The sequence below is a fragment of the Rhopalosiphum padi genome, chromosome 1 (genome assembly GCF_020882245.1).
Source record: "Rhopalosiphum padi isolate XX-2018 chromosome 1, ASM2088224v1, whole genome shotgun sequence".
Taxonomy (NCBI): Eukaryota; Metazoa; Arthropoda; class Insecta; order Hemiptera; family Aphididae; genus Rhopalosiphum; species Rhopalosiphum padi.
In genome coordinates, this window is record NC_083597.1 from 37,661,565 (window position 1) to 37,793,049 (window position 131,485).

General features: G+C 26.6%; 1 protein-coding gene across 3 annotated transcripts; it reads right to left on the bottom strand.

Moving 5' to 3' along the window:
- Positions 1 to 33,140: 33,140 nt before the first annotated feature.
- LOC132919008 (cGMP-specific 3',5'-cyclic phosphodiesterase) lies at positions 33,141 to 121,381 on the bottom strand. 3 transcript variants are annotated; one of them, XM_060980362.1, is made up of 22 exons: positions 120,401 to 121,381; positions 101,636 to 101,738; positions 78,713 to 78,981; positions 75,359 to 75,585; positions 62,615 to 62,733; positions 50,008 to 50,166; positions 49,276 to 49,365; positions 46,030 to 46,173; positions 45,860 to 45,928; positions 45,699 to 45,749; positions 45,430 to 45,549; positions 45,177 to 45,344; positions 44,250 to 44,352; positions 44,045 to 44,171; positions 42,077 to 42,182; positions 41,697 to 41,840; positions 40,652 to 40,985; positions 40,276 to 40,421; positions 40,128 to 40,211; positions 39,915 to 40,065; positions 39,778 to 39,860; positions 33,141 to 36,158 (listed from the first exon to the last, which is right to left on the bottom strand). In XM_060980362.1, exons 3-22 carry the CDS (start codon positions 78,913 to 78,915, stop codon positions 35,808 to 35,810), a joined length of 2,979 nt encoding a protein of 992 aa, XP_060836345.1. In that variant the 5' UTR covers positions 78,916 to 78,981; positions 101,636 to 101,738; positions 120,401 to 121,381; the 3' UTR covers positions 33,141 to 35,807. The 3 variants fall into 3 exon arrangements, with proteins under 3 accessions (XP_060836345.1, XP_060836351.1, XP_060836358.1); XM_060980375.1 differs by having other exon boundaries at positions 36,024 to 36,158; positions 39,743 to 39,860; positions 120,401 to 121,380; XM_060980368.1 differs by lacking the exon at positions 101,636 to 101,738.
- Positions 121,382 to 131,485: the final 10,104 nt, after the last annotated feature.

The following is a 131,485-nucleotide window of genomic DNA, read 5'->3' on the forward strand; positions in this document are numbered from 1 at the left end:
AAGCAATAAATTATTCAATATTTTTATTCAATTGTACTCCCTGCGGATTAAAAGAGGTTGTTACAAATAGTTTTTAATGCAAACACACACACACATATACACACATACATATATATTTATTATATAAATATAAAAGTTTGGTAACTTTTTAATGAAAAATAATATGGATACAGTTATTTTTTTAACCCGCAAATTTGGTTTAATTTCAATTATTGATATCGATAGTTATGTTTAAAACTTTTTCTAAATAGTTCGTTTTAAAATCAATAAATTTATTTAAAAAATAAAAAAACCTTAATTTTCAGGTAATTCTCATAAATAATAAATACACAATTCAACTTATTATCACTGTTTTAAATATTCTTGAAATATAATAGGTAATAATATTATAATATGTATTTCATGAAATCTTTAATGGTCGTTGAAACTTTAAAGTTATTTAAGAAAAATAATTATGTTTTGATTTTAAATAAAATAATATATAAAAACTTATCGGTGAGGACTAAAATAGCAAGGCATCATGGAGTGTATGTGTTACAAATATTGTTATAAATATAGCTTTCATTCATTATAATAGTTGAAAAATAGGTGGAATAATTTTATTTTATTGTATAAATTAATGCATAATAGACGAAAACCAAACAATTACTCAAATTCATTGTCGTAAATGGGAAGGTGATCATAAACCCCAAAATATAAAAACTCTATTGATTTTACCTATTATATACTTACAATAATTATACGTATTGACTTTATTATTATCATTAATCAGACTTATATAATTTTAAATTTATCATGATGACATACCTACCTATTGTTTATTTGGTGATAAACTCATGAATTTTAACAACTTTACTCTACAGAGTACATAGTACACACTGTATGTTTGTGTTACTATAAAACATATTATGTAAAACTTTTTTTATTTACAAAGTTTTATAAATGTATTTTATTTATAATATTAACGAATGTATGAGCCAAATATATTTTATAATATTATTGGTTTAGTTTTGAAAAATATATTTCGATTTAAAAATAAAAAACATCTATCGGCCAACTATTGTTAGTTTTAAATCACCCATAGAAAAAAATTGAATAAGCTCGTAATAATGTAATTTTAATATTTTTATTAATGTAAATAATGTATAATATAATAAATATTTTATTTATACCATAACAATTGAAATCAAAACCAGATGAGACTAAATTTGTTTGAAACTTTATACTTACAATCATATAAATGTTGTCCTCATTCATTCATATTAAAATGTTTTGTTCCGTGATCTGATTTAAAATAGTTATATTATTATTATATAACTCGTTACTCGTGTTCGATTTGAAAATTAATTTTCCACGAATCGAAATATAATAATACGTATATCAAAAGCGTTTAATTACGAGTGCCTTGATTGGTTCCTGTATAATAGTCTCGTGAATTAATATCATTGGACGTTAAATAATGAAATCAAGTTTTGGATGAGACTGGATTCGCCCGAAACCTTAAACTTGCAATCAAATGAATTTTGTCATCGTTCAGTCATATTAAAAAGTTGTGTTCCGCGAAAAGATTTAAAATAGTTATATCATTCGTTTACTCGCGTACGATTCGAGAATGAATTGTCTACGAATCAAAATATATCAAAGGCATTTGATTATGAGTATCTTGATAGGTTATTACAACATAATCTCGTGAATTAATATCGTTGCGCGTTAAATAGTAAAATCAAGGCGACGGTTCTATTAAAAATATATCAAATTTTCCATTTATTCATACCACACATGTGATACATTTGTATGGGTTTATGCGTGTGTGTGTGTGTGTGCACGCCCTGGTGAATAGAAAATTCGAGACGCTTTCCCTTTGATCAGCCCTCCCGCAGTATTAAATCCTAAAATGGAACGGCATCTGGGATTGCGCATCCCATTTAATCTTCTTGTACGTCAATTTCCACTCTCGGTGAATTACTTTTCGCTTTATGAACAACTTAACAGGATTGTTCTGTAAGTTGCTCCTTACTCTAGCCATGCCGTTTTAGGATTTAACGCCCCTCCCTCTGCCGGAACCCATAACCTTAGCGACCGCAAAAATCAATAGACCAGTACCATTTTCGACCAATAAGTGGCAACCTCGTTACCGGCTAATCTAAGTATAAGAATCTCGCAATAACCGCCAAGTTTGTTAGTGTAAGTTTGTAACAAAATATCACACTAAAAAGATTGCTTTTATTTAACTAACTTAAATGAGTATGTAAAAATATCATTGAGTTTCTAAACAATATTAATATATTTAAAAATTACACTCCTTATGGATAGTATCTATATATTATAGTTATTTAATAATTTAGTACGTATAATATGATAATAAATTGTATTAATAAATTTATTGTTATTAATAGTATCATTAAATCACATGTTTATATGACAATGGCTTCAGGTTTAACATATTCAGTTTAGCCCATTTTTAAAGTGGTTTTAAATATAGTTTTCACTGTTGTAGTGATCAATAAAATATCGGCCATATAATAATGTAATAATACACATTGAGAAAATGTTCACAATAATAATATTTACACGATGAAAATGTATAATTCATTCTCACACTATTTTCAAAGATAATAGGTATAATGACAACCAAAAAAAATTGTTTGATCTTATACATTGACGTGTGTTTCTAATAAATCGTAACAAGTCTCTGGTTTTATTGCCATATTTTGTATATTATTTTAATTTATATTTTATTCTTAGAGAGTGTGCAATTATTTTTTACTGACGAATATCATACTATCAGAAACTATAGGCATTAGGTACCTATAGTTTATAGGTATACACATAATATTATACATGTTTATTTCGTGATTAAAAATTATTAGCGTCTATACTTCGTCAGTAGGTATTTAACAAATAATTAAATACACTCGTTATAACATATTTCATTTCCATTAACAAATTACGATAGATGTTCATATATAGACCGAAGTTGGGATTAATAACTAAATAGATTTACGAGCGATAAAGTTTTGTATTCGTTATATTATGTAGGTATATAAAAACAAAAATAAAAACAAAAACGTTTGATATTTTCACAGAGTTTTAATGCCCACTTAATCCTTGTTATTCCTGTAATAATAACACAGAGTTAATAAATTGTTTTGACGAGGCTTTTCAGTCGATTATTCGATTTTCCCTAAGCCACCGTTTCTTCTCATTATTCACATAATGAAAACTGTTATATTTAAATTCTGTTCAAATGTGTTTTTCGTTACTTACACTTGAAATTACCTAATCATTAAACTGGTTTTATATTTTTATTTTGTACCTACACATTATGTATACGCTACTTACAAAAAAACCAACTACACGACAACTTGTATTTAATTTTTTATGTCTTAATTTAAATATGTGCGTCGCGCACATGTTAAATAAACATATAATAACAAATAACAATAAGCAGAATAGCTTATACGAATGAAACGTGTCTGCATTAATGACGTCGTGTTTCTACACAAGCTGCTATTGGTTTAGATTGTTGCACGTGCATTATAACTGTGTACTGCAGTAAGCGTATGATAATTGAAATAAATTAAGATCAACTGCATAGACATCCGAGTGTGTTATTTTGTAAATAAATAATGAACTAGATTATCGATGGATAAGAATAATATCACTCAAATAATTAGTTATAAAATATTACAAATGTTTAAATTATACTTATAGGTAATAGTATAGTGTTATTTTTTATTTCAGGAATAGAAATAATTTTGAAAATTGTTTCTCCAATATAGTTTTAAGTGCATTAGCAATTTAAATTTCCGGGATTTTTTAATATTATATATTATGTTGAACGATTGAACATTAAAATGTTAAAATTCTTGAGATTACTTCAATATGTCGACAATATGAGAATCGACCTACGACCAACTTTTATTTTTAATTCGTTGAAACATTTTATATAATAAATGTAGTTCATCACGTGTTAAAAACAAATTAACATATTGACTACAATATTGACTCTTGTTATACAATTTCTTGTATGCGTATTTATTTTATCGAATAAGAATAAAATGTGGTTTACCTATTATTTTACGTAATTAACGTTCAGTCTTACAAAAATAAAATTCAAATAAAAAATTAATTGTGATATCATTTATGGATATTTGATGACAAAAAAAAAAAAGGTAGTGAATTGATTAATTTTATAAAAAATAACATTTTTAGTTACTTAGATAGAAACGAAATTCTAGAATTTTATAACAAAAAGACTGTGTATTGATGCGTTTTCTCTTGATAATACTTTATTGTTTTATTGCGAATAATAAAGTTATAATGCAATGCACATAAGTAGGTACCTACTTACTGAAAATAAAATACTATTCATTTAAATTATTCTATATTAACCCTTATTACAGACTAATGTTTCCGAATCATGGGGTTTCATATACCAAAATAACGCGTAGACCACTAAAAGGATCATATTACTAATCGTAATAAAAATCAATAATTTTATATATTTTATATATTTGCATTCGCAAAGTGCGTATAATATCTACGTTTATTGTTATTTCAAAAATTACATATTAATTATAAAAGCATATTGCTGTGATTGAATAATAATATTTTGTCAATAAAAGTTTACAATTTAAATTTATTCACAATTGTATCCATTACTTAACTTGTTTTTTATTATGTTTATTTCAATAAAATAAATTTGGTACAATAGTATATTGTACATAATACAATATAAGAAAGAGTTCAAAGTTAAGTAAAAATGTATCTGCTATGAATGCAGATTTTTATGCCGGGATCAATGAATTAAAAGGTTTTTTTTTTAATGAAACACTCTCAATAACATTTTCCTAGTTGAACATTTCCTTATATTATTCTATTATGATTTACGACTTACGAGTATTATGATATTTATAGTAACTTTCAAAACATATCTAGTTAAAAGTTATATTATCGATATTTGTGGCACTTTGAGTAGTGCACATTTTATTCTTTGCGTAGATAATATATTTAATAATATTTTGGAGTATAGAGTCGTTTTCTAAATCAAATTATTTGATAAATATCATTATATCGGTAAACTACTATTATACCTCTGATTTTTCAATTCCATTTAAGTAACATTGTTTCATGAGAACGCGGCTTAAATATATAAGTGGATAAGTGGATAGATATCAATAATGTTTGCAAGTATTAATATTATACAACATCCTATGTGCTAAATATTGTGAATGCTGAATAATATTGTAAATTCCAATCATATCGTGTTTATAATTTACTATAAATTTAATTACTTAGCATTTAGGTACTTAGTAACTGTTTATTGTTTGATTTATCTTTTGACAACATTATTCGGAACAAACGTTCATTTATAAATTGATTGTTTCTATTAAGGAAATAGATTTCAGAACGTTTGATTGCTATATCAACCCCACGCCACGCATTCAACAGTAGGTCACGTTTCATTGTTTTCGCCGGATGCATTGTCTTATACTTACTAGAAGTAGTCGCACATATATATATATATATTTCCTACAATCGTGCGTATATATCGCCGACGTTTCACAATGGTCGTTGTGCGCGATAAATCGACGTTCAAGCGTTCGCTTCAACGTCATTTATATATAAACATATATATCCATATATATATATAATATACACAAACATAAAGGAAAATCGTGAAATATTTATCAAAAAGACCGACTACGAATTTATTACTTCTACGCTCCGTCATCCACGTACACAGCCCCGCAGCGTCCAGTCTGTTTGTTCGAAATCATAGTGCCGTCGACGCAATCCGCGAGTTCTTTGTATATACGAAAAGAGGCGCTTATTGTATGTGCGATGTATATATATATATATATATATGTATATATGTATGTTATTATGTCTGCCGGGCGCAGGGTGGCGATGACGTCGAGCGGAGAGGGTGTGAGTCAGGGGCGGTCGGCGGTGGCGGTGTGCTGCAGTATCGGCGACGAGCGGGTCGGGCCGGAGCGAAACGTTTTGCCGCCGAGAGATTTTGACACTCGGCTGATCATCAAGCGCGCGCACCAGCTGCTCATCTACACACACACACACTGATGGATCGTCTATACGTTATATATATATATTATAAACATAAATGCGTTCCCAGTCCCCCCCCCACCCCGTCAACGCCGCAGACTCCATTCCACTCGCTCTACACACACGCGCGAGCGAGTTCACTGACGTTATGTGTATAAATATTATGTGTACGCCGCCGCGTATTATTATTGAACGTATATTTATATATATATATATATATATACGTTGCTCACCACCGTCTCCGCCGTCGCCGTCACATCGTTTTCAGCCAGTAAAGTTTGTTTCGCCCAAACGCACGCACTTCTGCTGCGCGCCACCCCCTTTGCATCCACCGCCCCCACCCAACACGCGAGCCCGTTCCAAAATATCTTTTGTGTTGGTTGGCACGGAGGCGTTTGATCTCTTCTCCCGGGCTGTGTTCTCCCATCGGCCCCCGCCCCCGTACGTGTATACTCTCACACCCCCTCCCCCATCCCCTAAAAAACGACCGACACCGTTGGCGTCGTCGTTACAAAAGTATAATGAAAAACTTCACGCGCGCCGACTTGTGACTTTCGGTCCCCAGAAACGAACAGTCGTATATTATACATATATATATATATATATATATATTCGCTCGCAGCACGAATTATAACCCGACCGTGATGAAAAGGAGATTTGACAAAACGGTACTCTTTAACGACACCGCCGCCAGAGGGGCGTTTTATAACGTATATTATAGTGTTTTTCGACCGAGTTTCATTACTCACTGAAAAAAAAAAGGCTACGGACGTGTTTACATTGCTGCACCGATGATTGCAATCGCTAAATTACATCCTTTGGTGCAGTGTGACTTTCTATAACCTTTGGAAGTGGGTTTTTTTTTTTGTTTGTTTAGTATTATATGTGTAAAAAAATCAAGTCTGCAGTAGGTACCTATAACAATAAGACACATAAGACTATAATACACTATATTTTACTATAAATATATATTACCTGTATTGATTTTGATTATAAAATATCGTTTGTACATATTATTATGTACATCGTTTCAGATAACCTACAGATTCGTATAATTATAAAGTGATGATATAAATACGGTTATGTTATTCTTTCTTAGATTATGGTCCATGAGTACTTGATAATAATATATTTAGTTTGACTTTAAAATAATGTGTTAAGATGAAATAATATATTCGTAATTAAAATAACCAAATAAATACACGAACATGTAACGCACAAGCTTTACATGCTTGTTCAATCATGATATATTTCAACAAGAATAAATAAATACAGAAACGGTAGTTCATAAACAAAGTAATTTAATTTCTATTAGATTGCTATACTATAATAGGTACTCACTATAATTTTTTTAGCATAAAATTGTAATCATGATTTTTTTAACATGGAATATTATATCAGTATTCGTTGATTGTTACTTTTGATAAACATTGTCATTGTAAATGAACACCATTGCGTTCGTGTTGATTAAAATAAAAAAATATCGTATATTTGTGTAAGACGATTATTATAATATTTGTAAAACATATTACAAAAAAAAGAAGAATAACAGAATATCTTTTATTTCAAAAAAGAATTTATGTCTACTACTTTAAAAGTTTAAAGGATTCGGTTAAGGATTTTGGATAGTTCATTATTATCTTTGTGGACAACTCAATAGACGATTCAAAAAGTAAGTACCCATATTTACTCTCGAAGAGTAGTACAAATCCCGTCAAAAACTGGCTATAGGCTGGAAATCTCGTTTTCAGAGGGTCCAGATAGTCTCGCGGGACAGAGTTTGGGACAATAATGTGTTCATCCATCTGCCCCGTGTCTTATTTTACTTAAAAGGACCTCAAATCGCCAACCCCGAGGAATTTAAATTTCATAACTTTAATATATACTTCAAACTACACACTCGATTAAAATTATACTTGACAAGTGAGTTCAAAGTTTATTTAAAACTTTTTTATACGAAAATGCCTTAAGAGAGAAACAACCATCTATCTAGTGGTTACACCCTTATTTTTCTATTGCTGATGTATTACTCATATTATTTTTAAGCGAATAAAACATATCAGTATTATGTAAAAAAAAAAAATAGATTAACAAATGTATATTTTATAACATAATGATATATTATAAGTTATTATACTATAGAAGTATTAAAATCATCAAAACAAAAAACAATAACAATTATTAATAATGTTACCGGAAAAGTTTTACTGAAAGAAAAATAATTTAATAAGTAGAAACTTCTAGTCTATTATACTCACAACATACTAATACTATTGTTGTGTAAAATAGTTAAATTGAATTTTTATAAGTTGAGAAACATAAATTATCGTTATCTATTATTATTATATAGTTGAATGATGTTATGTATGTCGTGTTTGTTGATAAATATTAAATCACATATAACACGCGATGCACTTAACTTAATGAACATATTTTACAAGCTCTTCATACATTTTATAAAATTTTAAAATACCCAACACGTTTTTATTTATTAGAAATTATTTTAAAATATTATGCCTTAAACTATCTCAAGTGTTCCTGAATTTATAATTTACGAACAAAATAATAAAAATCATATTTAAAATAAACATATATATTTATTATTATGGTATCATTTGTGTTTAGTTTGAAATCTTTTTATGAAAAGTTTAAATCATTCTTACTCGTAATAGCAAAAAAAAAAATCCAAATAAATAGTAATAATAAAAACAATAACTCAAATTTTATAGGTTTCTATTGACGTGTCAAGAATGCGCACTATTAGCTTTTAATATTAAAAAAAAACTATGATGCAATTGTACATCAACAGAAAACGATTTTGCTGTTGAAAATATTGGGAAAACTGATATATAAGAAATAGGTATATTTAAATTAAAATTATACTCATAGTTATTATATTATATTTCTGGGGTAGAGGACTTCTAGAATTTTCATAGGTATTTGATTTGGGCAATAGTAAGCTAGTATTATAGACATATAGTCAGCTAGATACATTTTTTTTTCATAATACGACAAATCCAATTTTAATTTTAGTTGCATATATAAATATATTTGCTACATTATGTCGGTTTATTTTCGTTTTTTAATGCATACTTGTTTATTTTACACTATCAAGTATTGACCGGCAAATTGAGTACAGTAGAAGAAATACCAAATTAATTAAGTTTATCAACCAATTAATATTTCCTAATCAATAAAAATAAAAATTACAGTTTTATTTAGAAAAAAGAATATTTATTTGGTAGTAGTAAATTTAAATTGAATTTTCTTATTGTTGGTGATTTTTATTATTATTATTATTATTTATTGATTAACCTTAAAAAAAATTTTAGTGTATATTTTAGGGGATTTAAGGGCATGGTAAGTATTTATACTTATCTGTTGATTTTTTAGAGCTATTAGTCCTCTACCTTAATTTTATTGTTATAAGTATAATGTGTTATGTGTTATTACTATTATATTAATATCAACGTATGTCACTATTAAGAAAAAAATATTCATTGACAATATTATAATATTATTTATGAAGAATATTTACTTAAAAAGCTAAAAAAAATGTTAAGCCTCAAGAAAATAATTTACTTTTTGTATTTGGGAAGAAGAAAATTTGAATCAAAAATCTTTTTATTTGTATGCAATCGCGATGTGATTTTTTTCAAAAAAAAAAAAAAGGTTATTCATTCAATTCTATTATACTTGGATTCGATAACTAGTTCAGTGGGCGTGTGAATGCTTAATTATTATGAATATAAGTGTAATATATAAATTAATTTTTTGATGGCATTGTCGTATTTATAGTTTATAAAAGAATCTAAAAAATTGTTCATGACATATTATGCATATTATACATTCGTGCGTACCTATAACCACTGTAACCACATTACTATATTATATTTATTTGTACTTTAAAATTGTTGAACAACTTTACCGCATCAAATATATTTTACTTTTCACACCACTGAAATCGGCAAAAGTCTTGTTGAGAAAATTCGATCGTTGGCATAGCCTGTAGGTATACGAGTACACTGTATACATAAACGACGTGCGGGTATACCGTTTCGTAACTTACATGAAGTTTCTTCTTACAAAACGAGCCAATTACGTGAGCTGAAAAGCAGGATAACCTTAGTTAATACAGCCAGTCGCGACGGTACTACTGTAATCCCGCTTTGAAATAGGAACAGGCGTTTTGGATTTAATAGTGATCGGCAATAGGATGGCGCGCACGACGCCGGACAACACAGTTACTGCAGGTTAGGTATTTATCGGTAATCACTACATCACCGGTGTTGATTCATCAATAGTTAAAGACTATAAAGTTTCGATTTTCATACAAACTACCGTGTAGTCTGATTTACTCACGCAATTATGATAAAAAAAAAAAAAGAAAAACTTTTAAGTTAATTTCAAAAATCGGTTAATACGTATTTATATAATATAAACGTTTTAATAAATAAATACATACAATTATGTTATTTATCTGAGAACGGTTGTATTTTTCTTCCAAAAATTTATCGATTTATATAGATATAAGTAAAATAATTATGTTCGTTATACGATGAAAATAATCAAAGAATAAATTACTTAATTACATTTTACTTTCACAGCATAATTAAATTTTATCCCCATATATTTATATTTAAAAAATGTATTTTTGGCGTTTTTAATAACCCTTTTAAATATTTAATACAATTTAAGTAGTAGCAATTATTGGTGATACAATAACTCTTTATTTTTAATTAAGATCCGCACTTTCTTTTACTACATATTTTTTTTAGATGTATGTTTTTAAATTGTTGACACATCTAAAACAATATTTGAATATGAATTTCTGAGTTTTTAAATATTATATAGAAAGGATAATAGTTTTAAAAAAATGATTATACATAAAATATGAATTAGATTTAATATTTAATCCAGAACTTATATTATTATACTCAAATTATTTTCATAAGATTTAAAAAAAAGCTATATCATCAAATTAAATTCTAAACGTCACAAATTAAATAGCAACTAATAAAATTAATTCTATCACTGTATAAAAATCTACTTAATAATTTTGTTTTTTTTTTTTTAATATGTTAATATGTTTAATATATTTTTAATTTATTTTATTTTAATTTTGTTTTAATTACAGCCCACAATGTTATAATCTATTTTATATTTTGTTTGTATTTTAATTTATAAACAGTATAAATAAGTATAATTTATAAAATTAGAAACTTTGAACTCTTATCTTTCCACAAGCTCAGGCTTCTGGAGACAACATTTTTTTCACATTATTTTATTTTATATATTATATCTAATTTGTAACTATTTTTGAAATAACAATAAACTATCTATCTATCTAAACGTATATTATCAAAGAATAAAGTTCCAAGTGGTCTAGTATCCTAAATTATTGAAACTTCAGTCTCAACTTTGACTTATACACATAAACATTTTCTAAAAAGGACATCATAACAATTTACAATAAAAAGTGTAATTATAATTTGAAAACCATAAAGTTTATCTCGCTACAAAATACTCCTTAATTTGCATAACAAATCAAATGATTTGAAAATATGATACTTAAATATTAATAACAATTTTCAAAATCAGAATTTAAAAAAAAATCATTGTAAAAAGAATCAGTGGAGGTGAACATGATTGGTTGATTTTAAGTATATATAAATAACGAATACATAATTCCGTGAATTTCAGTCATTATTATTAAGTTATAATTTTATAACCTGACAATATTATATTTATTAGATACAATTTACATATCTGGTAATAAATTTGTAATAAACGGAAAACAATAATTTACTTCAAATACATAAATAATTACAAACTCTTTCTACTGTGCTTTTCAAAGCAAATGATTAATCATCATAGTTCTATACTTATATGAAATACTTCGCAACTTTCTGAACGTAATGATTCAAAAAAGGTAGATAAACGGTGAGAACGAGGATCTGAAAAGTATGTTCAATAGATTGCTCTAAAAGTTGTCGAAAGAACAATAGGTTTTGTAAGAATTGATTGTGACATTTTGAAACGTATTCAACCATATTTGACAAATAGACGTGTAACGTTAAACGTAAGGATTTCTGAAATATTGAATGTGGATTTATTTGAATGAAAATTAACCCATCTGTGTTTGATTAAGTGTTCGGTTCGTTACATAAATTATTTTACAATTAGTGTTTTTAATTAGATTTTTTCTTGGTTGAAAAAAATAAAAACTTCTATTAATCACATTGAGAGGTATTTGTATAAGTACATCAACCTGATATTCATAAAGTATTATTATTTACAGTTTACAGTATTATTTTTTATAGTAATAGTTAGAATATTATAATATTCAAATTAGTAAACTTACAAAGAAAATAATCGGGTTTATCAAATATTGTATTTGAAAATTTTTTAAATGCAATATAATATATTATATTATATGTGTATTTGAGTATCTCGTATATATATATATATATTTGTAAAGTATAGCTAGTACATAATTATAATTATTTTTAAAAGAAGTTTGATTTATAGGTTTGTTTATTGTCGAAATATCTATTATTATCTTATATCTTTATAGTTTTTACTTTCTTTGTATGAGTACATAAAACTAATTGAGTTGTAACTTGTAATGTAGTTTAAATGTTTAATAAAACATACAGCAGTAATTTTTTTACAGAGACATCTGCCATGGATTTTTTTATTTTTCAATTTAAAAACTATAAAAACAGTAATAAAAATTATAAATAAACAATTACTATATAAATATTATTTGTTAAAAATTGGTAAATAGTTCTAATTTTTAGTTAATTTTCTATAACAAACTTTATTAGTTAATAAGTGTGTTCCTACTATATATTATACATAAGTCATAAATTATGATGAAAAAATTAGTTTATCCTACCGCATTACTAATAGCAAAAAAATTTAACTATAAAATATCCCTATAACTATATAAGTATAATATTATTCTAACTGACGGTCTCTGTTCAGAATCGTTTTTTCGTATATCAGCCACAATGGTTATTATGAATATTTATCAATATTAAATTTAACCATTGTTGAATTTAAATTTAACACGTTCTTTACAATGTTCTAGGAACCTACTCAATAATAAAGAGATAAACTCGACACCTAGCTTATTATACGTCAGAAAGATTTTGTGAATATTTCTTTTTATTGTAAATTTAAATATATTTCTTGCGTATATTATTGCGGATTCTATGCATAATTAGGTATACATTATTTTTATCATCTGTAATCAGCTATATTAGATAATATGTGGGTTCAACACATAATTTATTGATTTATTGATGTTAGATAAACTTCTAACACACGATTTCCAGACATTTTATCATCGTTTTGGCGTTTAATAAAATTATCCAGTATAAAATATAATTTATATAAATATAAATGAATCGATTACCGACCATAAAAACAAGCATACAAAATCGTTTTTGAAAACGTAAATTATAAATTATTTTAATATACAAAAATTACTAAATATAACATGTGCATATAGAAGCTCGGAAATTTTTGTATATACATATATTTAAAAACGTAATAATTTGTGTACTTATTTATTTAACTCGTGAATACATATTTTATGGCACACCTAAAATTATATTGGCGTTTTGTACAATCAAAACATTCTTTCATTGTGATTAACGTGCTTGTATACATATTAAACGGTATTAAACCAATAATATTGTAAGTGATTATAAATGTATATGGCGCGCCCGCATTAGTCAAATTAAATGGTTTGTTGCAATATGAGCCGGACAAATCAAACGTGCAAAAAAAAAAAAAAACTGCACGCGGTCCTTTAAAAATAGATTAATGTACAAACAACGCAATCACATTTAATGATTCTGACGATCGGATAAAGACTTCATCGGAGGCCAATTGCGCACACTTCATCCCCATTAAAAAAAAATAAAACTATATATTCCCCCATGTGTACGGACGCCACGGGGGGCGGACTGTTAAAAAGTAGCCAACGACCCATCTGTCGCCCGTTTAATGTATAACGTGCCGCACAGACACACACACGCACGTACACTCACTTGACCACTGTACATAGCTTTGACGGTAAAAATTCAGACAAAAAAAAACCCATTAGACGATCGTTTGTTAACGAGCCCTTAACCAGTGTACCTATACGGTTGTTGTTTTGTCGTTGTTGATATTTTTATATTTATTTATTATTTTTAATTAAAATCGTGTCGTAGAGCAGTTAATTCCGTTCGTCGATACACCGCCGTATACCACGATGTACCTACGTAACGGTGTTCGGGTATTTTAATGAAATTAAATATACCTACAGGAAATGCTTACAAATTGGTGACCGTTTTACCAGCCGAAAAGCGTTTCTGGGGGCAAAAAAAAACCAAAGGGAGCTGTACGAAAACAAAGACAACAGCGGGCGGACAGAGACGATATTATTTTATAATACTGCAGTAGTGTAAGCTAATAAAATAAATAGTATATACACTTGCGTGTGCCTACTTGACTTCGTCCGACATAATCAGAATGTCCGGGAGTATAGGTACTCTGTAGTTATAATTACGTCTGTGCTATTTGATCGCGATTGTCCGTCATTTAGTGGGGGAATAAAAAAATGTAATTTAATTTTGACCTTAATTGATAATAGTCACGACGTGTTTATTATTATTGTTTTTTACGAGCAATTTGTTTTTTCATATTGTTTATGATCTATGATAAACGAGAGAGTTAGTCATTCAAATACTCGCAAGGGAAAAAAAAGTTTCAGAATTACGTCATAACCATTATAAAATGAAAAATGTACGTAGGTATTCATGTTATTTTCGTTAATACATGAATTCGAAAAATTAATTTTTATTAATTTAATAATTTCTATTCTTATATTTATAATCCACGTTAAAAATGTGCGAGTCACACAGATATTTACAGAATGATAATATATAACTAAAACTGTATTAAAATTATATTTTATAGCTAATAATAAAATGAAGTATTAATTTAATTTAAATATTAATTAGTAATATTTTATATTTTTAAATAATTTTTCATTTTTAATTGAGTAATATTAAGTTTTTAAAAATTAAAAATTAAAAAAAGAATAAGTAATAAGTACTGTTATAGACGACACAATCAAGAATTTTTTTTATGATAATGTTACATATTTGTGAATTATACGATTTATAATTAAAATGAATTCTAAATAAATTAAACATGTTTTAATAATCATTATAGAATTAGGTTCTTAAATTTAAAATTTCCGGGAAATTAAAATTTTTAAATAAAACATTTACAAATTACAGATGAAAAATACTCAGAATATTTCCATTCAACTGATAAACAATATAAAATATCCATGAATAAAAAAAAATTTGCATTAAAAAATCACTGTACATAATATTGGTGCAATAGGTAGGTACATAAATGTGAATAAAAAATATTAAAATATTGTTACTACAGATATTATTATTATTATTATTATTATTATTATTGGAAAAGTATTCCCAATAAAAAATTTAAAAAATAAAACCAATTATCTGCAAATACGTATATAATATACTAAGTATTAAGTTTGTGTCTATGAAATAAAAATCAATTATCATTTGATAGTGAATAAGCGTATAAACTGACACACACAATATGTTTTATAATATTTACCGCCTTGAAGCAGCTGTTTTACAGATGTTAATCTACGGGTTTTCATTAAAAACCAACGTTTAAACTCAATGTAAATAAAACAGGTTTCTTTATTTACATATCCATTCAATAAATTAATATAAGAATAACTTAAAAATAATCTATAACACCCTGAAACATTAAGATATTTTTAAAAAGTATCCGGATTTCCGACTATAAATAACGAAATAATAGACAGTGAAATATTAACCGTAGATAATCGACGACACTTCATACTTACTAGTTTCACATTTTATCAAAATAGTTGATTGTTTAATTAATAGAAATATTTATCAGACATTTAAAAATTAGTGATTTATTTATATTTGGTGTATAATAATTCCCGTTATATGTGGAAGTGTTGGTGTATTATATTAAAAATAGTGAAATTAATATTATATTTTTTTTAACCTAACTAAAATTTTAGAAATTTTTAAATTCGATGAAAAATTGGCTATGTAAAAAACACAAAAATCACTTAGATACAAGCTTTTTAATCAATGTGCACATTTTCAAACATGTTAAGTCTCTTGGATTAAACTCTTAACAATATCCATGATCTATTTGTAACGATACAATCTAAATTCCAAAGGTTTACAAATAATCTATACCCATGTTGATATTGCACTCCGAATGTTTACACCAGCAACCGATTGTTCTCCGGAAAGTTTATTTTCCACTCTAAAAAGGAAAAAAGGATAAACAAAAACTTATCTTTGATCAGCTAAATGCTTTAGCGGTCTCGACATAGGAAGTAATTTAACTTCAGTGCATTAACTATGAAAGTATACCCAATTAAAGAATATTTTGAAATAAGAGAAATTTAATTTTTTTTAACCGTCATTTTTTTTTTAAGGTAATGTCTGTAATATATGTATATTTTGCGGTTTCTATTTGTTTTGCCCTTGGGCGGTAAACCCTAAATATAGTCCTAATTGTATTGGAATAACAACGTTATATGATTAAAATTTGCCACCAGTATATAGTTACAACTACGTATAATTATAATTATTCTAATTTAGTTATTACATTGAGAATATTAATTATTACTGACTTACATAGTATAATACTCTAATATTAAATATAGTCACTGTAACAATCGTAACATAATATAAGTTATGATATTTAGATTTGATTAATAAATTGAAAATATTATTTTATATTTACTTGCTTAGCGTATAATCAACTATTTATAATAGTATAATTATATTAACTCAACTAAGTGATTCTTACGTTATTAATTTAGATGAACCATATAATTTATTTGTATTATAAATTATTTATGACTGGCCTTATGAACACATTGGATACGATCTAAAAGAAAATTGTTCAAAAAAATGCAAAAAATGCTTCACCTCTTAGCTTGAACATTTTTGTTAAACTGTAAGGTTTTAAAACATTGATAAATTATAATAGTAGCTACACTACTCACTAGAGTTTTAAAATAATATATTTAAATGTGAAGAATTTTGACTGTTTAACTTAGTACAATATTGAGTACTCTTTACATCCATTCAAGATACAAAACTCACAAAATTAAATCAATGTCTGGATCACTAATTTTAAGTTAAATATCTTTTGTAACGAGGTCAAACAAATTATTTATTTCGTATATTAATTGAGTTCAATTAATATTTTACACTTAATATAAAACAAATATTTTTCTCACTAGTAATTTGGAAAATGCTTTTAGTTTAGACTGAACGTATACTTTGTATCATGTCTCGTAGACCATAAACTGACTACTAGGTCTATGTTTATTATTTTAAAATATTTTGGTGTATGAAATTAGGTGTGCAGTAGGAAAATACCACAATTTTAGGCCCTGTCTTACTCTACTTGTGTTTTTGTTTTATTTAATTTATTTGTTATAATTTCGTAATTTTACTTATTACCTTTATGGTCATATACTAATAGGCCAATAACCTATGATTGTTTTCATAACCTAATTTTAAATACTAACATTTCTTATTTTAATTAATATTTTTTTAAATAGGTAATACAACAATATTTAGGTTGGATCTTAATGCAATTGTCTCAATAATCTTTCATTATAGTATGTATAATTGCCAATATTCTTAATCCAAAATTTCACTAAAAAGTAGAAGGCGATTACACTTTATTTTAAAACACCAATAGTAATTAATCATGGCTCTTTTTAACATAAACTGAACTGTAGTAAAAGTACTGTATAGTATATAATTATTTAAAATCGAATTTTATTGTTTAAGTATATATATATAAAGAAATTGATTAAACAAAAAAGTTAACCAGTAATAAACTAAATAATATAAAAAACTTTTTTTTTATGATTTATTTCAACACCGAACAAATTTCATTTACGTTGATTGTACATAATATACTAAATATAATATTATGGATATAAATATTGTCAAATATTTACTATACAATTATTTATGTCTATTAAAATAAATCAAAAATCAAAACTTGATCTTTAGTATAGAATATTACAGTTATCGGTTATCTTAAATGGCGGTAATCGGATATGGATTTACCATGTTATTCAAATAATATTATAATATATATGTTACTTTTTAAATTTCGGGTAATTTCCATAGACATCAAACCCTATCATACCATAGCACATATTTCGTATTGCGTATTACGTATAAATATATATATATAGGTAAAGGTGGTATAGTTTTATGGCAAACGAGGATTGAAATAAAAGCCCATCCTCTGCAGCCGTTCGATCGGTGTTCGGATAAATAAAATACCGGGACGACGAGAGCCTTGGGAGCCATTTATATCAAGTTCGGCCCACAAATAATCAAATCAACCGTTTGACATTATATATGGAAGATTTACCGGTGCTCTGATAATATACACCGTGTCTCAATGGTAATGCAGTCCAAAACGCGATCCGTCTCAATTTGGCCGATACCTTCGTCGAATATTTACGTTCGTGCGAATAATACATAGCAGGATGTACCTACGATATATATCGTATAATATAGGGGTGGATGAATCTGGTCGACGGGCCCGAGGAGGGATGCGTTATGGCTACGACGGAGGGACGAAGAAAGGACTTCCGTTTACCTGCCGATTAATTTATTGGTCACCAGAGGATTATCCTAACGGGCAACTATTGCTCGGCGAACCACATTGATCCGACGAAATCGCATACAACACAGTCATCCATTAGGTATTTGTATTATACCGGTGTTTATGGGTACATTTTAAAAGCCATCGAATTCCGCCCAAATACGTATGTTTAGAATAACTATATATAAAATGTATATAAAATAATACATGATTGAACACGTATTCCCAAACTTTTATTTTCCTGAACTAAAGTACAGGTCCTTTACACAATTTCTGTAGAAAATAAAGTTGGATAATTTACATAACCTATCATCGATTTATCATTGTCAATTTAAAAATCATTTAAACTTTGCCGCATAATATTGTTGAATAGAATACCGTAATTTTGTAAAAAACAATTATTGTTTCAGCATTTTATAATAATAAAATAATATTTACGGGTTTGACTAAGCGCATGGAAATTTTTTTCCATTGTTGATATTCATATATTAACAACAAACTCGTAAAATGAGATACTTAGGATACGAGATAGTATAATCCGAAGTACGGCCATCAAATAAAAAGTAAACATGAAGTCGTTAAAATTATAACATATAAGCTCAGAGTTGATGAGCTCGTTAAAGATGAAAACCAAAAAGTTTGCGAACAATTTAGATGAGTTAAGTGCGGATTTGGATTAAACACGGGAGGCAATTAATACTTATTTGTCCAACAAAAACACACTAAATGTAAATGTAATGCATTAATTTTGATTCTTGCGTTGAAACATATTATATGAACATACTCCAAAATAAATGTAAAGTTTCATATAATGTTCTGTCATAGTGTCACTGAAGAGTTTACGAAAACCAAATTTTAGGCTTTGAGGAAATGTCAGCATTATGTAATTATTGTTATAAACAAAATGTATGTTTCATCAAATAATTATATATAATGTGTACACTGCATACGAAAATATATTATTATAGTTGTATACATCGTTACAACTAGATTTGGAGTGGAGAAAAAAATTGAATAAAACGTACGAAAAGAACAAAAAAAATTAAAAAAACACGGATGCTTTTTTATTTTATAAAAACATTCTTTGTATATTGTATACTTAAAATAGTTATAATTAAAATTAAAATTTACAGATTTACAGTAACAGCAAAACATGGATATCGAACGCTAAGATGAAAAAACAATGGAATATATTATGCCATAATATAACATGCGTTTGGAAAATTTAAATTCACCACGTCCTGCTTCGTTCAAAAATAATATTACATATAATACAGTAATAGTGAAATATGCGTATCGTATTGTTAACATTGATGCATTACTATGGACAATAAGGTTTTTAAAGTCCAATGTGATAATATTAATTGTTTGAACAGATTGTAACCTATTGTACTTGAATAATATATATAATGCATTTTTATAGTTGAAAGCTATTCAAAAATCCATTATTTATATTTATTTTTTATTAATAATTAGGAGTTTATTTTAATAAAATCACTAACAATACGTCAGTGAAAAATAATTTTACTGTAGTATAATAAAAATTTGCATTAAATACATTTTCAATGAAATCATAAAATGCAGTTGAAGGGCGGAGGGTGGTTAATGAGCACCATCATTGGCACAGTAATGTTTATATTTACTTTTCTAGTCATAAAACTATTATACCTACCTTAATTTATTACAAAAAAATGGTATTTATTTGAATTACCATTAATTTATTTGCTTATTTTATTTTAGATTCTGAGCATAACGATGAATGTATTAATTTTATAATCATAAATGGGTTTTTTTTATGTCTTTAAACAATTTTTGTCCGTAAAAATTGAATTGAATTTTCAAAAGTAGGAATGGTTTCTGGTAGAACATATTTTGATCTTATTATTACTTTAGTAGTTCAAAAGTAAAATTTCTAAAAGTAAATTTTATAATTGGCTAAGAAAAAATAAAATCAAGGAAAAATGGAGATTTTTACATCAATTCAATTTTTGACAAATTCGATTTCCTTCTTTTTTGATTCGATCATAAACAAATAATAGTAGATACAGTTTTCATCAAATTTTTATATTGTCAATTTCATTATATTATGATAAACTGATAACATTTTAAAAGTATATATATAAACAATTTTTGAGTTTTTATGTCTACAAATAATTTATTTAATGAAATTACATTACATGATAACATTTGTAAATTAATTAAACTCTTTTTTAATTATTAATAATTATTTTCAAGTTTTTTTTAGTTTTTATTTTCTATAATTCACTTATTCAAAATTCTTGAACATTTAATACAACTATACAATATCCCACATGCTTATGCCTGTATAAAAATATTAAAAATATAAAGGTATATTTTTTTTTATATGCATTTGAAATTAAAATTTGGGAAAAATTACTTATTTAAAGATAAATAACGATGTTTATTATTTTGCATAATCTTAAAACATTAATCGTGTGAACTTAAACTTTCACTCCAAGTTGTACTATAAGTTATATTCACCGCCTCACATATCACACTTATAAATTGTTAAAATATTATAATAATTATTAACATTCATTCACACGAAAATCAAAAGAATTACCCTGTTATAACTTTTTATGGTCTTACTAAATTCATTTTTTTTAAAAATTAGATTCAAAAAAATAAAATCGAGCATATTGTAGAAAAGCTACTTCAATGAATTCTAATAACTTGATTTATTAAAAATATTTTTTTATTCCATGCTAACACAATAATAATTATGATTTACCATTTTACCAATTTATTATACATTATACTATACATTTAAATATTTTGGAGAAGTCGCGTCTAAATATTACATTGACAATTGCTCCGATGATACTTTGGATGATAGACAAAGACATTTTGGGACGCGCGTTGCATAATATAAACGTGTGCAATGTGTATGTCATATTATAATACAATATACCATTTAGTGGCATATATACATGCCTACTCCTGTTTGACAAAAACTAATTTTAAAATAAAAACAACTCCCGAGGCAGTATTACTTGTACGCAGTGCTACCACCGCTCAACCGCATATTATGATAATAAATTATCCGGCCGAGGGAACAAAGAATACGGTAAAAAAAAAAAATGCCAAAAAACCAACCGAAAAAAAACTATATCACATTTGTAACCGCGTATATTATTATGTTTTATTGAACCGACCGCGGCCGTCGTCACATCAGTCACTATTAATTCGGCGAGGTTCGTGCATTAAACGCGCGATAGTCGTCACGAGACCGGGCGGCGGGACGATACGCGCGCGCCAGGAGCGATGGGACGAGGGAGAAGAGGTGAGAGATGGAGCCGTGATGACAGTTTCCATTACTGTCGGTATATATTATTTTATAATACGTGCGAGTGTATATAATATATTTACCTGAGGGCTAAGTGCTCGTGCGCGCAATAATGACGACGATATATATACGTATATAATATATTATTAAAACCCTCTCCTCCGTTCTCGTTCTAAGTGATCATCGCGGGGAGCGGGCGACGGGTGTTTTAAATTTATTTAGCCGGCGACGCGGAGACGTCAACCGCGGTCGCGCGCGGTATTTAAATGATGAAATAATACGCGTGGTGGCAATGGCAGCCCCTGTGACTGAGAACCGTTCGGTAAAGTAAAAAACCGTGTTTTCGCAACCGCGGTTACCCCACCTCTTCGCCATAAAACCAACGTTTGCGACCTCTTCACCGCCGTAGCTCCGCAAACAAGTTACCCCGTCATCTCGCGGTACGGTCTCCCCTGCAGTTGCCACTCGCGCGCCATATAAGTGGCGACGCCTCCGCAAAAGTTTGTTGACGCACACGTGACAATGATAATGATCTCCACCCACCACCTATTACCCACCCACCAAACAAGATTGCAGCCGAATAGTCACCCCCCCCCCGCGGTACTTGACGTAGCCCGCGCAACGGCACAAGTCCGCGGCTACGAATGGAAACGAATGATATTATGATGTTATAGATGATACGCCAACGACAAGGTAGAAAATATAAACAATAAACATATTTTGAATTTAATATGTTGAAACGATAATTTGAATGTAATAATATACCGTTGCCTTTTATTAGAGTTGAAATTATTGCTCAAGGTTAGGACAACGGACAGTGGTGTATCCAGAGGGGGGCACAGAGAACATGGCCCCCTCATTGGCCGTATTTGCTATTTTTTTCAAGATTTATATTTTTTAGTCGTATACATGAACTCATACAGTGTGTGCCCCACGTTGGCTACCACATATGATTCTATTTATTGTGAAGTCAATTGGGTGGCCGGTGACTTAAACCAAATTATTTTTCAGGGGCCGCTTGGGTCACCGGCTACCAAATTCGACATTATCTTAAATGGACTTTATTTTAATACGGCTTGGAGATAGAAAATATATAGTTTTTACCGTGGCGTAGACAACAAAAAGTAGATAGTTTTGAAAAAAAAAAAAGATTAAAATACAAATTATGTAAAAATAGTGTGGCCCTCCACGCTCTGAAATTACTTGGGTCGTTGGCGGCCACGTGGCAGCCAACGTGTAAAAAGACATTTTGGATATGCCACTGAGGTTGGATATTATATACATAATAAATGATTGCGTTAGGTATATCAAAAACAGACACATATTTTTCAGATTAAATGCATAATTTATACAACTAATTCCAAAAAAAATATAAACTTATTTCTTCGTAACATTTTTTTCGAGTTAATGAGTTACAGTTTTTTTACAGTCATTTTTAGACAACACATGCCGGCGTATTACATTCTGATGAGATAAATCTTTAGAAAACAGACGACCGCTTACTATTATAACAAATAAATTCATTGTGTATTAAAATTTGGCATTTTTTTTTTTTTTAAACATTTGTAGCGACACCATTTGACATTATTTTAGATCATTTATACTAGTTATACTAATAATACACGTAGACTATTTGTTTCACTATGAATTTGTTTATTATTAATTTTATTCATACAATTTATGATTTGTAACTAATTTGATTATTAATTTTGACTGTTTGGCATGACGTAATGTGTATTTGGCATTTGTAGAGGGCAACGGCGCCAGAGGTCATAAGAAGGCCCAACAATCGTCTGTAGGCACAGCTACAGAAACAATTACTGTTCTCGACCGGACGGCGCTTGTGGTGGCTACCGTGGCTACCGTGGCCAGAAAAGTAAGGCGGCGCGTGACCAAGCTTGACAGCGTGGTCGAACCACTCGGGCGGACGTGTCGGAGACGATGGTCGAGTCGTCGATTCCAACCTGCAGCAGGCCGTAGGCTCCGCGACCGTCTACCGGCCGTATCCAAGTTGCCGGCCAGAAGGACCCACCGACAAAGTTTGTCCAAATGTGCGTCACGCGGTCACCACTTGCAGCGTTATGGCTGTATCCAGTATCCCTGGTTGAGGGACGATGACATCCAAACTTACATGGAGTTGATGAACTTGAAGGATGTGCAGGATAAACTGCAGCACTCACGTACGAAAAGAACAAGGACGATTGCTAGAACTTCGGAAAAACACGATCTGATTGTCTTGCTTAAAAACCGCCGTCTTCGGTTAAATTAAACGCAAGACGAAAACACGTCGGCGCAAAGGCTTGATGGTGGAGCTAGTTTCGCATATTGCGTCTTGCAACACAACCATCTGTTAATTACAATATAAAATATCATCATCAAATTAGGTATGTCGAGCACGAGTAACATGATAAATGAGAGTGACCATCTTTTTTTCTCACCCCGCTTTTTACGAATATAACGATTGCAATTTTGGAGTTGTAAATAATGATCCTAGAATAGCGCGTGGATCCACAGGACCCAAGTGCACCCCAAACAGTTTTTTGTTTATTGTGAAAAAATAATAATCACTACATATTATTCGTGGTTCTAGTCTTATATTAATTATTATTATTTGTTGTTGTTTTAATCTACTTTTCCGGTGCCATCTGCTAATAATAATACCGTACCTATACGTAGTACAGTACTACAGTAGATTGAAGTTCAAATGGCACATACAGTACATACATGCGAATTATAATAGCCCCCCCCCCACATTTAAAACTAAAATTGCGCCTATGGATTGAACTAATTTTCGCAAAAACAAATCGTATATAATATGCATCATATTATTTCGTGAGAAAATAAATTTTCGCTTATTATAAAAAAAAAATGGAGACTATAAAGTATACTTTTCATATATGTATCTATTTACGATAATTTTTAACCGTGATAAGAAAAACTTATGATAAATATTGTACTGTAAGATATTATACACAATAAAAATTTCAAAATATGCAGATTAATTTTAAGCTATTGCCTATATTTAAACCATAAACCTATTATTCACATTGTTTTACAACAAGGTGATATTAAGTCAAAAGTTAATAACAATAATATATTAATATGATATAAAATATAAATACTATTATAATAATTAATAATTAATTATCAATAATAATATAATAAATGCAATGTTTTCGGCAAAAATGAAATTAAAATAAATTACTTCGACAGGAATATAAAAAAAAAAACACATCATGAAATAATATTATATATTTTGGTAATATATAATAGGTTGACTGTTCAGATATCTCTTCCGGTCAGAATTATTTTTCGCACACAACGATATTATAAATCATATATTGAATTCAAAAATACGATACCCGTAATAGTGATTTACTAGTATACCCTGTATACTGTACACAGTAGAGAGATACCTTCCACTAGACCATCACCTTTCTATTATTACCGCGGTTTCGGCGGTTGACGGACTTACCAGGTCTTTGCCCCGCCGTCATTTTCGCCTTGCGTTTTAACCGTGTAGGACGGTCTTTAGGCTTGACTCCAAGGTCATGCTTTTCCGAAGTCCTATCAATCGGCCTTGTTATCTTCGTTGTACGCGAGCGCTTCCGCAGTTTCTCCTGCAACTCCCTCGCGACCATCAACTCCATATAGGTTTGGACGTTTTCGTCCAACCACCAGGGAGATTTCATTGAACCATACCGCTGCGAGTGTGTGCCACGGGACGCTGATTTGGACACTCTTAGGGGGGTCTTCTTTGCTGGCAACCTGGCGACGGATGACCGTCGCAGAGCGCGCGGCTTTCCGCAGGCCGGCTTCGGCGACTCGTTCTCCGTCACGCCCACACGACCGCTGTCGACCTTGTAGGTCACGCGACGCTTAATTTTTTTGGCTATGGTAGCCACGGTAGCCACCACCTCGGTGGCCGTCCGGTCGAGAACCGTTTCTGTAGCTGTGCTCCCGACGCCGTTCACTTTAAAATTTTTCGTGTTCATTTTAGCTTGTGTGAGCTGTGAAGTGTTGAGTGTTAATGGTAATTTTAAAATGTTATGAAATAAATGTAACTGTTATAAATATCTGTTTATTTATGTCGTTGAGATGGTAACGGTAATATGCTTGTATATCATTATATCAAACATTTTCTGTATCGATATTCAATTTAGACTATCGACAAAATTATTCTATATAATAACAATTATCTAAGTATAATCATTTTTTGATTTTAAACCGAACGATGAATATAATAATGTATTAATATGTGTTAAATGTGTATTTTTTCTGTGTTCACGATTGACCTATAGTAAAAAAAAATGCTTTTATTTTATTATTTTTTGATTATGTTCTGTGAAATCAAAAAGGTTAAGAAACACTGATTTAGTAAATAGTAGGTACTTTAGGAGATCAAAAGTAAAAAATGTCCATAGTACATTTCTTTAATTGGGAAAAACAAAATAAAAAATTAGTGAAAATGGAAATTTTTTGGAAAACATGTAGTTTTTGGCTAAATCGATTTCGTATTTCTGTGATAATTTAAAAATAAATATAATGTATATTTAATTTTCTTAAAGTATTTATTTAGAATTTTTTAGAAATGATATAATTTTAAAATATTTGCAATTATTAGCAATACAAATTTTCAATTTTTTTTTAAAGTTTATTTATGATTTATATATTATGATTAAATTTTTATTTTTTAATAAAGAAACTTGGCTATTAAATAAACGATTTTTCTCACAAGTTATTCCTACCATAGTTACAAAACATCAATAAGACATAGTTATTATTGTTTTAATAAGTATTTTAAATTCAAATTGAAGAAGAGACAAATTATTAAAAAAAAAGATATATTTACATTATTATATTTGTTCAATTAACTTCTTTAGTTCAATAAATATTGTTATATTACAATTATAACTTTATTTTCTTAACGTTGAATAATCTTAATTATACAACTATGACTCGCAAGTTAATTTTTTCTTTAATTTCAAACTTCCCCACTTTTTATTTATTGTGAGCATATTTAACGTAAACAACATATTTTTTAAGTATAACTTTTGCTGAATTACGAATAATTGTACTCGACGAAGCAGATTCATTATTAAAATTAGGCTATAAACCTGAAATCTAATTTATTTTAAACAATAAAACTATGGTATCGACGGTCAGTACATATAAAACTCTCTTTTTTTAGTAGTTTTAAAAAAAACTTATAGGTTAAAAGTATTATTAGTATATTGTCTCTTTATTCCTCGTAGAACGTATGGTTAGCCCATTACAACTGCAATATTCCTTCTTCACATTTTAAATTAATGAATAATTAAAAGTAATATGTATTTTTGTATTAATCTTAGTATAATAAGTAAAATAAATTATCTGGTCTTTGTATATATAAATGTGTTATAAACTATATTATAAAAAGGGCTCAGCTAGACAAATATTAATAATTAATAAAATAAAATAAAATAAATATGTATATCAAATAGTTAAAAATATTCAAATACTACCTTATAGGGCAGGTGATTATTAACAAATAGTAAAACTGTTCTAGCTAACTAAACAATAATATTTAATTTAGTAAATAATAAAAATTCTGAGTAAATTCCCACAAGATTCTATATATATATCTAAAAATTGTTCATATACAAGTTTAAAAATATTAAACATATGTTGGCACAATCTTTTTTTTACAAGCAGTTGAATTTCATAATTTGATAGAAATTATTAATTGTGTATGTATTCAATGTTCTTCACTAGTTGTATGTTTACCAACAAAAAAATATTGATGGTAATTAATTAATTTCTTTATCTAAGTATATTGTTAACTAAATCTTTATTTTCTTAACATTAACTAATCTTAATTAGACAATTATAACCCACAAGTTAATTTTTTCTTTTAATCTCAAACTTTCCTACTTTTGATTTATTGAGAGCATATTTAGCATAACTCGCATAAGCAACATGCTGTTTAAGTTCATCCGTTAATATAAATAAGAACAATTCAATTTAATACGGTAGAAACTTATAGTTTGGCTTATCGTGTTATGTTTATTAATATTAGTTGGTTCTATCTGGTCCTAGTTTGTAATAGACTTGTTGGTACGAATTCTTTAACCACTAATTACATCTGTAATTACAATAAATAAAATAAATGGGCTCCATCTCTTCAAAAATCTGAGCACGCCACCGTCGTCATTATAATACGTGCGACGAAATGTTCGGGAAATTTCGCGCAACTCAGTGATACGGCTGTCGGAAGTAATTACATAACGTAACACTACCCCGCCAAACACTTGCCTATTCGTACCGCGTCACTACCGAAATCGTTCCGTGACGTCACCCGTAGGAGACATTATTTGTTAACAATAGTGAATAGTGTAAAATATACCGTTTTTTCAACCTTTTTTTAAAAAAAATGTTTGTACAGAATACCATGTATACAAAAACTAATAAACATTCCGGCGAGTCATTTTGTGCCGTAACAATGTGTAAAAATTACGCTAGCAGGCTAAATAAATTTACATTAACACATCTGATTTTAGAGGACACACTTATTAATTTAGCTGTTATCTTTGGGATTTGACAGATTAGATAGAAAAAAAAAATCTGTGGATGTTGTAATTCCCAAAATCTCTCTCTTTTATGTACCATTTACCTTACACACTGATATTATTTACATGATACTGGTACTAAAAAGCAAAAATACATAAAATAAATACAAGTTTGAGTTCAAAATATTTTCAATTGTGTTGAAATTCCTAAATGCTTGTTATTATTATTTCTGCAATCAAAACTAAAAACACGTTATAAAACTTGGGGCACACATTTGTCATTCAAGGGACACGCTTTAATTTTGAAGGAACACAAAGTATGTCAGTGGACACAGTATTTTAGGACCCGATATTATTAAAGGTATATGCAATTGTGCTAAAATCCTGAAAACGGACACGTGGGCCGTGACAGTGAACAGCGAAGCACTTAAATAGTCTATACAGAACGCCGTGTGATCGTAATAAAACATTTTAATATTGCTGTACATAAAACAAAAAGCATTGGCTTTATTGGTACTTAAGACAAACTGAATGAAAAACAAAAAATGGAACAAACAACAAAAAAAAGTCAGCTAAAAAAATTCTTACTTGATTCGTGGTTTAAATATAAATACCTAATAAGATAGTTAGTAAGTTGTACTACTAAAATATAATATTTGTTAGTAAGTAATATTAAGTAGGCATGACAGATTTTACAAATAATTATTTTATTTTATTATAAAATTTAAATGTCTACACCTTTAGAAGTTTATGAAAAATCAACTTTTTATTTAAATATATTATAATATGTTGCTTGATATTGGTTTACAGATTAATGTAAATAATATCGATAGGATATAAAATTAATCGTGTAAAAAACTTGTCGCGAGCAAAAAACATTATGCGTTTCTATACAAAAATTACCTCTTTTAAATTAACGTGTGCGCACCGACCTGCTATACCATCTGTGTCCGTACTCCGTTGTACGATTTACTTGATGTCCGTTATAGTTATAAAGCGCGCCCGGGGGACGCGTACGGCCGACAACCATTGCCACGCAAAACGGGTTTAAACCACAATAATTAAGTTTTGTGGCGTACCTACAGGTCGAGATCGCATAGTATACTTAGCAAATCTTAAACATGTGCGACAGTTATTTATTTTGAACAATCAATTGATTTGACATGCAAATAATAATAATAATAATTAAATAGACAATGTTACAATAATAATTATTATCATTGTTATCAAACGATTCGCAGTGATTATTTATAATACGATCTCGTATAATTTAATTTCATAATAATACAAGTCACGGTCGCAGAGTAAAACGTCCTCGAATTGCGCATAAACATCATTGCATGTAATGATCGTCGAACAGAAAATCGTCAGTGGCCAAATGAGGCGACGACAGATTTGTATGGGCGAGGGTAGGGTCAGTGGTGGCTTGTATTTATATGATAAAAGCGGAAATGAGAGGGACCACGGCATTAGTGGGTTGCCCCGCGGGAGCTATTATCGTGTGCTCTTCCCATCTCCTTCTCGCTCACTCAAACCTCTCTCACTCATTCTCTCTTTCCTCTCACCCCGCCGCCCTTATCGCTCGCTCTCACTCACACCTCCCCCTCCACCTATCTCTCAGGCTCTCGCAGTGTTTAGGGCTGGAAACTGCTGTAATGTATCCGCTGCGTATTCGCCAGGGGAGAGATTCGGGCTTTATCGCTACAATAAACATATTTTTCCCGTTGCCCCCGGACCGGCGGCGTGCACAATAAAAGTCGTCCGCATACAGCGCCATCCCCCCCCTCCCCCCGTGCCAACCCGCTCCGTTTTTCGACGCCACGTACCCCTCTCGCTTTCGCCCTAATCAACATTTACGGCGTCCATTAACCGAGTTTTTCATTACTTTTACACGAGCTTTTGCGAGGTCGCAACACAGCCCCCCCTGTACCAATGCTTCACCCTCCGTAGTACCCCTGCCCGGCAATCGACCGCCGCATTCGCGTGTATTACGTATTTTAATAGTTGGCGATTTTTAGACGGTGTTTTAAGCGTTAAGCGCATTTTATTATTATTATTATTACACGCGTTAGGTATGGCAGTTCGTGTAACAGCAATAGTACACAAAAATAAATCATGTCGTACCATCGCTGCGTTTATATTATATTATATACATTTATAAATATAATTTACAGTGGTGGCTTTGACTAATTTTATGTATAAGAGGTCCAATTTATTTTATTTAGGTATATTATATTACACTTTCTATATGATTATTTCGATTTTAATATTAAAAATATAAATATGTACACATATTTCAGTTATTCAAATTCTGAGTTGAAATAAATCTTAACCTATCGTTTTATTAGTGCAGTATTTTATATGACGTGGTTATATATTATAATTACAACCATTAATGTTTTTGTATATTTAAAATTTACATACAATTTTTATTGTCAATATTATATAATCAATGTATCCGTGTGGATACGATTTTCACTTTGGAAGGATTTTTATTTTATATTTAATTTATTTGTATCTGAAAAATACTTAAAATGTTTATTTTTGTATTAATATTAAATGATAATATTGTTTATCTTACTGCTTGCTAAACCTTGAATAAAATAAAATAATTAAAAAACAAGGTTTTTATATTTTGTATTGCTAATTATGTAGAAATAAAGATTTTAGCTAATATTTGAAAACATTTGTATTAACATCTAAGAAACTCATCAAGTGCAATTATTAAATCGTAAAATAATTATTTAATGATGCTTTTTAACATACTTTGGCCATTCGGAATTAAATACAATAAAGGTTTTTTATTTTTAACCGACACTGTACCATTTATGGTTTAAAGTTTAAACGATCGATTTACCAACTGTTATTTTTTTGCAAATATGATACATGTGAATTGTGCAGCCTATGGGCTGTATAGGATGTGTGAAGCAATAAAACTCGAATATCCAAATATCGATAATATGATAAGTCGTGTTAAAAAATGTTTTCAAAAAGCTCCTATACAGTTGTATGTTGCAATTCCAAAAATTATTTACTGAGCGTCGTCTTCGCAAGCTTTAATTACACGGTAGATAACTTAGCTAGATACGTACCGTATCATATTATGCTAATAATTTAAATTGTATAAAATCAATATTATTGTCTTTAAACAAAAACATAGCAGTCTATAAAAATTCGAGGGTTTTTTTTTTAAATAGCAATATAAAAGTAATTTAGCTTATGGAAAAAGTATTTTAAGCTTCATTGCTTGTTCAATTCTAAAAATAGAAAATACGTCCTTTCCACTTGACGAAAATCTAGAAATTGTTGAAAATATCAAAGTAAAATTAGCTAAAATGAAGGAAAATCGCTTAAAAGATTAGCAAAAAATTCCAAAACGTTTAAAAAAAAAATATCGAAGACTAAAATTTATTTTTATGTTACATGATATTTTTAAATGCAAGTAATCTGGATAAAGATTTTTATATTAACCTAACTCTTGGTGAAATCACAAATTTGAAAACGCGAGAATTACATCATACGATTTATGAACGTAGCTTCAGAGAAAATGTTGCATGTATTATATTAATAACATGTAATTATTATGATAATAATATTATAAATTAAATATGTAAGTATATCATATTATTGTTATTAACTTTTGTCAATTCTACCTAATACCTTACTATTAAACACTTTGAATGAGTAAAATTGGTTTAACGAGATAAATAGAAGATACTAGCTTAAAATAAATTATCAAAATTTAAAAATGTCATTACGCACAGTAATAGTCATAATGTACGTAAAAATGTAAGAAATCCCCAAGAATTATGTTCTTGAATTGTAACGAAATAACTAACATCTTTAATCTTAATTTAATATGTTATTTCGTTGAAATTTAAAATTCAAATATCTATAAAGAAAATATGTGTTCATATATTTTTAGATTTATCGGTTTCAACATGAACATGTATGAGAAATCTTGTACATTTTTAAGTCTTAGCATGAAAATTGAACATTTTATTTAATAAATTGTTCAATACAAAATAATTTGCAAATGTTCGTGATTTTTACAAATATTATAAATTAGTAAGTAATAATAACAACTTGTAAAGAACATTATAATCAATTTGTTTTTGCTTTTCATAATTTATTCATAAGAAGCATGGAAAATTTTTACTTTTAACCTCGCTTACCCCTGCCTCCAAAAAAATAACAACTAGATTCAAATTTTACTGACCATTTAACCGTAAAACATTCATAATATTATTTTTAAATATGTATCGTTACTACAACTATTAATATAGAAATAAATTAACGGTAACTTAAAAACGTCATTAAATTGACAACATATAATAAAGACTAACCATACTTTTGATTTGGCTCATTACGTCCATGTAAAATGTTTTAATAATAAAATTAAAACACTGGTTTACACATAGGTAACTTCTAACTACTAACTACATCTTTAATCCAATAAAAATAATTATCCAAAGTAGTAATAAATAATAACAATTTTATTTAATAATAAGACATTAATAAATAATATATACAATACAACAAGGAAGTATTAAAATGCTAAAGCTACATAGTCAAAACTAATTAATATCACATTATTCAACTTATTATTTGTATTATCATTATTATTATTATTAAAATATTATATACTTAACTTAGGGCCTAACATAATAATAATAATAATAATAATAATAACTAGATTATTGCAATTAAGTAATATTTAGACATATTGTGATTATTATTATGATTTTGGAATACTAGGCCTTGAAATTAATGGAAATATCATTGATGCAATGATGCCAACAACGATTGAAAATGAATATTTTTCAAACAATAAATTACCATTGTGATATATAATATTAGTTATTACATATATTATATAGATAATGCCCAATTTATGTAAAATAATTTATATAAATAACTAATTTTTTTTTATACTAAAATATCCATTTTATGGAAAACATTTGATTCCATACCATAATTTACCCTAACCATACATACTGGGTCATAAATTTTACGAACGGTATTGCGAAAATGTACGTTCCATTACCACTCTTATGTTGTTTTTTACAATAAACAACTTTTGTTGATTGGAAATATTATAATTTATATATTCTTATATTATTATTTATTAAAAATTAAAAAAATTAAAAATTAACAATCAAAAGAAAATTATTTACAAAATAGATTTGAGGTAATTATTAATTATTATTAATGAATATAATATGATAGAATAGAATCAAGAATTGAAATATTGTTTTTGTAAAAATTGTTCCACTGAATATATTTTGTGTTTGAAATTTTCCATGCAATATTATTTAATTAATTTGAAAATTTTTAGGTATATAAAAATCTATTCATTTTTAGTATTGACTTATTATTAATAGATTTATTTTCAAATTCTGTGACAAAAAAAAAAAATCATGTCTCATGTCTTATAATTTAAATAATTTAAAAAAATTAATATAACAATGATTATGGCTACATTATTTATTAATTATTCTTTCTGATCTACACTCTATTATAAATATTGTGAAAGGGTAAAACAGATAATATTATTAAACATCATTTGATGTTAACATCGTTACTATTTTGATTTAGTAGCCCATTCAAGCTAATTGTTCTTCTAAATGCAATTGTTTCGTTCGAGCAAATTTCATTCGTTCCACTCGGAATAACAAAAATCGATTGGAATTTTAAACAATATTATATTGATGATTGACCGGATTTAAACACAATTTCTTTAAATAAATTATCTTTTACAATATTTTTTACCTAAACATTTCCGATATATTATTAATAATAAATAATTATCATAATAATAATTTAGAATACTTTTTTTAACTATATTACTATATACTCTTATATAAAACAGTCCATATTTTTTAGACAACAACGAAAACGAAGGTCTGTGTAACAATAATAATCATTAATTATAGGAGGAAAATACGTAAACGTTGGTGGAGATGGCATGGCGTGTAGTGTGAGGAATGGAAGATGGGTACAAGATCTCGTTAAGACTAAACTATTAAAAAAATAATATATTTTAAATATTACAATTATTATGCATACGCAGTGTTATTTTAGTTAAGTACATACAATATATATGTACTAATATATGCATCTTATGATGCAATCATAAATTTTATTCTGAGTGTTTGCCAAAATTTAGCAGTAAAATTCAATATATTTATATAAACTACTCAAACTCTCTGTACAATCGACCACCCAATACTTCAAATTTATAAAAAAAAATTAAATTATTATATTTCCTATATTAAAATAACATTTGAACATTTTGAAGACAGTTAAATGTGATACCGTTATCATTTATCAGTCATTAGCTGTACAGAATATTGTCACAACATATTCATTCAAAAATATTTATACCTATCAACACTTTTAAAATAGAATGTACAATTATGAAAAAAAAAATATAGAATTATACGAATTGGTCCAAACAAAATCTCCCCTTCGCGTTCTTTTTCAACACCACTAAATTAATTTAGGTAGGTTAGCTGATTTTCCGATACAAAAACGGATATTTTATGAAAAAAATCCAAATACATATACAATAACATAACTATAATAAATCATAACCAATGTTTATGTGTTGATATATTATGTAATATTTACAGTTTGATCAGATATCGATTATATGATTTGATCATCTCGCGGTTTTTATCAAACATATTTTGTTTTTTAATACAACGTGTATTGTCATAATATCAGAATATCAAATTCGTTAACAGGTTCGTTTACAGTTATGTCGGTTTTGATTTGGTTATTAGAAGAACATAAATATCGGGATTGGTCAAAATTAATCATAAATTTCTGTTTCAGCTATAGATTTTGAACGTCACAGTGTAATAATATGTACACGAATAAAAAAAAACCTCCCCGAAAAAACATTAACATGGATAAATGCCTTAATTACTAAAAAAATATTATTATAATATCTATTTGAACAAGGGTTCCGGTTTCAGTTCCAGGTTTCAGTTCCCAACCCTCATCCATAGACCGGATATCGTTGAAAGTAAGTAATGGTATATTCCTACACTACACGTCAAGTCTACGCTACAGCCATATAGGACGGGAGAAAAAAAACTAAAAACACAACATAGGTACGAAAAAAACGACGTTTATCACAGAATTCGGCAATATTTGCTTTTGTTTTTCACGGGCGTGGCTGACATCGACGGCGTGTGGGCGGGATGCTTGCTGCTATAGCCCGGTGTGGACGCCGGTGACGTGAACACCGGAAGCGACGCGGAACTGATCATGTTATGCTGATCGGTGGAGGTCGCAGAGTCAGACGGCTTCACGGAGTCGGAAGTCATGGAGGCTGGCACGCTGCCGCTAGCCGTGCTGTTGTACAGTGACCTGCTAACGCGGTTCCGGAACGACCGGCTGGACGTGGGCTTTTTTCGGAAACTGGAAAACTTGGCGCCGTTTCGGTGGAACGCTGTGGAAGTGTCCAGGTTGAGGTCGAGGTTCTGCGAGCGGCGCGGCAACAACAAAAACAATAAAAAAAACAGTTTCGATGAGTTTGGACTTACTGCAATGCGTCACCGCCGCCTATTACGACGCCACAATCATGAGAATATCACTATAATATTATCATATGCTGACACGTACTGTGATTTACCAAACATACTCACCCTTATTTTTTTCCATTTAATAATGAATTTATTCAATTTTATTTTTATTTTTTTTTTTCAAAAATACTACTTAAGATAATATTTTAAAATTCATGAGGATTTTTGTCCTGTGACAATGCAAATTTCTGTATTTGAAATGAGAATCCCCTGCTTTTTTAGTTTTTACTGTTAAGTATCTAAAGGATATATATATATATTTTAATGTCGATGTGCCTTATTTAAAATTTGAACGATATTTTTTTTAAATTTTTCAGTTATTGAAATGTGTATACTACGGATAAAAGTCAATAAAAATATTTTTATAAAATATAAAATAGATCTAGTAGTTATTAGATATCGATCATTTAAAAAAATTATAAATATTGTTCGATTAATATTAATTACTATCAGTTTAAATTCACCATAAATCCATTATCATAGACCTATTATTTTTATTACACAAAGTTAAATAATTCAAAAACTACACTTATATTTTGATATGTAAAAAATATTTAGTTAAATTACCGATTAAATAATTTAAAGTAGAAAAGCAAAAGTTTTTACTTCATAACATACTCTTTAATTAGGCAGAAATAAAAAAACTCAAGTATATGAATATAAGATTGTTAAGCACATTAAAAAATTCCAAAAATTGGATTTTGATTAATTGTATTATTGAAAAAGAAAATGGTGATGAATATGCTTGATGAATCACTCTGTATAACAGTGGCGGTGGTGGTGCAGTAAATATGTAGCTGAATTAGTATAGATGGTACTTATAATACAACATTGGAGGCGTATTCGAGATGGTTAATATTATTGAAAAAAAAGTTATATCGACTATCCCGTAGACAATTGAAACGGTTCAATGTAAGTAATTTTAACGAAATATATTTAAAAAAAAAATTGAATTAAATTTATTTAAATATTATTTATTTAAAAATTACTTATTACAAGACGTAGTCCTTCACGTAACTATCATTATAAGTTATTGAATAAAAATATGGAATAATATAGACATCAATAATTTAGACTGTTGGAAGGAACCAATTGTGTGAATATAAGAAATCATATAATATGTTCGCCATAACAAAAGGGGAACGTTGGCAATGCGATAATGTTCATCAATACATATGATTTTATTGATACATTTCATAAAATAACATTTTTATAACATGTATATGTATGGAATAGGAACTTTTGGCGTCTCCAACGACCATTAATTACTCTGTCTTACAAATATAAATCGTGATAAATGTACGTTTAGTCCATTTCTTTTTCTCAATTTAAATTCGGTATTCGAGTTATTATATTATGATCGTTAAATATAAATAAATTGTAATAAAATCGAAAATGATGATTACCAATCACTGATAATGTTATTTCTTAGCGTTTTGTATGGTAAGTAATGGAGACTACCAAAAATATATTTGTTCCGCTGAACGTAAAATCATGTTTTTAAGGTGGATACAACAGATACAGTAAGTGTCTTTTAAATTGGAGTACTATTTTGCGTCTGTTGACCAAAAGCAATTACATTACGTGTCGTTAAGTTTAATTGGCATGTCTAATCGTTTAACATTTTTATTTTTTTTTAATACGCCACATGATGACATAATATAAATGTATTCAAACGAATGGAATAACCAACAGTGAGTATTAACAAAGTAGATACAGGTAAATATAATGTGTTACGTGAGGTAGCCGGTCTTATTCAGCGTTATAACAATAAAGTTTTCTAAATAATGTGTAACAACTTAGTGAAATTCAAAAACAAGAGAAGGTAAATATAATATTATTATTATACGATAATATTATATTCTAAAGAAGTATTTACTAAAGGAAAGTTTCGATTCTAAATGAATATATTGGGAATTATTTATTTACTTATGTGAATATAAAACTATATTTATACATGAATTTTACAACGTGAGCCTACATTATAATATAATACAATTACGACAATTGTATTTTACAGAAATGTGTTTATACAACAACAAATAAAACAAATTATAATAATAACTACTCAATATAATATAATTATCATTTGGTATGATTTTATATGCCGTATAAGTCCATACTTAAGCTATATGAAAAATTAATAAAAAAATTTAATGTCGACAAAAATAAAATGTGTTTGTAAAAATGTTAAGGTGTATAATCTGTTGCCTATGACCTAGCATTCAAGGCTTATTTAAAAAATAAATTTAAGTTTTTTAAATATGAAGTAAGTTCCGATAATTTTTATTACAATCAAATTATGGTGATTTGAGGTATATATTAATAATTAATAAGACCATATTATGTGTTATATTTGAATGAAAACGAATAATAGCTTTAAAAGCTATAAAATTAAAAATATATTTTCTTACTGTAAGATATATTATTATATTTAAAAATAATTGTATTAAAATAAATTTTAAAATACTTGACTACATACGGGAAATTTAAAACGTGTACTTATTAAATGGTGCTGAAACTAATTAAATAATAGTGCATAATTTGCTGCTTAACCATAGTTAAAATTAAATATTCAGACAAACCAATGCTAATCATAACGGTAGATTTCACGATTTCCATTTGAATAGTTATGGTTTTGATTTTTATTTTATTCAAATTTGAACACAATTCTTCAATTCTTGAAAATAGATTCTTCCACGGTGTATGGCATAAATTATTAAATAAACATTTTTTCTAATCATCTAATCTAACGCATAACGCATGGTATATTAATATATTATATTATTATATTATAAATATAATACTTAAAATAAAAATATACATATAATTTAAATTATTAACAAATCAATTAAAATTAATCTCATATGTTTAAAAAAATAAAATAATATTTTAATATTATTAGATAATACGAAAGTAATGATATTATAAAACATTATGAAACATAAGTTGTAAATATTTTAATATAGAATAACAACAGTTTTTTATAATTACGATAATCTTAATATTGTATATGTTTAAAGTTAATTTAAAAAAAGTATACATATATATATATATATTTATATATTTAAGTACATCTAAACAACTATAAAAATTAACAATACATAATTTATTTAAGTTCATTTACATATTTAAGCTTCTTAATTTAACATATTATACTAAATTATTTCTAATTTTTTGTAATATACTAAATATGTATTATAAATAATTATATAACTTTATTAAATATTGGATTTTTATATAAAAACGAGACAGATTATTTAATATAAACTGTAACAGAAGTTTAATATTAAATTTGTAAATTTAAATTATTTATAACCTATGTTAATAATTATTCAATATTTGTTACACGTTTTTCATTTTAATATAATAATAATTATGTTAGCCTAAAGTTAATACCTAATCAATACTTCTGATAGAATTTCGAAACTTCCCTTATTAATAATACGATCAGAAATTCGAGGAAAAAAAATTATAGGTACCTTAATTAGGTATGTTTACCATGTTTCTTACTAACTTTTGTATTGCTTTTCTTCGTGGAATTTTGTGTAGTATTCAGTGTAGTTACTGTGAACTCTATGTCTTTCGTGCTTTTGTGAGCTACAAATATAAAGCCAATTAACACAGTGACCCAAAAAATCTTAAATAACTTACTAAAAAATTCTTCAACGGGAATCTCAATTTTATCATGGTCAATCCACGTCAAGCCCATTTCGACTTTTTCTGCTAAATCTTTCCAGTGTTTTCGATTTTCTAGTGTACCTTCGTACAATGGCGTAATCCATGGAAAAGTGTCACATAGAACCTACAAATAAATATAATAATTTATTATATTTGTCATATGCTCGTTAAATACAACAGTTTTACTTTGTACAATGGCAAACAAATGACATCGATGAATTCAACTTGCATCTGTGGGAGTTCGTCTTTTTTTTCTCTATCCATCATAGCCTATCCAAGACAGTTGAATTCAATATTAATATCTTATATTTTATTCATTAATTATTAAGTTTACCATCGGTTGTTGATTAAGTTGTAACTTTTCCAAATCACCTTGGTCAAAAAATTCATCAGCCACAAGCTTAGCCATTTTGTGTTGAACTTCCCAAGGCTTGGCGATTGCACTCACGTCGCAAGCAGTCATCAAAATACCACACAGCACTGAAAAATAATAATAATAGGTATAATAGGCATTTGAGTTCTGTAAGTTGCGTATGTACCTATACGACATGACTCTAGCAAATAATAATAAAAAAAAAAATTGTAAATCTGAATATATAATAATATTCGATAAATCCCAATTTCGACTATTACTAGATTATGCATTTATATTTAGGTATGACGATTTATTTAATAAAAAAATAACAATAATGTTTGAGAAATCCACTCACGAGCTTTTTTCTCCTCGCTTTGCCAATCGAATTCACCATTTTCAACGACCTCCATAAATCTGTTTTTCTTTTTGAAATACATAGCCAAATCTGTCGACAGAATTGAATTTTCTACCAGCTTCATAACACAACGATAATCTTCCGGTGACAAAGCTTGGAATATGTTGTTGCCGTCACTGTTTAGGATCATAACGCATTGATCGAAGTGATGGTGTTCCATTGTACTGGTTGTATAAAGAATTGCTAACGGTGATTCGGTCTTCGTCTGAAAAGCATTGTTCGTGCCCCGGTGATCGAGATCGTGACATAAACACGCCACTAGCAGTCCCAAAATCTAATAATTTAATTAAATCACATGCATAATTATACAGTTTGTTAAATAATACATATCTTCTTTGCGTGAAAAACGCGGTTATTTTGGTAGACTTGTCTGATCCTTTCACCTAACCTCCTTAGTCATTCCATTTTACGCCATTCGAATTCTTATCCCCTAAAGGATATATTGAAAATACTTTGCACAATGTATGTACACCATAATTACAAAATACTACGATGAATGGCATGAACCATAGCGAGAAAAACTAAACAATCGGTGGAATCGATTACAACAATTACGTATGTTGAAGCAGATATATGTGATTAATTTTACCATCGATTAGTTGTTCGTGGAAATGAGAGAAGCCACATATACTCACATCAAACACAGATATAAATACCAGAAACTAAATATGATTTAGTATTGTTTTATTTAATTACCTATAAATCATCACTCCGAGTGTCTATATCTACAAGAACTTAGAATATATAATTATTTGAAATATGCAGATGATATTATTTTTCGTTAAATTCTCTTTATTTACATTTTTTACACTATTTGCATTTAACTTCTACTAATCGTGGAACAAAATACAGTGGCCAAGTCGTTCATCCGGTCCAATAACTATTAATTAACGGTAAGATTTATTTTTTTGTCATAGTCTGTCGTCGGTATACCTAATACAATAAATAAAATTTCACATTTTTACTATAAAAGGTAAATGCTTACTTCCAAATCGCTCATGAATCTTTCCATTTTTCCGGTTTTTAACATGGCAAACATAGTCTGTGCCACGTTTAACGCATGTCTCCAGTTGTGATATTTTACTGGTCGGTAATTTTTCCTCACACTCAACACCCATTTACAAAGGACCTGAAAATATAATGTTGGGAATAGAAATGTCAAACATTGGGTAATACCTACGTCCATCAATTATTAATCAAATAAAGTTTTGGAATATAATATTTTTTGTTTCATTGACACCAAACAGAATCACCACTCAATAATATAACATTATGAGTATAACAATTAATATTATATTATTAGTATAATGCTGTTAAATTTTCCGACTAGTGGATTAAAATCATACTATAATGTACTGTACGAACATGGTATGGAATTTGAAACTGTTGCACTAGATTGCACTGCAGGAACATACGGATGGTTGCTTTACACGTATCGTCGTCTGACAAATCAAAATCAATGAATTTAAAACTGAAATAAAAAGTAATTAAATATTAATAATATCAATAAAATAGCAGTCTCTCGAAGAGAGTGAGAATTTTAAATTACATTGTACACAAGTATGTATATTTAAGTATTTATACTGGCCATTCATTATTCAGACTAAATAATTATAAATAAACGTCTTATTCTATTCTTATTAGAGACAAAGTTATAATTATAACACGTTTGTTTACTTGTTTACAAGTTGATTTTACTTATAGTTTTGTTTTGTACTTTGAATATTTAAAATAATGCTTTATAATAAAACTGTTTTTAAGTTGAACAATTTATGTTTATGTATAATATAATGTTATAATATATATATTCCTATTATTCCTTCTATATAAAATATTATTAATTCAAAGTTGTTCGCGGAAGTATGAACCATAATAAACATTGTTTAGAGAAATCTAATTGGTACACAAGAATTTCCATTAAAAATAATAAAATATTTTGCATAACATTGCAGGCAACAATACTTAATTGGAAAAATATATTATTATTGAATTGGAATTTTAATTGTGTTATATTAATTTATTGTTGCTTTTAAACTTATAACAAATAAAATTATATCAAATGCATTATTAATATTCATATAACTTTTCAAAATGATCGGAATTAGTTACATTCGTTAAAAGTTGTATTTAACTAATCAATGTATTAATAAATTGAAAAGTTCTTACAAACAATTTATATACGTATATGCACTATTTTTAAGTAGTTCTAACTATAAACAATTTACCATTGTATTGTTAAATTTGATTTACTGTCAGAGTGTCAACTGTTAGAATCAATGATTAATTGAACTGAACTATAGTAATAATAATAATTGTGTCGTATAATACGCGTGTTTATAAACGGATTGGTCGTGATTAGTGATTAAAAAACAATAACCATAGTGGTAGTTATTCTGCCGTATAGTAGATTGAGTGTACCTACCCCATAATTGGGTAGGCCACTGTGATGGATAAGGTAAATTTGAATTCAATAATAAACCATTGAATACAATAAAAAACGAGTATGAGCAGAGACCATCTGTCAGCTTATAATTCGAAATTCAAACCCTCATCAAAAATTAATATGGCTTTACGCTGAACTTTTTAAAAAAATTATTTTAGGGGAAATTTATGAGAAACCTTGTATTCAATTTTCAAACCTTGATCATAAAAATTAAAAATTTAATGAATAAAAAATAGTTGACTACAACATAGTTTATGTATTTTGTTATGTTTGCAGTTTATGAATATTGTTAAATTTGACATTCCACTATGTTTAGGTATACATTTTTAATTGCAGTAAAAAAATGTTTGTAAAGAATGCTGTAACATATTTTCAAACTTTTATTCACTAACATACATGTACCACACATAAGTTGAATAAAACTAAAAATTAAAAAAATTCAGATCACAAAGAATCAAAATATTGTTTAATCTTCTAGTGTTTAGAAATTACTAACATAAATGCAATTATCTACTGTTATTATATAATTGTACTATAACGAAATAACAAAAAACATTTTGTCAAAAACAAGTGTTACAAGAATATTCCCAGTTTTCCGTAATTGTTAGATTTTTCTAGGTAATAAAGTTAAGTGCTTACGGGAAAAAGCAATTTGTGACTTTTTACCCCCAAATTACCAACTAATTCAAAGGTGTTGTAATCGAACACTAAAAAAAACACATAATTTCAAAACCAATATATTGTTCAAAATCTAAAATAAATATAGAAAATTGAAGAGGAATTATATTTGCGTAAATAATTTATTTATGTATCTATCATGTTAACAGATGTGTTATGTTTTGTCGTCGAATTAAGCTAATTTGAAAATAAATAATCTATAAATTAGATACCTATACAAGTTGTAAGTCTCGGCAGAAGGAATTTTGTCTTGCGCTAATTTTATGGTATCGTCAACTGACGCGGTCGCGTGGTACGACAGACATTCGAGCGCGACTTTTTGTTTAGCCATTAATTTGCCTGAAACACGAATAAAATATTATTGTGGAACTGTTTTAGGCATGTCGTAGTCCACGGAAATAAGCCGACGATACTCACATGCGCTCTCGTACATCTGCGTGTTATGAATCCCCAGACCGCAGAATATAGCAAAAGCTTCGAACGTCGCCACGTCACAGTCGGTAAACGGAAAGCCGGTTTCCTATATAAAACCACAAAATATATCGTTACACTACAGCATGGAAACGGTATCACAGTAAAATCTGTTAATTATAAATTTAAAAAAAAACAACAACAACAACAACAAAATAAGTAAAATATGTAACATTTGTGTACATTAATCTCCGTCCACTAATGTATGTTTAGTGTTTACGATGTTAAAGATATATTATAACAATTATTATGATATAGGTACATACCATATATTATGTATAAACAGTGTATTATATTTTAATAAAGATTCTATTGTTAATTTTATATATCCGGGAAAGTTTTGTACCAACAATGTATATTATGTTTCTGTTTCGTTTTAAGATAATTAAATTTTTGAAATTTAACATGCTTCAAAATAGAACTATTATATGAAACGTTTGGGTTTGTAATGTTGTCAAATGTATGTTATACTCGAAAATATAATTTGATATACAATAATTGATTTTTTTACTCTATACGATTATTTTATTATAATTTTTAAGATATTAATTGGATTTTAAGTAATACGTCACGAGGCTTCTTTATATTATTATTATAAAATCAATAATAACTAACAACAATATTTTGAAATAATTAAACAGCATCCGATTCCGTATAATTTAAATTAAAATACGTAATTCAAGATTATGTTGAACGGATTATTGAATGCGTAGGTATTTATTACAATAATTGTATCTCTATTATAATAAAAATTATAATGTATTCTAAGGTATAAGTTTAAATTGTCCAAATAGAAAAAACAACGGAGACAGTTGTTATGATTGAAAACGCAGAGTTATCGAATGTTTTCGGAACAAATCAATACGCACACACCTTATTTATCAATTGCGCCACACCGATCACGTCTTTTTTGCCATTTAATATCGGCATGCACAGTATGGACTTGATGGGTACTTGATCCGTGCATCCATCATCGCTATCCATGCTCGGCTGTCGGCTTAACGAGGCGGCCCAAACTTGTACGTCCGCTATGTTCAATAACTATATGTGCGCCAAAGCGACAGGTATATACGAAATAATTAGTACTTATGTGTCTGCGTATCGTTTTACTCGAATACTGCGTTACCTGAGTGGAGCTGGCCACTTCTTGCGCTATCTGAAGAAGTTTGGACGGCTTGACGTTTTTATTGATTTTCTTCACCCCGAGTTCAGAACCCAATTCAAAAACCGTGGTGAAATTGACGTCCTAAAAAAGTGTTGATGGTACATTCAATATGGGTAATCGAGTATTCCAAACAATTGTTGTAAAACAACAGTAGACGATTATTTTATGCATATTTTTATGTATTTAATACACCTATTGGCTATATAATTGCGGTGTAACAATAAACTAACCTTTTGCTGTTCTTGAGTAACAGGAACCTCCTCGGCCAACGTGTCCGTGCTCTATAAAATATTTAAAAAAATATATTAAATTGTATTCAGTAAATTATATACTATTTCCCTTATTGTTTATATATGTATTTATTATTATTTTTTGTTCGTAGTCTTATTACGTTTTTGGTAGACGCTTTTTTTTCCAGCGAATAATTCCCTGGCTTGGCTCCAAAGTGTTCCAAATGGCTCTATAAAGGAATGAAATAAACTGTACACACACAACTGCGCACATACACATACACACACATATATGAATTGAAAAATAACGTTGCCAAAAAAAAAATCGTACAGCTTCTTCGCATTCCAAGTCCAGCAGGAAGACGACGCAACGTTCGCATTTGATCAGATCTCTGGCCTGGGTCATGATTTTCGATACTAGACAATCAAGATTGTTCTGTTCTTCGAATATGCTTCTAGCCAAACTGAGTAACATCTAGAAAAATCGTTCGGATCGTTACTAATCATTAACATAGCATTGAACATCTTCATATCATTAATGATCGAAATATTGGGATATCATACAACATTTTTTTATGCAATACATTTCTTTTTATTTCCTATTAAAATCGCCTTTTATTATTTATGTACTTTAATGAAGATATTAAGCTAACATGTTATTTAAAATTGGACATTTATAGCCTAAGAAATTATTTTATTATTATTATTATTATAATATTTTATTATTAATAAAATTTAACTTATCAAATTATTCCCAAAAAAATATGGTATTAAACACTAAGTCACTAAAGCTAAAAGTTTATAGAACTATTGAAATGCCTTTAATGTTGAGAAATTTATAAGAGAGTTTGTTCGTGATAGTTAAAATACTTTCCAAAACTTTACATATCTTATAAAGTGACGTTAAGAAAATTAAATGGTTAGTTTATTGAAAATCAATAGGTATACAAATAATAATAATTTTATACTGCGCATAATAATGTATTTATTTTGAAACACATATTCTAGAGGTTTATAAATCATAAACCTGTAATGAATTTATAATGAATTTTTTTATAATTCAAATCTTATAATATTCCAAAATCGATAATTTTATTTATCAAAGTTAATTTATTACTACTATTAGAAGTTATTAATAAATAATATTAACTGTTATGTATTACTCATCGGGATCATAATATAATACGTATTTATATGCTATACTTAGATTATTGATTGTTACGTAAAAATGTATGTTCAATTTGTATACAGATTTTGTCCAAGTATCATTATTACAATTTTGTTGACATTATTAAATGTAAGTTTTTTAATAAGAAAAAAATAAAATTATTATAAATTATGTTTTTAATTTATGTAAATTAAAAATAAATAAGAAAATGGGTTTATGATTGCTTAGAAGTGTAAGAATTTAAATTAAATATTAAAAGATTAAAAAAATTCATTCAAGCAGAGTATACAAGGAAATTATATAGAAAAGTATATTTTGTATTTTATAGAAAAATATTTTATTTTTATTTTAAGGTTTATAATTTTTCTTATGAATAAAAAATAAATAATTTAAAAATATCTAGCACAATTTATTTTACTCCAATTTTTCCTTTAATAACGATTCAGATACTAAATTGTCTACATTTATATTTCACAAAAATATATAGTAAATAATATCATTAGCCACGAAACGTTCAGTAAAAACCAAATCTTTAATTTTAGTTTAAATTGAAATAAAAAATATAATATTTAAAATACAAAATGCGACGTGAAACTGTTTCATTTTCAAAGGAGAAACGCCGCAGGTTGTAGAACCCAAAGCGGTGACTATTATAATATGCATAATATTGCGATGAGAAATTGCAGAAATAATCTTTTCGTAGAATATTCGTTATTATAGGTGCTCATAAGTCATAGCAGAGAATATTAAGTAAATTTTTTTTTTACCTACATTCATCGATTCAGACTAAATATTGAATAACATTATTTTTTATTTTTTTTTTTTTTAAAGAAAAGCATTTATCATACCAGCTAAAATACTTTTATAAAATAAAAAACCAAAATTATTATATCATATTGAAAAAGAATAAAAGTATGTAATGCGTTTTATATAATCTTTAGACTATTTTGGTTTTGGTTTAAGAGAATAGTGATATGACTATATCACTACATTATGAGCAGAGAATATTCTGCAAGAAAATAATATTACCTCTCACATAAGTTACATCATATTCTCGAAAATTATTAATATATTTTGGAAATATGATTTTTAATTATTACTTTTAAGTCATCTCGAAACAATTTTTTTTGTTACAAAATTAAATTTTATACTATTTATCCCAAAATATTTTAACTTTTTAATACGAATAATACGTAATTGAATTCCAGCATACATTTTTAATTTCGTAGCCTAAAGAATAATATTTTTCTAGAAATGTCATACAATACATTATAAAAATATAATTTTGAAGATCAAATAATAGTTTGAAGTATTTTAAAGTATATACGAGTTGATAAATCCATCTAAAAAATTGATTTATAAATTTATTATTATTTTATATATCAGCGGGAGCCTGCTTATCAATTTTTAGATTAATCTGGTTAAAAGCATTATAAAAGGCTACCTGCAGTTGAGAGAATTATCAGTTTTATAAGTATTATATTATTTCACATTGCATCTAAAATGTTTAATACATTGGTAAAACCCATTAATTAGTCATTAATGAATTGATTCAAATATTTTACGGTAACAGTATTATTCGGAAATAAAAATAAGACATTCATTCACATAAAATTTGCATTAAGCCCAATTTAAATGAATAATAATCACATTGTTACTTGTTCAAATGTATCTACCTAATGTCCTAATGTATTATTCACACGAGACAGGACTAACGTAGTTGTACACGTGAAAGTGTCAAGCAACCGGTTGCCATTTTACTGAGCGATATAAGTACATTATTTTATCATAATAATATATTTATATATTTTAACCAAGTAGGTTCGTATATTATTGAGTGTTTAGGTTATAGGCTGATCCATTTAACAACACAATATAACACTCATTTATTTCTATAAATTCATTTTGGAAATATGTATTATTAAATATTTATCCCCAATGGTTTATTTTTTGGTTTAATTCATTTTTTATTTTCATTTTTTATTTTTATTTTTTTTTATTACCATCACTAATTTTTAATTTCACACTTGGACGCGAAACATTTTTTTCTGCTATAATATAAAATTATCAAAAATCGAATCAACCGTTTATTATTAATACATATATAGCATTATAATCACAGGGAGCTTATTATTTAGTGTTGCAGAGTGGAAAAAAGGGTAAATCGTTTTATGTGTTCTGTGGATTTTTATTGCATTAAACCACTCATCGATATTGTTATATACTCGTGTATAACATTAAAATATAATTATACCGACATAATATAAAACCTGAAATATTTATAGTTCATATTTTTTATTCAAACTATCTACATAATATTTTACAAGCGTCAACTGTATACAAATATTGCTGTAGTGTAATATGGATCACCCGATATTTTATATTGTAGAGAATATATTGATCGCTTACTTGATTTCTCTGGAATTCCTGTATAGACTTTTCGAACAGTTGAGCATTTTGTATTCCGATTGCGCAGAACGTCAGGTACCTCTGGAATATCTACACACGCAAAACGAGTCAGTACAAATGTAAGCGTTGGTATTGTTATTATCGTGTTTATCGTTTTTGAATAACAGAGAAAGACCCAGTGGTTATAAGCACTTAACAGGAGCACGAAACAATTGTACAATGATAATAGCTACATGAAATAACAGCATACGAGTACGATCGTCAATCAAACCGACCGGACCCAAATATACAGGATGTGTTTCTGCCATAGACGGAAATTAATAGGAGTAGTGTACCCCTTTCCACTCCACTCGGCTTATCTAAATTCTAATTAAGCACTTGTAACTTTATAACTATATAGAGGAAAAATGTTGTTTTTGATACAACTCCAAATCATCTAAAAAAAAATATTCTCAAATACGTTAAAATGTTTCAAGAAGTGTAGTGTCTATCTCTAAAATAATCACACTGTATAGTGATGACGTGAAATTACGATTGTTTTGAGGTATATTGTTCATTATTATTATAATTATTATTATTAATCGAACTGTACAACGACAATGATAACAACAACAACAACAACGACAACAACTACTACAACAATGCCTAATTTAATATTATAATATACCGTTATATTGACTGTCCGTCGTTTGTATTCGATTATAATAATATTAAATACGTATTATTACTTGCCTCGACGTCGTGTTCGGTAAACGAGTGGCTGCCGTCGGTCTTGTTGATTATCTGAGCCACTCCGATCACGTCGTTGTCGTAGTTGCAGATCGGCACGCACAATATCAAATTGGTCGTGTAACCCGTCATGTGATCGATTTCCCGGTTGAACCGCGGGTCCTGTACAAATATGTAAAAATATTATGTATCAATGAGCATAAAAAATTCTCAGAACGCACGCATATAATATACAGAATGATCACGGACCGCGCACATCCCCGTCGTTTCGTTTAACTTTGCATTTGTTCAAAATTTGATTATTCGATTGGTTTGCCTTATTCGTTTACAAAGACTGTACAATATTTTAAACGCTAAAAAAAACCCAAGTCTATATCGTCACTCGATACTCGCCTCAGACCCCTTTTCGTTCGCAGCATAAAAAAAAAAGTTAAAGTACCTACTTGAAAGTGTGGCAAACTAAAGATTCCAAAACTCAGTGTTTTAAATAAATGTATGATATTTTTGGATACAATGGGGTGAGCGTAATCGGCGAATCATTCTGTATATCTGTGATATATTTGTTTTTGGGCCACTTCGCCATTTTATGAGTTTAGAATATTATTATTAGATAAACCGAACACGGCCCTCGTAAAATACGCGGGTACACGAAATATAATATATAATATACATCGAAATGTCTGATGTACTAAAAAAGAAATGATCAATTCGTACTTCGTAATATAATGTATTATGCATGTATATATCACAGTGGATGAAACATAATATGCAACCCGGAATAATATTACGACTACATGACGGCATACTGTAGCTAAAACGTGTAAAACGTGAGTTTAAAACTTTTTTCTTTTATAGGTGTAAAGGTACCGTGGTACATGTAACAACACTATTATCGTTAAGTTAGTGTAGTAGTCATTATTATTTCTATTTTGTGATGTATAGGCACAGCGCTGAATAAAGAACGGTTGTTTCGAAATCGATTCATTATCGGACATCGAAAACAAAACAAAAACATGACCATGACACACGTGTGTTGTAGATATATTATTTATTATACATATATATTGTTTCGCCAATATAGCTTAAACGATATTCTATGTTATGTGAACGTGAGCGCCGTACGTGTTTAGGAGTCTACATTTTGATTTAATAAGAAAATATCGGTTGTTTTGTTCTTTGGTAACAAATAAATTCCATTTTTTTCACAGTAAAAATATTTTTATTCTCTTAAAAAATAAATACATTCATTAGGTATGCGAAATTTCAAAGAACCCAAAACGGGATAAACGTTCAATTAAAATATTTTAAGTACCTGCTCTTTTAAAATGTATATGAAATTCTAGCTCGTTGAATATTTAAACAAAATAACAACATTTTGAATAGCAACCTTTAATTAAAAATATTTCACTTTTGAAAAACAGAGAAACATGTAAGCGTCGTAGTATAATAAATTAAGTGTAGCTCGGTAAAAATTTGAATTATAAAGCTCAAATTTCTAAAACATTTCTAGCAACTTTTTACTCATTCAAAAAATTTTAATGGCACTGACAGTTTCTACGAAAAAAAAAATATTCAAATCGACTTTTTTGAACAATAATACGTATAATAAACGTAAATCATAATATTAATTATTATATTATTATTATTAATCATATTATATTATGTTAAATTCAAGTTTAAAGTATAATAATATTATCACCAAACAAAATAATTATATTACAATATTTCAACATATTATATATTATATATTGAGTTGTAGAAATAATTTGTTATGAATGTTTAAAATTAAATCGTGTATTTATTTCACTTTATTGATATTTCTAAGAAGGAATTGTATTGAATACAAATTATAACTATTTAGGTATATTGAATAAGTTGGATGTTTTTATTTTCACTTTCAGTTTATAAATAATTACAAATAACATAAAAGTGCTTTATGAATTGCTTAGTCAATATTTACTTCAAATAAAAATTAAAAATTGTAATAATTTATTCGGTCTTGTATGTATAATATAAAAATCGTATATTTATGCCAGCCCTTCGTCGAAAATTAAGTTTAAAAAAAAATTAACATATAAAGTGCCTATCTGCATTTAAATTATATACCTAAAGGTACCTATGCTATTTCGTTTAGGACAAAATTAACTCACTTAATTCTTATAAATTGTACAAAGTGTATAGGTTAAATAAAATTAATTAATTAATCTGCTGAACACTTTGAGTCAAGTGTACCTATCGTTATCGATTAGATCACTACAATATGCCAATATATGTGTTAATCTCGTATATTACTAAGTATATTATTTTATCATAATATATTATATATAAATTGCTACTATGACAATTAATTTTAATATTAGTAATATGGTATAAACTACAAGGAAACTAGGCAACAACTTAAAATTAATAAAATAATTCAACATTGCCATTGCGTAGGTACCCATATTATTAAAATATAAAAATATACTATAATGTGCGTAAAATTGTTGTCTCAAGAATTTATTTGAATTGCATTAAAATAACTAAAACCGTTATTTTTTGTTTAAGTATTCAGTTTTGGCCAAATGTTGATTCAAATGTCTATTTGAGTTTTATTCAAGTCTACTTAATATGAAGAATCTTGTATTAAATTTTAAAGTCTTAGTTATAGAAAAATTTATACATTTTTAACTACAATATAATTTGCAAACTTTAATGATATTGAATTTTTTTTGTAAAAATAAATATGGCATGATTTTTTTTTTTGTACTAACGTTAAAATTAAATTTAAAAAATAAATTAAATTAAATGAACTGTTAAATTGTTAATTATTTTGCTATATAGTAATTGTCGAGTATACTTCATTATTCGATATATAATTGATGTGTAATTAACTAATAAATGTGTACAATTTTAATTCAATGATACAAATACATAAAAAAAATATATTCTCAGCTAGAATGGTTTATTTTTAAAAAAACAAAAGTATTAAATAGATTCAATTTGCTTCCAGAAATCAATCTCAAAGTTGTAAATCGGAGCATTTTTTTATTATAAAAGTGTCTTCAGACACAAAAATATAACAAAACACACATCATTGTAAACTCAATACATATTCATATTTATTGCTTTCCCCAGTATATTAAATAACTATTAGGTACAATATGTTTATAACATCTGTTTATAAGTTATAATAATCTTTACTTTGCTGTAATATTTCGTTGTGAATATATACACAAACAATTAACTTGAGTATAAAATTTTAATTTTCCTAATTCTGAAAATATATTAAACATTTTTTTTACAAGTTAAATACCAACAACAATATTAATAAACACGTTTTAATGTTTTATATTGTAAAAAACACATGCGTCAAAGTATGTACTAAAATTTATCAGGATATTACGAAAAAAATAAACTCAATTAGTAAATATAGTTACTGTTGCTATACTGAGTGATACTTTTATCGAAAAATATTCACTATTTCAAAATGTATTAACGTTTTTTAAAATAAAGCAGAATATTTTTTGGAGTAATTCAAAACATAAAAATCTTTATAATATATTATATTATTATAATATTGTTACGTCCCGACTCCCGACCCGTCAAAAACGTTAATATTATATTTTGAAATAATGAGTGTTGTTTGATAAAAGAGTCACCATATATAATATAAATATATATATATATATATATTTAAACAGACAATATATTATATTATAATCCATTTGCGCGAAAAAATTTACTCAGAAGTACTATGTACATCATGATTCGAACAATTTTCTTGAGGATTTTAGTACTGTTAAATATTTTATGTACACACCACCGCACTCAGTCCTATCCAAAAAGTCTGTTTACTCTGGAGACGTTAACTCCCACGTAAGTGTGCCAGTGGCATTGGAGGCGTTCCGTCCTATTGATTATACTATATATATATATAAGTTAACTATAGTATAGTGCCATCCGTAAAATTATTTACTCATAAGCGAGGTTTCATACTCACGAAAAATTGAAGGCAATAATAAAATTACAAAATTATCAACTAAATAATTCGATAATTTAAAATAAGTGCTATATCGTGATTAATGATTACATTATGCACAAACAGAAAATGTGAATTATAATTACATTATTATATATTCGAGATGAGATCTACCAACATATTTTGATAAATCATTCAACTCACGATATTTTTTTTTCACACAACTTATTTTTGTTAAAAATATGTCACATTCACATGTGTTTTCTCAATATTATTATATTTACGCTCAATATTGCGAATTTGTGTTCTACACAATCCATTTTATCATTAATTTTAACTTGAGAGTGGATTGATTTATTAGCATATTCAAAGTTATAATAACTTATAATATTCTATATAATAGGAGAGCATCAATATTGATAATAATTTCATTGTGCCTATAGTTTATCATGTTTTAGCATATTTTAGCAAAATTAATTGAATAATTTACTATTTAATATTGTTTGCTAATCTCATCCCTAGTTATTACTCATTTTAAAATTACAATATAAATAAAAGCTTAAAAAATAACCTAATTAATATTGTTTCTTCTACGTTTTTTTAAAAGTACCTTAAGTTAAAAATAGCCATACAAATTGATGGTTTCTTTTGAACGCACATTTGCAGTGTTACACTTTTATGTTAATAAGATGGAGACAACACATGTGGGTGTAGTGAAAATATTATACAATTTATTGCAAGCAGAAAATACGGAGAAAATATCACGTTCGTTTATATTGGCGTTGTATAAAATATGACATGACATAACTTTCATACATAATAATATACTATTATAAATTCCAAACTCATAACTAATATGCAGAATAAAATGAATATGAATGTTGCGATAGTTATAGTTAGATCATAAACAATAATATATGATAGTTATTGTTGATAGCATGAATATAAATAGAAAAAACCAATAATTTCAATTTTTAAGACTTAATATCAAAAGTATTATTTCTTTTAATATTTTCTTTTTTGCCATGACACACTACTAAACATTTCAACTTTACAACTATATTATGTTATATTATTACGAATTTCTTTTTGAATTGTCCAAATATTGAATCTTCTTTTCTGTATTCATAATAATATAATAGTGAATTTTAGATTTTTCATTTGATGTTAGAGTATATTTGAAAACGGACAGAAAAGTTTCTTAAGAGATAAGTTCAGTTTAAAATTTAAAATTTCACTTGAAAACCTTAAAGTTATTATTAGTTTTATTTTGTGGGTTTGGCAACACGAAAACTTTTTTTCGTTAAAAAGTTTTTTTCGTGGTAAATATTACTAAATATCTATATTGTTAGCTTTATTATCGAATAGGTAGCTATATAAAAATGTATGTGCATTTGAACGTATCAATCAAAATCAATGTAATAGTTTAATCAGAACAATTTAGTTATATTGACAAATAGTAGGTTTATACATTTATTAACTTAAAACTCGTTACCATTTTACAATTTTTTTTTTTTTTGCAGATAATAATTATGTAATTCATACAGAAAGATACAACACCATTATCTAAATAAATCTTATTTCAATTTGAACGTAAGACTTTTAATAGTTACTCGGTTAGTAAAATAGTAAATCATTTTTTTTGATAATGTATTTTATCATATTATTATAAAATTATATCTAACTACTGTAAGTTTTAAAAAAGAATAATAAAAATCAAATGTTTGTTAAATAAAAATTGTGAAGATTATGAGTATTTTTCAGAAAGTAAATTTTTTTAAAATATGTTTTTACATTGATTTAATTTTACTCGAATGTCATCATAAACCTAATCAATTATATTAACGAACAACTAATATTAAAGATTTAAAGATAAGTTGTATCTTTGGATATTTCTTAACCTTCTATCGGTCGCGCGGGGTAAATAATCTCCCAGTCTAAATATAAACATCAGTAAAACTTTCCCACGATAACGTGCCTACGTTATATCTTGTATAGCTGTTGATAACATGTTTATCTGAATTTATGATTCGACCAAAGCTTATTTTAGTGAATCAGTTAGTTTTAACCGTTGATTGTGTCGTTTTTGGAAATTATTTACCCCGTGCGACCAATTATTATTTTTTTTATACAACATGGACGAATTCCAACGGCGACGTATTCAACAAATGTTAGATGATGCTAGTGATGAGGAAATCTGGGGTGATATTTCTAGTGATGAAAATGAAGATGCTGAACAATCACAAGTTTCGAATCACGATACAGACACGGAACAGTCGGGATACTCGGATGAAGATAATGGTATTACACGCGATACTATTGATGTTTGTGATGAAAAAAGTTATCATGAATCTGATGACGACTTACCTTTGGCTATGCGGTTGGTCGATTCGTATTATGGTAAAGATGGTACTAAATGGAACCGTGAAAAACCACTTCAGATAAGACGAGCCTATGCACAGAATGTTCTTACCGAGAAATCAGGTGTAAAAGAAACTTCGAGACAAGCGAAAACTATAGTAGATTCGTGGTATATTTTTTTTCCAAAATCTATGTTGGAAATTATAGTCAAATATACGAACGTATACATCCAAAAGGTACGACCAAATTTTACGAGGGAACGAGATGCTTCTGACACAAATATTGCAGAAATAAAAGCTGTCATTGGAATTCTTTATATGATAGGTAAATATAATAAATATATATAATATATAATTATAATATATTTATATTATATATATTATTATAAAATATTATAATTATATCATATTATATTTGCCATATTATTTTTATTTCAATTTTTTTGTGTATGTATACTTAGGTGCTATAAAATGTGGACACCGAAGTTCGGAAGATTTATGGAAAAAGGATGGAACAGGGGCAGAACTATTTTCGTGCGTAATGTCAGAACGAAGATTCCGGTTTATACTCCGTTGCATTAGATTTGATGACGTTCGAGGTCGAAGTGAACGACATAAAATTGATAAAATAACACATATACGGACAATATTTGAAATGTTTGTGAGCAGTTGTAAAACGGCCTACTCCATGTCTGAATATACCTGCATCGACGAAAAATTACAAGCGTTCCGTGGAAAATGTTCATTTCGTCAATACATACCGAGTAAGCCAGCAAAATATGGAATAAAAATATTTGCCCTCTGCGACAATTTAAATTTTTACACAGGAAATCTTGAAATTTATGCTGGTACACAACCTGATGGGCCGTTCAAAGTTGATAATGGTGCCGCTAGTGTTGTCAAACGGTTAATTCAACCGATTTCAAAAACTGGTAGAAATGTAACTACTGACAACTGGTTTACCAGTGTTGAGTTAGCTAACGATTTACAAAAAACACATAAACTTTCACTACTAGGTACTTTACGGAAAAATAAAAGACAGATCCCCCCCGAGTTTACTCAAACAAAACACCGAATTATAACATCTTCGTACTTTGCATTTAGTAAAAATCAAACGTTGGTTTCATACATGCCGAAAAAAAATAAAATTGTTTTAGTTCTTTCAACAATGCATTTTGATAAAGCAATTGATACAAATACGAATGAAGCAAGAAAGCCGGAAATAATTACTTTATATAATGCCACCAAAGGCGCCGTCGATAACATGGATCGCATGACGGAAAATTATACAGTAGCTAGGAAAAGTTTCCGATGGCCATTGACAGTATTTTATTCTATGCTAAACATCGGAGGTGTCAATGCTCAAATAATATATCAAGAAAACTGCCCAAATAACAAAAAGACACGTCTTGATTTTTTGAAATGTTTATCTCGAGAATTGATGAAGGAGCATATGGAATATCGCTGCACTATCATATCATTACCAAAGGAAATAAAAAATAAAATTGTAAAATATGGATTTCATGTAAATGCTACAGAGGAAATTCAACGAATTCGACAATCAGGGAGATGTTCTTTTTGTGACAGAAATAAGGATCGAAAGACAACAAAAGTATGCACAAATTGTGCAAGACTTATTTGCCGTGATCATCTCATAGAAATGTGTCCAAGCTGCTGTGAAGAAATGTAAATAAAACAAGAATATATATAAAATTAATATTATAATTTAATTTAATTTGAAAAAAAAAACACAATTTTGGATTTAAATATTAAAATGTACTTAATGTATAATTTTAAATAAATAAATACGGTTGTTCATCAAAATACATACATTTTGGAAAATTTTTACCCCGCGCGACCAAATATGAAAAAAAAACCGCGCGACCGATAGAAGGTTAACAAAAAAACTTCAAACTTTTGCCATTTGAATATCATTACATTGATACTTTATTATACACATCTTGAATACTAGCCAATATATTTGTTTAGAGTATATTATTTTTATGATGGTTACTTAGCCAACATACGAACCACCAACACTTACAAAACCATATTTGTTGTAAGTATTTCATTTATCGAAAAAAAATTCCTAGAATTAATTTTATAAACAAAAAAAAAACAATAATAATAATTAACATGATATGGTTAATGGATATATTTATAATAAAATGTTTGCAGTTATACAGGTTGATACAACGAGTATGCTTAACTAGCTTTTGTACTTGAATACCTTTATTTTACACGAAATTTTAGGAATTTTCAGTGGCAATACAAACTTTCCTTGTTCTTAAACTCTCTTTTATATAAATTGATAGGACGGAAATTGAATTTTTTAAATGTTTATGTATATATAACTTTAAATTTAAACAAAAAGTTTTCGAGTTATTATATTTTAGCTATTAAAGAAAAGTACACAATGATATGTTTTAAAAATATGGGATCTATGATAATTTTAAAATTATAGTTATTAATATTAATTTATTCCTACTTCATATTTTTTTATATTTTCCAAGTGGTTAGGTTAAAATAATATTACCTAAATATTTTTATATTTTATGTAAATCATTATTATTATTATTATTATTAACGTATAATTTAACGCTCAACTCATTTAAATTCCGATTTAGATGATTTATATGCAGACATATAATATCAGTATCTATTCAAACTTGTTATTGAATAATTTTCTACAATAATACCTTTGATTGATAATCACAATAATAATCTTGATTTACCAACTATACAAAAAATCTATTGGAACATATTTATCATTGTCATAATTTAATTAACTCTTAATTTTCATTCACTATAATATTATTAACCTTGAAAATGTAAATATTAACATGATGATAACATGAATTAACTTGATTAAATTTATAAACAAAAAAAATAGTTCTAAAATGTATATAAATAAAATAATGAAATATGTTATTAAATAAGTATTTGAAATGAAATAAAAATACCAATTTTTAATAGCTTAATAAGACGTGTATATTGAGGTGTTAACTGGAAATACATTTCTTAGATTAAAAAAATTACTTTAATTTATTTATTTATTTACAAAAAAAGTTTGACCAAAACATTATTGAAATATAATACACTTTAAAAATTTATGGACTCGATAACTTTATGTCATTATAAAAAAACTTTCTTCTTATAGTTTTCCTTAAAATTATGTTAAAAAGTTTTTTTTTTCCGAGTACTTGAAAAGTTTATCCACTTTATTCTCTATCCTTCTAAATCATTATACTTGTCGTCCCTAAAGATGAATGTGAGAATATATACAAAACTAAAATAATCGAAATTATAAATAGTGTTTTTAGAATCTTTAATCTAAAACGTTAAAAATATAACACATTATTTTGATATAGTGTTTTTATTATTTTAGTGATTTTGAACAATATAAAATTTTTGGTAAACATTTCACATAGTAACACATGAAATTTAAATATTGTAACTTAATTTAAAGTTATATTTTACTTACAATTTTATTGATACCTATTATATAAAGCACGTCAGTAAATAATAATTTAATGAGTCATATTTTATTATATCCTAAAAATATTATATAATAATATATGAAATTTATTCTAGAAAGTCTAATTTTATTATTGGGTACGATCAATTTTAAAAACGAATTTTTGTAATACAAATGTGTATCCTAATTACCTGTATTACGTATGTATACATATAACATTAAAAATAATGATCGGAATCAAACTTTAAAAATTATTAAAATATAAATGCACATTGTAGCTATACATATTTTTAAAAAAGAGAATATCAGTATGTTTGTATGATATTTATTGTTATAAATATAACTGTAAGAAATATAAAAGTTAATTTATGAAACCAATAAAAATGTGAAAAATAAAAGTAACAGTTGATTGAAAATGATGGTAATTTGATACCGAAAAGATAAAATACATACTAATACAACTAGTATCGTTTATCGTAACTTTTGAACTTTTGGAAACGTATAATTTGGTCAGGCTATTATGTATAAAATGTTTTGTAACCTTTTTTTTTTTTCGTTGTTCATTCAGTGAATATTTGAACCCGATCCAATTTGCGTTTTATACTTTCATAAAAACTGCACAAGTATACGACAACCACAATATAATATATACATATTTTATAAATGGTAATTACCGAAAATCGTACGTTGTACTATTCGATTCAAAATACGCGTTTGCCATTGATAATGACAGATAATTAATAACGTGGGTACAGGACGGACATCAACGCAGTAATACCATTGTGATACGATCATCCTCTCAATCGGTAATACCCGCGGGCCGGTGTATAATGCAATTTAATCACTCATTATAGGTTTTCGTTTGTCACCTGCTCTTTATATTCCTGTTTTATATCTAAGTATTATTTTTATTTTTATTATTAAAACTCATTGTAGGTACTCGTATTTAATGATACCTACGGGCGGTGTAATCGCGTGTAATAATAAAATATAGAGCAGGGATTTTGACGTATATTCATTTTGTGTGTGTGTGTGTGATTAATAATGTAGCCGCGTAAGTGGAAAATGTGTTTCATACGTAGGTAGTACGGCGTATGTACCTACTGGTTATTTTAATACAACTTTAAAAATGTATTTTTTTCATTTTTAAAAATTTTAGGTTTTTTTATAGTATTTTTCATTATTTTTCAACTTTTGCCCAAAACAATAAAACTATGTGTGTACTTACCTAAACAAAAATAAAAATAATATTAATAAATAAATTGGTAATTACTTATATGATACAAATTAAGATTAGAGATAGAAGCGTATTGAATCGTATACTCTTTATGACAATCTTTAAATTTAAGTCACTGGTATTTTATTTTTATCAAGATTTTAAGCGAAGCGATGAATTTATTGATTTTAGAAACATGTATGCTTTATTTTGCGTCATCACTTTTCAGAACAGTAAAAATGCTTCAATTTTCAACTTTTTAGTGGTTTCTGGTAGAAAATTCTATTTAAATCTATTTGGTATTTTGGGAAGTCAAAAGTAAAAATTCCTATATATTTTATTTTTAATTAGGAAAAACAAAAACAAATTAAAGAAAACGAAAATTTGTACGCTAAATTAGTTTTCTGCAAAAAGTTTTTATTTTATTGTAATTCAAAAACAAATAACCGTAGTTAGTTACTTGCATTTTTCACCAAATATTTGAATTATAATATTTCATGTATGGACTTTTTTAATTGAATTACTGGAATGAGAGATTTATGATTTTTTTTTGTTTTTTTTTTTATTACGAATCTCGATAAAAAAAAGGATTCGTTGGGTCAATATTTTTAAAAATATAAAATGAGAAAAATAGGTATATAGGTATAATTTTTTTGAAATATAAATTTTTACGAAATTAGTCAAAATTACGAACATTTAAAAAATATAAGTATTTTTTTTTTAAATAAACTACAAATTTTTAAATTTTATAACTAAGGTTCACAAATTCAATATAATATTCCTCATAAATAGTTCATTCTGGAACTTAAATCTTTTTTTTTTTAAATAGGTATATAAGATATAACACAATTAGTTATATAATATAATAGACATTATATAATACATTATATAATAGACATTTGAAGTTCATTTTGACCAAATTTAAACAATGAATGAAAATGTGTATTATTTTGTTGTAATTTGAAAACATTATTCGTGGTAACTTAAACTATTACGTAGGTATATTAGGATTACTTTACAAATTTATGTAAATTAATTTTAAGATACTATCTATTTATATTATCATAAACCTATTCACACTGTTCCATGTTACGGTGATATTGACTCAAAAGTTAATAACAATTATTTATTAGGGTATAATATAATAAAAAAATAATAATATAAAATAATAAATACAATCGTTTGACAAAAATTAAATCACCCCACCTCGTATTAATTACGATATTACTTATTGTAAAATAAATCATTCAATTCAAATTTAACACATTTATTATATAGTTATTATACAATCGACAACTATATTATATAGCAGGGAGGTACACACTTTTACAATTTTCACATTAATAGAATATTAAAAACGATTTTTTAATGTATCGTTTGAGATTTCCAAGGTATTTTTATATTTTATACAACTTTTTAGGTATCGAAGTCCTAGCCCTAATATATTATATTAATCATTCGACCAGACAATATACGCCAAACACACTTTCGGTACCCAGATGGAAAATAATGTACTAAAAGGGTCTCAAGAAGTTTATTTTTTAATTTGCCATCACAAACAGAACGGTACACGTAAATCGTATTGTTACCCCTACCTGGTATGCGTTTCTGATGTTGACGACTTGCTTTGTTTCCGCCACCGTTCCCGCCACCCCAACTCCGAACGGTATTTGGATTTCTTCCTCTTTCGCCTTGTGGACGGCTTCGCTCAATTCTACAAACATAAAATTACGACAATTATATTACTATAATAATCACACTGCTTATTAAATGTTAATAATATTTTATTTCGTTGAGTTCACATAAAAAAACAAAAATAATAAATATTATAATTTGTATTCTAAAAATGTTGTGTTTTAATGACTTAAAATTATGCAAGAAAATGGAAATCACATTAATTTTACCATACAATTACGTCATAATGATAAACTAATCATAGTGTATAGAAACGTACTTCCACGATGAATTAACGCCTAGAAAATACAACGATTTCGGAAAGTGTTTACATAATATTATCAACAAAAATATGAGTTATATTTTTGGAATTTATAACATAATATGCATTATAACATCGCTTATTAATTTATTTTACTACCTAGTAAAAACTATAGTAGGTATGGTTATTTTTCAAAATTCGTATACATTAAAACTATTTTTTATATTTTTATATTCCAACACGGATTATTTAGGATAGTACATAATATTATCGTGAAGTGTTCGATTTTATAAAATATAAATAGTTCAGAATTGGATAATTTATGTAATATATTATATATATATATATATATATATATAATTATTAATTATTTGTATAATATATATATTTCATTACCGAAGGACCTTTAAGTATTTGAGTTATTGACTTAATTTTCTACTCTATAACATTTATAGTACTATGATTGTATATTAATGAATTAATGTACCTCAAGTCTTTAAATCTATTCATTTTGCATTAGCGGATTCTAATTTCATCTTCTGTGTCAGATGAATATCTTTTTAAATTCCACAAAACCTCTTTATGGATTAAACATTTTCCATAGTCTGTATTATTATTGATGGAATTTTTTAAATATTCTAGTACCTGACTGGGAATTTTTGAAAAACTAACGAAACACGACGGGTAATTCTGCGGGTAACCGAGGCCGGATCCCTATAGAGAAGAAAACTATTTGTATTATTTTACTGCGTATAAATTATCCACCAGACTCGACATTTCCGCGGATTATTTATTTGTGTATTTCATTGAAGTGATAAATTTGTCAAAACATGCTTTTACTTACCTAGGTAATAATAAAATACCTAAATAATAAATAGTTATGATATTTCCCAATAAAATTCAAGTTACAATTTTATTTCAAAAAAGTAAATTATATATGCAAATAATAACATATTATAGACCATTGTCGGAAATATTAAGCACGCTATCATATCTAACTAACAATGATTGTTTGTTGTTTGAATTTTTCTTAATATTTTACACACTTGATACTCAAATAGCAAACATTTTAATTTATTAAATCATTATGGGTCAAAAAAAAAATAATTAAAATAAATAAATAAACATTATAATAAAATTATTAGTATGTAGTTAAATATAAAAATTAATAATTGCCAGTAAATACTTAGCTACCTATCTAGAAAAAACAAAATTAAATAGATAGATACAGATAAAATGTGTTTAAACATTCCTAAGGTATGTTAATTAAAAATATATAACTGTGATTACATGTTCTATATCAAAATGTTTATCCCGATATTGTTCCAACTGTAGAAATGTATATTAATGCACAAAGATGCAATGCTTGTAATCTAAATAAATGTTTATAGAATGCTTAAATTAGGATAACAGCAAGTTGCGATTAAATTCGTAATTAAAAACGAAACAAAACAGTATTTTAAGAAAACTTATGTATAATAATTAAAAGCAATGCAAGCGAGAAGCATATGCATATTATAGGTAGGAATATATCGTATAAATTTATTGGACATTGGATAGCACAAGCGTATATCGTACAGCATAGTCAATTAGTCATTAAAATCTATCTTTATTACCTACCAGCCGTTTTGATTCAAGCTCACAGAAATATATTTCAAAATATATTCTGTGTGTACAATAATTCCTTATTTTAATCACGAATTAAATTAAATTTAGTTTCCCTTTTAGATTTAACTCCATTAATATCTTAGACACTAAACAGATTAACAAAAAAAATAAAATATACATGAAACTAATTCTGAACGAGTAAATGTAATATGTTGAATGTTTTTATTTATAAGTGTTTTATAAGAAGAAAATAAACATCAAACGTTAACGGTAATACTTCGTAAACTGGTTGTGATGTCCTTTAATAGCCAATTCTATACTGAGATCATTACCATGATTAGAAACGCTCTATTAATTTGCATTCGTTAATTTAAAATGAACAATTTCTATATGTGTTCGTTATAACTAAATAATATTTGTATTGTTTTTTAATTATTACAATCGTTATTTTTTTAAATACGCATGTTCAATACAATTATTGGCACATTGATATATAAATTATATTTTTTCAATAATTAAAATGGTAATTAACTAAATTAATTGATTTTTTTTTTTTTTAATTCAAACTACATAAAAAAGTAAAAAAAAAAATAAAAATATATTTCACATTTATTGCGAGATTTCCAGTTAAATTGTAAAAAGTATTTGAGCAAATTTAATGATTCGACGTAAAAGCGATAATTTCTATTTACCTAAATGTAATTTAAATAAATAAATAGAGTCTATTTAAATAGCCTTTTCAAAGTACCAGCTGTGGCTACGCGATAATCTCTAGAGGAATTATATTAATGTGTTTGAACGTTTGTAACACTGCAAAAAGCAGTTATTTTTCCGAAGAAAATAAAAACATCCATCTAAACGTAAAACCAATATCCATCTCATTATGCTCTACAGTCTACGGAATGTACATGGAATTAAATTTAAACATTATTCGTATTCCGTCTACATGCATACACATTTATTTTGTACTTATTACTACAAATGATATGAATACGGACAATAATTCGTGATATTGTGCGTTCGCAATAATAAATCACACGATGTCAATAATTTTTCGTAATAAATGATGGTTGATCTTCTTGGTAACATTACACTGTGCTTTATCGGTTGAATAACATTTGTGTTCGGGAAAAAAAAATATATAATTGGAACATCATGTTTGAAAGCTGTACCGTATCGAATAGACTTTTCAAGAGTACTGCAGTATAATACGGCGCGTCGAATCGAATATATTTTATTCCATTATTGTCGACTTCCGATATGATTCCGGTGGGCAGGGCATTTTCTCCCTCGAACTTATTGTCAAAACACGAATACTGAAAGAGCCAGACAAAGTTATTTTCTGTATTATATTATACACTGAATATAAAGTACGGAGATATGGAGAAGCCGGTGAAGATAAAGCGTATGAAGCTCTTCGTGGCGTATTCAAAGTGTAACTTTGAAAAAAAAACACTCGAATGCACTTTGCACTGACCGTTAGGTATATATTTTGATTAAATATTAGATATCTTGCAATGATAATAATATTTACAACACGATAAACAATTGTTTAATGTAAAATATGTTTCATTAAATAACACTAATACCATAATAACTTATTAAGTCATAAACACCCATGTGTATCGTTACAAGTTACTGATTATACAGTTTTTGAAGGATTAGATATTATATATAGATGACAGTACAGCAACACATCCGGAGGTATAAAATGATACTCAATATTTTTAAAGTGGCTAAAAGCATTTTAAGAGTTTTTAAAAATACTCCATACTCAAATGTTATAATCTAATGAGTTTTTATTGTGAAATATTTTGAGAACAGCTTTAATTTAATCTTTGATTTTTTTTTTAAATACATAACGTATTTTATTGTCTTAAAAATGACAATACAAAAACAAATTTGTATAATTTATTATTTTTTTATTATATTTAATATTTAACTATTATCATCTCGAATTTACAAACATTTTTTTATCACACATATTTCCTTGATTTTTTCACTATTTAAAATTACAGTAGATTTCATAAATTATATTAAAATAATTTATTATTTAAACATTTATCCATAAAACTATGATTGTTTTTATCACTGCAATAAATAGTTAAAACTATATTTTTCTGTATAGTATAAATTAAAATAAATAAATAAATAATAATTACAAAAATCAAAAAAGTTAATTTCTATTATGTAGGTTGGGTGAATAAATTACTCTTAACCAGCTATAGCTATAGCTTGTTTTAACAAATCAAAATCCACTACACACTATGCCCGTAATTAGAATTGCGTTTATTGTCTTTGATATTTCAAACATTTTAATTTAAAATATAATTACGTTTAAAAAACTAAACTTTTAATTAACATATTTTTATAACGTGGAGAATATTACATTATTTTAAATGTTTATAATGATATGTATATATACAACAATTATTATTTTAGTCTATATATAGTATCGTACTCATTATTTATTTTAACTGTATAAATACGAGAACGAGAACGCGAGGGAAAATAATTACAATTATGTTTTTCGTGTAAAATAAACGTATTCGTAGAGATTAGAGGTCCAAAAATATAAAATATTGTTTTAGTACTTGTTAACTCTCCAAAAAATTTACAATAAACAAGTATAGAACTAAACCATCAATTTCGTCCCGTGCGCCGTTCGTGTTTCGTGGCTTGTGGTTAACAAAGGAAACATAGTATTTTCTGAGGAATAAAATTAAAAACCAACTCTTTTATACCTGAAGGTTTGATTGACGCCTGTTGCATGAAATAGGTATATATATTATATATATACAGGGCATAGGTGCATGTTGGTTTTGTGATCGAATGAAAAATATCGTATTTGGCCGACGTCCGCGTTTGATGCATGATTTTCAGGCTTAAAACGAACGTTTTAGATTGATGGGTTTCTCATTCACACGTTGTACATTAGTTTCACCAACAATGAGCTTGACATATTGTGTAAAACAACCCCTATTTTAGTTTTTCTCAATTTTATATACATATAAAAAAAGCCTCGAAAGACGTTCAACGATTATCGCTTTGTCCGCCGTCGGAAGGAAGGATACTCTCAGACAAAAGCCACATTTAATTGATCGTTCTGTTCCACGGTTCCATCCCCTGGGATTACGTTGTACACGAGCAAATTAAATAAAAGATAATAACCAAACAGTTCACAATACATAAAATATAAAACGATAGTGGTTCTATGTTAATTAAAATTCCTTGTATTCTACCAAAATCCAATTTTGTTGAAAACTATATTCTCCGAGTTTTAGTTATTAAGCCAAATCACAACTATTTATGAAATAAATTAACTACAATGTTTATTGACAAATTGAAAATTTTAAATATTTTAGTTATCAAAAACGACAATTTTGGTCTATCGATTTCAGCGTAGGTACAGGTACCTACTAAGTAAATTATTATTAATTTATAAATCGAAACCTTTTGATTTATTTATTGTTTGGCTTGCAAAAAGCTTAATTTAGTCTGTCCAGATATTTATCCTAACATTGTTTAAAAGGATATTTTATTTTTCTATACTTCTCCAATGATTCATACGTTTTTATTTATTTACCAATTGATGACAGTATAAGTAAATAAAATAGCATACATAGTGAAATAAAAAAATTTTGACAATCTAATTTTTTTGACTGTCAATAAAAATAAAGTGAAAATCAATTAACTATAAGTTTATAGTTTAAGTGCTGAAATTAAGAATCATATATATTATAATATAAAGTAGTTTAATAATTAATAGTTCGATTTGATATTTGAGTATTTTAATAAATCTTTTTTTTGTATATTATAATACCCATAGGCTGTGGCATTCTATTGTATTCCATAATACACGAAGCCAGGCTGGGATCTTATTAAAGTTTCTAATATTATTATAATAATAGTCTATTGTCTAAAGCTCAATTTATTTTCTGTCCATTTACGAAAATATTTTCCACGATGATAGACGATAGTAATTAGTAGTATAAGACCATAGATATATATACTAAAACTAGATTAAAAACTTTATGAGTAAAACGAATATAAAATAATTTAAGCTCGTCCGCCATGTTTTGGGTTGAATAAATTTCCATGGATATAAAAACTATTTAGGTAATACGTATACCGTAATAACTAAAATATACATATTATTTACATATCCATGTCAATTTTCCAACCAATAATATAGTGAAACAAAATTAATTTTATGACACTAGATCCTTATGTAGCTAGTGTATTTTTATAGATAGTGTATACAACTACAACACCACATAAGAAGATCATTTATTGATCACAGTGGTTTCCGGGAAAAACCATCTCTCAACTAATAAAAGATCACTATAATTCATCTCTAAACTTTAAGCTATAGTAGAACGCAGTATTTGTTTGGGTACATTTTATTATTCTTACATCCACGAAATTTTATATATTTCATTTGCGCGTGTAAAATATATATTTATTCCGCTTTTTATTTCATTTGTTTTCATTTTGTATGGAAAAATTTTGACGTCGTAAGCTTTAAAATGTATTATTTTATACGAATCGAAATACCCGTCTTAAAAGTTTACGTATTTATAGACATAATATTATAAAAACAAAGTATAAAGGTACGATAGTATTTCATTATGTTCACCCGACGTTCGTTTCGTCATAAAAATTTCAAAGGAATATTGTACGATAAAATGAAAAACGAAAAAAAAAATACCCCAAACGCCCCAAGCTCTTTTAGAATAAAAAACTAGAAAATAAAGTGACGAACATTTGGAAATTGAATTACTTATTCATATTTTTATGATAAAGTGATATTCCAAAACCATGTAGCAGATAATGGTCGAGGATGTAGCCACTAAACCTATCATCATTGTTTTCGCTATTAACTCTCACTTATCAGTCATCCCATAATTTTGGGTTGACATCTGTCAAATGTGCAGCGTACCCGAATTGAAACTCGCCAGTTATATAAATTAACATTAAATAATAATTTAATCTTCACGCATGCGTAGTCAAAGAGCATTATCTAAAACCAGTAAATCTGATAGGATTATTAATATACTGTTAAAATTTCATGAAATAATAATAGACAAATATTAAATACCTTCAGGCTATCAGATCGATGTTTCTTAATTGTTTTGTTTAAATTTCAACAGAGAACCAATAAATTAATAATTTAATAAACCATAAATTTAGAAATAATATTGAAAATTGAATAAATTATAATATACAAAAAAAAATTATAAAACAATTTGGCTAAGCACGATTAATACATTAAAATAACTAAAAACTCGAATATAAGACGATTATTGTTATATTATTTAGCTCTATAAAACCTTACTCAAACCAATTTGGATGTGTGGTGATTAAATTTGATGTTTTGAAAATATAAAACTTAAATAAAATTTAAAATAAAATTGTTCGTTAATAACAATGGCCCTATACTTCAGCAGGAAACTTAACCAAAAAATCAATACCCAGCAATCCTGTCTTAAAGACCAAAAAAGACGTATTCCAATTCAACCTGACCCTATTACCAAGCCCCAAGAGTGTTGGGCTATGTAGTTAGATTGCCAACCGTGAGTGACTTCTTTGTTCAAAGCTCCATGCTATACAATATTCAACCATAACATTACAACAATAAAATTATATTACGAATTTTTTCAATAATAATAATAATTATTATTAATATTTATTATTTAAGTAAACTTTTTTTATCTAGCCAAGTCTCGCTACTTTTTTATTTTCAAAAATATCACTGAAGCTTAATAATTATGTTATAAATATATTAACTAACTAATGTCAATCAGCAATATGAAATCATACAAAATGTTTAATAAAGAACAAGAGAAGACAATGATGGATTAATATATTTTATTCTTTATAATTTCATATTTATTTTAAATTAAAATACATTTTTTGAATTTTAAATTTAAAGTTACTACTTATAAAAAATAATTTTTTTTTTATAAAGTAGATATCACAAACATTTTATTGACAGAAAATCGTACTATTATAATATATTTACATATTATATTATCAATTACTTCTTGAATAATCGCACGAAAGAAAATAAAATAACGAGTACCTACTTATTTAGTCATCGTACGATAAAAAAGTAATTTAGTATAAATTACTTACAGTTACAATAAAATGTGATTAAATTATCATAAAATTACTTAAAAAGTAATTTTGTTACACTAGCTTATTTGTAAGTTAAGTTAATAGTTACTCATCAACATTGCTAATTAGTAAGCCGTTTAGTAATAAATTATCTTTTCAATAAATGTTCAACGACGGAGGGTTAAATGATTTTTGTGTTCGTAAATCAATATTGTTCAATAATTTCAATAATAATCCGCCCAAATTGAATTAGAGTTATTTAAACAGAATTGAAATATTATTATTAGATCGCCGCAGTAGGTAGTGCGATGTAGTGACGTCGGAGATGCGAATTACAGTTTCGGTTTTAACTAATCAATAACCACGGTTTTATTTTAATACAATTTAGTGTTCTTTTCTTTTTCTTTTTACACAATCTTCTGAATACTATTTGTACTTAGTGTGGTTTTTATTATTGTTTGTTGTTTCAACTAGCGTTGTCCGAATGTATTTGTGGGGTACTGGGGTATAACTATTGATTTTGTACTGTCTATTGTGTATTGTTGCTATATTTTCGGTAACCGACGTATGAAAAGAAGAATAATGTGTGTAAAGAGGATCAGATTTAAGGTCTTACGTTTTTATGTTACTTACTAAATATTTGTAAGAGATAAAACACGCAAAATTACTTTACAATTATTACAACGCGTTCCGACATATAAGAAAAGTAACTGAAAATAAATGTCTCCTCGACGGAATTGGCTCTATATGAATACTGTACACTAATGCCTATAAAAACTTGACGAGAACTACTACAGTGGTATAATACAGATGCGATCGGTCTCGATATTTATTCGTGCAAATATTTCACCCTCCGTACGAATATTTGACTTTAAAGTGTATCCACTGTAAATATAATTTACATTTAATTCGAAACTGGTGTATGGTGTACAATAATTTTATGCCGAATACTTATTATTGTGAGTACGTTTCATTAATAATTCACGAACACTTTAGGCACCGATCTCGTACAGTAGCAGGTAGATATTAACGCAGTTTACTCAAATGCCGTATTAAACAAATTACCATTTTAATAAGTTCGTTTGTCCGTTTATCTTTCTTTAATGTAAAACAAAAACATTCTTCAAATACTACATGTAAAGAACCATTGTGCCACACATTCGACGAAAAAAGCGAATAAGAAGAATTTAAGTACCGTTGAAAAAAAGCTCGTATGTTAACAGTTTACACTGTAAAGTATACATTCGTCGTAAGTACACGCTGTACTTAATATGCAATATGGCCAAATAAATTACTTTATTTTCTTTATCTTCTATTTTAATGAAAAATATTATACATGGATATTAAGAAGCATATTTATTTTAACATTACTTGAAAAATCCAAATTTAAACACAATGTTCTTTTTTTTTATCAAACTTATTTTACCTTCGGTTATTGCATTTAAATTGATTAAAAAGTTAAAATTCATAAATTCGGAGATTTTTAATATTAATTTTTTTAATTCAGTCTATTTAGCTTGGATTAAAAATGTTCTGTTATAAAAAGTAATTTTTAAAATAAATAGACTGTCAGGCTGTTGAACAAAAATGTTTAAATATTACGTTATTTAATACCATAATTGAATTTAAAAACCAAATAATCACGAACTTTAATTAAATTTTCAAAAAGCATACAAAATTTATATTTAAATTTTTACTTATAAAAATATAACTTAGTTTTAACGCTTTATCATTTACGTGCAAGAAATTCGTTTTAATTCTGAGAAATCAATACAGCGCATAATATTGTGTTATTTATGGGTTGAAAAAACCAATTGAAACTTGTACAAATTATTTGGGTTGTCACCATACAAAGTCATCTACGAAAATAACAATAAGGATAATATTTTGAAAATGTAAACAATAGTTATTTACATAAAATTGACATTATTCGGGTCAATACAATATAATATTATAATAATGTTACACAAAACACAGTTATAAAAAGCTCGTTTGTTGTTTTTGTTTTATATTTTATCAATTAGTAATAATGAACACGGTTTAGGAAATCCGAAAACTCAAAATCCCAGTATTTATGAATTTTATAAATTTTAAAATGTATCGTTAACGTTCTAAAGATTAATATATTAAGACCTACACTAGTGGAAAATTGACTCGTTATTAGATAATTAGACAATCCGTTACAATAAAAATACACTTGTCAGCAAAATATATAACGTTTATATTTCACAGGTGAAAAAATCACACAGACACGACAGATATTTATTATGAAAGCATTTTTATTTTTTTATTTAAGTCTGTTTCGGTCATTTAATGTCATCCACAACAAATACTAATATTAGTATGGATATAAGGATAATAATAGGTATTGTAAGTTATATTATTTAATATTCGTGTTACTGAATATATCAAAACCATTTTGTTATAAAATCAATTTGAATAGACGATTCTGTTTTCGTTATTTCGTCAAATGAAAATATGATAAAATTTTGATTGAACGTGCATTTAATGAATTGTAATAACGTTTATCCGCTCTTCGACATGTTTAATAATAAATATGATTATAATGTTAGTACAATTATTATTAAAATATACAATTAATAGTATAATTATTTTTTATTTATTTAAATACACAAATTATGCAATTTCTTATTCGAAAGTTATTATTTACAATGTTTATCAATTTAAAAATACTCTTATGACAGTCAGAATTAATTAATATATTTTTTTAATTAACATAGGTTTTGTTTTTTTACTTATTTTTTAATACATTTCAAGAAAAAATAGAACCCATTTTTTATAGAAATAGAACCTGAACTTTTTTACGCATTTTAGTACTAAACACACACACACACACACACATACATAGTAAATTACATATTTATACGACGAGGAAATAAATTAATACGCGTTATTGAAATGTCCGGTTATTGAAAATCAACTGTGTATATAAATTATTATAAATTGATAAACAATTAACGTTTCAAATAATATTTTACTTATTCGACAGAAAATATAACATTTGTGTACGTACGTACCTTTATATGTTTTTAATAAATATTTTTTTTTTTATACATACAACAGTTATAAATGTTTTTATTTCATATGCGTTGGCATATAAAACAAATCAATTATAATTTTCATCATTCGATTTGATAAAATTATTTATGCGTAGATAATTTGCATTTGATATATTTTTACATTTTTATTGCTTCGTGAAACAATTACTTATCTAAAAATGTGAACTGTAGTCAATAAATTATCTAATTTTGTATTAATTAGTAATTTGCATGTAGTATGTATTTTTTTTAATTTCTCCGTTACTTTAGAAAATATTATAATGTGCTTTATTTTAAAGTTATATAGACATTGTAAGGGGTCGTTTATCTTCTATAATTTATAAATCATCAATTCGTGTTTCTGACTAAAGGATATAGCTAAGTACTATATACAAAACCATCATCAATGTTATAGTGATTATAATCCTTATGAGATACAAGCCAGTAGCCACGTATAATATGCATTTAAAACAATTTTAATAATAACATTTTAAAACTATATTTAGCTTAAGTATACTTTAATGAATATATATAAACGTTGTTTCCTCTCATTTCGGTGTTCTGCACAATTATACTCGTATAATATATAGATAGGTACGTCAAACTAAACTAATTATTAATTATATATTTTTAATTTTATTTAGCTATTATACTATATATATATTATCTTTGTTATATATAAATAAAACTGATATTAAATGCCAACATTGTTACACGTTACACGTATGATATATATTAATTGGTACAAATGGAAATAAAGTTTTATTTTACTTTAATTTTATTACAAAATAGTATTGAATGAGAAATTTATGAAATAAAAAAAAAATAGTAAATTTACGTCATTAGGTAATAAAAAATAAATTGTTGAAAAACCATTTAAAATTTTCAAAAAAGCATAAAAACCTAACGTATATAATTATTTTAAATTAATTTTCTTAGGCTCTTTCAATCCTGTTTTTTTTTTTTCCATAATACTATTGTATATTTTATTATCATAATTAATTGTTTGCATATTATATTTCAAATTTCACATCATTTAAAAACGGCTGATTTAAAAAAAATTATTTCCAAACCAAAATATGAATTGTTTTTAATGTTTATAAGCTTTAAAATTAAAAAAAATGTATTAGCGTTTACAATGCTCTCATTTGTATGTCATTTTTAATTCTATATAATACAACATTTTTAGCATACTTTTGTAGATCATTTTAAGATTATTTAAATAGGAAGATAGTTATAACAAGACATAATTCTTATCGATATAATATACATACTCAAAAATACGATATACATTTATATAGTTCTACGTATTTTCAACTCAGTATAATGTATTTATTTTTAAATTCATAGAACTGCGATAATAAGAGCAATAAGATTGTATTTACTGATGTATAAAAATAAAAATAAAATCTGTTTATTTAAAATCGGAATAAAACGAAACGGATTATTTTACAGAAATGAACCTTCCGATGCTATATAGTAAATAGTAATAAAAAAAAGCTCCGCTACTATATCCTAGTCAAAAGCTACGATACTTGAAATAGGTACTAAAAGTTTTATCCGCAGAAAAATCATATTTAACTACAAACCAACTACGTACATGAATAAATTCTTACCCGTGTCTACGGTTACGTCGAACAGTTTGGCCACCAGATGTCTGCCTCTCACTAGGAATAGACTGCCACGGTCGGCTCTGGTTAATATACCGACGTTGACAAGTATCTTGTGGCATAGGACGTCGATATCTAATTCGTTCGACACATCCCGAATGAGCTCCATAAAAAGCTCCCCTTCGTCTAATAAACCCAAATGATGCCTCCATTCGCCACTGCTTCGCGTTACTCTGTTGAAATCATAAAGGTTTTTGTTTGGATAAATAATTTACCGCTGACATTACATCTAACCACTAAATATACATTCTATCGTACAATACAACATCATAAATATACATAGTATACTTTGATAGTATAAGCACAATATGTGTACATTTACATAATTTTATCCTTATCAACTCGCATATTAGTATACATGTATACACATATTAGTTTAATATAATAATTATAATGTAATAATATTATTGAAATTACATAGCCATAGAATACTTTGAAATAATATGAATGATGTTTTTAGGTACTTGATTTCTGTTGGTTAAAATACAAATATAGTATTTTACTATTATTAGATACGATAAAATTTTACTTAACATAAAAAATATCTAAATAAAAAATATATTTTTCTTAAACAAATCGTATTTTTAATTTATTTGATCTTATTGCTTTCTAGACTCGTCGTTGATTAATAAAATCATTTGATAATTGCAACGCATAGTACTTTATATGTTTATAAGCAATAACTCTAGTATTACCTATAAAATATAAATTATTTTTTGATTATGTGTATAATAATCAAAATATTGCTTTTCTTATAAATTAGATATTAAAACCAACAAAATTGCATTTATACTATAATAATGATTTTTAAAAAATGTATTAGTTACATATTAATTTATAATTGGGGGGATGTGTATATTATGTGTAATTTTAAAATCAAAATTAAAATAAAAACAAATTAAATATCATTAGCTATAGTATAACTTTATTTTATATTATTTTTATTATAATTTATTTTTATTCGATTCACTATATTATAATTTTTTGTTTTTAATTTCTAAAAAGTATTGTTAAAAAAAATATAAGTTTATACAAGTATATATGAAAATTTGATTTACCTGTAGACTGTAGTATATTAGTTTAAAATATTTTATAAAATAGAAAAAAGGTTTTATAAGCTGGGAACTGGAACTGTATAGTACGTTATATCATATAATATGTTTTTAAGTAAAACGATTACTTTTATCTGAAAATCCTCAAGTACTTTAAACAAAACCAATACCTATGGCAAATTGGGTTTTATAAGTTTTAAACCATATTATTATAAAATACTTAAGCAAAAGTGCTGTGTATAAAGCACTCAAAGTATAAGATATTAAGATATTGATTAAGAAAAATATTGCTATTTCTTTAGAAATCAAACAACAATTTATTATATATATTAAATTACTCTCAGTTATTACAAAATTTAAATTACGTCGAATGGCCTAAAATAGCCTTTATTGTTAAGGGCATTAAATTTTAAGGCAATAATAATATTTCTTCAAAATTGAAATTTATACTTTATTGAAATTTAAATTATTAAATTATTTGAAAAAATTAAAGATTATCATTTCTAAACATTTGTGATATTTTATACTTATTGAGTTTGACTTGGAGGAAAACATTAAATCAACCTTCAGCCCTACATTATAATCATATCGAGTATGCTGCACCTATTCATAAATCTAGTCACAAATAAAATACCTGAATATAACAAATTAATAATATTCAGTAAAAGAATTCTACGAAATCACGTTGGTTTCTTAATTTTCAACGGTTCCTACAAAATTATCGAGCAGGTAGCAAATTACTCATGTACACAAAATTGTTGAATTTGAATTTAAAAAAATATATGTACATACCAGTTACGAATTTTAACAAATAGTTAATAGTAAAGAAAGTAAAAACATACATAAATAATAATAAGCCATCAGTATGTGGCATATTGAAAATGTTTATTTCGCTTTCGCGAGATGTTTAATTCTGTCTATATTATTCTTTTGAGAAGAAACATTATTATTAAAATACACAAAAAAAAATAAATAAATAATCAATAAACTTTTGAAATCGTCTGTGAATAAAGATACGCGTGCGTGTGTATGGTCGGATTAGTCAAAATAATATAAAGAAACGAAATATGTTTCGTATTGGAAAACCATCAATAACCAACATCGAATATATAAAACCGTACATCTGTCACGACTCTTTTGGATTTCATTCAACGTCAAACGATTGCGGGAATCAATAAAGATTTGTTTTCCGGGCCGCTGTTGGTTTCAAATCATAGGGCTTAACATAACAATGTGTTCACGAAAAAGTCCACATAAATCCATAATCGGACTTAGAGGTTTAGATTTTAAAGGTTCGGTCTACGGTGTACTATGATATATTACGTAATTGTTATGTTCTTTGTCATCGTACTTGCAGATTTTTACGCTTTTATTATACGTTACACCTATTGTCAGAATATTATATTCAACATATATTCGACATTATGTTGAAATTAAGAAAAAACAATATGTTTACGGAGGTACATACTAATCATAATATTTTAGGTTATTAGGGCGAAACGCTAAAAACTCTCCCTCGAAAACGTCCCTACTTCAACAATAACTTTTACAGCGCAATCTTCCTAATCCTCGTCTGAGGTAACTGCTGTTTACGACACATTTACCAATAATGAAAACAGTAAAGGCTCGAACGTTCTATGCGAATAACATATTACTATTAGCTTATGGTACTTTAAGAGTATACTATTTGTTTATAATGTATACATCCATACACTCGCTTATTTTACATTATACGAGTAATATTTTGTTATAAAAAATTGAAATAAAAACCGTTTTATCGTTGACAACAAAGGTAAAACAAAACGAATTCGCTATAAATAATAAATACAATTTTCTCCCTTGGCAAAATCGTTGAAGCATATTACATAATCGAATTCTTGTAAAAGTACTTTTAAATACGTCATATGAATACTTAATTTCCGGTGAAAGCTTTGCAGGATTGAAATAATTTGTCTGACAGCATTTGTTTAGCTATTATTTTTTGGTAGATAAATATTGTTTTTAGTTGAGCGGAGATAATGTCAACAGTCAAATCCCAATAGCACATACTATAAAAGTATAATTTTGATTTTTTCTATATTTTCCATTTTCAAACATCACTAAATCACTAAATTAATATCAAACGTATTTAAAACACTCTTATTCATGGAGTAAAAACTTAACAATAATTCACGAGTCTTCCGAAAACGATAACAATATATTTTTTTATTAGTATTAGGTATTTGTACTACGACTGCGGTTACGTTACCTGTTTGGCGACCTCGAACGTTTGATTGGAGACGACGCGAGCCAAGTGTTGAACATCTCAGACGTCATGGAACCGCGTTTCGCCCGGCTTATCGTCAACGACCCGGTGCGGTGCTGGAGCCGTGCCCGGATCACGCGGTCCACCAGATCTTGCGGCGCTTTTTCGCACAGCCATCTCTCTACCTCGTCAGCGTCCAGGTCCATCGTGGTCCGGTTAATCACTGAGCCACAGTTGCTGTACGACCGCAGCCCGTCCACCTCATCCGAATCCTGAAAAAAAATAAAAAAAATTCGATCGTTAATCATCAGTACGAAACGCTATATTTCCAATCGCATCGAAAATAATAATAATAATATATCATCGTTTTAGGCCGATTACGGCAACAATAGTATCGATATTATGTTACGATAGTGTTATTACGTTTATCCGTTGTGCATTTGGCTTTTTTTTTTATTTATTTAATATTTTTACGCACAATATAATATTATAATGTTATATCGCCATGCCGAAATTCGCGTTCGTGTATAATGCTGTGATTTTTCACCACCGTCTATACAATATTATTATATTATATGTATAGCGACACGTGCGGGCAATTTATCTTCGTCTCCAACGCAGTGCACAACAATCTGCGTTCGTGCGCTGCTATACGTAACACCCCATACATGGTTCCCGAACAAGTCAAAATCACCATTGATAATACAATATTAATGGACCCGGAAACTCCTTCTTTCAAATTTTTTGTTTTTATCAGTTACAACGTGTAATTCCCACCATGTAAAAACTTTTGATAAACGCGAGCGTATGGTAAGAGTAAATATTATCTATGTAATATATATATATATATTTTAAATAATTATATATATATATATATATTTACACTGAAAAAGTACATACTTTGACGTTGGGCCGTGAAACGTTATCGTACGTGCCGTCCCATTACTATTAAAAGCTGGTTTATAATCAATTTCTATTCATCAAACATATATTTTAATTCTTAAGAAAATTACTCCTGCGCGTTTTGTGTTATACATCGTAATGTATATCATAATGTTTGACATCACAATTATTATCGCAAGAGTGTTTGACCAAGTTTGGCAGGCAGCCCGTCTATTTTTATAAAAACTCGTCATATCGCTCAACTACCTCCTCGTCCTTAAATCCTGCTTAGAAGTTTTTCTTGATACGCTATGGCTCATCTATTTCTTCATCAAAACCAATTAATGCAGATCTACCGTCACTCTTATTTTGATTAAACTCTTCATAACTGGCCAATCTACATAACCTTCCACACTTATTGGTGATTTTACAAATAATCATAAACAGTGAGGTATTTTTTTTTATTTGGTGAGGGGGTAGAGGAGTGTTCTCTATAAACACCTGACTTAAGAAAAAAAAGGCCAATGTATTAGTACTTCACTCGTGCGTATCACTATATTTGTAACTGTCAAGGTGAAATTAATTTTATTAGATCCAAAAACACGTTACGAAATATATTTTTAAGCTAAGTTTACAATATATCTAGAATATCAAAGAAATATTCGAATTTTACCGAAACATTAACATATATTTTAGACACCCTCTAAAAATCGCCCTTAATACGCCACTGACTATAAGCCCGCCACTGCCTTTTCACATAATATTCTACAGAACATTATACACTCCTTGAAAAATGATACAAGGAAGAGAGTTTGGAAATAAATGAATTTAAATCCATACGTTTCACCTCCATTCTTCATTAAAAAAAGATATTTACCACATATTATTCACAATGAACTAGTTTTACCGACTGTTCAATGTATCCATTGCTGGAGTATAATAATTGTTTATATTTTTATTTCTAACTTAAAGTTATAACTTATATTCACCGTATTTGTAGTTAATTAATTTAATAATAAATGTATCTTATACGGTACCTTAGATACTTCTATTAAAATAAACTATGAAACGAATGAAATTATTACTGTGGTAAACAAATTTAAATGAACGTGAATACGTGAATAATTTTTCCCATAAAAAGAAATATGTATTAATATTTCAATATTTAATTATACAAATGTATTAAAAATTAAATTTAAAGTTGTTCGAAAATATCACAAAGAAACTTAAACAAAGTTCAGTACATTGTTTTCTTTCAATGAGAACAAAAAAAAAAAAAAAACGGATTCTTTAAATACCAGAACTTGTCAACCTATCATTTTGAAAACTAAAGCACTGTATTTTATTGACAACTTGGTATATTATTAATGTCACACCGTTCAGAATGTGACTCGTGTCGGTTATTACATCAACCTGTTCAGCGCCTCCATTGAAGTCAATGCTCACTATTTTTCCTTGTACAAATCTAATCTACAACGGAGAAACTGACTTTGATGTTTCTTTCATTTATTCTCATTGCTATTTTTAATTAAATTTGAAGTGAAGGTTGATAATTAAATTAAATTGCACGCATTTATATTGAATCGTAATTTAAATTTAAATTTTTAAAATAATATACTGTTTTCACTTTTAATTGGAGGTACCTATGCAGCACCAACAATCAACATACATAAATACTACTTTTTTATATACAAAGTTTAATTAATAATCCCTTTGTAATCTTTACTTTCCATTAGTAACTATACATCTTACTTTTTATCAGATCTAAATTAATTCAAATATTATGATTTCTTATAGGTACTCATCAAAAACATTTAATTATTAACAAATAAAACTGCCAAATCACTTTGCTATATAGTAGGTGTCAAGCTTTCCTCGTCATTGAATAGGTGTAATTGCAGTGGATAATAAGTTAAATTTGAACTCAATAATATATTTTTGTATACGTTGAAAAATTATTTTGAGCTGGTCCGTAATGCAGTCTATGTTTTTAAAGATACATTTAATTTATTTATATTACTTGTATTTCTTTTAGTAGTAGTAGTAGTAGTAGTAGTAGTAGTAGTAATAATAGTATAGTACAATAGTTGTTTAAACTGATATTATTTTTTGAAAACAAATCACATGTATAATATACTAATACTCATTATATTATTTCATATAATATTGGTAGTATCTGGTATTGACTTATAATTATACGTGTTTGGTATTGTTTATACATAAATAAAAAAGTTGAACATTTTAAATGTCTATTATAAAACAACACCATAAATGTATAACAGTCTGAATAGGTTTATGACATATATAGTTATCAAAATAATTTTAAAGCTGTAAGTAAATTATAACATACATAATGACAAAAAGTTTCAAGTCCCTAAGAATAATGTTTTTTTTAATTACAACAAATAACTAAAATCATTATTTTTCATTTAAATATCCAATGTTGTGAAACTTCAAATTACAAATACTCATATATAAAAGATAAATGGATTTCTACTAAACTTTTTTTATGATTATTAATTTACAATAAAAAAAAAAACTTGCAAAGAATCTAGTATAATATATTTTTTTTTCAACACAAATGTTATTGTATAATACATACTTAAAAAAAAGATTTGAACATTTTAAATATCTATAAATAGCTTAAAAAGAGCCAAATTATATTGAAAATTGTTTATGTCTAGAAAATAAAAGTATGAATATTTAATGAATATTTCAAATCTCAAAATGTATTCACTTTTGAATTATATTAAAAAAATCTAATTGATTTTATAGAAAACTATGTTTGTGTAAATACTAGATACATAATTTTGTAATTTTTTTTCCTCCCATTTATTTTGAAAAGTTTTTTTAAAAATACACATAAATATAAAATAAATTTAACCATTATTCCGCTTATAATCTATTATAATTAGTTATTCTAACCATTCACTATTCAGAGAATAAATTAGGCGTTTCGCTATTATATTAAATACAAAAAATTAAATTAGATACCTCTTTTAATTATTTAAATATTCCTAGTTAATTTCAATCTTATAATATTCTGTATCTTTGCAATTTAATCAATAGCCAAAACTGTTCTTCTAACGTCAATAATAACCATAATTTCAGTTGTATTTTTAAAAGTTAGTCTTGCTAAAAAAATAATAATAAATATTGACGTCAATGCAATAGATTTAAATTTATATACATCAATATAAAGCTACTAATCAGAAATAAATCACTATACATTAATTCAAACTATTATGCCGATATCAGGAATATGCACACTCATTGCACAGCTACATTAAATCGCCTTGAGTAAATATATAAAAAATATTCGATGCCAAACTAATATCATGCGGCATGGTTTATGTTTTAGATCAAACGGTATTTATCTAAACAATATTCTAACTAAATCCATACCTATATGATCCTAATCATCTAAAAACTTAATATTCTTCTTTTTCTACAAAATATCTAGGAAAATGATTACCACGTTATTTCCTCTTTTTATGAGTTATGGGCACTTATGACTAAGTAATAATTACCTTATTTTCTAATTTAATCATGGATTTCATAATAAAATGTATACCACCTTTATTCTTCAAATAAATCAAAAAATGTATTTGTAGTTTTTAAAATATAGACTTTTTGATAAATTTAAAATTGTTCTATGTGATTTAATGTTAATCCACATTTAGTACGGTCGTAGATCAAAACCGTTATACAAATTGTACTAAATAAATACTAAAACTAAATATGTTAACCCATAAAAAATACAAATACTTTTTTTTATTTTAATGTTGTAATCTGTGTTTTGTTATAATATTATACAAAACTACAGAAAACAACGTTCTATTGCTAACATGACACCAGTCAAACTCCATTAGTCTACTGTATAATATATACACACGTATGTATATATATGACATAAAACTCAATTTAAATTCAAAATAAAACCGTCTTTCAAAACAACGATAACAAAAATACATATTTTATCTTTCCCGCCCTAAAAAATAAAACATAATATTATACATGTACACTACAAATATTGTAGTTCATCTTTGTATGTCAAAATCTGAAACTATGTAGGTTATTTAAATAGACTTCATACTCAGCGGATTCACTTTATAGATTCACGTTCAGATTAATATAAGTGAATATCAATGTAATTGTTATAATATTGATATTAAATAACTCTTTATGTGCATACGTAAATCGTCTGTCATATACAGTCCTAGATAAGTCAGGTTGTAACCATGATATTATGTAAATATATTCAACAAAATAATATCAAAATCGTGTAAATTGTGTATTATATTATTATAATATTCAACATCAAAGATAATCAAACAGCAATTCATTAATTTCATAAGTAATATTTATGAACAATAGATGAAAAATTAAAATGATGTAACAAATGTAATGTTTCACTATTATTTATAAAAACGTAATCAATATCATATAAGCAATTAACAAAGCTACAACAATGAAGCAGCTACTAAAACTGAAGATTTCTAATAAACATAACATAAACCAATGAATATTATATTTAAGTTTAAAATCATATGTTTCTATTATATTTAAAATTGTTTATCATACTATCATAAATGGTTCTGTCCGTAGGTATAATAAATTAATTAATTCCTTCGTTCAGCTGTTTTAAAATATTATTTAATTACATTTTATATTATAAGGAGTAAGAAATATTAAATTTTTTTATATTTAGTAAAAGTATTGAAATTTGTTTACTTTACTAAATGATTTCGTCAGGCACACGAAGAACAAGAGATTTTGTACCGAAATGACGAGCCATTCATATGATGAGTAAGATGTTTGTGAGGACACACTGCTGTTTCAGGTCAGCAACGTTACCAATAAACAGAGCTTATTGTTTACATTGAAAAGATTCCGGTTTTAATTACATTTTAAGCGAATAGCAATTGTAGAATATTAATTTGAAAATCTGCTGATACTTAAAAGTGTGATGAAAGTCAAATATTTTAACTTTAGACTTATTAAATAGTAATAGAGAAGAATAAATATGGAATTTTGTTTAGCTATGTATGCAGCGTATTTAAAATAAATTTTTGATAGAAAAAAGTGAGTATTAAAATAAGCTCAATAATATGTTAAATATATTATTGATTCGTTTAAATTCAAACATTAATAAAGAAATGAAAAATCAATTGATACCCATATATTTTATGATAAAATTTTTAATATATTTTTAAACGTCTATGTGTTACATAATATTATATAGGTAGTTCTGGTTAGTTTAGGTAATTCTGAAAAAAAAATGTCATATGTAGTTAATCATTTTTAATGTAAGTTATTTAAATTTATAATATACTAAAAAATTAAATATTTTAAAACATCAGTTTTTATAACAAAAAAATATTGAAAACTACTTTGAAATATTTAAATTAATTAATTAACAAAGTTCAATATATACATTTCTTTAATTCATTATTCACTTGATCGAATATTATTGAAAGTTTCTTATTCAAGTTTGATTGCATTTAGTTTGTGCTTATCTAATTATTTTGTAGTTTAAATTATTGCATGTATAGGTAACTGAAAACTTTCAGAATCTTAACTTATATAATCAAAATGTAGTGTGAAATAAATAATCCATCCTGAGTAGAGCAAATCGTATAAAACATGAATTATGAATCATACTATTTAAAAGAGTTGAAATCAACAAATAATTAACCTTATAGTGAATAAGCAAAGTGCTGCCATCCCCCCCCACCCCGGGGCATGGCAGAAACCTACGGGTGCCCCATTAAAAATTCTGCCAATCAGGCGCCGGGCTTACTCCCGAACTACATACGCCATACGAAAAAAAAAAAAAAAACAAATAATTAAAAGATATTTTATCGAACATATAAATGTCAAATAAATAATGTTTTATTGTAAAAAAAAACAACAAACAAACACTCGAATTCAAAAATAGCATTCTATTAGGAAAAGGATAGAAATAATATAAAGAGTAATTTGTGTACTATTTAAGTTAAAATATTACGTTATAAAAAAATGTGTGCAAATAAAATAAATATCAAATTCTAAAACAAATACTACAGTGCTGGCCATTAACTATATAACCATAACGTTTTTATCGTAAGTTAGGCGGTAGAAAAGTAATTTTATATAAACACAGCCATCCACCACTATTCGTAGTTGCTCGAAACTTTACAATAAAAATATAACAAGTAAACTTTACTATTTGTTCAGTACTAGATACGTATTTAATAGTCAAAAGTTTTGGACAAAATATATAAATATCGAAACCTAAAGATGATCGAGTCAGATAAATCGGAACAATTCTGAGTTCACACAAATTATATACGTTATAACTACAGTGGAAGTATATTTTTACAAATCGATGAAATTATAATATTATGTTATAAAAACGAGAATATTATATCATATATTTTTAATAATTAAATTACTCGGTAAATATGTTAATAAAAAATGTAGTATAATATAATCAATTATGGGCATCGTGACGGAAACTAATAAAAGCCTACTGTTTTTAAATAGCGATCACGAGAGACGATAGTTTCAATAATGGTTTTGCGATTAATATGTTTCGGGCAACGTCGTTTAAATATCCAGAATATCCTACGTCAATTCTAATGCAATTAGGTTCATCCCGTATTTTATAAACCCATGGCCGATCATTCAAAATCGAATCACGATTAGATTATAAGACAATATTATTATGGTATATATTTTTTTATGATATGTATATTGTACATATTATAACGTGTAACGTCGTTGTTTATAATATGTGGCAAGGACGGTCAAGTGCCATGACCTGAATGCGTTGCGCAAATATTATTATTACGCACGATAATAAACTTTATGAATCATTGTATGTTTATTACAAATCATTAAAAACGCGAGTCCGTGTATCAACTAAAACCATAGACGTTGTTAAATTTTCAGAATTTATTTGACAAACAACCGTCAAACATTTTACTACAGTATTTATTTTAAATTATTCATATTCGTGTTACTTTTCAATGTAAACGCACCAGAGTGGTACAAATTAATATGATAGACTATTAATAACTGAATTTTAGCTTGTATAATCTTACTTGTGTGTGCAGTTATTTAAGTAGCTATCAAAATAATTCAATCGCGATTTCAACAATTTCAGCGCGATCATATTATATTATAAGTGAATTATTTCACGTCACTTGTCACTACATTAAGTAATTTATTGTTAAGTACCTAGATGTGTATGTTGTGTCTTTTAACAAATCGTTTCCTTTCTTCGTCCACTAAAAGCATTTCTACTCAAAGCAACAAGTAGAACAAAGTGCTCGAATAACAATAAAAAGTCCTTTTTCTTTGATATGGCCACATTTCTAGTTGAATTATGTAAAACGAAGAGCACATTAGAACGCGAAAACAGATAATGGGCCCATTTAGTGAAGTGTATTTTCATCGTTCTTTGTTTTTTAATGTCTATTGTGAATATTTAGGGAATAGTTTTTGTTAAAAGCTATAAATTATGACTTGCAAGACGGCGAGAAAAACACATATAAGGAATGCGTGTTTGAGAAGTATATATATATTGGTGGGCAGGGTGGGAAATCGATGATTCTCCATTTAACTTGAGTGCTTTTCGAGAAACTAACTCTCAAAGACTTCCTCTCGTGGTCTATACTTAAAATCCAAAACAACGTGGCTAAAATATTAACACACCTAAATAGATCCCTTGGCCCCTTATATATAATTTCAATCAAATAAGAATAACAACCATATTAAATATTGACGTAAAATACAGCCCCTTATAAATGTGACATTTGTTGATCTCGGAAAAATCCGCAAATGTCTTATTTTCCATAATATACATCAATAATATTAATTTACTCGACTAAAAAGATTTATTTAATTGAGTTTCATGTTATATGTCTTATGATACAATAATGTGAACTTATGCCAGGGAATTCATTTAGAATATCTACGCCAAAATAATAATTAACAATATTATATAATATGTACCTTTATGTTTCCAAGTCTAATAATTACTATCTAAAATAACAGTGCTAATGCCGTAAAATAATTCATAAACTGTAACTATCATTGAACGCGTTCAAATAAATTATCCAAACATATATTATATTGTATTAGCATTCACACTGCTGTTCGTTAATAATTAATGTTGTCATCATTAACTGCTATACTTTCACTTAAAATTTAACACTGATTAAGGTAATATTATATATTTTTTTAAATAAAGTATCATAACCTTTTGATAGTATTTCCTATATTAATATGCAAAGGATTACAAATTTACAATATTTATTTTTATTTTTATTTTTTAATCTTATAAATAAATATGACGTTGATAGGTAATAGGTCATGATTTAGATTTTTTAAAACGTTTCAAATATTAATATTTTCGTTAATAAAAGCAAAATGTTGGTTTATTTTAACAGATTTTAAATCTTAATAAAAGAAAACCAACCATAAACATTGAGCTAAACCGTCCAAGACTAAAACGATAGTTCATTTCTACGAGGTTATAATTTATAACATTTTTGAAGTTACTATATTGCTAAATTAAAAAATTATATCTTTGTAATAATTATTAAAACCACGTCAAATGTATCAACATCAACAGTGATTTATTGTAAATAAAATAATAAAATTTAATGAGCCTTACCCTAAAAATAATTAAAAACAAAAACAAAAATTATTTCAACAGACTATACGATGGTTTTACTATAAATTATTTTATGGTAAATAATAATAAGTATGAACTTTGTGTATAAGTTATTTAATTGCTTTAGACGACAAATATAATGCAATTCAAATTTATTATTATATTTTAAAGGAACTGTGTAATTACTGTAAAATCTAGTAATTAATTTACAAGAAAATTTACCACTACTCAATAAACATAGTAAAGCAAATTAAACTTATTTACATATATATATATATATATATATATATGTGTGTGTGTGTGTGTGTGTGTGTGTGTGTGTGTATGAGTTTATAATCATGTGAGATATCATAATGAATAATGATTATGTATACACTATATATACATAACAACTTATATACATATAAGTACTTCTTGTTTAATTAAAAAAACAAACATTGATTATTTATTATATTCTTTTAAGCATAAAGTGTAAATAGTTCATAAAGACCCCTACGCGTAGCATATTATAATAATTACATTATTAAATATTTTTAATCGGCTTTTTGATAAAACACTCAATAAATCAGTTTAAATAATGAAATCTTTTAATTTATCTATAATATGGCTTACATAATGTATTCAAATACTTGACATAATATCTAACAAAAAAAAAAAAAAAATTCTTAACAAATGCCTAATCTATTAACAGTGGTTGTCGATAGTTCAAAACTTTTATGCGCTCATCATAGTTTATTTACAATAATATTATAATGATAATTATTACCCATATATTAAATGTAATTTGCATTACGTAGCTCGCGTTTTATATGCACAAGACATTCGACTACCTATTATATAACACTTAAACAATTCAATTTATACTATAAAATCCGTTATTTTCTACATTAAAATAGTTGATTCCAATATCCCGAGTTTACGGTGTATAAATAATATTATTAAAAGAGAAATCGGTATACTTGGGTTATATACCTGTTTACTATCCATGATCCGTGTAAACCACTGAATCAGCACATCTCCGCAGTGTTATCTTGACGAAAACAGTATTATATTGTGTCTTAGGCTTACACATTTCGGTAAACTGGCACGATCCCATTGATTGGCAAAGCAAACTTACTTTAGAGATGTACGTGTGTATATGACAAGTACGAATTAGGTCAAACTTCGATTTTCATCAAATAGCTATGTGTGCATCACTATACCGTTCGGAGTGCTGGTATACAGTAAATACAAAAGTACATTAAAAGGGCAGACAAACATTAGTATTTGTTAGGATTTGACCATGGAAATTACCAATCGATCATTTCAACCGTACAGTCACAATTAATATTCAATTTACCTATTTTACTATATGATGTTTTAATATTCGCTACACAATTAAATAAATATTGTAAGACCGTTGTTTTAATAGTCCCGCATGTTTAGTCATATGCAAATTGCGTTTTAGTTAGATTGTATAGTTCTATTACGAGCATATAACATACATTAAAATACAATTAAGTATAATTATAATTATAATTATGTTATTGTAAATATAATTATTATACCTATAAACAAATAAAGCCATCAAACGTGTTGAGGTCCGAGCAATGTAAATAACTATAAATTGATATTGTACAATTAATACACAATAAATTGAAAGTGTAATTAACCGTTCAAACAATATAATGTAAATTATAAAATCGTTTAACAAAAAATTCAAAACAATAGAAATAGGTACCTATTCGATAGTTAATACGTAACACCATATCCATTCAATCAATCTCCTCCCCATATTATGTTCAATGAAAATAACTATTAAAAACATCAATAAATATACACAAATAATAGATAGCTTCCTATATTTTCCTTCAATTTAAATCCGTACCAAAACTTAAATAGCATAATACTGTACATTTTTAAAGTGTAAATTTATCGTTATTAAAATAATAAAGTAACCATATACTTAAGCTTGAAACAATAGGTTAATTGATTAAGTATTTATAAATTTGAAATTCCGTAAAAGTATAAAACACATACCAATATTACCAATATCTTAAAACGGTTTTGTTAATTTTATATTGATTTCAAACAATTATTATGAAACAATTTTTTGAAAATTAATACTAAAATAATAAATAAAATGTTTTTGTAGTAAGGCGTAGTAAAGCAACTTATAAAAAATATTTTTAGTAAGAAGAACCAAGGTTTAGTAAAAAACCAATTTTTAAATATTTAGCAATAAAGCTTTCAAGTATACTCAACAGAAATTATGAGTAGATTGTTATGAAATAATACATTGAAACAAATATTATTATAATTTAAATATTTATAATACCTATCTAAATTTCAGAAAAATATCAAATATATTTAAAGTCAATTGACAGAATACACAAAAGGTACTTAAATGATTAAGGTTTCATTTAGTAATATTTGAATAATTTTATATTAATGTTGCACGTAATAATGTTGTATTTTTGTATTATTTTTTATCATGGTATGCCTGTAGTAATATGATCTAACACGGAATTTATATGATTATATCCCATAAGTATCAAAAATAAAATAAATAGCCTTCCTAAAATGACCAATACAAATTTCCTATATATTTTTTCGAAAATAAAATTCCATACTTCACAACGTAGAAAGTGTATTAGAAACGTAAAGAAATTATTACTGTAAACCAAACACAATGATTGAAGAATACAGAAGATATAAAAATAGATATATATATAAATATAAATACAGATATATAAGAATAAAGTAGAAATAATTACTGAATAAACCATCATATAGATGTTATATTCTCACGAAACCATAAAAGTGCATTACGGGGATGATTGGATATCAGACTTTATCGTTTTTCATTGTTTATATTATTATTTAGTGGTTTGACGTGAGGCATATAATTTAATGTTACGTGTTATGATCCAAGTTTAAATTTATATTGATTTACTAAATTATTATTTTTAGTTTGATAGGTACTTATTTCTATCTAAGAATTAAAAAAAAGTAATTGTTCAATGTGCTATAATTATAGCATGTATAAAAAACATTTTTAATTTTAATTGTATTCCATTAGCCGTTAAAAAAAATAGTAGTAATAATAATATTTGTACATTTCTAATCGATCGAAATACTTTTTCATTACCTACTTGAGGTGGAAAACTAATGAATAAATGACATTGAAAGAAAAACTGAAAAATTATATTTTTAAGAGTTAAAAACAAGAATAATTGTAAAACTCAATTAATTTATGCCTTCGTTAAAATATAAATTAATACTATTATAGTATTATATTATTACTATTTAAAATATAATTATATAATTATATTAAATGAAAATGACTCAATTACTTGCGAAACCAACTGTATATCGGCACTCACTAATCAATAAACATTATTCAATTTTATATACAATTAAAACTTCGTTATACACAGAGAAAACTATCAATGGCATAACAATAATTATTTAAATTGAATTATTATTTTGTAAGACCTACAAAGTACAAAGTTAAAATAATATTTAGTGAAACATATTATCCTCAAAGAGACACTTTGTTGTTTGTGATTTTGTTTCTCTTAAAGTCTTAAATTGATGATATCAATATTTAATCGTTTTTACAAATATTATAATTTCGCTTCAATATTCAAATTGAATATGACAATAATATGCATCGTTTCTAAAAGAAGAATCAAGAGAACCAAAGGACCAAAGGATAAAATAAATACTCTAGAAAAATAAACTTTATTCTTCATATACCTATTTACCTCCTATTGTCAATATATACATGATTCTCGACTTGAACCCGTCAATACCATAACAAATTTTAAATTATTTATTATAACAAATCTTTAAAAAATATCTAAATACTTTTTAATGCAAAATAAAATAAAATATAAAATATATTTTATGAACAGGTACTATGTAATAATAAATTATTACTGTAAAATGTACAATATATAATACATTTTTAGTAGGTTATTGACGAAAAAGAATATAAATAAATATATAAAACTATATGTTTAAAACGGATATTAATTGACATTGATGTTGTAGTATGAATTATTTTAATGTTGGGTTTTATAATTTATATACAAAAACATTGGGACATATTAAAAGCTTTTGTGTTTTCCAACTACTCCCATTGTCGAAAAAATATTATTTCAAACACTGCAAACAAAATAAACAGTAATTTATTTACGTCCACCACGATTGGTTTTATTTCAACTACAGCAGTAAATTTTCGGAAAATAAATAAATAAGAGAAAGAAAAAAAGAAAATTGAAAATATATATATATATTTATAATATAGTAGGTACCTACTGTTCACATTTAATCGTATAATACGTTAGTATTTCCGTACGTATAATATATTATAGAAAAAGAGCTGTGGAGCTTACACACGAATAATTGTCTCAATCGACCTCGGAGTTCAAACCCGTTTATTATTAATCCACCGTGACTGGTAATTAGGATTTCGTCCGAAGACCTATGCGGTATACGGTTACAAGGGTATAATAATATAAAAGGTATATACGCGTACACGCACTTTGTAACGAGAGGTCCATGACGGGCAGCGAGGGTGTGCACGGTGGTGTTAAATTAAATCCTGAAGAAAGGGACGCGTATTAGTGGACGGTTTCCCTTATTCTGTCACATTACCAGTGTACAGTCATCAAATGCAAAACAATCCTTTTCGTAGACTACACACAGTCCTGAAATGTTCCTCTTATTTAGGTAAATTCCTGTGCATTAACCGTCGCAACATTTTGTATCATTGCCTCGACTATATTCCATGCGATGATGTTGTTTGTAGTGGTTATAATAATCGTGGATGATGTGATATGGAGCTGAATGAATTTCTATTTTCCAAATCCTGTCAAAACGCGTTCCGGAGACAAGTGCGGGAAAGTGGTAATTGTGCGAGAAGGCCATTTCCCGGATATGCCTTCAAGGTCAGAACTTACTTCATTAATTTGCCAACAACATACTTTAAGAGACCACTAAGCTTTCTAGGTGGAAAATTGACATGAAAACAGAGTGAACTGCAGTCCTCGTCAAAAACACACAAATTTCGGCTGCTTTTCACATTACAGTTATTTGGTTTTAAACATACACCTTCATCATATAATTTCTTTCTTTAAAAAACTAAGTTTAATTTATATAAATTCATATAAGATGATTATTTTAATTAAAAACGTATGGACATTTATATATTATTTCTAAACGAAAATATTTTACATAAAAACTACTCACATAATATTATCATAAAATCCAAAAGTAATTTTAATATAAAATTATAACTTATTTTAAACTGGTCAATTTGATTAATTAACCTAATCTATAAAATATGACGTTTAAATTTGACATTTAATGTCAACCTTTCTCTCTTACAATATATTTAATTTTTAGGGCTTTATAAATACAAGCACTTTTAACATTATTATTCTTATTGTGATTGAAATTACCTTTAAAAAATATTTGATAATATATTTTCAATTTTAAAAGTTCATGATAATTTGTTTAAGTTAGACTGTAACACTTTGAAGTGTGGTTCAAATATATATTTTTAAATTGAAAGATTGAATATTATTTTTTTTAAGTTGAAAAAATCCCTATCATCAAAAATATTTAACTAATACATATAATGTATACCAATTTATTACTATAATAACAGTTGTACATGATTTTTTTTTTAATGATAATAATAATTAATATATTATTATGAACTTAGGTTTAAGCAATGATATTAAAATTGAATGTATATAACAAGAAGCTAAACATAAATAATACCTACGTAAAGTTTAAACAAATAATTTATAATTAACCAAGCAGAATTTTTTTCAGAAATTTCAAAAAGTTAAAATAGTTGAATTTTTAAAAGCATTGCTGTTTCTTGTATTAACTTTTTTTACATAAATTATAAGAAGTATAATAAAAACTTAATAAGCACCTATTAATTAATAAATAATTTAATTCCAAATTAATTTTCTTAAATTAAAAACTGTTTGTCGACAACCTTTTTTAATAAAAAAAAATTAAAAAATATAAGTAAGTATATTAATAACTTGTTTGTATTAGAGATTTTGACGAAAAATAAACTTTTTAGTTATTAAGATTGAAACTTATATTATATATTACTTATATTTTTAATGATATTCACTAATTTTTACACAATATAATTAGAAATTCTTTAGGTAGATACTCATATCAATTAATTTCATGAGCAATTGGGATTTTTTTGATTTTTTTTAAAATACCCAATATTAACATTATTATAATATAGGAAACCAAATGCCTCTCAGTATCCTTTTTGAATACAATGATTTATTATTGCTTTTAATTTTATAATAATAATAAACAACACTATCCTACTATCAAAGTGAACGAAGCGAGACAAATTTCCAACCCCCGATTCCTCTTCCGGTTTGTTATTTTTTTTATTTTTAGTTATTATTCACATAGAAAAAAAGTTGGAACATTTATAAGTCATTATTATTACTTTTATGATATTGTATTAGAATTAGGCTCATTCCCTTTACATATTGTAAAATAAGCAAAAGCTAAAAGTTGTCCTCTTTAAATATACGATGAAAAAAATGAACTAAATATTATAATATATTTGTATAACCTGGTATTTCCAAGATAGAAAAATTTAAAATATATTAAAAGATAATAAATATAAATTAATATAACTGTTTAGCTCTATGGTATAACGAATATACATGAAAAATGAAAAATTTGAAATTGTATTTATTTTAGTTTTTATAGTATCAACAATTATTATCATACGATGCATTTATATAAAAAACTGTATTAAACTCCGATATTCCTATTTTATTATAATCTTTTATAACATTATATCTTTTGATATTTTGTAAACTAATACGCATATTTTCCTTTCTCGAAATATTATTAAGCAAACAATGAGTTTTCTTATTAACCGTATGTCCATATTATAATGTGTATAAAATATACATTTAAATGTGCTTAATAATCATATACAAAGACGCTTAGACATCTCTGCCAATGTAGTTTTATAGCGATGACGACAAACTGAGAATTATTTGTATTAACTGTAAACCAATGACAATCTAGTGATATTTTATACTATATATATAGGCACCATACGGTTTCTCTCCAATAGTTTGATACTAAATACAATATCTATCCAATAAATTAGTTTTTAGTATCATATCATGTCAACTTAGGTAATATAAACTGATAAAATATAGATACTAATTGACACTGATCTTTGGTCAATGTTAAAATAAAAAAAAAATTATTTTGAAACCAGACAAAACAAAAATAAATTTAATTAAAATCACTAGGCACCTAATATAAATGTATATGTCTATAATTAATAAACTAATTACATATTTTGTAAAAAACGATTTCATCAATTGTCGAAAAAAACCGAGAAAATCGCTCTATTGTTGGTAGGTTCTTAGTATATCACTACTTAAATTATAGCTGTAATAATATTTAAAATTTATTTTAATATTTTTAAATTAATAAATTACCATAAAAACACTTTAAGTGAAACCTTGAATTAAATTCGAAAATATTGTCAACGTTTAACTATGTACAAATTTTCATTATTTTAAACTTCAAATGCATATATTATTATGTAGAAATAAAAAATAGTTCAATAGTCCAAGTAATAATTATCTATGAATACTACAAAAAATGTTGAAACGTTTTAAAAATTATATCATACATAGAAAACACAAACATAAATTATCGCAAAAAGTGTTTCTACAGTCTACGGTTATTTATATTTGAAATATGATGAAAATGTTTTTTTTTAATTTTGTGAACAGATAATGTTTTCATTCTCGTTTTTACGTAATTTATTTCAATTTTTTCAAAAGTACTAAGAATTATAACAAGTTTCAATTAGATTCAATTTTTTACCGATGACCACTAACTACCCTTAAAGTTAAAGATTGAAGCTATTTTAAAGCGCCTTTTTGCGACGTCAGACACGACAAAAAAAACACACACACACACACACACACACACATCTGCCATTATTGTAAAACCAATACAATCATCGCTGCATTCAGAATATAAAAACAAGATTGTTAAGCTAATACATTCTTTATTTCACTCAACTGACATAATTCAATGGTTATTGTTTCTCAAAAATAAATATGTAAATGCACTTTAAATAACATCTGTTTAAAAATATTTTTTTAAATTAATATATTTATACTACGAAGAATATTATATTATAAAAATATAACTATATAGTTAATATTTTTTATAAACTAAGTATATTAATATGTCAAAATGAGGAAGACTAAATTTAAATTAAGAGAGAAATAAAACAACTTTAAGGTTTCAACTATTTGTAGAACAAAACTCGTTATAATAATCACTTTAAATTATAATATATTATATGATTAAATAATAATTATAACTAACAATAAATGCAAATGCATAATGGTTCTCAAAATAACTTTTTGATATATACCTCATAATGTGTAATAATTGTGTCGTATTTAACTAATTTGAAACTATTGTAAAGTGCTTGAATTTGAAGAATAAAAAAATGATGAAACTGACTTGAAAAAGTTACTGTCACTACCTTTGCTTCACTTCTCACATTTTCCAATAATCATTCCTTAAATAAAATATAATAATTAGGTAGATATTTGATATACCAGTAATATCTACATATGATCAGAAAAAATAAATATTTATGAGTAATAATCATTTCATCAAATAAAAATTAGGTACTATAATTAATTAAATGTATATTAATTTATATTTTTTGAAACAGTTAAATGTTATACAATATTTGTAATGAAATATCATAACAAAAACAATAAGTTTATATACAATTTATCAAATTTAATTTAAATATCTTGTTTAAAAGAACGTATCGACTGTCCTTCAATGAAAATAACTAATAGAGGTGGTCTCAAAAATAAGAGCTTCACATCCCTTCTTAATTCAAACATTAGATAGTATTAGTTTATTGATAGGTAAAATATAAATAACTAATAAATTCACTATTTAAAAAAATACCATTTATTTATTCAAAATAAAACTATAATATTTATTTAAAGACCAATAAAGGTATACAAACCTATGAAAACTCCGATAATTTTAACAAAATTTATAAATTAAAGTTATATAAAGCAATAAAATAACAATTAATATAATATATTTTTTTTAGAAAATTGATTTAAAATACCGAAAAAAAGATTTATGTACACGAAAGAAATTATTAAACTTTAATGTTGGATTAGATTTAAGACTAATCTTGGATTCCTTCTACAATATATAATTCTGTAAGATTCAGCTATACCGTTAAATTTTTACTTAGACAAATAAATAAATAAACTAAAATCCGTTTAAAAATGCATACATATACCTAAATGCATTTAAACTAGATACCTACACATTATTAATAACGGAAACATGTTACCTATTTGCTTCTCCAGTTATCTTAGATATGTTTAAAGGGATTCAAATAGTTTAAGACTTAAAACTATGAAGTTTTTTTTTTTTTGATGAAATAATATTAACAACGAAAGAATCAGTTAACACAAATATAAAATCACAAGTGCTAGCGACAGACTAGTCAAGTAAAAACAATTTCCTAAATTGTTAATTCATTCGTTGAGAACATTAGGTTATTCAGATATACAACATACAAATATTTTATAAAATACTTAAGGAAATTCAATCATTAATGTAAATGTACTCTACTATTAACGTACATTATTCTAAGCGAATTCTTTATGTATGTAACTATTGACTATAACAACTTGTGAATGAAGAACTTTAATAATACAAATAGCTGGTAATCTAAATTCTATTAGGTGAAACTTTAGTAAAAATACTATTTAATTTTTGTATAATAATAGGTTTCAATTAATATAGAGTAAAAATCTCTACAATTGAAGTCTTTTACCAAATATATAGGTATAGGTTCCTAATTTTCAATAATTATAAACAGTAGTCAACATTTTTAAATGTTAATTAATGTGATAGGATGAAATACGTAATGAATTAATTAAAAATATTTACAGTATATTATTATATTTGTCAGGGTTGAAATTTTTACTTTTTTATAATATCCAGCGTGATTAAAAGTATTTAAACGATATATTTTAATTTAATATATTTCATTTTTTTTTTTTTTTTTTTTTTGATTGGATCCCAGAATTATCTTGTCAAAGCTTAAGTTTATTAAACGTACTTTCATTTTTTACCACCTAAAACTTGTAAATTTTTTAATTTCATCGAATATATCTAACGGACGATATTCGGCTAACATTATGTAGATTAAGTATAATATATAACAATAAAACGTGCCACAAAGGAAATTGTTTCGTTTTTCACATTGTGATAATTGCATTGGTCATTAAGACCAAGGCTCAAAGACTAAAGAAAAAATCCTACGATGGAAAATTAGTTAAATTACCATCAGCTCTGCTAAACTAAGTAGAATAGAAGCAAACCTTAAAACTTTTGTATAAGATACAAAGACAAACTAGGCTGTGCGTTATTCTTGCAATAATCAATAATTTCATTCCGAAAACGATTCTTATAAATTGTTGTCTTGACGACAATAATACTAAATATTTGAATAAAATAAATAATCATAATATAAAGAACCATAAATATGAAAAACAACAAATTATAACAAATATTTATCAAAATTATTAAGATATTCTGAATATTTTAACCATAATACTTGTAATATGATTGTATTTATTTTAATTTTAAATATTGACATTTTCATATCTAAAACTAAATATTTAATGAAATTACTTGTTAATATACTCTTACTTTTTACATGCTAAATATTTAAAACATATATAAATATTTATATAATAATGATAATTACAATGATTTAAACGTATTATTTAATATTATTCGTAGTATTTATTTATCAATTTTAAAATATTTTAATAAATATTTATGTTGTTTCCTATGATAAATTATTAGTTTTACATTATTAACACAAAAATTAAAAAAATACAGACAGTTTCAATAACGTTAAAAAATAAAAATTAAATTAAATTAAATTAAATAAAAAGTTTTAGGATAATGTAAAAAATTTAATAAATATATCATAAATACATTTATAAATATATTATATTAACTTATTTTAGATAAGTAAGTACAGTCTCAAATAATATATTGTATCTTCAAATTTAGTTTTTGGTATCTTATAATATATTTTGTTTTGATTATTACAACAAGTCAGTTGGGTTCTTAAGGATTAAATGCTTATATTTAATGTAACATTTTATTTATATCGATGATAAGTATAGTACTCAATAAGGACAGATTTTAGAGTAAGTTAACTCAAAGATTGTTAATATATTTAAATTATGATGATGTATTTATTTAAATTCCTAAAAATAAATTATACAGAGAAATTCAGCAAGCATGCTCACCCAAATTGTTTCTTTAATAATACATTTATCCAAATTATAATTTTTAAAATTTTAAAGGATACTTAAGGTTCATATTTTCAAATATTTATATTTGTATATCATTTAATCCATTTAAAGAGAGATAACTCGAGAGTCAAGAGTTTGAATGATATAGTGTTTATGATGATCGTAGAATTTTAATACCTAATATTTTATAATTTCTTCAAAATAAATTATATTATAATAATAATTTTAAGATCCAATATTATATATATTTGATATTTTTCAAACGATATATTTTAAGAACTATTAACTCAAAACTACTTAAAAATTTTAAAAATCAGCATTTAAATAAATTTATATTTAAAAAAAAATTGAGATGAGCATGCTAAGTGAATCATACTGTATATAATTCACGTAAAATAATAATTTGCTTATAATATTTTCACTTCACGACTTCACGAGTTACATTAATTCAAATAATTGAATAAGTCAGTTTTACCAAAAGTGATTCATTACTCGGATAAAGACTTCGAGTTTCCCTTAATTCTAAATTATCACCTCTGGAAAATGTGTTAAATTTATATGTAAATTTATCGTTTCGACTATCATTTTTCTCTGTCTAAACTTAAGTACCCACTTACTCAGAAGTCTAGGCGACGCACTGATAATAGCTTAAAATATATCGATGACACTATTTACAAAACTATCTATATGATGTATTTGTTTGTATTTACCATATATACAAAATATATTTGTCAACTTATATATTATATTTTGTATTGTTAACATTTATTATTTTTTATAAATTCAATACAAATGCATTTGTTTCAATAGTTCCCAGACACTAGAATCAATCAAACTATACTAAAAAAATATTAATTATCAACACTCAACGGCCTTTTCCGATATTTGTTTGCCAAAAAAATGTTTGTTTTTTTTTTAAATGCTTGGTTAATTTAATTTGAAAACTGTAATGCATATAAAATTAAATATTTTCAACATTGTACTTATTAATAAATTGTACAATGTATTCAAAAATTATGTCTTAATCAAACGTTTATTTTATATTATATTATTTTATAGATTACTCTAAATTAAATAAAACATATTTTATTTTATAAGTAATAATGATACGAAGTATAATATTTTTGTTAAAACTGACTTATTCAATTATTTGAATTAATATAACTCGTGAAGTAAAAATATCATATGAAAATATAGTCAAATAATTACCTTACATGAATTATATAACAAATTTAAGTTAACAATATTAATATGTATAGTGTATTTTATTTTACCAGGGTCTAATAAAATAGAATTTCGTATAAGTAAACGCTTATTATGCGTCTATATAGCCTTATAATATGGTACAGAAGATATGACAAGATTTCAAAATGAGCTTTTCATAATACCTTGTCCCACTTACATGTGCCATATATAACCAGGTTTAAACCAGTTTTTTCATAACCATTATGGTATAGAATATTATTAGTCTTTATTGTTATTACAACATTTGAATATTTATGTTGTAAAATTCAGTGAGGCTCATTATTTTTATTTATAAAAGTTTTAAATACATATTAATACTTCCGGTTTTTTATTTTAGTTTTTAAATATACTTTATAACTATTGATTTATACTTTAAGTTTTTTCACAATATAATAATATAAATTTATTTTAAAACAACAATCGAAATACTTATATTATATTCATTGATTATCTTGTAATTTGTATAATATAAACATTTTACTAAAACAGTAAAATGTTGTATAACTATTACTGTGATTAAAATATTATAACATATTATATTAGAATTGATGTATATATCTCTATACATAATATTATAATTTTTCAAATGTTAAGGTATATTCAAAACATATTTTTAGATTAATTTTATTCATTCATTTAATTATAAATAATTAATAAATAATAATATATTCAAATATATATTTAAAGTTACAATTTATTATATAAAGATACTAATTTAAATACCTGTAGCTTTTTTCAGACATTTTGATATCAAAGTTTAGATTCGGAGATATCTTTTCACTAATTTATTCAGCCAACTAATGAACTCATTTCTTTGTGTTCTTTCCTATAAATAAAATTATTTATTAAGATAACATTTATTGATAATTGTATTATTTAACAATTTTTATGCACAATACACATGATATATTTTGTCATCACTATACGAACTAAACTTTACAACTTACATTTCTTTATTTTAAAAATTGTATTCGGTTTTTTTTTCTAGGTTTAACCAATAGTTCCAATAATAAAAAATTTTTCCTTAACTATCTAATTAGTAGAAATTTGGAATACTACAAAAAATAATTTCCCAAGTTAATATGTATTTGCCTACTAATTCAAACAACAATTTATTAAAGCATATTATTATTTATTGTATATTATAATATTTTTTTATTTTATAATAATACATAAAAATAGTTAACAAATTTTATCAATACACGGAAAATTATATTTCAAGTATAAAAAATATTATAGAAACATGTACACAATTTCTTAAAACTACCTAATAAGTTATATCATTCATTCTATAACTAATACTATAATGAACAATTTTAATGTTGAAATAATCAAAAAAATTAATAATAGTATAAACGTTTGTTTTTTTTTTATTATTATTATTCTGCGTCTTATTTATTAAAAAATATTTGTTGTGTTTAAGGTAAAATATTATTTTAAGCAAAAAACTTTTAATAAAATATAATGAGCTTTTATAAATAAGCTTCTTAATAAGATAAAAATATTATGTTTCATTCCATAATTTGTGTTTCTATTTATGTGGTATTATATGTATTAATACATATAAAAAAACAACAACAAATAAATAGCAACTAAATAAATGAAATTTTCAAAAAAAAATATTAATTAAATGATGTGTAAAAGAAATAATAATTTAAAATCGGATGTTGAATCGACATTTCGCAGAAGTCTACGAAATGCTGAAGTTGTAAAATGTTTCGTGCCCTATTCAATATAAGTAAGTAACCTACGAAGTGTCGTAAATTTGCAATTTATATTATATGATCGTTTTTAATATACACGCCTGTAAAATATACGCAAAGGAGACAACAATATCGTCCGTACGATTTATTCGGGAACGAAAGATAAAAAAAAAAAATACCTAATAATATAAATATAAAAATGTCGCGACGGGGTCCGACCGAATGAAATATCGTTTGGCGCACGAATCGATTTAATTATTTCTCCTCGTCCATACTATATTTTACCAATTCCTTTCCACCGCTACCACCGCACACTTTATTATATCTATATATATATATATACGTAGACGCTGCTGCAACATTGACACAATATTTCCTTGCAGACTCCGCCTCGCGCGCACACGTGAAGATCATTTGCTCGGAAAAGCGCAATAATATATCGCATATATGTATGTATATATATATATATTAACACCCACATACCCACACACACCCCACACCCACACACACACACACCCACACCCACACACACACACACACACACACACACATATACACACACGCACACACACATATACAACACACGGTAAACGTGATCATTCAAACGATAACGGTCGTAGACTGGACCGGAGCCAACCGCAGAGCGAGCGTGCACTCCCCCGGGTGTCGTTTTGTGGCCGCCGAAACAATGAGAACTGTCGATGACGGTAGGTTTTCCGCAATAAACGGAAGATGGCGCAGAGAATGGTTGCGATTATCTTTATCTCCGCCGAACACGACCGCACGCGCGCACAGACGGTTAAATTGAACAGAGTTAAAGACGTCGGATTAACAGCGATACCGAGTGTACTGCCGAGGTAGGTGCCTATATACTACCTGTACATATATATATATATACATATACGTAACAATGTGAAACTCCCCGTACACTATATACAGGTGTACTGCGAGTCGCAATGGGACTTTATTATTTCGTTGCTCGCACCAGTGATCAGACTAAATCCAGTGGTGTGTCGCTAAAAAAATATTCGCTTGGGTATACCTACGGCTTTTTCACGCGGGTATAGGTGACAACGATAAAAACTTTATTATCATTAAGTCAAAAAATAAATAAAAATCTCTATTCGAAATAATTGTTTTCTCAAGGGCCCTTAATTTGAATATCAGATGCAAGTACTTTATACGTTTGAAGGTATTTATCGTAGTACTTTTCCAAACAAATTTCGTGAAAACTCAATGAAAAACGGGAAAGGAAAGTATACGTTTGAAAACTTAAAGTGAATATACATGCCGCATAGCTCCCTTATCCCCTTCACAATACACTAAAGATTAAGTCAACGGTGTATTATTATGCGTGTGCGTATTATAAATTATAATATTATGTTGCCTAACAACAATTATTAATATTCGAATTTCTTACTTACGACTTTACGAGTACGTTATAAAATATATTTTATACAATAACGATGGCATTACAAATAAATTAATATTGAAGACGTGATTCTGTTTGTCACAGTTTCTCATAGTGGAACCTCGAAACGAATTCAAAATAATATATAAATAATATTTTTGTGTTCGTCCGTTGTGTTTTGACTAATAATATACAGCAGTATACAGCAGTCCACAATGTTAATTTTCACGCGTGTGGATTTTATTAAAATAATAATTTGTATTCAATTAGAATTTATTATGAACAATAATATGTGCTTTGTTTTTAAATACTTACTTACGATACATGTACTACACTCATTGTATTAAATGTAACCAATTAAAACAATAATATTATTTAAGCGTAATCAATAAATTAATATAAAATATTTATATTATGCGCAATACGTTTTATTAAAAATACAATCATTGAAGGGATATTAAGACATTAAGAGATTTAACATGTAAGTAAAATAATATAAAAATCAATGTTTCACAAGCTTACAAATTATCAAGAATAACGTGCCTCCTATTTATTTCCTTAATCCTCGAACCATGTACAAAATTACATGAAAACGCTCCTTATCTTAGTATTTTTTTTTTTGTAAATAATCAAATCGAGATTTACGTTGCTAACGATCACGAGTAAAATATTAATGTTAAGCTCGATTTAATTATACGAACGCCTTAATTTTTTTTCCGATATACCTGTGAATTATGTACATAATATATTATATGATTACTGGGCATACGTATTTAACTCAACTATAGCAATCATGTATAAAATATAAGACCTTCTTAAAGGAATTACAACGAATCCGTTAAAATTGAAAAACCTAAGAATAAATAAATAATAAATTATGGGAGTATCGGCCACGGGGCACATAATTTATACGGTATCCACCTAATACCGATAATTATTATGGAATCAGTAATTGGAACGTATTAGTCCATGTCATTCGATGCCAATTACCCTTATAGCTCGAGCCAAGAGCCGTCTCCAATGGCCTGTTATAAAAACTAATCAACTTTTATCGGTGCTTTGGGAGCTGACAAAACGAGAATAACGAGTGGAAAAACGGGTGAATATTTTTTTTTTCGCTAACTCGACTCCGTTGGGTTATCACTGTTTCATCGGTAATTTATAAAAATCTGTTTTTTTTTTTTTTTCGTCAGTGTAAAAAAAACTTACGCAAAAGTAATCACTGTGACATTGTTAGACGTAGACTTTGAATATAATACATAAATATTTATTTAAAATTGAGTTCGTGTGCCGTAGGGTAGACGTTGTGATACTTTTAAGTCAGTTGAGAACGAAGTTTCCCTAGCAGGTAGGGAAGACGATTGCAATTACTTTTACAGTTGTCGCACAACAGAAAAAGGGACTATAAAAGATTAATTGATCTTGGCGATGGGATCGTGCAATTACTTTTTGTTTGCAAACTTTATATTGGCACTTGTCTTATTGTGAGTGTAAATAGTTATTTTTACTGAGTTCGTACAAGAACGTGTCGTATACGATTGCCAATCGAGGGTTGTGAGATCAATGTCTACCAATTTCAACACACGGCATTAGTTAATAGACATGACTTTTAAAACTTCACTGGTCATTTTAGCCATTTAAACTAAAAATGTTTACGAAAATAAATATCTATCTGGTTACAGCAGTAAGTTTAAAAAATATTTTCAAATTTCATTAGTTAACTAGCGCTATCGCACAAATGTTCATGGTTATATTTCACTGTAACATTTTTTTTTTATTATTATTATTTATTTGAATTTAGCCCTTATAATATGTTAAAACGTAACGGTTTTCAATTAGATTGCCGCTTGTTATGGCCAGTACAAATATCGATCGAACACGCTGTGTAACGGCTGCACTGTCCATCGCAAATTATTACGTTACTAGTTATTTTATCATGTCGATAGGAAATATTAAGACTTTTTTTTTTATTCCAATATAAAATATAGAAATACGAATATTCACTCCATATCACGAGGGTTTACTAATTTAAACGGTGGTAGTAATACGGATCCCGTATAATACTCCATCGCATGCAATTAGTACCTAAATACTCATTGTGGAACACTGTATACATTATATTCATGCATATTAAAAACCTATGGTCAATTAAACCGCATCATAAAGGTAGAATTATCGAGTAGGTCACACATAATAATATGTGTAACTAGTGTATGCGTCATAATGTATAGAAAACTAACTGAAAACCGATTGAATTGAAAAGGGCGGTAAAAAACCAAACACAGTAGATACATATACGACTCTGGATGGTTTTGTCGCGAAAACACAAATGGAAAGTCCTCGGACCTATCAATTAATATTTAATTGAACGTTTTGTGTGTACATTGATTGCCGGGTTTCCATAACGCGAACGCCCTTGACGTTAAACGAGATAGGAACGTCCGGGATAATTCGCCCTCTGGGCTTGCTTTAATGCATTTACCTATAGAATTTTACTATAGAGGCGCATTTCAAAATTTTCCGACTTTCGTGATTTATCATGTCCAGCAAACGTCCGCAGATGAAACTATTTACATATTATTATGTATAGCGTTGATGAATGAATCGCTCTGTTTTGAAGAGAAAATCCAAATAATATATGTTATGTATAACACTTTACCAAACAAGTTGTCGTGAATAGGATTAAATTATAAATTAAATTAAGTTTGATAGAGATAAAATGAATAACAATTATTTCATACAAATACAATGATTTTATCAACTTCTTTTTTTCTTACAAAAATAAGTAAAATTAGATTCCCAAATCATTGTGCAATATTATAGTAGACATACAATATAATATATGTAATAGTACTATAAATACAAATTACAGCATTGAAAAATAACTGATTCAGCTCGATGTGTCGTATATCTTAATCTTTTATAAAACAATATAATATAATATAAACATAACATATTCGTCTTGAAAAAATGTGCTTTTGTTTTTAAAAACAAACATTATGATACGGTGATTATACCAATTGTTGTAGCATTTAATAAAACATATAATGCCGAGCTAAATGATCATAATATATTAATAATACTCCAACAGATCCAAACATAACATTTAATATGTACTAGTGTTCGGTACATTACGTTTCAAAGTTATTAAATTCGTAATATTATTTTTATCATCTTAAAGACTTAGGGCCTAAACAAACTTTAAAACAATAACAATAGTTTTTGCAATCATCACTATATCATTAGTATGCTAGTAAATAAACTTCTAACCGTCACTACTATATTCATTCATATTAATAATAATCATAAAATGTATGCTTATTAAATTGCATAATATAATATTACAAAACATTATTCTAATACTTGACGCAAAGATGTTCTAAACGGTAAAATGTCATTTTACCTCGAAAATAATCAAGATTTTATTAAAATCGTTCTTTCATTCAATTCTTCGTTATCAATCGCAAATTTTGGTATCTAGTAATAAATTAAAAAATATTAGATAATCTAAAATCCAATGAAATAAACAAATTTACTTTGATTATTTTCAGATGTAAATACCACAAATCTCAATAATATAGATCACTAACTTTCAATAATTAAATTTGTAAACAACTTTTTCATGGATAATATGACTTCATATTAATTAAATACTTAATATATTTATTGCCTACACTAAATTTAATTAAGTTGTTGTAATAAATACAACATGAAATACTATACTTAAATAACTAATAATATTAAGGTGGTATGTTTAAAAACATTTTTAACTTTAACATTAAGACGTTTATTAATCTTAAAAATATTAAAACAAAAATATAAATAGTATAATAAATACAATGTACACAATTACAAAATAATTTAGATTGGAATAAAGGATAAAATACCTTATTAGTTTATTACTATCCATCTACCTTTTTCACCTTCACACAAGTTAGCAGTTTATCATGTAATTTGTGATACTTAATTTTAAAATGATAGTAATAATCAATAATAACGATAATTATTTTCCAAAAATAATTTTAAGTGAATAAAACTACACGTCATGCCGATATTTTATTCAATCTTTCGATGATAGCCGATAAATTTTCGTTGCGCTAAGAAAAAAAGTGAGAAACTACTACTGAAGAAAAAACTACCACTCTTTTATTTATACTTGAGAATAAATACATTGGCCTGTCTAAACTGCCATCCAGACTCAATTTCTAATCAATAGATAGGTTTCATGAAGCTCTTTGTACACTTTTATCCAAACAAGTGTTTACAAAAAAATGTAATAAATCAAATATCTTTGTAAAACCAATTTGATTATTGACTAATTCGATCTAAACAAATTCGCATTTTTTACTCTTATTTCTATATGACATATAATTTCTTAGAACAATATTATAACACAGTGAAACTTTTACTTAAAAAAATTATATTTAAAATAAACTCTCTATAAAACGAAATATTATATGGAACTATTGAGTTTTCATTCAAAAACGTTTCTATTTAACGAAATAATAATGTTGTTTTTTTTTATACTACAAATTTAAAAATAATTATATTTTTACATAATCTATATAAATTACACAATCTTCAATCAGACTTATTTAGCAAAATGCGAGTATTTTTGAAGTCAGATTGATACAAAGTTGTTTAACAAGATTTCAGAAAGTTCTTCGGCAAATAAAAATAAATATAATTTACAAACGTATATTATGCCCAATATTCAATACATTACAGTTAAATATACATTGTACTCAACTATCGAAATTTCACATTCCAGACAATCTATGTGAAAGAAATAAACTATTTTTCAGGTATAAAAAGAATAATCTACTTTCAAATAGATAACTGAAATGTATAATTTATAGATATAATACTAATGTTAAACACTTAAACCTAATATTAACAAATAACATTTGTTATTGTTTACAATGCTTAACTGTTACTATTATATTTTTAGCTATAGAAATAGAATTGAGTATATAATTATAACATTATTCCTACCTAATAGTTACAATAATAATATATAATTTATAAAGGTTATGTTATTTTTTATTTACCTATTTCTAAAATTAATTAATTTGACACAAATTAGTTAGGTTTTAATATTACAATATTTAAAAAAAAATTAAACTGTTTATTTTTTATTATTATTCATTGTTAGTATATAATTATTATTAAATGCTCACAGCCATGAAATAATTTAAACATAAATTAAATAATTTATATTTTTGTCATGATGATGTTATATTTTGAATAGTGAATCATTAATTGTTGAAGCTTTGTCCACATCAAAACCTTTTTCATAAATTAAATAACGTTCCTTATAATTGTATTTTTAAATTAAAAACATTTTCTGGTTGAGCGATAAAAATATGAAATAATTACCAAATTACGGTTAAATTTAATTTACAGCAATTTATTTAAATGAACAAACAATTAATTTAAATCATATTTTTACAAATAATTCTACCTAATTCAAATAAGAAAAATAAAAATAACCAAAAAAGTAATTGTATTCACTAATATTTTAGAAGTATCTGTCCACTGTGACTTATGAGCTCATACAATGTTTTATTTACTATTATAGGTTCTAAATTATTTGAAAACTTCAAATTAAATGTCCAAGTTTAATCAGTGTGCTAACTGAGAACACTAATTTGGCAGATAAAAACTAATTTAGTGTCTGAGGTAAAGCACGTATACATACGTACGTAGGAAGTGTTCTAAAACCAATGCACAGAAGTTGTAAAAACCCATACTTATGTTGAATACTAACGACAGCTCAGTAAACCTGACTAAACAAAACGGCACACTTTATATCCGGTGTAACCTACAAACTTTCAGAATTATTCCTCCAAACTCACGTAATGTTATATTTTTTATTATTACTTTTTCTTGCATACATATTATATTACGGCGAGGACACACCATAAAAATTTAAAAATATTACAGCTCCTCCCTAAATGTGTTTTTCCTTGTGCTGTAAACTAGAAGGATTGACGATTAAAAATGTTACTCACTTGACCCTTTTTTCGCCGCACATAACTTTTCAAAACGGTTGACAGCTTGTGTAATTTGCGGCCCATCAAACAGAAGCTTCAGAAGCTTTTAATATTTAATAACCAGACGTCATACCTACTATATATAATATTATATATGTATACATAAAGACATCCGTTTTACGCAGAGATATCCTTTTATGTTAAAAAATCCTTTATTTTTTTTTCAAAACCACTATAAAAATAATTTCTTCCTTGTCGATATGGTGGGCTCCGAGAGACACTCAAGTAAGGAACATATTTCACTAAAACTAAACTAGTTCATTTATCATTCAAAGAGTTCATAAATACTGTTTGTGTAAATATTATGTTTTAACACGTGTATACTGTACGTATAGTTTTTTTTATTAAAATACAACAATTTTAAGGTTTATAACTACGAGTATATACATAAAAAAAAAAGTGATATTATTACTTGATACTAAGTCAAAACTGTTTCAATAAGATCAAGTTAAGCTAAATTCTAATAAAGCTATTTAATTTGAGAAAATTAATTAAACATAACACATGTACATTTAAGTTACATACCTATTGTGGGTAAATACTTAGGTTGTGTATAGTTAAGTATAATAGTATAATATAATATATTTATCAAATAAATTTGGTGTAAAATATATTACGTTATTCAAAGCCATTCATCAAAAGTAGTTTTAACTTTTCTAATGTAGAAATAAATCAACACTTATAGATAAATATAATAAAAAGTAAAATACTATATTTTTTTAAATGTATATTATTAAACTTTTAAAAATTATTTCATTATCAAATTTTGTACTTTTTTTTAATGTGTTTTATTATCTTACTTGAATAATGCCTGGATCAATGATTGTACACGGAAATAATAGATTATTTATCGAATAGATTTTTAGTATTATATCTATAAATATTTAATTAAAATATCCAACCTTTAAGTTCTGATGATCATTATTATAATTGTAAATTCTAAAATAATATTATATGTTTAAACACTGATAATAATTGACAATAAGAAATATTAAGTTTCTGCACAACATGTTATAATATCCAACTGCTCAATCAGTATTTTCTTTCCTATTCAATATTATAACGATAAGCAATAGTCTTGTTTAGCGTTAGCGCTTTCCTATTGGGACGTTAACCTTATTCTATGAGCCAAACAAATCTTCCTGGTCAGAATTTCGATATTAATTCAGTCGACGTGACTCCTCAGGGACGTGAATTCTCAGTGGGTAGTCTTAAAATGGACCTGATATCAGCAATATAAAGTGTTGACTGTCGTTATAATAAATCCCCAATGAAAAATGGATATATATATATTTTCATTCGGTCTGAGACTCGGGTCACAACTTTAAGGAACGATAAAATGACCGCTTCGTTTATATATACAGCGTACATATATTAGCATGCCTGTATCGAAACCAACCAATTTACGACATACACTCACATTTTTGTGGAACATTGAATTGATGATTACAGTTTTATGGTCAATAAACACGCCGTGTTATACTACAAAGCAGAATTTCTCAAGAAATTATCATGACTCGTTTTGAGGAGGAATCATTCCCCTCTACTGTAATTCTTAGAAGTTTACTCTACATTAAAAGATAAATATATTGATGTTTTATACTTTATAAGCTCTTAGCTTAATAAGTTACCCTCGTAGGTTTAATTTATTTAATATTTAACTATAACGAAATAATTTTTATATACATCATCATGTAACAATATGTTATTAGTATAGTTATAATAAATTTATAAAATATATTAAGTTTACGTTTGAATATTGTAAATATATTAATATTTCAATCAAAATTGTAAAATGTTTAATACTGTATGGTTTTTGATTCTGAGAAATGGATTTCATGTTTCATTTGTATTAATTCATTAATTTTAGTTAGAAAAAATTCTATAAAAGTTTTTTAAAGCATATATTATGCTTTTAAATTATAATCAAAGGTTAATACATTTATTCTCTGTGTAAAAATTTTCAATAACTTGGTGGGAAAACAACTGAAATGGATTTATTTCTTACTACTATAATATATCGTAATAACGACCAAGAATAAATTACTTTTAATTTATTATGATATATGTACCATATTTGGCTAAGTCACTTATCCAGTTTATGGATTATGTAGTATAGACACTAAAAAGATATTTTAATTATTTTCTCTTGTCAAATCATTTTTAAAAATATATTTATTATAGCATAAAATATCAATCTAATAAAGTAATAGTCGACTAAGTATTTCTCGCTAAATTTACGACATAACTATCTACGAGTTTCTCACAAATATTGTATTATAAAATGTTCATTTTGTAATAAAATTCAGAGAGGATATCAAGGATACCACTTTGACAGAGTAACTGTACACTTGGAGAATTTCTGCGTAATATTTATGTTCAGATAAAAATAAAACGTCGAATTCGACTGGTCCGTTTTTATTATCAATCAGTCAGTATCATGACACATTGAAAACATAAAAATGAAAATGTAATTTATATATTATGTGTGAGTTTGAGTTTCGATTTCGAAATATATTTTATATATGACACCAATATTTTGTTACTCGCTTATAATATATCGTAGTAAATAATATTACATCAAAAATGTCCGTTACCATTAAATACCATAACAAACAAGCTTCTTCTCAAATTATTAGATTATTTTTATGCTAAAATTGTACTTCACAAATATTTTTAAAAGTATACACGACCTAGTCCTAAGAACTGCCAACGACCATTTGAAATCAGACTTATCTTAGACATGGCAAAGAATTTCCTAACTACATAAAATATTTCATACACTTTGGCCTGAACTTATTTACCAAAGTAGTGTGTGTTCCAATTATCTTCCAACTACTCTATGTCTAAACTTGGCATAGTTTATTATATCAGTACCTACTGGCTACTGGTAAAGTACCTATACTAAAATAATAAACGTATTATTAGTTATTAAACAAACACGTTACAAGTGAAATTTATTTTGAATTCAAAATATTGTAGAAAAACCCATGTCTAAAAATGATTTTAAAAAAACAATTCCATTAATTCAACTGTTCAACATAAATTTATAAATATTAATTCATGTGTTGGTAATCAATTTTAATTTATTTTAAGTTTTAGCATTTGTTATTTGAATATATCTCACGTTCATTTCAAAATAATAATTAGGTAATACTACTATAACAAAGCTAGCATTAATATTAAACAAAATGTAACTGTTACCAAACATTCCACTTTAAGGGATAATCATTAATACTAAATATACTGCCACTACTTTAATACATTTTATAAAAAAAACTTTTATTAGAATGAGTTTAAGTATTTCGAACAAACTTAGGAATTGATTAGTTCTGTGTAAACTCGATAGTATTATAATTTAAAACCATTGGATAGCGTGGTATTTATAACTTAATTATAATATAAGTAAGTTATATAATATAATTCTTATAATATACGTATTTTACATATTAATTATATACATTACACAAGTAAAAAATAAATTTGTATAATTTATAAATATATATTAGATACGTATATTAGAAATGTGTTTAATTAAAAACATTTCAGTTAAATACTTATGTTATCTCGGTAGCTCTTATTTTTCAATTGATACTAAGAAGTATTACCAATACAATTTCGAAAAAAAATTTGAAAAAGAAAAATATTACGATTTATCTTACACATATGATAATATATATGATATATTAGTTCAACAATCACTGAGTTAATGGGTTTTCACAATATGTGGTCACTAGTCAGAATTAAAAACAAGACGTATCAATATTATGTTGACCAGTACGCTACTAATTGGACTGTACACAAGATATCGATTTGTGTGCTTGTTTTAGAAGAACGGTCGGGATATGATGGGTAAGAATATTGAACTTGTTAGTTTTTCAAGAGCATTAATTAAAGCCATACTCGTCCACGTGTACATCCAATTAACCAAAGAAGAAAATTGAAATTGTTTCGTATAGGTACGCTACATGCATTATTATAGTATAACCATGTTGCCTTACTTGCCTTAATAATGTATTTATCGTTTTTAACACTTTTCATCAAAAACCTTTTATTTATATAAAAATAACTAAATTATATATAATTTAAGTAACAAACAAAAGAAAGTTTTAAGATGATTTCTTGGTATCATTTTTAAAAGTCAGTGGTAAAAAAATTGTATGATACACCGACATATAAATAAAAAAAAAAATTTAAAACAAAAATTATGCGCATTTTTATGTATAACAGCGTTATAGTAATATATGTCTATATACTTATTCGTGTTCAGAGCTTAGTTGAATAGCTACCGTAACTTAGTTTGAACATAAACAATTGCAGACAGAATCGATTTATTTAATTAAAATGCCAGAATTCATATTATTTTCGTTCACCGTTTTCCGTTATTAAAGATTTTTCATAATTCATAGGTAAACCTTGAAGGCTAACCTTCAAGAGGATTCTATCTTTTTAACGCAAATCAACTACATATTTTAATTAAAAATGTTATACAATCCTAAGTATACAAAAATTGCAGTAAACACTTCCACTTAAAAAAAAAACCTAGTGACTACCTAGTCAATTTTTATTTATTACTCATTCCACTCTATATTAATTCAAAATAAAAACAAAACATTATAAAGTATGGAAAAAATATAAACACAAACTAATTCACCAAGCATGCTAGTTCCCTCCATTTTATCCAAAAATAATCTATTTATTCAAATTCTAAATTTATGAATAATTTTTTTATACCTACATAAAAACTATATTTCCAAATACTTAAAATATTGATACCGTCTAAGAGTTTCATGTATTGATGTAAGCATATTAATAAATTAAAACTGCCCTTTTTACTATAAATGATTAATCAGACGAATTTTTGAAAAAATTCATGTATCTAAATCAAAATAGGGAGTAATTCAACTTTACGTACTAAAGATAATAATCTTTAATAATAGATTTAAATCAATTATAAAATAAATACAATATTGTATCTAGTATTTATATACTCATACATTAGAAAATTTTATATAAGTTACAAAACACTTCTATAATTTATTAATGTTAATTACTATAATTTTTAAATAACCCTAGCTATCATTAAGCCAATCATTTTCAAAGAAATAAAATCTTTAATACATAAAGTTGATTGTTATCATAAATTTTAAATTTTAACGTATACACATCAAAATTTAAAAAAAACATTTTCTACTTAAAAAATTACAGTAGAATTAGAAATTCTAATTTAAAAAAAAAGTTTGTATTGCAACTGGACACCTCTTAAATGGTTTAAAATATAGTTGTTAAGTATACTTAACATTTTCATAAATCTGAAATTGAAAAAATGTATTATTGAAACGAAAAATATGGATGAACATGGCTGGTAAAGTGGTAAATCACTTTTTATAATCAATATTGAGATTTGTCTAACATTAATAATCGATGCATAATAATTATAAAACTTCTGATCAACACATACAAACGAAAACTATCCAAATTAATCCTATTTCTGATTTTGTAGTTTAGCTTGAATTTCGATTTACATTATTATTTTTATTTTTTCTCTATTAAATTATGTTTCATGTCTTGAATTGAAGATTGAGTTTATAAAAATAATATAGACTTTTATAATTTTTTTTTTAATTTATTTACTTACCAAATATTATATGATTTAGGTTTAAAAATCATAAAAAATTTATTGTATCGTAGGCTTTTGTTATGATAACAAACTTGAAACTGAATTAATTATTTACGTACACTATTATAGTTTTATGTAATAATATGTATGGGATATGTATAGTGATAACTCAGTCTTTTCACTTTTGCAAATTGCTGTTATTGAGATTGTATTTTTTCATTAAAAATTATAGTAAATTTGCTGAAATCAGAAATTATACTAAAATATATATTAAATTGAAAATATGATAAAAAGTTTAATATAAAAAAAAAAACTGACTCAACATAAATTTTAAAAAAAAACCATGTGCATTGTTTAAATTATTATTTTTTTAAATACATTTTTTTAGTTTAGATACATACGTAAAGAAAACTTAATTTATATTATAATATGCAATTTAATACAAAGAAATAAATGTTAAATTATTTTAAAAATGTTTCAACATATAAATTTATTTAGTATTTATTAAAATGTTAATAATATTATGGCAGTCCCGTGCTACTTAAAACTTATAACTAGTATTAAATTTATTCCCTATACAAATAAAAAATATTATGATTAAAAAATGATGTAAATTGAATTGTATTCACCACAATAAATAATATTATGTTTTATATTTATCTGTGACTTTTGTCATCACCTCTCTGTCCATTTTCACTCTTCACTTACTCCTTACTTAATCTGTACTTTTTAAGCATACCATTATGACATACTTTACAATACACCCACTTCAGAAATATTAATACCATTCATCTCTTCAAATATCAATCCGACATTTTATTATAAATATTGTGCATTTTTTATAACTATTTAGTATTTACTGTGACTATATTTTTTCAACATTTAATTAATTTAGTTTGGTTTTTATGTTATATTTTCCAAGCACACCAATAATTAATGGTTTGTACAAATATTTATATAAAAAAATTAAATAACAAAAATAAGTGTAACATTTTAAAGTTAGGTTTTTAATAATAAAATATAAATTTTCCATCATAATTAATTATCAAAAAATGATACATCGAGAAAAAATTTCAATTATAATAAAGTGAAATTGTTTTATTAATAGGATAGTGAATTCAATGCACTAAAAAAACCCATTAAAATGCATTTTAATAATAAAAAATTCACTAAAAGGAGTTATTTTTTATTTTGGATATTTTTATTTATAAAATACTTTAATGAATCCAAATTTTTTCAATCGCGGAAACATCAAATTCTAGTTAAAATATTTTGAGAACTTAACTATTAACGTCGTTTCAATGACATGAGTACGTCAAACCGTTAAGTAGAGCTATAAAGTAAATGTTCAACGAACTTATGAAAACTATAGGCAAAGGAAATTATTTTTCATATTAGTTATGTGGGTACCTATTCTAACACTGTAGCAAATTATCAATAACCTTTATTAAGTTTTGGATTTTAATTCAAAAATGTTATTTAGACAGAATACTATACACATTTTGTTTAAATTAAAAAAAATATGTGAAAACAAATAATTGCGAAAAAAATATAAAAGAATGCAAATATTTTTATGTCTCATTTGAATCTCATAAAAAATTATACTAAAATAAATTATAGAAACTATTTTTTTCTTTTTAATAAATTAAACTAATCCAATTTATTTTATTTTAAATTTGAATTTCATATAACATTTTTATTTTTATTTTAAGAACTTTAAGTTTAACGCACAATAAAGAACTTTATCGTCTGTAAAGAATTGTATAAAAAATATGTTGACTGATGAATGTAAAAAATTAAACTAATAGCACATCTCCAACCAAATTAAACTATACTATTAAAGTAAAATAAAATAACTAACTAGTTAAATTAAAACATATTAATAATGGAAATATGGACTTAGAAAAGACTATTTCGTATTATTTGGATTAAACGGTTGAGCAATGCAGAAATTCTCCAAATTTTAGAAAAGAATAGAATATATCTATCATTAGATCAAAAAACGAACAACTCATAGGCCATTTAACAAGATATAACCTCTTTATAGCCAATATAACGAAAGGGTGAATCAATAAACCTGAAGAAAGAGGAATATCAAAAAAGACATACATAAAAAAATATATTGGAATAGCTAGTATCAAGTGCAACGAGTATCATCTCCATATGAAGATAATGGTGTTAAAAAGAGATTAATGGTAGTGTCCATATTCACACAAAATAAGACTTGGACTTTAAAAAGAACAAGAAGATAATACACATGAAGATAAACAGTATAATTATTGGCAGTAAGTAAAATAGTAAAGAAACTATGCACAAAACTAAGACGTTTCGCTAAAAATAATAATTGAGATAAAGCGCCATCTTGTCCATAGACATATTGTGATATTTGAACACATTGCACATAATATGTTCAATATACCAACAATCAGCTTAAATCATATATACATATAGCTACCAGTTTCGGATTACAAAACAATATAATATAAATATATTAATATACAAATATATTAATTTAACCACGAAAATTGTTTAAATGTATTGATAATCACAAATTTATTTAATTATTTTGGTTTATAATTTATATTAATAATTTTTTTATTATTATTCTTTTTATTTCGATTAGATTTTTTTGAGAAGATGAAAAATTGCTTAACAATTTCCAAGCAAATCCCTTAAAGACTAAAAATTGAATATAGATAAAACTCCGAAATGTAATTTCTTAAATTTCTCAGTAGCTATTAAGACATCCGTGAAAAATTGACAACAATGTAAGAAACTATGTCAGTAACCCACCCATCTCTTATAACTTATTTTTAATCTTTTTTTCATGATACAATTATATAGTTGATAATGATTTTTGTATATTATTTATTTATTTATATGTTTTATGTAGAATCAGACATATATGTAAGTACATATAACAATAACAATCTTGATTGATGGAGATGTATCCCAATTTCTATTTTAGTATATTAATAGTATATATTTGTAAAAATACCTACATATAATTTAATAACAGTAAAATTTAAATTAACATCACAAATTATGGCTAATAAGTTACACAATATTAATATACTGTTTGATTAAAATAATTATTAATGAAAAATTAATATAATTTAAATCATATAAAATTAATTATTGGTTATCATAAAAATATAAAGGCACTTATATTACATACTTCTTATTTTGTTATTATATAAATAATAAGAAAATACACATTGACCTAGGTGATAATCATCCATAAAGATAACATGTATCTATAGAATAATATTGTTATTTACACATGTTTTATTAATAATGATTTCTAATGCATTGCACATTTAAACTGCAGTAATCATGTAATATATTATAATTTTTTTTTTAGAATAATTATTTTATTCAAATATATAATACTTAATATACCATATAGAAATATCATAATAGAAGAATAGCAAAACATTATATAATTTTTTTTTAAGGTACCATTTTTTTATATCAAACACAGTTTAAATAAGTAATATATTATGTAAAATGTATATTACATATTATACTATAACTAATTTTAAATATTGACCCAACTATGAAACGTATGAATCATTAATCAATATATACATTACAACTAAACACCGATTTTTTTTATCATTAAATTTTAATAAAAATGCGATAAACTATTTAAATTTGAAAAAATTGTAGAGTATTTTTTTTTGTTAATATTATTAAGACCCATATATGATAAATCGATTTATTATTCATTCAGTTTACTTCCTATGGTAAATTGGCAATGTACCTACATATATTACAATACATTATAACGTTTAAATATAAGGTGGCTATAAAAACAACCACTTATTTATGGTGTATATATTATAATATTCTCAACGACTCTAGTGTCAAAGAATTTGTCATGTTTTTAGTTTATATATAATTTATATCGCTGTGCATAATGTTACTGTAATAGGGATGCAACTGATACGAGTTCAACTTATACATGCATTTGGAGTATTAAAAAAACATGTCACGTATTCTACGACGCCGTCAAGCTGTAACTGTGCAAGGTAGCCCTACACCGATATTAGTAGTCCCTCGTGACAGAAGAAAACGTACCGAGACGTACCTGCATAAGATAGCTAATCCGTTAACCTCCCCCCCCTCCTCTCCCACAAATTTTCCCAACTTCGCAATCACGACAAAATTGTTGCCATAGAAAAAACCGTCCGTACCAAGTTTACTGTTTTGCGGTTTTGATGTACCCGGATCCAAAAAAAATAAGCTACAATTTGATAATATCTCCTTTGTCTTCCATCACTTATCTAATATATCTATCGAACTGAAAAATAAAACCTCCTGGTGTTATCTACTATATTAATTCGTGAAATTCTTTCAATAATATGATAAAAAATGTATAATATGATACAAATTATCGTTAAAAAAAAAGCGTCCTGTGTAACATTAAAAAAATCTCCTATTTAAGCTTGCGAAAACATGAACGTGACAAAACATTGACATTACATACAATATTTGCACAAATATAGAATTCCGACATAAATTTTTTCAAAGTAAAACCTGATAATAATATAGCTTCAAATGTGTTTATAATCTGTGATTATTTTATTTTATTTTTATTTTTTGTTTGTCCTGCTTAAAAATGGATGTTTTCCGACATAAATCGTAATATAAACAAAAATAAAAATGCTACGTAAAACATAATAAGATTCCTACTTGTGAGCGTCTAATAGGCGCGGGACGACTGCAATCGGCAGGCGACACGTGGTGGTGGTGCGATTACTGCAGCGACGGACGGACAACGACCGTCGTGGTTGTGGCCGGCGTAACGACGGACGCCGGTATCGCCGGCGGCGGCGCCACGACCGGCGCGTAGACGGCGGTGGACGTGGTTGGACGGCCCGCGCCGCATGACGGCGATGCGTGGACTATGCGTGGTGACTGCGAAGACTTTTTCCACTTAACCGCCGTAAAGGTATCGCGGTAACAAAACAATATAACACCGCAAGTGCGCGCGGACCGCGAATAATACTTTACTATTATTACAACACTACTCTGTACGGAGACGATTACAATCGCACGTGCAACGTAGTAATAACGGTAATGTAATGTCGTCGTACTTATGTGGAACGGTTTTAGAAAACGGACGTCGTGCAGGCGCGCAGACCGGAAGAAACACGCGCGCACCGGCGCACGTGTACCTGCTGCGATGTCGCGTCACACATTGCCGCGTGCTGGACCGGTTGTGTTGCGTTCGCCCCACAGCGACCGGCCGGCAAAAGACAATTTCAACCGTTATGAATGATATTTTATCGTATCGTTTGACGGTGCCGTGTAGTCGTCGTCACCGCCACCGCCTCGCCGAAATCGCCGGTGAACTGAGCGGCGGGTAGGGGTGGTCGACGTGGACGCCAATTAATACTAACGGGTAATTATTGTCGTGTTGATGTTGTTGTTGCTGTTATTATTGTTATTATTATTATTATTATTATTATTATTATTGTTGTTGTTGTTCTCGTTGTGATATCGACACGACAACGATGATAAAATTAATATCGTGTCGATCGCGCGCGAAAGTTCGTGTTCGGCGGTGTCTCGTGTGCGTGTGGCGCGCGCGATCGAAACATACGTGAAGTGGGCGCCTGGCCGCGACCGTTACGCTGTGTGTACTGCACAGCTCGGCGCTGGGATCATTGCGTTTGCCGCGCGCGCCAGTCGTCGTCGGCGGCAGTGTGCGCGCGCGCGAGCGTGTCGGTGCGTTTGCCGGTGAAGCGGCGGCACGAGAGAGAGTGATCGCCAGACCGGTGACGGTCGGTGGCGCGGAGGGGGAGCGGGCGGACGGCGGCCAGCGCGCGCGAGAGAGACCGTCGGAGAGACGCGGCGCGCGCGACACGTCAGCTACCGCCGCCACCCGCCCCCGCGCGGTCCGTTTCTCGCTCGCGCTCATCGCCACGCTAACCACGCGCCCGGCCACTCCGTCGGGCCTCGTCCTCAAGCTGGCGGCTGCGGTGGCGGTGATCCTCCCGTTGCCACGGGTGACAAGAGCGCTGCGCGCGCATCCTCGTCCAGGGATAATTTTTCCCATCCCCTAGTCCCCTAGTCCAACTCTCAAACACTGCAACTGTCACGTCGCTCCCCCACCCCCACCTCCTCCCATCCCCAACGCCAGACCGCTCGCTCGTTCCACGCAATCCCCGACCCACGCCGGCGTCCCGGTCGACTGTTCGCGTGGGACGAGCGGCAAAAGCTTTATTTTTATATTTTTTGAGCGGGCGTAAGCGCATTTTTTTTTTCGTTTACCCTCTTTTCGCACGGAATTTAGCCGGCGCACCGTGCGTTATCCCGCGCCCCGTCCCACGCGCAGTAACCACGGAGAACGAGGACTTTGACGGTCGAGTGCGTTAGTCCCGGAGCGGATGAAATTTATAATTTCAAAATTAATTGCTCGACACCTCCGCTCGGCCCGACCGACGTCGAGTTATTTGTTTAAGAGATGCTGCTGGGTAAACGCCGTGCAGGTGTGGAGTGAGTAAACTCGAAAATAAACGTATTGTTGCCGGTCCGGAGCAAAAAGGATAAGTAGGTTATTACCGGTTTACGTTCGTCAAGTTTTCGTCTATTTATTTTCAAAATATCGAAAATAACCGTTCGAAATTAATCCATTGCCGCCGCTTCCGCCGCCTCCTCCGCCACCTCAGTCGCGTGGGGTTTTCAATTCTGATGCAGTTGTATAGTCTGTTGACCCTTCCGTTACGGGCACAATACCTTTAAAATTACGTCAGTCCCTACTCCCTTGACGCATTTAGATCGATTTTTTCATTCATTATTTCGATAAATTATACGTATAATAAAGTTTAACGAGAATTTAATTATAGTACACAATAATAGTAATAGGAACTAGGTACTTAATCTATTTGGTATAATAATCCCACATAATGTATAATATGTTATAAGGTTTTGACTAAAATTAATAGGATACGGGCGTACGAGCTTTTCTTTTGATTTTCTATTTTTGTTTTTAAAATATACTTTTGATATATTATAGTTGTACCTGCGTCGATATTATTTAACCACCTAATAAGTTATTAGTTATTGCAAAGTATGAACACCGATTAAAGTTTTGTAAAAAAAAAAGAAGAAAAATCGTTTCAAAACTTCAACATTAACAATCGTATCAAATAATAATTTTTTTTAACTTGAAATTGAAAATACTTATTATTATTATTAATTTAATTATACCAACAATTTTGAATTGCATATAATTAATAATAGCAATTTATATTACTATTTATAGTTATACGGTTTACACTATGAAATATAGGCAATACCATAGATTAATCTAATTGTTTTGGAAATGACTTAATGTATTTAAAATATAATGATTATATATTATCGAATGGTACTGCTAAGTACCTATCCATAAATCCTAATGTTTCTTTGCAATGTCATAATATTATAAGTCATCAAACTTACTTATTACTCGTATACATTGTATGTAGACTGTAAATAAAATCTTTTTAAATAAAATAAATACATATATTATATTATACGTAAAAGTTTCAAATCCCTAAGGAAAATATTTTTGAATTAATATAACAAAATAACTATACAGCCGTTATTCTTCATTTAAACATCAAATTTTAACTTCAAATGTCTATAAAAAATCAAGTTTGCAAAATACTTAATGGATTTTTTGGCTACAGTGTAAATTACTAATAAGGAACCTTACATTAATTTTTCAAACTTAATTTAAATTTAATCGATTTTGTTGAAAACTGGTTTCACATTTAAATCCTCATTTTTCCTCTGTTTTTCAACAAGTGCTGAAAGTACTAAAGTTACAAGAAACTACCCTCTAAGTTGAAAATTGAATTTTACTGTTCTAAAAGGTAATAGCAACATATAAAAATAAATATATCAATAAAAATAAACATATTAAATCAATACATTAATCGCTCGGCTCAGAATCTTAAATATAACTTAATATTAAAGTTCAAAATCAACAATTTATAGAAAAACTACGTTATGGTATAATATAGAAATATAAAATATAAAATAAACTATATCGATTAGGTAAATACACCAAAACGTACTAATTGTTGGAAATAGAACGTTATGACTCTGTAATTCACATTACATCAATAAAATATTACTTCGTACTAAATAAATTAATGTTTATCGATATTTTATTATTTTAGAAATTGTCTACAATTTTTAGTGCTCCGAAAGAAATAGAAAATCATAGTTCTTAAAAAAATATTTGAAGTGAAAATATGTTTTAAAATTACATCTTAATATTAAATTATTTAATAATTGTTAATAATGTACCTCAATCTTAATGCATTTAGTAAAAATAAATTTAAATTATTCAAGATATTTTAAGAATAATAAATTACATTGTCCTTTTAATTAATCCAATTAAAAAACGTAATTGTTCAAAACATACCAAAAAAGTTTTAATTATATTTTCGTATTACTAAAAGAGTAAAGTTTAAATCAAATACACTTATGTACCATCAATTAACAAAAAGAAAAAAAACCATAGAAATCTCTCTGCTATATAGTAAAGTATCAAGAATTTCTCATTATTTAGTAAATTACTATAATAGATGTGCTAAATTTAAATTCAATGATATCCTGGTAAACGAAAAACGTATTAGTTGAGATGGTCGATAGTCTGCGATGTCACAAAGTCAAATATTGCAAAATATAACTTTTTTGAGAAAATTAGAAAGAATTAAAAGAATAAAGAAATAAAAATAAGTATTTTATAGAATATAGATTTAAGTTGATACCAACACAGATGAGTATATTATTTAGGCACAAAATATTTGTTAGTATAAAATTTAAAATAAAAACCTATACCTACATTAGTCCTATAACATAATTAAATATAAAAAAAATATCATGAGAATTGAATTTAAAAAAACTGGGCAATTATGTGATTATTATTTATTTATGATAATATTGTTATACATTTACAAACACTCCTACAAAAGAAAAAATAATCAGTACACTTAAAATAATTTAAAAGGACTTTTAAGTTATTTTAAACAACAAGTGAAAAGTATAAAAACATTATAACAATTTTGACACGAGAAAAAGCGCTAAAAATGTAATTAATTAGAAAAAAATTTAAATTTATATTCTAACATAATCTATATTCCATAGCATACACGTTGAATTGATTACGTTATTTTACTACAGCCAAAAAGTTTAACTATTGACATAACAAAAAAAAATAATAAACGATTTGATCACATCTATCGAAGAAATAATGAAAACCCGGCTTTAATAATTCATTCAATGAAGAAAAATATAAAATAGAATGACTAAACATTTTATCGGAATTTGTAAAACGGTGTAAACGGAGAAATTACACCAAAGACTTTGGAAACTGTCAATTAAGTTACTGATTTTCTTCTGCAACTAAATATTAAATAATCTAAAGTACAGTGTTTTCAATCGATATATAGACTAATTTTTTGTTATAGGTAATTACATTAAAGATTATAAAGAATATTAGAAATTGCATCAAACTTCAATTTTTTAACTGGAAACTCTTTTAAAGTTTTGCCTTCGGATGACTTAAAATGCTGGGTCAATAATATGGCATTCATATATGGTAGTGACATAGATAGTCCAGAATTATTTTTGGAATTAAAAGTCAAACATTGACGATTTAATTTCGGTTAAATAACACAATTAAATATGTTAAAATTTTCAAATGTTTATACTTTTCATGATATCTATCCAAATATATCAATAGCGCTTACAATATTTTTGACTACATCATTAACCACAGCTTCAAATGAAAAAAGTTTTACTAAGTTAAAGATTATTTAAGCTATCTACTGTCCACAATGGGCCAAAATAGTTTAACGAGCATATCAATTTCACCCATTAAAAATAATTTGACTGGTTAACTATAATTTGACGATATAATAGTAATAATGATTATGGAGTTATTGAGTAAGAAAAGTAAAAAAAGAGAAAAGTTGATAAAATAATTTAAGATGAAAATGTAACTTATTGCCAGGGATGCTTTTGATTTTCGATAAATCTTTGAGTCCTACCAGTCTTCAAAATATATTTCTAAGGATATTTTATTGTTTATATTATTTATATATTGATATTAATATTTTATTTTTCTATTAGTAATATGCTAAGTTTATCTAATTTTTACCGAAAATAAACCACATATTTTACTTCACTTGAAACGGTTTATAATATAATATACAAATAAATTGTAAATATTTATTTTCGATATTTTTAGATTTCTGTAGGAAGACTTATGAAGAACCTTTTATATTTAATTTAGGAATAAAGTATAATATTACATTTTGTAGGTATTGTTTATCGGTATTATGGGATTTTAAAATGAACAAAAAAATTAAACTCAAAAATGCATCCCTTTAAACCTGCCTGTAGATAACAATAATTAATGGTAATTTAAGTCATAACCTACCATAAAGTCAGAGTTATGTATTATTTTTAAATTTATACTTAATGATTAAAAAAAATAATGAATTTTTACCTTCTTCGTGTATATGCAAATGTTGTACTAATATGATTTATTATTCGTGCTATTAGAAAATATTGGTACAACTTTTAAATTTTTGTTTAAAACACTTCAAAACCCTCTAGAGACCAGACAAATATTAATCACTTAAATTAAAAATTTATTTTTTACCCTTCCAAAACCCTTTTATCAATTTGTGTAGTTTTTAGACAACCAACTTGAAACTTTTTTAAGTTATGAAACTAATGAGAATCCATTAAGAATTTTCCCAACCACGTCGTCTATTTATTTTTTTTTTACCATTATTATTATAATACATATATATTGTTAAACGTAAGATTAAAATAATTCAAAAATACACTAACTAATACTAATACTTTAATTCATTGTAAACGAAAAGCAAATAGTTATTAGACTTACAATTAGTACATACTCAGAATTCCTACCATTGTTTATGATGTCTACCAAACGAATTTGTTATAATTGTTCAAATTAACACAACACGATACCTATTTTAATGATTTGCATTCGTTATAGACGATTCTCAGATTAAATTTAATGAATGGATGCAATTTATTATTAAAAAGGATAACATTAAATAAATAGTTACAATATGTTCGAATTTGGCTTAAACCTTATGTGAACTTGACATTTCATAATTTATAAAATATGATATTAATCAACAACTATAATAATATGTTAGTACTTGGCACTTCTTAATGTTAAGCCAATAATTATGTAAAACTAAAAGAATTTAACAAAAGGTTATATATATTTAGAAATTGTATTCCTCATAAGTTACACAATTAATAATCCAAAAAAATAAAATATAATATAAAACTACCAACTAGACAACAAACTAGTAGTATTTTAATAAATTTCAAAATTAAAAAAAAATCTTATTAATTCGTATTTTGGCGTGTGTCTTCAATTCTTCATCCAACTTTTTAAATTGAATATTCAATGTAAAAAAAAAATATCTTTGATAATAATTATATATGAATTTTTCCATTATTTAAGATTCGAGTTTTAAAGAAAATTAATGTGTTTAGAAACTATATAACGTATTATTTAATAAAAAAAAATTATTTTTCAATTTATTTTTAATTTTCATCATTGCCTTGTTTTTGTGTATAGTGCATATTAATTAGTAATTATAACTACCTATATACATTTTGTGTAATTTTAACTATTACATACAATTTACCTATCAATAGTAAATAAAGTATCCATGATTCACATAGATTGAGCTGTTAGAAGTGCAGTCGAAAACATATATTATAAATGCAGGAACAATGGGACTATAAAATCCACGAAAAACCGAGAAAAAAAGTTTTTTGAAAGAAATGATGTCACGGTATACTGGTTGTCTCATTACCAGATAACAGATTTTAAAAACAATGTGTTTTACATTTTTACCTAACTACTAATTTTTTTTACTAATAATTATTTAACAAATTATAAATTAGAATATAACACAATAAATAATTGATAAAAAAAAATTGAATGATTTTCAAAATATGAAAATACTAAAAAGAACAACATTTTCAGCCAATCTCCTCGTGGTGTCTCTTGGATCACGTTAATAGGCTGAATATTTGACTAAATATTGAAAAAAATATATAATGACCTGGGAATCAACTCATACATACCTTTTACAGACTCGAGAATCAATTCATACATACCTCATAGTGACTCGGGAATCAACTCAACGATATCGGTGTAGCCGTGTAGGTAAACAGGTGCCCGGGAATCAACTCGTACACAGCCCACATTTTTTGTTATTAATTATTGATAGAAAAAAAAAAATCAGTAATTACCATAATTATGCCTGACTTAATTTTTTGATAAAATAAATTATAGAATAGAATAGTTTTTATTTAAATTAAGGACTTTTTTTATTAATTATCCACTTTTATTAATTTATTAAAATTTATTTTAAATAAAAATTAACGTTAACATACGGATAAAAAAATAAATTTTTATTTTTTATAATAAATATTATTTATATACATAAGACATAACTTTAATAATATATTAATATACATTTATAAATTAATATAACATCATATAGTTTAATATGAACCTGACAATAAAAACAATCGTATAAACTATAACATTACCAAAAATGTATCAATAGTATTAAAAATATAATTTTTTTTTATTTTTAATAATGTTTTGTAAGAACTATATTTAGTACAAGAGCATCTAAACTATATTAAATAACTCTAGAATATTATTTATGTTAGCTACATTATACATTTAAACATTCACGTTGATATATATATATATATGCTAAATGTCAAAAGTTTTATTTATTTCACAAGAAAGTAATTTATTCTACACACAGACTATAGTTATACAAAATCTACTAAGCATTATTTAGGTGACCCTATAGTCACAGTTGATAAATGGAATCGTTTGTAGAATTGTAGTTAAGAATACTGTACCTGCTCGGTGTACTCAAATAATTATAGAAAGTCATATACCTACTTCCTTCATTATAATGAAAATTGTATTTATATTACGATAATCTTATAATATGACACACAATTAATATAATTTAAGCTATTACAATAATCCAGAAAATTAAATTTACATAATATCAATGGTATTTCTGATTTTAATCAAAATACGTACAATAGTAATATCGTTATTATTTTTTTTTATATTTATGATTAGTTATTGTCTACGAGACAGGAGATAGGATAATCTAATAATTTTATCCAATAATAATTCTAATTGTTCTTCTTGTATTTTACCAAGTTTTAAATCTTAACTTATAAATTACTTTTAAAATCGTCACGTAATCACTATTATATTAGACTAAAAAAAGTCAGAACTGTTTCTCTAATCCAATGGTTTGTCGTTATTAAAGCTGATATGTCCTTAGTTATCGTTCTCTATGTCACGTGCCACTTTATACAACCATTAATTTTATATTATAAAAGTTATATCAAAGATATAACAATAAAGGCGTAACTACATAATAAGTCAATATCATCAATATTCTTAATTAAGGCTAAATCATTAATCATAATAGTATAATGAAATTTCCTGATGCTAGTTTTTTTTAATTATTACTTAAGGATTTCAAGTATTTCAAAATTAGATGAATTGAAATAAAATAGTTCTCTTTGTTTGTCATTAAATAGATAACTAACATCAATAGCTTCATTAAAATATAAACAAAAATATCAGCGATTTAACTAAATCAATAAACTAATTAATTAATTGGGATCTGGGCTTAGCATTTTAAATACATTTATGTACACAATTTAATTATGACACAATATAATATTATGGTTTATGTCAAGTATTATATTTTTTAACCAACTAAAACCGGAAAGTGTATTCTTAGAATTTTTCATATACCTACTTACTAGTCCACAGTAGTCATACAAGTCTTATTGGATAAAACAAATTAGCATCACTATATCTATATTTAATCGTATTAATAAAACTGACTACTAATTGGAAATTGGCCAATCTTAATGATTATTATATGTACCTATCAAGGTTGAAATTTAATTGGGTTACAATGATCAAAATACCAAACATACACTAATAATTGTTAATCTCAATTTCATGACATCATAATATACTATACTATACTATACATCCTATACTTAAATCACAATAAAAACGGCCTAATTAAAATATGAAAAATTTACTCGAATGTGTATTTATAATATATTATTTATCTGTAAGATCGATTAAGACTGCATTTTTAAGGATTCATTTTAATATTGATATGATTTTTTGAGCATATATGGCCAAAAATTTTACAAATATCTTAACAAATTACAAATGCCTGTGTATTACAAACACATAGGTAGTACCTATTAAGCATTATGAATTGTATAAATATTTGGACTTTGTATTATAACATTCAGCTTTTTCAATGCAAACAATATTTTAATTGTTTAAATCCTATGTAATTAAAATAAATTCCCACATAAAATATTTAAAAATAACATCAGTGCATTGGTTTTTCTTTACACAAATATTAATAGTTATCTATTTAAAAAATATGCTTGTATGTGATAGGAACCTTCTTCAGTTTAAGCATTGTTTTCAATAAAATGCTATTTGGACAAAATTTTAAGTTTATTTAGACATCGCTAGTAGTTGTATAATAATAATATTAATTATAACGAAATACGCACAAAAATAATTTGAATATAATTAGTTAAGTAAATTCAAATAAGAAATTTGTATAGTTAAATTATCTAAATATAAATTCCTTATTTTTGAAAAACGTCTAATTTTTATACGCTTAATATAACAAGAAACATATTTATATGGCCACCACAGATAAACTACTTAAGTATACATAATATCCGAGAACAAAGAACAATGTATAAATGAAGAATATAAAAAAAATGTAACACATGATTATAAAATCAATACGTTTTATGAAAAGACAGTGACTATTATTTAATCGAAGCAATAACCTTTGAATTTTTTTATTAATCACACGATATAAAATTCACTGGGAAGCAATATGAATACACAATATAGGATTAATAATTGAAGTCATATAAGAGATACAAAAACGCGTGATAAATCAATGTTAAATCCTTATTATGTCCTTGGCATTAAAATAATTTAATAATTTTTTTTTTATTATTACCAAAATATTAAAATATTTCTAAAAACTAAGTTTTTGCCATATTGATATTTTGCTTCGTTAAATGTCAAAAATATCTATGTTAATGATATAAACAATTAACTACTCAACAAAATATTAAAGAGTATAATTTGTGTAAAGACCTTCAAAAAAAGAAAAAAAACTATTTGACATATTAATCTGACTTTTTAAATATATTTTTAAAAACTTTATTAAAAATACTACTATTCTTACTCAATTAGTATTACATTCCTATACGTAAAAATTATTTACTCATATTGAAAATATTTTTTATTTTACTGAGAAAACTTAAGACATTTGTAGCAAATTATTTTATAAAATAAAATATTTTTTAATTAATTACAACTCACAGTTTCATCCAAAATTACTTTTTTTTTGTCAATCAAAAATTCTATACATAAATTTTTAATTAAAAATACGTGTCATTAAAAACAAATCTTTAGTTATTTCAATAAAATAATATTCTAATGTACCTATGAATAATTTAATCATCTCAAAATATTTTACAAGCTGCACGTGAATATAATAAAACGTCTCGTAAAATTCGTTCTTATAGTGCTGAGTATTGTTGTATCCATTAAAACATAATAATATACTGCTTTTACTGTTATTATTATTTATACTC

Excerpts from the sequence above, each read along its gene's own strand:
- LOC132919008 (XM_060980368.1), bottom strand. The coding sequence starts at position 78,915 with ATGGACCTGGACGCTGACGAGGTAGAGAGATGGCTGTGCGAAAAAGCG. Across the intron at positions 45,929-46,029 it reads ACTTGGAATGCGAAGAAGCT|AGCCATTTGGAACACTTTGG; the intron begins GTACGATTTTTT and ends ATTCCTTTATAG. Across the intron at positions 45,750-45,859 it reads AAAAAGCGTCTACCAAAAAC|AGCACGGACACGTTGGCCGA; the intron begins GTAATAAGACTA and ends AATATTTTATAG.